The following is a 144,179-nucleotide window of genomic DNA, read 5'->3' as shown; positions in this document are numbered from 1 at the left end:
GTCCTTTGCTTGTCTCCAAGTAATTTAATATTTTTGTTTAAGTCCTGCTGCATTAACATGTGTTAGAGAGTGAAAATCTTGGGCAGTAGTAAGCATAGTGGAAACTAGTAAATCAGCTTGATCATTAGCCTTTACAAGGGTTCCAGGAAGATTAGTGTGTGCTTGAATGTGTGTAATATGGAAAAGAAAACAGTGATCCTGCACTGCCTTTTGTAAAGAAATAAACAGCTAATAGAGTTGTTCATCCACAAGATATTTAATTAGTGCAGTTTCTATGTATTGAATGGCTTGAACAACATAAGCTGAATCAGAGTCAATATTTACAGGTTGCTTAAAGTCTTCTAACATAGCTATAATTTCCTGTAATTCAGCCCTCTGTGCTGATTCAAAGTCAGTTTGAATAATTCTGTTTTGAGGTGCCACATAACTGCTTTTTCATGGCTAGTGCTGTTTGTAAACACAATCTCTGTTCCTTCCAGTGGAGTGCTATGGGTAATTTTTTGAAGGAACCATGTTGTTAGCTTTAAAACCTGAAAAATTTTGTTTTTTGGATAATTATTGTCAAGAACTGTAATGAAGCCAGCTAAATATTTTTGCCAATTGACTGAATTAACAAAGGATTCCCGAATCTGATTTTTGTTCATTGGAAATATAATCTTATCTGGATCTGAGCCACAAAGTTTAACAACTGTAAAGTGAGCTTGTCCAGTCAAGATTGCCATCTGATCCAAGTATACTGTGAGTGTTCTGACAGTATTGTGAAACAGAAAATACCATTCAACTAAGTCCTCACTCTGAACTATAACTCCTGTAGGAGAATGGACAGTAGGGAACACAATGAACAGTAATGGTAAACTTGAATCTATTCTATTTACCTGGGCCTGTTGCATTTTTTCTTCAATCATTTGTAATTCTTTGGCAGCCTCAGGGGTCAATTCTTGTTTACTATTGATAGCAGGATCTCCTTTTAAAATAGAGAACAGATTAGACATAGCATAAGTAGGGATTCCCAAAGTAGGCTGAATCCAATTGACAGCCCCTAATAATTTTTTAAATCTTTCGAAGTTTGCAGTGAGTCTTTTTGAATTTGAACCTTTCCTAAACTTGCATTCCCAAATATTGGAAAGGAGTGGCCGTTTGAATTTTATGAGCAAGCCAGCATTGGCTACCACTGACTGTAAATATGAATAACACTGGATAAGTTGGTCTTGATTTTCAGCCACATACAGTATGTCATCCATATAATGCATGATATACAAATCTGGAAGCTGATCTCTCACAGGCTGAATAGCCTTTTCCACAAAAGTTTGACAAATGGTAGTACAAACTTGATACTGGGACAAATGGTAGTGGGAATAGCCTTTCCCACAAATGGTAGTGGGAATAGTGTTTCCCATAAAAGTATGACAAATGTTCTTTTTATTATCAAGTAGGAAAAATCAAATGTTAGAAGTCTTAGAATATGGAAGCATGTAACCTAGAAATACATATGTTTGGGTGGCTGTTTAATGTTCACTTATTGTTCAGAACACTGTATATACATTATTTTTGCCAAATATATATATATCATACAAACACTATATGTAAATATCATATATAGGTTTATATATGTGCTTTATATAACAAATATATATTTAGCAAATATATATGTTTGTATGGTTGTATGTTTACCTTGTTATAAATATATTTATATATATTTGTGAAATATATTTGCTATTTACTGATATAATATATTCCAAATATATCTATATATTTGTTATCTACTGGTCATATATATAGGCTATATCTACTGATGTAATATATCTATATATTTGCTATCCACTGATCATATATTATGATATATCTGTATATATAGATATATAAAATCAGACTTAAGATAAAGTCCAAAAGCTAAGGCGTATACAGAGCAAGCAATATTTTAATGCATTGTGTAGCTGCTTCAAATTTTATTGCATATTTAGAAAAGCTCAAAGCAAACATTCACTAAAAGATTGCATATGAGCTGGGCATGGTGAGTCACACCTGTAATCCCAGCACTTTGAGAGGCCAAGTTGGGTAGAACACAGGTCAAAAGACTGAGATCATCCTGGCCAACATGATGAAACCCTGTCTCTACTAAAAATACAATAATTAGCTGGGCGTGGTGGTGCGTGCTTGGAGTCCCAGCTACTCGAGAGGCTGAGGCAGGAGAATCAGTTGAACTTGGGAGGTAGAGGTTACAGTAAGCCAAGACTGCACCACTGCACTCCAGCCTGGCAACAGGGTGAGACTCCATCTCAAAAAAAAAAAAAAAAACCAAGATTGAATATGATGACATCAATTTTCCCAGTTATGTTAAAATTAATAAGGTGTGCTTTTTCACACATGCACAATAATGATAAACAAAGAGAAAACAAATAAATATAATAAAGAAATGAATCAACTGTATCATTTAAACTTCTGCTGTCAAGTAAGTTTAAGATAAAGGAATGGGTTCAACACTCTTTGACCAGTAAATAGCATAGTAACTTATCATCACATAACATATGTTTTTAGATAAAAAGAAATAATATATATATTTGCTAAATATAGCACATATAAAATCATATATAACACATATATAGAGAGAAATATATATTTTCACAATATTTATTTTGCAAAATATGTATTTCTATATGTGCTATATATTTTTGCAATATATATATTTCTCTAGATATGTGCTATATATGTATTTGCAAAATATACATATTTGCTATATATAGCACTTTTATAAGTAACAGGACAACCACAATCACTCTTGTACCAATCTATTTTCTCAGATTGGCTGACAATTTCATTTCCAAAACACAGCTGAGTGAAGGCAGCAGAACACCTGACCTTCACCTGGCAATTCTGAAACCCAGGAAAGTTAAACCCATCAATGTTAAGTTCATATGCTTAGTTTTTAAAATGTTGCTCAAGAGATAAGGATGCAAATGTTTATTGTTCATAGATTATTCTTATTTGCATTCTTACAGAAATAAATCTCCTATTTTAAGAAGCATCTCAGTTTCTACTCTGTACCAGATTTCCTAATATTGTTTACCCTTACTTGGCCATTTGGGTTTGGAGTGTTTGTTACTGATGTTTTTGTAATCCTCAATACATTATAACATTCTCTAATGATCTTATTTACTTGCAAATGTTTTCAAATTACATTAAGTTACAGAATTTATAGTTTTAGACTACACAAATTATGGTTTCATTTATTGATGTGTTTTTCTACTTAAAGTCATTTAGTTATTACTATTTCACAATACTGTTTTTTTTTTTTTTTAAATCCTAGGCTTCTTCTTTAAATTAGAAATTTACCCTTTGTAGGAAGTAAATTTAAAAATGCAAAGTTAAACTTAAAACCTAAATACTTGCCCATGGTTTCTGCATAAATATGAATTTATCTTTGACAGGCAGTTGGGTATACATACATGACAATAAAATTAAGATCATGAGGCTAGGCACAGTGGTTGATGTCTGTAATCCCAGCACTTTGGGAGAGCAAGGTGGGCAGATCATGAGGTCAAGAGATCTTGACTATCTTGGCCAACATGGTGAAAGCCCATCTCTACTAAAAATTCCAAAATTACCTGAGCATGGTGGCACATGCTTTTAGTCCCAGCTACTTAGGAGGCTGAGGCAGGAGAATCGCTTGAATCCAGTAGGTGGAAGTTGCAGTGAGCCAAGATTGCACCACTGCACTCCAGCCTGGAGACAGAGTGAGACTCCATCTTAAAAAAAAAAAAAAAAAAAAAAATCATGAAACATCACTGGCTTTTAAGACAAAAAGAAATTAAGTGCATTCATTTCCTAGGGTTGCTGTAAGAATACATCACAAATCATGTGTCTTGAAACTGAAATGCATTGTGTCACAGGTTGGGAGGCCAGAGGTCTCTGATTGAAGTGTCTGCAAGCCTGTGCTTTCTCTGAGACTCTGGGTGGAATTTTTCCCTTCCCCTTCCTTGCTTCCTGCTATCTGCTGACAGTCCTTGGAGTGTCTTGGTTTGCAACTGCATCACTCCAAACTCCACCTCTGTCATCACACAAGATTTTGTTGTATGCAGGACTGTGCCCAAATATTTCTTTTTATGAGAACACCAGTCATTGGATTTAGGGTCCATCTTAATCCTCTATAACTTGATTCCATCTGCAGAGACCATATTTCCCAACAAGATCAAATTTAGAATAGGAGGAGTCAGGACTTTCACTGATTTTTTTTTTTTTTTTTTTTTTGAGGCGGAGTCTGGCTCTTTCACCCAGGCCGGACTGCCCTGGCCCAATCTTGGCTCACTGCAGGCTCTGCCTCCCAGGGTTCTCACCTTTCTCCTGCCTCAGCCTCCCATGTAGCTGGGACTATAGGCACCCCCCACCTCGCCCAGCTAATTTTTTATATTTTTAGTAGAGACGGGGTTTCACCATGTTAGCCAGGATGGTCTCTATCTCCTGACCTCATGATCCACCCTCCTCGGCCTCCCAAAATGCTGGGATTACAGTCATGAGCCACTGCACCAGGCCTTCACTGATTTTTTTAAGAGAACATAATTCAACTTATTACATCAAGAAACTGACTTTGTTCTTGATCTGCCAGATGAAGAATGAATCAGAAATTAACATCCTTCAATTATAAAACCTAAGACCATAATAAGGAGCTCTTTTGGTAAAATCTGTCACTAAAATCATCACTCTGCAATTAACCTGTACTCTTTTGCTAATACCTGTAAGTTCAGAAGTGTATAAATATCTTCCCTCCTCTCTCCTTTTTTCTTTTTTCTTTTTTAGTTTTAAGGAGCAGAGAGTTTAAAAGGCAAGAAAGAAGAGAGAAGAAAGAAGAAGAACTCCTGTACAGAGACATAGAGGGGGACTACAAAGCCAAGAGATGAGATCCCATGTGCAGCAGAAAAGTGGCAGCTTATATGAGGAGGCTGGAGGACTTGGGGTCTGATTTGCATAGAACTTAGGCGACGGGTTTGACCAGACATGTCACTCACATATCCTGTGGAAAACCTGGCCCTCGCACACTAGCCTTTTGATATGCAAATGCAGGGCTATGTTCTACACATGTGGGGGTATGTGAGGGGCACCCATGTTGCCAGGCACATGTAGGGGCAAGGGCAAGAAAAACAGGATGGGAATGGCCGTGTTTGGGTGGACCCAGCTCCTAATGTCCTTCATTTGTATATCAAAAGTTGCCAGCCTAGCTCCAAGACCTAGGGCTTTCCTGCTAGACAAAAAACATTTCTGGAGCCACTTTAAAGGAAGCAATTTTCCAAGGACCCTTTTTTTCTCTCTATCTGCCTAAAATAATTTCTTAATAGCTCCCATAACATTTCCCCCTGTGAAGATGTCACCCTAACTGCTGTTAGGGGATTTTAGGTGACAACACTTTCTGGCTACTTGCTGGTGAAAAGGGGCATGGAATGTGGAACAGCAGCTAAGGTTCTTCCTGGGGTTGATTTAAGGATCCTCAGAAGAATGGCATGTCTGTGCATGGTTCAGCTTGCAGCACCATTTGGAGTTTGATTGTTTCTAAGTGAGAGGAAACAATTTGACTTATATTATCGAGTATACAAAGTTCAAATATTAAAACAAGACACATAAGAAAGAGAGTGCCTAATAAGGGGTTAACCAATTCTATAAAGAAGACTGGAATTCATTAAAGGGGGATTGTAGCCACCCAGGGCTGAAGATTGCTTTTTCCCAAGCCTGTCAATGGTTCTGATTTGATCTTTATGCACTTGTAGATTTTCCTCTAGTTTAGCAGAGGTGTTAATTCAGAAGCAGCATGTTTCATTTAAAAGTGCATCACTATACCTAATAAAATGTCCTAGAACACTCCGTGATAGTCAAACTTTCATGCTTTCTTTTTGTCAGTAACTATTATTCCTGCTATAAGGATAATAATTAAGCAAAATACTACAGCTATGGAAACTGTCCAATATTTGTGTTAGAAGGTGCTACCATGTATAACTCTATTGCAAATAGTAGAGTGAGTATAGCAATTCCCACAAGTGTGATGCAGTAGATAATGCCCATCTAAAATTTTGCTTGCCAAGATATAGAATTTTCCTTTGGGGGTTTATGAATTTCCTTGGTTTTATTTTCCCACACAAAGAAACGTCTTGGTTATGGACAGCCTACTCACTCATTACCTGACAGAATTTGCAAGATAATTGCCAAGAACTAGCATATTGATTGAGATTTTTACATTACCCTTTGCTTTTTTTTTCTTCCAACCTGCAGGAGTTCACCATTTGATTCACAGGAATAAGCAGGGTTAGTTTAAAATGTAGACAAAAAGTTTAAAAACAATTAATGAAACTAGGATTTAATCACAAATCTACAATAAGTCTGAAGCACAGTTTTTCTCACCAGTCTTAATTTTTGGTAAAAATAAATTATTATAGGACCATGTGTATAGCTTTTTTTTTTTTTTTTTTGAGATAGGTCTTGCTGTGTCACCCAGGCTGGAGGGCAGTGGTGGGGTCTTGTCTCACTGCAAGCTCCACCTCCTGGCTTCATGCCATTCTCCTGCCTCAGCCTCCTGAGTAGCTTGGACTACAGGACACCTGGCTAGTTTTTTTTGTATTTTTAGTAGAGACGGGGTTTCACTGTGTTAGCCAGGATGGTCTTGATCTGACCTAGTGATCCATCTGCCTTGACCTGTGTATTGTTTTTAGAATAAACTTTGGCCTTATACTTGGCCTGATTATTTGCATAAAGTGTAGCAAAAGTGGTTATTTCTACATGGCCCTTTTGGATAGGCTTTAATGAAACTCTGTTCCACAAGAGTTTCAGATAAGACCTTTAAAACTGAGCCCAGCCATGGGTTTGTATCGTCAAATAACTGTGAGTTTGGCGATCGTTTTCTCTTGATGTACCAAGATAAACTTGGAGCCCCCAGATCTGTTGGAACATGACATTCTTTACTAATCACAGATTAGGAACCCTGTTCAGGAACTGTGTAGACAAGGTATGAGGCCAGTTCCTGCCCACTAGGGGATTTTATTGGCTCTGCATATTAAGCTTTATTCCTTAAAGGGAAACACATCATTTCAGTCAATGCCTTGATGAAATAACCACTTTCTCCAATTGTGTCATGTTGACAAATAAAAATTGATTCTTTGCACTGATGTAAACAACTGTATATCCATAAGTTAAGAGTACTCACAGATAGTCTCCAAATTCTATAAGAACTAGGCAGAGAGAAACAAACCTGCTCCAAATTTTGTCCACAGGAGTATATCTTACTCAATTATTAAAGACCATAAATCGTTCAAAATAAGTTTCCTTGACTTTGAAAAACAAAACAAGAATCAGCAATATTTTAAGCAAAAGTTAAAACATAGCTTTAACTTTCTGAGTGCAGTCCATTTATTTAACTATTGTTTTGTTTGATATTTCTGAACATGTCTGTTCTTTATGAGTCCCATAATTTTTTTCTCTATTCCAATATTACAATCTTCAAAACTATTAAAAACCTGCATTTCAGAACACCTGTTGAAGTCCTTAAAGTAGCTTGATTTTAAACTGTCTTTTGAGAAGGAAAAAAAAAAAAAGGACAAAAATTGTTTGCTAAGGACAAAATTTCCAGTATAGTTACAGTTAAAAACATGACTAGCAAAGAAATTTATTTATCTCCATGGTTTACAATAACTTTACCCTTCAACTTTTATTTCTGATGAAAAACTTTGTTAGTAAGCAATTTCAATTGTATACAAGGTGTGGATTCTAGGATGCAGGCAGAACTGCTGATAAAGTCTGACTTTTCAGCATCTAGCTCTTCCCAGGCCTTACTATCTGTAAAGCAGGGTTCCAAGGTTGTATACAACCCTGGAACTTCTAGCAACCTTAGTATCAGAGTTGTATGATTTAGACCACTTAATTGCATTTTGGTGACACTTGCATGTTACCAATAATCCTTAAGACTATTTTTATTTCTGAAAGTCACATGAACTAATAAATCCTTGATTTAAGTGCTTATTTTTCTTTAAGCCAATCAACCAGAGCTCTTATTATAGACATTACACATAGCACACATATATAGCAACATAAACAGTCAGAAGATTTAGTATTTGTTAAGATTTTTTATTTTCCAGTTTCTTCACTGGATTACCAGCTTCAATGTAGAGCCCTTGGAGGAAGAGGTTCAGATAACATGCATTTTTAAGGCCTAATAAGCAGACACAGCTGAAGAAAATTAGCCCATCCACCATGGGAGTATTATTTCTTAGTGAAGAATAGGGATGTTTCCATATTTTTTAGGTGGGGAGCGGGGATATTTCCATATTGTTTAGGAGGCCAAGAGCTTGCTTCTGTGAATTTTAACAACAATTAGCCATCCCTTACAGTGTATTTTCTACCTAGGTATTACACACCAAAGCTCTCTCATGAAATGAAGTAATTTGATACCCTCAAAATGCAAAATGATAGATAACACAATACATAACAGAACAGAGCCATTGATTTTTGGAGGGAACTATCTGCCTTTAATTTTGGGGGTTTCAGGAGGAAAAGATTTCCACCTGCCCCAAACAGGCCTTGTAGCATCTCCACTGTTTTCCCCAGGAAGTCCTATGCTTCCAGAAGTTATCTTAGGGCTTTGAGAAGTAATTCAGTTGACTGGGAAGAAAAGAGCCTTTTTCCAGAAAACAAGATTCAAAATTGAAAAGCATAAAGGCCTTTTAAGTATACCTACAACCTGAATATCCAGTTTTAATTAAGCTGAACACTCTCTAAGAAAATTCTTTAGCCATGCCAAACAGTGAAGATTTTCAGCTTTTGAACTTTACAAAAAGTAACCTCACAGGCAAAACTAATAATCGTTAATAAGATTATGACTTAGCCGTGAGTGTACAAGGTATTTTCATAGTTAGACAAGGCCCCTTTAAGGGAAGGGGTGTGCTAGATTGAACTCTATGTCATGCTATTATGGCCTATAGCAAAGCATTTCCCCATAGAAAATGACTCTGGTTAACTTCTGGACTTAAAATCCCCTTACTAATTAAGTACTGTCTTAATCAAAAATAGAATAGATGCCTTAAAGGAACATAAGAACTAAATGGCCATATTTCTGCCAGTGGGAAAATATCAAAACTAACACCCAATTGTGGAAGACATTTTACTCCTAACTGCTAAAAACAGAGCTTTTCCATCCACAGAAGTACCAGTAAAAAACTGCAAAATATAAAAGTTGCAAAGCTTCAATGTACTGCAGAGAACCAGCAATGTGTCTCATAGAGAGGATTTTTATTTCCATTAAGTGGCATAGAAATACCATGTCCTCGGCAGAGAAACTATAGAGAGAGGTGTTCATTGAGTTACTGCCTGCCACAATTTGCAATCTTTTCTAACAGACCTGTTTCCCTGAACTGTAAGGATTCCTGCACATTAGACACACACAGATAAAGTAAGAGACTGTGGATAGAGAAAGAAAGTTTGGCCACAAATAGCTGAGGATTGTCTGCCAACACCCAGAATGGGCTGTTGGAGGATGTGTCCAGTCCAGAGGCCTCTGAATCATACCAGGATGTGATCTGTCCAGAAATTCTCAGTTGCCCCAGAACTTTTCCCAGCCTCACATGATGGTGAAATCTCCCCTGAAAAGAAGCTATTTCAAACATGGCCAACATTCCCAATATCCATGGGTAATGATGGATTCTCCATGTTCTCCCCAGCAAACCTCACATCCAAGGCTTTAGTATGGTAGCCAATGCTAAGTGTATGTATGAGACTGATGGATGCCCAGTGATTCATTTTGTTTATTTTAATATAGAGGCTAAGGGTGCCTTGAAACAATGGAACAGATTTTGAGCTTTCTCCCCTACTTACCACTGCAAATAGGTCTTACCTTGTATTCCCAGCCAATGCACCAAAATAATATGGCTCCTATGAGTGGAGGAACACCAGGACTCTTGCTTCACATGAGATGGATAAAATGACATGGACACAGGTCGACTGGTTTTAAGGATTGGAGAGTTTAATAAGCAAGAAAGAATGGAGAAGAAAGAAAGAAGCTGCCCTGTACAGAGACAGAAGGAGGAGGGCTTCAAACCCAAGACAGGAGACCCCCATTTTCTACTGTTCTGCCTTCCATGAGCAAGCTTAAGGATGGTTTCATGGAAATAGTTGAAATTCTCATTTTGCCTGTCCTTTGTACAAACTCTTGAGGTTACAAAAAATCACAACTATTTCCCTTGGTTTCCACTACTTGTTTGCCAGGTTTCTTGCACAAATACTTGAATGCTAATGTTTCATTAGTTCTGATTCAAAGACTGAGTTTCAGAACACCTTCCAGCATCTTCAAAACTTGACTTCTATCCCTCCCTGCTTTCTTTCAACAGCCTCAAAAACAATTGAAAGTTGCAAATTCTAGAGATTTTCAGTAGTGGCTTTTAATATTCCTTTGTACTCTAGGAGGTTTAGCAGCATTCCTTGCTTTTACCCAGTAGATCCCAGTAATATCCCATGCCTCCATTCTGACAACCAAAGATATCTCTGGAATTGCCAAATGACCTATGAATGGGAACAAATTACCCCCCCAAATCTGAGCTACGATGATGGATGCTACATTAGTTATCTTCTAAAATGATTAGACAACAAGAGTCTGAGACAGTTAGTAATAGTAATGTATCAGTCCATTTTCTCAATGCTATAAAGAACTACCTGAGACTGGGTAATTTATGAGGAAAATAAGTTTAATTGACTCACAGTTTTGCAGGCACACAGGAAGCATGACTGGGAAGCCTCAAGAAACTTACAGTTATGGTGGAAGGCAAAAGGGAAGAAGGAATGTGGTGAAGCAGGAGAGAGAGAGTGAATGAAGAGGGATATGCCACCTCCTCACATCAGGTCTTATTAGAACTTATTCATTATCATGAGAATAGCATGAGGAAAATCTGCTCCCATGATCCAATCATATCCCACCATGTCCCTACCCCAACATTAGGAATTACAATTCAACTTGACAGTTGTGTGAGGACAAAGAGCAAAACCACATCAGTAAGTATTTGAAAATACTTAGTGAATAATTGCTACTATTTATTAAACTTCTACCATGTCTTCAGGATAGCAATAGAAGAAACCTTCATTTCCATTTGGGAGATGAGAATGGAAATGAGATGAGATTTCCAAGCTTGGGAAAGAAGCTGGCTGCTGAGGCCAGGTCTCTATTTTGATTTTCCAGTAGAGCAAGTTGAGGAGCTTCTTTCTGTGCATGACTTTAAAATTCCCATGTCATGGTCCCTGAAGCAGACCTGAAACCATTAAATTAGCTTGCACACTGCACATCCGTTGGCCCAAGGCCTTTAATAAATAGTAAATGATGATGGTGTTTCTTTTGTTTCTGTGCAAGATACAAGGGAACCAATTCTTTCAATATATGCTTCCATCCCAGTAACAGAGGTGATTTGAGAGATATATTAAGTTTTCAGGCCATTAAATTATTTTGTGGAAAATGACTTCGAGTGACAGTGCTCCAAATCATCATCTGGTGGTCTCATCCAGTTAATGCAGCTTCCAAAATTACCTCCTCCACAGGATTCCATCAAAAGCACTCAAGGCAAACAACTGTTAACATCAGAGTGAAGCCAGGGTACACTCTGCATCTGTTTCTTTTTCCAGGCTCAATCAGGTCCCCCACAGACATAGAGGTGCAGTTGATCCTTAATGCATAGGTGACTCTACTCCTCATAGAATCAGGACCCCTGATGATCTCAGTTATCTCTCTTGAACCACAGTGTCACTGCCCTGCCCTATCCAACAGCTCTGATATCTGCACCTCCTATGATGTTTGGAAGGAGTGATGTGTCAGAATAAAAGTATGTGCTGCAAATTGTGGTGCATCATCATTAAGTATTCGTGAATGACAAGATGCTGTTCCATGGGAATTTGAAGACGTGGTGTTTCAGAATTGCTGAAGGATGTCTTTCAGAAAGAAGAAAACATCGAATAACATTTACACATGTTGTGCAGACTTCATTGCACAACTGTACTCACAGAAACAAAGATGGCACTTTTCTTCTATATAATCATTTTTTTTCCAGCTTTGAAATTATGTCCCTTATGTTAAGCCATCATTTTTATCATCAGGAAATTTCTCTTCTTAGGATAGGTCAAGAGTTAAAAGTTAGGGTTGATATCATTACTCTTCACTACCCTGAAGCAAGGGACATGGTTCTGTCATATGAATTACCCTTATAGAAACATCACTGCATTTCTTTTCAAATTTCATTTAAAATGGGTTTCAGGCAATCTTGTAAATAATTCTACATGCAGAATTCTTCTTTTGTCATTGTTATTGTTTGCCTGTTTCTTTTGAGACAAGGTCTCACTTTGTTACCCAGGAGGGAGTACTGTGGCACAATCATGGCTCACTATGGCTTCAACCTCCTGGGCTCAAGTGATCTTCCCACCTCAGTCCCTCAAGTAGCTGGGACTATAAGGCACATGACACCATGTTCATCTATTTTTTTTTTTTTCCCAAAGATGTGGTTTCACCCAGGTTGTTCTCAAATTTCTGAGCTCAAGCAATCCTCCTGCCTCAGGCTCTCAAATTGTGGGGTTTACAGGTTTGAGTCACTGTGTCTGGTCTATTATTATTATATTTTTGTTAGGTAGCCTCACGCCTTAGTGTAGAAGCTATAGTTTCAACACTGGAGTATAGTTCTAAGACAAGAGTATAATTTTAACACTAGCATATCATTTTGCCTGTTTCTATATCTTTTAAAATTGAAACCATGTGGAATATAATTTTTTTGTAAGTGGATTATTTCATTATGTGTGTGAGATTCATTCATTTTATATGCAGATGGTTGTAATATAAAATCATCTAATATATGAGTTTACAACTGTTTTCCATTCTGATATTGGTGGGAATTTCTGTTATTTCCAGTGTCTGGCTTCTTTCTGACACAAGGCTATTTTGAACAAGTGCTGCTAAGCAGATTCTCATGCATGTGTTATGCATTTATACTGAGTGTATACTTAAGCATGGGATTTTTGGATTACAGTGCATAACAAAAGTCTTACACAGTGTCTGTGCCTTATGACACTTCCTCTAACTGTGTAAAAAGTTGGTCTATGAGGTCATCAACACTCAGTATTTCCTGGCATTCTATTCTGAGTCTTTGGTAAGAGTACAGTGATACTATATTTTGTTTTGATTCCATTTTCTTAATAAAGAGTAATATTAAGAACCTGATTACAGTTTTGTTGTTCATTTAAATGTAATCATTAAAATGTCTGTTTCTTGGAAGGGGAACATCACACTCTGGGGACTGTTGTAGGGTGGGGGTAGGGGGGAGGGGGGAGGGATAGCTTTAGGAGATATACCTAATGCTAAATGATGAGTTAATTGGTGCAGCACACCAGCATGGGCATGTATACATATGTAACTAACCTGCACATTGTGCACATGTACCCTAAAACTTAAAGTATAATAATAATAAAATTTAAAAAAAAGTCTGTTTCTTCATGAAGTGTTTAATGGAGGTGATGGATCAATAGTTAGACGGATGGATGAATAACAGAAAGGCTAGATCAGTTAGACACATAAATGACAGATAGATATAGTTGATAGGTTATATAGATAGATGATAGATAGATAAACATAAATAGATAGATGATAGATAAATATAACTGATATGAATCCTTTGCTGGATATATTTACTATACTTATATTTTTTATTCTATTCTTAATTTTTCATGGTATCTTTTCATAGATGTAAGAGTTTAATTTTGTTTTATTTCAATTGATCAGTGTTTCCTTCTATGGATAGAAAGATATTATCCTATTTAAGTATTTTTGCTTAATTAATGTCATGAAGATATTTTCTGTTTTTTCCCTTAAAATCATTATTATTCCATATTTTCCATTTCAGTGTACAATACACCTAGAAACAATTTGTGTAAATGATGTTAACTGTCAGTAAATATGTGTATTCCCTCTTACAGATGTTCAATTGAACTAACACCATTTTTTGTAAAGACTATATTCCTCATTACAGAGTAATACAGGATACTGAACATCTTCAAGTATTTTTCCTCAGTTTCAAGATATCTTAGCTATGCATTTTCCTTTATGTTTCCATAAAAGGTTTGAAATTAATATTTTGGTATATATTGGACTGTATATATTCATAATAAACTGCTGGGATTTTTATAGTCATCATGCTAAATCTATAAATTTGATAAGAAGTGACATCCTTATTCAGGAACATGGTACATTCTTCTGATTTAGACTTTTATTTCTTCAAAATATTTTGCAGTGTAGAGTATAAATGACTAGTATATCACATTAAAATTTTCAAATATATGTTATGTCTGATATTGTAACAAATTTTTTCACTATTGAATTTAAACTGACTTGCTTTCTGCCGTATAAAAATTGATGTTTTCATATTTATTTGTGTCTAGAGACCTTTCTAAATTATTGTAAATTGTTTCTCTAAAGATTCTTTTGAATTTTCTATATAGGCAATGATGGCTTCTATAAATAATACATTTCATTTTGAAACATATATATGTATACTGATTCTGGTTAAGATATTCATTTTATTTATTAATTCAGAAATATATATTATATTTTTATTCTAAAGCAATATATATACATATATATGATATATGTGTCTGTGTGTATGTGCATGTGTCTACAGATCAGACTGTAATACAGGTGTAATACAGCTGTAATACAGCTAGTATTGATCAGCTGTAATACAGCTAGTCAAATGGATCCTGGGTCATGCATGCACATTACTAGTCATTGAAATTGCATGTCAATACAGTTTCATGGTGTGGCTTCTTTCCAATTTTTTTTTTTTGCAAAAACACACAGTAGGCTAGAGCTGACCTGAGGTCTATAGTGTGCCAAATTTTGGGTAAAACCCACTGATATAGAACTAAAAATTAGCCACTAAAATATCAGTCCATTGTTGAAATCCAAGTTTAGTCTGAAAAAAATTGATATAATTACAGTTATTGATCAAGATAAATATATAAAACATCAATTAGCAACATCAGAAGTGAGACATAGGTTATCCTTACAGATCCTACATGCATCAAATATACTAAATAATCAAACAAATATGAAGACATAAATGAAGCACACACCTTTTAAATAGTTGTCAGAAAATTACAGCACATGGACCAAATCAAGCCCATGGTCCATTTTTGTTTGTAGCTGAGCTAATGATGGTTTTTGACTTTTGGATAAATTATATACTAGAGATAGAGAGAAAAGAAGAAAGAAACATACTACCCAGACCATATTCAGCCTGAAAAACTCACCTCTGCTTTAAAACCACCTGATTATCAAAGAAAGAATCTGTAAGAAAGAAAACTCAAAGAAAGAATCTGTAAGAAACAAAAACTCACACTATTTGGGGAATAAACATTAATACAGCCACTATGGATTACAATATGGTGGTTCCATAAGACTCTAAGAATACATTACCATTTGATTCAGCAATCCTATTACTGGCCATTTATCAAAAGAATAAGAAATGATCATGTCAAAGGAATACTTGCACTCTCACATTTATTACAGCACTATCCACAACAGCAAAGATACGGAATCAACCTAAGTGTCCATCAATGAGTACGAATAAATAAAGAAAATGTGGTGTATGTAAACCATGGAATATTATTCGGCCACAAAAAAGAATGAATTCTTGTCCCTGGCAGCAATAAGTATGAACATGCAGGGTATTATGTTAAGTGAAATAAAGCACAGAAGTGCAAATACTGCATGACCTCACTCTCATGTGGAAAGTAAAAAAGCTGAGTTCACTGAAGCAGAGAATAGAACAGTAGTTACCAGTGACTATGCAAGGGAGATGGGAGGGAGAGAGATTGATCTTGGGTGCAAAGTTACAATTAGACAGGGAAAATAAGTTCTTGTGTTCTCCTGCATAGTAGGGTGACTATAGTCCACAATAATGTGTACTGTCCTTGAAAACATCTAGAAAAGCATAGATGGGTGCCTCATGTCAGTAATCAGGCTGAGGCTGGTGGATCAGTTGAGGTCAGGAGTTAGAGACTAGCCTGGCCAACAGGGTGAAACTCCGACTCTACTAAAAAGTACAAAAATTAGTCACATTTGATGGCACAAGCCTGTAAACTCAGTTGCTCGGAAGTCTAAGGCAGGAGAATTGCTTGAACCCAAGAAGTGGAGGTTGCAGTGAGCTGACTCTGCATCACTAAATACCAGCGTGGGCAACAGAGGGAGACACCTTCTCAAAAAAAAAAAAAAAACTTGAAAAGGAAATTTGGCATAGTCTAACTACAAAGAAATATCAAGTATTTGAGGTGATGGATATGCTAATTACCCTGATTTGATCATTACACAATGCCTGTATGTGTGAAAACAGACACGGTACCCCACAAATATGTCAAACTATTATTTGTTAATTTAAAACAAAATAAAATTTCTAAAATTCCCAAAAAGAATCTTCATCACAGGATAAATAGAACGAATAAAATTTATTGCCAGTATCCTTTTGTCATTTCAGATATTCATGAGACATCTTTCACAAATAAATTATTATTATTTTTTATTATTATTATTATACTTTAGGTTTTAGGGTATATGTGCACAATGTGCAGGTTAGTTACATATGTATTTATGTGCCATGCTGGTGCACTGCACCCACTAACTCGTCATCTAGCATTAGGTATATCTCCCAATGCTATCCCTCCCACCTCTCCCCACCCCACAACAGTCCCGAGTGTGATGTTCCCCTTCCTGTGTCCATGTGTTCTCATTGTTCAATTCCCACCTATGAGTGAGAATATGCGGTGTTTGGTTTTTTGTTCTTGTGATAGTTTACTGAGAATGATGATTTCCAATTTCATCCATGTACCTACAAAGGACATGAACTCATCATGTTTTATGGCTGCATAGTATTCCATCATTTTTTATGGCTGCATATGTGACACATTTTCTTAATCCAGTCTACCATTGTTGGACATTTGGGTTGGTTCCAAGTCTTTGTTATTGCGAATAGTGTGGCAATAAACATACATGTGCATGTGTCTTTATAGCAGCATGATTAATAGTCCTTTGGGTATATACCCAGTAATGGGATGGCTGGGTCAAATGGTATTTCTAGTTCTAGATCCCTGAGGAATCACCAATCTGACTTCCACAACGGTTGAACAAGTTTACCATCCCACCAACAGTGTAAAAGTGTCCCTATTTCTCCACATCCTCTCCAGCACCTGGTGATTCCTGACTTTTTAATGATTTCCATTCTAACTGGTGTGAGATGGTATCTTATTGTGGGTTTGATTTGCATTTTTCTGATGGCCAGTGATGGTGAGCATTTTTTCACATGTTTTTTGGCTGCATAAATGTCTTCTTTTGAGAAGTGTCTGTTCATGTCCTTCACCCACTTTTTGATGGGGTTGTTTGTTTTCTTCTTGTCAATTTGTTTGAGTTCATTGTAGATTCTGGATATTAGCCCTTTGTCACATGAGCAGGTTGCGAAAATTTTATCTCATTTTATAGGTTGCCTGTTCACTCTGCCGGTACTTTCTTTTGCTGTGCAGAAGCTCTTTAGTTTAACTAGATCCCATTTGTCAATTTTGGCCTTTGTTGCCATTGCTTTTGGTGTTTTAGACATGAAGTCCTTGCCCATGCCTATGTCCTGAATGGTAATGCCTAGGTTTTCTTCTAGGTTTTTTATGGTTTTAGGTCTAATGTTTAAGTCTTTAACCCACCTTGAATTAGTTTTTGTATAAGGTGTAAGGAAGGGATCCAGTTTCAGCTTTCTACATATGGCTAGCCAGTTTTCCCAGCACCATTTATTAAATAGGGAATCCTTTCCCCATTGCTTGTTTTTGTCAGGTTTGTCAAATATCAGATAGTTGTAGATATGCAGCATTATTTCTGAGGGTTCTGTTCTGTTTCATTCATCTATGACTCTGTTTTAGTACCAGTACCATGCTGTTTTGGTTGCTGTAGCCTTGTAGTATAGTTTGCAGTCAGGTAGTGTGATGCCTCCAGCTTTGTTCTTTTGGCTTAGGATTGACTTGGTGATGCAGGCTCTTTTTTGGTTCCATATGAACTTTAAAGTAGTTTTTTTCCAATTCTGTGAAGGAAGTCATTGGCAGCTCGATGGGGATGGCATTGAATCTGCAAATTACCTTGGGCAGTATGGCCATTTTCATGATATTGATTCTTCCTACCCAAGAGCATGGAATGTTCTTCCATTTGTTTTTATCCTCTTTTATTTCCTTGAGCAGTGGTTTGTAGTTCTCCTTGAAGAGGTCCTTCATGTCCATTGTAAGTTGGATTCCTAGGTATTTTATTCTCTTTGTAGCAATTGTGAATGGGAGTTCACTCATAATTTGGCTCTCTGTTTGTCTGTTGTTGGTGTATAAGAATGCTTGTGGTTTTTGTACATTGATTTTGTATCCTGAGACTTTGCTGAAGTTGCTTATCAGCTTGAGGAGATTTTGGGCTGAGACAATGGGGTTTTCTAGATATAGAATCATGTCGTCTGCAAACAGGGACAATTTGACGTCCTCTTTTCCTTATTGAATACTCATTATTTCCTTCTCCTGCCTAATTGCCCTGGACAGAAATTCCAACACTATGTTGAATAGGAGTGGTGAGAGAGGGCATCCCAGTCTTGTGCCAGTTTTCAAAGGGAATGCTTCCAGTTTTTGCCCATTCAGTGTGATATTTGCTGTGGGTTTTTCACAGATAACTCTTATTATTTTCAGATACCTCCCATCAATACCTAATTTTATCGAGAGTTTTTAGCATGAAGGGTTGTTGAATTTTGTCAAAGGCCTTTTCTGCATCTATTGAGATAATCATGTGGTTTTTGTCTTTGGTTCTGTTTATATGCTGGATTACATTTATTGATTTGCGTATATTGAACCAGCCTTGCATCCCAGGGATGAAACCCTTTTGATCATGGTGGATAAGCTTTTTGATGTGCTGCTGGATTCGGTTTGCCAGTATTTTATTAAGGATTTTTGCATCAATGTTCATCAGGGTTATTAGTCTAAAATTCTCTTTTTTTGTAGTCTTTGGTATCAGGGTGATGCTGGCCTCATAAAATGAGTTGGGGGGATTCCCTCTTTTTCTATTGATTGGAATAGTTTCAGAAGGAACGGTACCAGTTCCTCCTTGTACCTCTGGTAGAATTCAGCTGTAAATCCATCTGGTCCTGGACTCTTTTTGGGTGGTAAGCTATTGATTATTGCCAAAATTTCTGCTCCTGTTATTGGTCTATTCAGAGATTCAACTTCTTCCTGGTTTAGTCTTGGGAGAGTGTATGTGTTGATAAATTTATCCATTTCTTCTAAATTTTGTAGTTTATTTGTGTAGAGCTGTTTGTAGTATTCTCACATGGTAGTTTGTATTTCTGTGGGATCAGTGGTGATATCCCCTTTATAATTTGTTATTACATCTATTTGATTCTTCTCTCTTTTTTTCTTTATTAGTCTTGCTAGCAGTCTATCAATTTTGTTGATCCTTTCAAAAACCAGCTCCTGGATTCATTAATTTTTTAAGGGTTTTTTGTGTCTCTATTTCCTTCAGTTCTGCTCTGATTTTAGTTATTTCTTGCCTTCTGCTAGCTTTTGAATGTGTTTGCTCTTGCTTTTCTAGTTCTTTTAATTGTGATGTTAGGGTGTCAATTTTGGATCTTTCCTGCTTTCTCTTGTGGACATTTAGTGCTATAAATTTCCCTCTACACACTGCTTTGAATGCATCCCAGAGATTCTGGTCTGTTGTGTCTTGGTTCTCATTGGTTTCAAAGAACATCTTTATTTCTGCCTTCATTTCATTATGTACCCAGTAGTCATTCAGGAGCAGGTTGTTCAGTTTCCATGTATTTGAGTAGTTTTGAGTCAGATTATTAATCCTGATTTCTAGCTTGATTGCACTGTGATCTGAGAGACAATTTGTTATGGTTTCTGTTCTTTTGCATTTGCTGAGGGAAGCTTTACTTCCAAGTATGTGGTCAATTTTCGAATAGGTGTAGTGTGCTGCTGAAAAAAATGTATATTCTGTTGATTTGGGCTGGAGAGTTCTGTAAATATCTATTAGGTCTGCTTGGTGTAGAGCTGAGTTCAATTCCTGGGTATCCTTTTTGACTTTCTGTCTCATTGATCTGTCTAATGTTGACAGTGGGGTGTTAAAGTCTCCCATTGTTAATGTGTGGGAGTCTAAGTCTGTTTGTAGGTCAATCAAGACCTGCTTTATGAATCTGGGTGCTCCTGTATTGGGTGCGTATATATTTAGGATAGTTAGCTCTTCTTGTTGAATTGACCCCTTTACCATTATGTAATTGTCTTCTTTGTCTCTTATGATCTTTGTTGGTTTAAAGTCTGTTTTATCAGAGACTAGGATTGCAAGTCCTGCCTTTTTCTGCTTTCCATTTTCTTGGTAGATTTTCCTCCATCCTTTTATTTTGAGCCTATGTGTGTCTCTGCACATGAGATGGGTTTCCTGAATACAGCACACTGATGGGTCCTGACTCTTCATCCAATTTGCCAATCTGTGTCTTTTAGTTGGAGTATTTAGTCCATTTACATTTAAAGTTAATATTATTATGTGTGAATTTGATCCTGTCATTATGATGTTAGCTGGTTATTTTGCTCGTTAGTTGATGCAGTCTCTTCCTAGTCTTGATGGTCTTTACATTTTGGCATGATTTTGCAATGGCTGGTACTGGTTGTGCCTTTGCATGTTTAGTGCTTCCTTCAGGAGCTCTTTTAGGGCAGGCCTCATGATGACAAAATCTCTCAGCATTTGCTTGTCTGTAAAGTATTTTATTTCTTCTTCAGTTATGAAGCTTAGTTTGTCTGGATATGAAATTCTGGGTTGAAAATTCTTTTCTTTAAGAATGTTGAATATTGGCCCCCACTCTCTTCTGACTTGTAGAGTTTCTGCTGAGAGATCTGCTGTTAGTCTGATGGGCTTCCCTTTGAGGATAACCCAACCTTTCTCTCTGGCTGCCCTTAAATTTTTTTCCTTCATTTCAACTTTGGTGAATCTGACAATTATGTGTCTTGCAGTTGCTCTTCTCGAGGAGTATCTTTGTGGCATTCTCTGTATTTCCTGAATCTGAATGTTGGCCTGCCTTGCTAGATTGGGGAAGTTCTCCTGGATAATTTCTTGCAGAGTGTTTTCCAAGTTGGTTCCATTCTCGCTGTCACTTTCAGGTACACCAGTCAGACATAGATTTGGTCTTTTCACATAGTCCCATATTTCTTGGAGGCTTTGCTCATTTCTGTTTAGTCTTTTTTCTCTAAGCTTACCTTTTCACTTCATTTCATTCATTTCACCTTCCATTGCTGATACTCTTTCTTCCAGTTGATCGCATCAGCTCCTGAGGCTTCTGCATTCTTCATGTAGTTCTTGAGCCTTGGTTTTCAGCTCCATCATTTCCTTTAAGCACTTCTCTGTATTGGTTATTCTAGTTATACATTCTTCTCATTTTTTTTCAAAGTTTTCAACTTCTTTGCCTTTGGTTTGAATATCCTCTGGTAGCTCAGTGTAATTTGATTGTCTGAAGACTTCTTCTCTCAGCTCATCAAAGTCATTCTCCATCCAGCATTGTTCCATTACTGGTGAGGAACTGCATTCCTTTGGAGGAGGAGAGGTGCTCTGCTTTTTAGAGTTTCCAGTTGTTCTGCTCTGTTTTTTCCCCATCCTTGTGGTTTTATCTACTTTTGGTCTTTGATGATGATGATGTACAGATTGGTTTTTGGTGTGGATGTCCTTTCTGTTTGTTAGTTTTCCTTCTAACAGAAAGGACCCTCAGCTGCAGGTCTGCTGGAGTACCCAGCCATGTGAGATGTCAGTCTGCCCCTGCTTGGGGGTGCCTCCCAGTTAGTCTGCTTGGGGGTCAGGGGTCAGGGACCCACTTGAGGAGGCAGTCTGCCCATTCTCAGATCTCCAGCTGCATGCTGGGAGAACCACTGCTCTCTTCAAAGCTGTCAGACAGGGACATTTAAGTATGGAGAAGTTACTATTGTCTTTTTGTTTGTCTGTACCCAGCCCCCAGAGGTGGAGCCTACAGAGACAGGCTGGCCTCTTTGAGCTGTGGTGGGCTCCACCTTGTTGGAGCTTCTCAGCTGCTTTGTTTACCTAAGCAAGCCTGGACAATGGCGGGCACCCCTCCCCCAGCCTTGCTGCTGCTTTGCAGTTTGATCTCAGACTGCTGTGCTAACAATCAGGGAGACTCCGTAGGCATAGGACTCTCTGAGCCAGGTGCAGGATATAATCTCCTGGTGTGCCATTTTTTAAGCCCATGGGAAAAGCACAGTATTCAGGTGGTAGTGACCCAATTTTCCAGGTGCCGTCTGTCACCCCTTTCTTTGACTAGGAAAGGAAACTCCCTGACCCCTTGCATTTCCTGAGTGAGGCAATGCCTCACCCTTCTTTGGCTCGCACACAGTGCATGCACCCACTTACCTGTTCCCACTGTCACACTCCCTAGTGAGATGAACCCTGTACCTCAGATGGAAATGCAGAAATCACCCAACTTCTGCATTGCTCATGCTGGGACCTGTAGACCAGATCTGTTCCTATTCAGCCATCTTGGCTCATCCCTCTGAGTCTCCCACAAATAAATTATTAAGAAAAGTTTTAGGCTAACAGGTGTTGGAAACATAGTTTTTCTGCTAAAAGTGGTGTTCTCATATTCATAGCATTTGAACACCCTTATTAGAAATCCATAATGGATCTTACCAAGTGCTTTATCTGAACTGATAAGATAATCACATAGTTTCTTTTTCTTTATTCTGTTGTGTGGATAAATATATTGAGAATTTTCAAATATGAAATCAATCTTGTATTTCTGCAATAAACCTCATGTAAACAAGGTACATTATTTCTCTTTCTTACCTTACCTTTTGTTTGCTAATATTTTATCTATATTTGCCTTTCTGGTTATGGTAGACATTGTATTTCATTCAGTTTCCAGATTTGTCATTAGGTAATGCTGTTCTCATAAAATGATTAAGAAGATTTTCTTTCTCTTTCTATTCTCTTCAAAATTTATGTTGTTTATTCATAAATTTTTTGGATAAATTCACTATTGTGTCCATTGTGCTTGGAGATTCTTTTGTGAAAATTTTAAAAACAGTGAAAAATTTAAAAAAGTTAATGGGAGTTATTGAGTTTCTATTCTTTGATTGTTATTTTTGTTATATTATATAAGGATCTCTCCTTGTCATCTAGATTTCTACTGAATAACTGCATATTTATACATAGAGTATTTTAAAGTAGTTTAATGTAAAATGATGTTACCTTTGGTTTCTTGGTTTATTAATGGGATCATCTCTATTTTTTTTCTGGTGATAGACTTACAGGAAGTTTATATTATGTTACTCTATGCAAAGACAAAACTTATTGCACTGTTGATTCACACCATTATTTGGACTGTTTATTATTTGTTTAATATCTCCTGTGAACTAAAATGTATGTTCTCCCTTTTGCTTTCTTTGTATACTATTTTCTGGAATTGCTTCCACATGCATGATATAGATAATTCATACTTATGTTTCAACTTTTCCTTTTCTCTGACATATGCATTAGCATCCATAAATTTTCATTAAATTCAAAATTGGAGCTTCATAACACCTGCATGGACACACTTTAGTTTTTATTCTTGTACATTTCCATATTTTTTTTCTAATTTGCATTGTAATTCTTTATTTGACAAATAACTTATCTGGAAATGTATTGTTTAATGTTCAAATAATTTGATATTTAGTTTTGTCTGATTTATTTCTAAGTTAATTTTTCTGAGACCAGAGATAGTTCACTGAAAATTCATCATTTTGGTAATTGCCTAAACTTGAATTGTGTTCCAGCATATAATCAAATCAGGAAGATGTTCCAAGTATTGTTAAAGTGAATGCCTACTGACCAATTTTGTTAATCATGTTGTTAAAATAGTCTTTACCCTTACTGGTTTTTGTCTTGTTTTTGCTAAATTTATATCAGTTTCTGTATTAGTATAACTCACTCTGATTTTGGATATATCTAACTTTTCCTCTGTTTCTGTCAATCATATTTTTTGGAGCTTCATCATTTGCATGCATATGAATAAAAATTATTATGTCTGTACAGAATTTCTTTATGAAACCTTATTTTTTTTGGCAATTCTGCTTTCTAGCCTAATAGAACAACATTAGGATAATTATTCCAATCTGGCTTTGTTAATGTTTACATGACATTAATTTTATACTCTTCTACTTAAAATATTATATTACCTTGTGTTTAATATGTTTCTCTAGTAAACAGCATATAATTGTATTTTACTTTTTAATCTACCCTGAAAATATTTAAAATAAATTTTGAAATATTAGATAACTAACATCTAGCATAATTACTGACATATTTCAACTAAACATATTACATATGCATTGTATTATTAATTTATTGTATTGTTTTATTATATTATTATTTGATTATTATGTGTTGTTTTCTTGCCTGTGCTTTGTTTCTTTTTCTGCTGTGCCATAGCTTCTATCAATAATTTTTATTTTTTTCTCATAGTTCATATTCATTTTTTAGCCATTTACTAGTTTGTTTTGCAAAGTTTTTACAATTACTCAAATAAATCTTCTTGAAATTAAAATGTGCCTTCTTATGATGTTGAAGTCAATCAAAATTCATAATTTTTCCTACTTTCCTGAACTTGCATGGATTTAGAATACTTCAACTTAATAAACCTTACTCTATTTTTCTATCATCATGCATTTTCAATATGAAATTTAACTCACAAACCATAAAGGCCACTATTTCAAATTGCTCAGTTTAGCAGTTTTTATTGTGTTCACAATATTGTGCAATCAACCCCACTCTCTAGTTACAGAACACTTTTCATCATCCCAAAGAGAAACTCAAAAAGCATTAGCAGTCAATTCACATTTACCTTTCCACAGTTCCTGGTAATAACTAATCTACTTATTGTCTGTGGATTAGCCTTTCCTGGACATTTTGTGTAAACAAAATCATGTAATATATGGCATTTTGTGGCTGTTCTTTTGCTTCATATAGTGTTTTCAAGGTTCATCCATGTTGTAATTCATATTAGTGATCCATGCCTAAGTATACCTGAAAAATATTCCCTTCAGTGGATACACCACCTTTTGCGTTGGCATTCATCCAACAATCACACTGGGCTTTTTCTGCTTTTGGGCTCTCACAAATATGCTGCTTTGAACATAGGTGTACATCTTTTAGGTGGATACTTTCATTTTTCATTCATTGCTGTTGCTTGGTCATGGGGTAACTGTAAATGTAACACTAGTTTTGAAATTTTGCAGCCAGAAAGTCAGCAGTGGAGGAGGTGAAAGTATTGGGAAGAACTATGGGGCAAGAAACCATCAGTGTCTAACATAAAAACAAGTATTTAACCTGAAGAATAGAAATGCTGCCCATACAAGAAGGGGCATTCCAAGATGGCTGCATAGGAACAGCTCTGGTCTGCATCTGCCAGTGTAATTGACACAGAAGATGGGTGATTTCTGCATTTCCAACTAACATAACTGGTTCATCTCACTGGGACTGGTTGGACAGTGGGTGCAGCCCATGGAGGGAGAGCTGAAGCAGGGTGAGGCATCCCCTTACTGGGGAAATGCAAGAGGTCAGGGGATTTCCCTTTCCTAGCCAAGGGTTGCTATGACAGACTACCTGAACAAATGGGACACTCCTGCCCAAATACCGCAATTTTCCCAAGTTCATAGCAACCGGTGGAGAAGGAGATTCTCTCCTGTGCCTGGCTCAGCAGGTCCCACACCCAAGGAGCCTTGCTCACTTCCAGTCCAGCAATATGAGATCAATCTGTGAGGCAGCAGTCTGGCTGGGGTATGGGCATCTGCCATTGCTGAGGCTTGAGTAGATGAACAAAGCAGCCAGGAAGCTTGAACTGGGCAGAGCCCACTGTAGCTCAACAAGGCCTACTGCCTCTAGACTATGCCTCTGTGGTGAAGAGTTAAAAGGCATCAATTTCTGCAGAGTTAAACATCCCTGTCTCACAGCTCTGAAGAGAGCAGTGGTTCTCCCAGCAGGGCATTTGAGCTCTGAAAACAGACAGACTGCCTCCTCAAGTGGGTCCCAGACACCCACGTAGCCTAACTGGGAAACCCCTCTGAGTCAGGAAAAGATGGAAAGAAACCAGACCAGAGCAAAAAAGCTGAAAATTCTAAAAATCAGAGCATCATTTCTCCTCCAAAGGATCCTGGCTCCTCACCAGCAACAGAACAAAGCTGGACTGGGAATGACTTTGATGAGTTGACAGAAATAGGCTTCAGAAGGTTGGTAATAACAAATATCTCCTAGCTAAAGGAAGATGTTTGAACCCATCACAAGGAAGCGAAAAACATTAAAAAAAGATTAGACAAATGGCTAACTAGAATAAACAGTGTAGAGAAAACTTTAAATGACCTGATGGAGCTGAAAACCTTGGCATGAGAACTTCATGACACAAGCTCAAGCTTTAATAGCCAATTCAATCAACTGGAAGAAAGGGTATCAGTGATTGAAGCTCAAATTAATAAAATAAAGTGAGAAAACAAGGTTACAGAAAAAAAGAGTAAAAAGAAATGAACAAATCCTCCAAGAAATGTGGGACTATATGAAAAGGCAAAATCTACGTTTGATCGATGTACCTGAAATTGATGGGGAAAATGGAATCAAGTTGGAAAACACTCTTCAGAATATTATCCAGGAGAACTTCCCCAACATAGCAAGGTAGGTCAACATTCAAATTCAGGAAATACAGATAACAGCACAAAGATACTCCTTGAGAAAAACAACCCCAAGAAACGTAATTTTTAGATTCACCAAGGTTGAAATGAAGGAAAAATGGTCAAGGGCAGCCAGAGAGGAAGGTAGGGTTACCCACAAAGGGAAGCCCATCAGGCTAACAGCAGATCTCTTGGCAGAAACCCTACAAGCCAGAACAGAGTGGGGGCCAATATTCAACATTCTTAGAGAAAAGAAATTTCAGCCCAGAATATCCAGCCAAACTAAGCTTCATAAGAGAAGGATAAATAAAATCCTTTACAGACAAGAAAATGCTGAAGGATTTTTGTCACCACCAGACCTGACTTACAAGAGCTCCTGAAGGAAGCATAAACATGAAAAGAAACAACTTGTGCTAGTCATTGGAAAAACATGCTAAATTGTAAAGACCATCAATGCTATGAAGAAACTGCATCAATTAATAAGCAAAATAACCAGTGAACATCATAATGAAAGGGTCAAATTCACACATAATAATATTAACCTTAAATGTAAATGGGCTAAATGTCCCAATTAAAAGACACAGATGGGCAAATTGGATACAGTCAAGACCCATCAGTGTGCTATATTCAGGAGACGCATCTCACATGCAAAGATACACATAGGCTCAAAATAAAGGAATGGAGGAAGATGTACGAAGCAAGTGGAAAGCAAAAAACAAACAAACAAACAAAAATGCAGAGGTTGCAATCCTAGCCTCTGATAAAACATACTTTTAACCAAAAAGGATCAAAAGAGACAAAGAAAACCATTACATAATGGTAAAGGGATCAATTCAACAAGAAGAGCTAACTATCCTAAATATATATGCACCCAATACATGAGCACCCAGATTCATAAAGCAAGTCCTCAGAGACCTACAAAGAGACTGAGACTCCCACACAATAATACTAGGAGATTTTACTACCCCACTGTCAATATTAGAGAGATTGATGAGACATAAGCTTAATAAGGATATCCAGGACTTGAACTCAGCTCTGCATCAAGCAGACCTAATAGATATCTACAGAACTCTCCACCGCAAATCAACAGAGTATACATTCTTCTCAGCACCACATCGCACTGATTCTAAAATTGGCCACATTATTGGAAGTAAAGCACTCCTCTCCAATATAAAAGAAAATAAATCACAACAAACTGTCTCTCAGACCACAGTGCAATCCAATTAGAACTCATGATTAAGAAACTCACTCAAAACCACACAAGTACATGGAAACTGAACAACTTGCTCCTGAATGACTACTGAGTAAATAACAAAATGTAAGCAGTAATAAATATGTTCTTTGAAACCAATGAAAAAAGACACAACATACCAGAATCTCTGGGACATATTTAAAACAGTGTGTAGAGAGGAATTTACAGCAATAAATGCCCACAAGAGAAAGCAGGAAAGATCTAAAATCTGTACCCTAACATCACAATTAAAGGACTAGAGAAGCAAAAGCAAACAAATTCAAAAGCTAGCGGAAAGCAAGAATTAACTAACATCAGAGCAGAACTGAAAGAGATAGAGACACAAAAAACCCTTCAAAAAATCAATGAATCCAGGAGCTGGTTTTTTGAAGGATCAACACCATTGATAGACCACTAGTAAGACTAATCAAGAATAAAAGAGATAAGGATCAAATAGATGCAATAAAAAATGATAAAGGGGATATCACCACCAATCCCACAGAAATATAAACTACCATCAGAGAATACTATAAACACCTCTATGCAAAGAAACTAGAAAATCTAGAAGAAGTGTATAAATTCCTGGACACATACACCCTCCCTAGGCTAAACTAGGAAGAAGTTGAATCCTTGAATAGACCAATAACAGGCTCTGAAATTGAGGCAATAATTAATACTTACCAACCAAACAATGTACAGGACCAGATGGATTCACAGCTGAATTCTACCAGAGGTACAAAGGCAAGCTGGAACCATTTCTTCTGAAACTATACCAATCGATAGAAAAAGAGAGAATCCTCCCTAACTCATTTTATGATGCCAGCAGCATCCTGATATCAAAGCCTGGCAGAGACACAACAACAAAAAAAGAGAATTTTAGACCAATATCCCTGAAGAACATTGATGTAAAAATCCTCAATAAAATACTGACAAACAAAATCCAGCAGCACATCAAAAAGTTTATCTACCATGATCAAATTGGCTTCATCCCTGTTATGCAAGGCTGGTTCAACATATGCAAATCAATAAACGTAATCCATCACATAAACAGAACCAACAACAAAAAACACATAATTATCTCAATAGATGCAGAAAAGGCCTTCGACAATATTCAACAGCACTTCATGCTAAAAACTCTCAATAAACTAGTTGTTGATGGAACATATCTCATAGTAATAGGAGCTATTTATGACAAACCCAAAGCCAATATCATCCTGAATGGGCAAAAACTGGAAGCACTCCCTTTGAACACCAGCACAAGACAAGGGTGCCTTCTCTCACCACTCCCATTCAACGTAGTGTTGGATGTTCTGGACAGGGGCAATCAGTCAAAGGAAAGAAATAAAGCATATTCAGTTAGGAAATTAGGAAGTCAAATTGTCCCTGTTTGCAGATGACCTGATTGTATATTTAGAAAACCCCATCATCTTAGCCCAAAATCTCCTTAAGCTGATAAGCAACTTCAGTGAAGCCTCAGCATACAAAATCAATGTGCAAAAATCACAAGCATTCCTCTAAACCATTAACAGACAAACTGAGAGCCAAATCATGAGTGAACTACCATTCACAATTCCTAAAAAGAGAATAAAATACCTAGGAATTGAATTTAAAAAGGATGTGAAGAATCTCTTCATGGAAAACTACAAACCACTGATCAATGAAATAAAAGAAGACACAAACAAATGGAAGAATGTTCCATGATCATGGATAGGTAGAATCAATATCATGAAAATGGCCATACAGTCCAAAGTACTTTATAGATTCAATGCCATCCCATCAAGCTACCAATGACATTCTTCACAGAATTGGAAAGAAACTACTTTAAAGTTCATATGGAACTGAAAAAGAGCTCACATTGCCAAGACAATCTTAAGCAAAAAGAACAAAGCTGGAGGCATCATGCTACCTGATTTCAAACTATACTACAAGGCTACAGTATCCAAAACGGATATATAGGCCAATGGAAAAAAACAGAGGTCTCAGAAATATCACCACACATCCTACAACCATCTGCTCTTTGACAAACCAGACAAAAACAAGAAATGGGGAAAGGATTCCCTATTTAATAAATGGTGCTGGGAAAACTGGCTAGTGATATGTAGAAAGCTGAAACTGGATCCCTTCCTTACTCCTTATACAAAAATTAATTCAATATGGATTAAACACTCAAATGTTAGACCTAAAGCCATAAAAACCCTAGAAGAAAACTTAGTCAATACAGTTCAGGACATAGGCATGGGCAAGGATCTTATGACTAAAACACCAAAACAATGGCAACAAAAGCAAAAACAGATAAATGGGATCTAATTAAACTAAAGAGCCTCTGCAAGTCAAAAGAAACTACAATCAGAGTGAACAGGCAACATACAGAATGGGGGAAAACTTTTGCAATCTACCCATCTGAAAAAAGGGCTAATATCCAAAATCTACAAAGAACTCCAGCAAATTTACAAGAACAAAACAAACAACCCCATTAAAAAGTAGGGAAAGGATATGAATAGAAACTTCACAAAAGAAGACATTTATGCAGCCAACAGACACATGAAAAAATGCTCATCATCACTGGTTATCATAAAAATGCAAATCAAAACCACAATGAGATACCATCTTATGCCGATTAGAATGCCAATCATTAAAAAGTCAGGAAACAGCAGATGCTGTAGAGGATGTGGAAAAATAGGAATGCTTTTACACCGTTGGTGAGATTGTACATTATTTCAACCATTATGAAAGATAGTGTGGCAATGATTCCTCAAGGATCTAGAACTAGAATTAAAATTGAACCAGCAATCCTATGACAGGGTATATACCCAAAGGATTATAAATCATGTGACTATAAAGACACTTACACACATATGTTTATTATGGCACTATTCACAATAGCAAAGACTTGGAAACAACCTAAATGTCCATTAATGATAGACTGGATTAAGAAAATGTGTGGCAGGGAGGCTGAGGCAGGCAGATCACAAGGTCAGGAGATCGAGACCATTCTGGTGAACACCGTGAAACCCCGTCTCTACTAAAAATACAAAAAAATTAGCCAGTAGTGGTGGCAGATGCCTGTAGTCTCAGCTACTTGGTAGGCTGAGGCAGGAGAATGGCATGAAACTGGGAGGCAGAGCTTGCAGTGAGCCAAGATCACACCACTGCACTCCAACCTGGGTGACAGAGCAAGACTCTGTCTAAAAAATAAATAAATAAATAAATAAATAAATTAATTAATTAATTAATTAATTAATAGAAAATCTGTGGCACATATACATGATGGAATACTATGCAGCCATAAGAAAAAATGGGTTCATGTCTTTTGCAGGGACATGAGTGAAACTGGAAACTATCATTCTCAGCAAACTATCACAAGGACAGAAAACCAAACACCACATGTTCTCACTCATAGATAGGAAGTGAACAACAAGAACACTTGGACACAAGGTGAGGAACATCAAACTCCAGGGCCTGTCAGGTGGTGGGGGCGTGAGGGAGGGATAGCATTAGGAGAAATACCTAATTTAAATGATGAGTTGATGGGTGCAGCAAACCAACAGGACATATGTATACCTATGTATCAAACCTGCACATTGTGCACATGTACCTTAGAACTTAAAGTATAACAAAAAAAAATTATAAAGCAAAAAAAAAAAAAAAGAAATGCTACCCATCCAAGTCAACTTTTTCAATCTATTTCTACTAACAAGTAGTTTTGCATTTTTCTTTTTCTCCAATGTTACATATATACAGTCCCTGACAACTATGTTTCTATATACATAATAATACTTTCAAGAAAGAGAGCAGTGTTTTTTGTTTTTCATTACAGGTTTAAACAATTATAATCATGACTATACATTGATATTGATATGTATTTATCTTATCAGTTATACAATTATAATATTTATGTAATTGATTATATCAGTTATAATCATAACTTGATATTCCTATATATTTGTTTTTCCAAACCATTGACTAAAATTAAAAAATGAATTGTTCCTCAGATGACCATTTTACATTTTCTAGGAATACTCCTTTTTTGATATTAAAACATTTGGCATCTATATCTTGGAGACAGATATTAATCAGTTATTGATCTTGTGTAGGTTTTATTTGCATCCATATTCAGCCAAATTGTTTGAATTAATTCAATAAATCATTAGACTCATTGGTATCAAATACATGGAAAATAAATTCCCAGAAATACAGATAGAACCTCAAACACACAGATACACACACACATGCCCACAGAGTCCATTATACATATGTTATGCTATTTGTATGAATTCTTTTTTTTGCTTATTTTGATTATGTAATGTTTTTTTCATACAAAGCAATGATAGATCAGTAATTAAACTCATAATTCTATGAGATGCATGAGTGACGGCTTTAAACACAAATAGTTACAGACATAATTAAATATCATTAATTGGGTGTTACAATTAAGAACACCCACAATAGATTCAGAGAGAAATTGGCTCTATCTTAAATTCCTGGATATTAAGTATTCATTTCTACCTATGAATTCATTTCCAAATCTCTACATGTTAAAAACAAAAACACAATAACAAGTTCTCATTTTACCTTTTCTTTGTATTGCATAACTTGTCCCTCAATTTCTGGTATCAAGTCACTTCTTATCCTATCATTCAAGCATCATGACATCAAGATTCTTTAATAAATAAAATTTTATTCCAAATTAATTCTGGAAGTTAATTTTATTAGAAATTACATTTTTATTAGAAATTTCTCATTCTGTATCTGAATTGACATTTTTTATATTTGAGTATATTTTATTTAAAAATGACTACTATAGTTAGTTGCTATCAATATTTTAGATTAGCCATTATCATTCTTTCTTTATATCTCACTAATGAGATATTCCTTTCAGGTTATTAAAAGTGGTCTGCCCTTTCTAAGTAATAACATATACTCTGACTATAAATCAAGCCTCACCAATGAGCTACATTTAAGCTGAATAAATAAATAAGGTCCTGGGAGATCAATTCCAATATAAGGCAGGTTTTCTGGCCCAATCACTGATAATAATTTGTAAGATAGTGATTAGAAGTCAAAAGTAAACATGTTGTAATTATTAAATTTTAAATGTTTTTAATAATTTTAACTTCCATTTTGATTGTGTTTTAAATAGAATTGTCCATTTGGGTATGAGTGAATCATCCTGCTTGCTTTTATAAACATTTATCCTGAAAAGAAATTTAAACCAGACATCCCATAAATGGAGTCTGGGACAAAAACCTAGACACTGGGGTAGGTTTTAGAGGAATGATTAAGAGCAAAGTATCAGCTTAACTTAAATGACAGGTGACAAATTAGTACAATTTAAAATTGTTCTTGTCATGTTCATATATATCTCATTACTTTCTAACCTTTATTTTTCCCCTGCCAGATCTTGGAGAAAAGGCTTAATTTTAAAATGGCATGAATAATTGTGTATTCATTCCTATTACCATTTATTTCTGTAAAATCATTGATTTATTCTTTGTGCTGCATTTTTAAAATTATTTAAATATCATTTTATAGGCTTTTTAAAAGTTATCACAACTCAGGGCTATCACTAAGATATATAGCACCCTTAGATAGAGATGAAAATTCTCTTGTTTTTATTAGATTGAAGGAGTAACTCCACACTGAGACAGACGCTGCAATTCAACATAGTCCCTTGAGCTATGAAAACTTGTATGCAGAACATTAAAAACCCAAAGTATTTTTGAAGCTTAGAGTATTTTTCTTTTTCTCTTCTTTTTTTCTTTTTCCAGGCTTGGTGGCATGCATGTGTAGTCACAGCTACATGGTAGGGAGGCTGAAGCTGAAGATTACTTTAGCCCAGGAATTCAAGGCTAGCCTACACAACATAGTGAGACCCTGACTTTAAAATAAATTTAAAAAATTAAAAGCAACAAGACTTTCTGCTTGTATATGATGATGTTAGTATGCTGACTTACAATGTTAGATCATTCTGATATGGGTGATAGAGGCTTTCAAAGCTGGCACTGTTTTTGCTTCAAATATTATTTTTATTCATTGGTTCTCATGGGATTTCATCACTGAGTTGTAAATCAATAATCATAATGTTGAGGGGAGGGGATTACAAAATAGCTTTCCAAAGTCATCTTTGCATTTCTCATTAAACATTATTCCCTTTTGGACTACAGTGAAAAACATTGAGATTTGTTTACTTTGAAAATGAGTCTTAGTCTATGAATGTCTGGGTAGGGTCAAGAATGAAAAATGAGAGGAAGAGAGAAGCATCAGGAAGATAAAATGATCAATCTCACAAAACTTGCTATTTTTAGAAAACATCATTCTAATTTTGAAACCAAAAAAATTGGGAAAAATAGAGTAACAGAATAATATAATGTCTCATGTACAAAACAGCAACATCAGAGTTGATCTAAAACAATTTATTAGTTATAGGAAGAAATATACCTGAAAAGGGCAAAAATAAATTGGATTTGGCCTCTTGTCACTGAAATTATCTACTAAATCTAACAGCATCTATGTTCCTTTAGCCATTGTGTATATCGTACACAAATGTGAAACCATAACTCATATTTTACCTATAACAATTTTCTGTAAATAGCTGGTTATGAAGGACTGCATGTCATTTTTGCAGACCTTATAAGTCTAACTCAAAGGAATTTTCCAAGAAAAATATTGGGAGGTAGGGTTATACATTGACATATATAATTATACACCTATGCCATATATATGTATGTATGTGAATAATGAACACACATAGGTAATTTGAAATTGATTCCTCTAAAAAACAGTGCTCACCAAGTGTGGTGGCTCATGACTGTATTATTAGCACTTTGGGAGGCTGAGCCAGGCAGATCGCTTGGGGTCAGCAGTTTGAAACTAGCCTGGCCAACATGGTGAAACACCATATAGAGGGTGTGGTGGCATGCAACTGTAATCCCAACTTCCTGGGAGGCTGAGGCAGGAGAATTGCTTGAACACAAGAGGTGGAGGTTGCAGAGAGCCGAGATCACATAACTGCACTCTAGCCTGAGCAACACAGCAAGACTCAGTCTCTGAAATAATAATCATAATAATAATCATAATCATACTCAGAGCTTACTAATTTTATAGGTTTCTTAAAAAGTAGTTCTGTTTTAGAAATCCATGTTTTATATGGATACCGAGTTATTTTATCCCTATTTATTAGACATCCTTTCCCATTTAATTCCATTAGCATTCTTGCCAAAAAGCAACATCCTATATAAATTAGGGTCAGTGTATGTCTTCTTTACCCATTGCTAATTTGCCTCTATGTATGATAATAACAGGACCTTTGAATTCCTGATGTTTACAGTAAATTCTGGAATTACACAGCCTCCTATATGTGCAGTTCTTTTTCAATATCATATGTCTCTTCTTGGTCCTTCACATTTCCAGATAATACTTAGATAACACTATAACACTTTTCCATTTCTGTTTAAAAATCCTATCAGTATAATGAGAAAATTTGCATTAAATATTTCAACCAATTTGAGAATGTTTCATGTTTAACAACAAAAAGTCTTTTAAACCATACACGTGGTATATATTCCAATGTATCTCAGCCTTCTTATTTTCATTTTTTTATAATTATACTTTAAGTTAAAGTGTACATGTGCACAATGTGCAGGTTTGTTACATAGGTATAAATGTGCCATGTTGGTTTTCTGCACTCATCAACTCATCATTTACATTAGGTATTTCTCCTAATGCTATCCCTCCCCTAGCTTCCCACCTCCCAATAAGCCATGGTGTGTGATGTTCCTCACCCCATGACAATGTGTTCTCATTGTTCAGCTCCCACCTATGAGTGAGAACACGTGGTGTTTGGTTTTCTGTCCTTGTGATAGTTTGCTTAGAATGATGATATCCAGCTTCATCCATGTCACTCTAAAGGACATGAACTCATCCTTTTTAATTCAGCATTCTTCTTTTCTTAGAGTCATGCTATGTGGACTTCAGTGGTGAGATCTTGGATAATTTTTTTCTTTTAAATATTCTGGTGAGTTGCGGTGGCTCATGCCCAGCACTTTGGGAGCTGAAGAGTGTGGATCACCTGAGGTCAGGAGTTTAAGGCCAGCCTGGGCAACATGGTGAAACCCCATATCTACTAAAGATACAAAAATTATCTGAGCATGGTTGTGCATGCCTGTAATCCTAACTACTCAGGAGGCTGAGGCAGGAGAAGTGCTTGAGCCCAGGAGGTGAAGATTGTGGTGAGCTGAGGTTGCATCATTGCACTCCAGCCTAAGCAACAGAGTGTGACTCTGTCTCAAAAAAAAAAAAAGGGGGGGGGTGGAGCCAAGATGGCCGAATAGGAACAGCTCTGGTCTACAGCTCCCAGCATGAGCAATGCAGAAGACAGGTGATTTCTGCATTTCCATCTGAGGTACTGGGCTCATCTCACTAAGGTGTGCCAGACAGTGGGTGCAGGACAGTGGGTGCAGCGCACCATGTGTGAGCTGAAGCAGAGCCAGGCATTGCCTCACTCAGGAAGCTCAAGGGGTCAGGGAGGTCCCTTTCCTAGTCAAAGAAAATGGTGACAGGTGGCACCTGGAAAATCAGGTCACTCCTACCCTAATACTGCACTTTACTCATGGGCTTAAAAAAGGCACACCAGGAGATAATATCCCGCATCTGGCTTGGAGGGTCCTACACCCACAGAGTCTCTCTGATTGCTAGCACAGCAGTCTGAGATCAAACGGAAAGGTGACAGCAACACTGTGGGAGAGGTGCCTGCCATTGCCCAGGCTTGATTAGGTAAACAAAGCAGCCGGGAAGCTCGAACTGGCTGGAGCCCACCACAGCTCAAGGAGGCCTGTCTGCCTCTGTGAGCTCCACCCCTGCGGGCAGAGCACAGACAAACAAAAAGACAGCAGTAACCTCTGCAGACTTAAATGTCCCTGTCTGACAGCTTTGAAGAGAGTAGTGGTTCTCCCAGCATGCAGCTGGAGATCTGAGAATGGGAAGACAACTGCCTCAAGTGGGTCCCTGACTCCTGAGCAGCCTAACTGGGAGGCACCACCCAATAGGGTCAGACTGACACCCCACACGGCCGGGTACTCCTCTGACACAAAACTTCCAGAGGAAGGATCAGGCAGCAGCATTTGCAGTTCACCAAGATCCGCTGTTCTACAGCCACCGCTGTTCTGCAGCCACCACTGCTGATACCCAGGCAAACAGAGTCTGGAGTGGACCACTAGCAAGCTCCAACAGACCTGCAGCTGAGGGTCCTGCTGTTAGAAGGAAAACTAACAAACAGAAAGGACAACCACACCAAAAACCCTTCTGTACGTCACCATCATCAAAGACCAAAAGTAAATAAAACCACAAAGATGGGGAAAAAACAGAGCAGAAAAACTGGAAACTCTAAAAAGCAGAGCACCTCTCCTCCTCCAAAGGACCACAGCTCCTCACCAGCAATGGAACAAAGCTGGATAGGGAATGATTTGAAGAGTTGAGAGAAGAAGGTTTCAGATGATTAAACTGCTCTGAGCTACAGGAGGAAATTCAAACCAATGGCAAATAAATTAAAAACCATGAAAACAAATTAGATGAATGGATAACTAGAATAACCAATGCAGATAAGTCCTTAAAGGAGCTGTTGGAGCTGAAAGCCAAGGCTCAAGAACTACGTGAAGAATGCAGAAGTCTCAGGAGATGATGCAATCAACTGGAAGAAAGCGTATCAGCAATGGAAGATGAAATGAATGAAATGAAGAGAGAAGAGAAGTTTAGAGAAAAATGAATAAAAAGAAATGAACAAAACCTCCAAGAAATATGGGACTATGTGAAAAGACCAAATCTACATCTGATTGGTGTACCTGAAAGTGTCGGAGAGCATGGAACCAAGTTGGAAAACACTCTGCATGATATTATCCAGGAGAACATCCCCAATCTAGCAAGGCAGGCCAAGATTCAAATTCAGGAAATACAGAGAATGTCACAAAGATAATCCTTGAGAAGAGCAACTCCAAGACACATAATTGTCAGATTCACAAAGTTCAAATGAAGGAAAAAGTGTTAAGGGCAGTCAGAGAGAAAGTTTGAGTTACCCACAAAGGGAAGCCCATCAGACTAACAGCTGATCTCTTGACAGAAACTCTACAAGCCAGAAGAGAGTGGGGGCCAATAGTCAACATTTTTTAAAAAAATAATTTTCAACCCAGAATTTCATATCCAGCCAAACCAAGCTTCATAACTGAAGGAGAAATAAAATACTTTACAGACAAGCCAATGCTGAGAGATTTTGTCACCACCAGGCCTGCCTTAAAAGACCTCCTAAAGGAAGCACTAAATATGGAAAGGAAAAACCGGTACCAGCCACTGCAAAAACATGCCAAATTGCAAAGACCATCAAGGCTAGGAAGAAACTGCATCAACTAATGAGCAAAATAAAAAGCTAACATCATAATGATGGGACAAAATTCACACATAACAATATTAACTTCAAATGTAAATGGGCTAAATGCTCCAATTAAAAGACACAGACTGGCAAATTGGATAAAGAGTCAAGACTCATCAGTGTGCTGTATTTGGGAAACCCATCACACATAGAGAGACACACATAGGCTCAAAATAAAAGGATGGAGGAAGATCTACCAAGTAAATGGAAAACAAAAAAAAGGCACAGGTTGCAATCCTAGTCTCTGATAAAACAGACTTTAAAACAACAAAGATCAAAAGAGACAAAGAAGGCCATTACATAATGATAAAGGGATCAATTCAACAAGAAGAGCTAACTATCCTAGATGTATATGCACCCAATACAGGAGCAGCCAGATTCATAAAGCAAGTCCTTAGTGACCTACAAAGAGAATTAGACTCCCACACAATAATAATGGGAGACTTTAACACCCCACTGGCAACATTAGACACATCAATGAGACAGAAAGTAAACAAGGATATCCAGGAATTGAACTCAGCTCTGCACCAAGAGGACCTAATAGACATCTACAGAAATCTCCACCCCAAATCAACAGAATATACATTTTTTTCAGCACCACACCATACCTATTTGAAAATTGACCACATAGTTAGAAAGAAAGCACTCCTCAGCAAATGTAAAAGAACGGAAATTATAACAAACTGTCTCTCAGACCACAGTGCAATCAAACTAGAACTCAGAATTAAGAAACTCACTCAAAACTGCTCAACTACATGGAAACTGAACAACCTGCTCCTGAATGACTACTGGATACATAATGAAATGAAGGCAGAGATAAAGATGTTCTTTGAAACCAATGAGAACAAAGACACAACATACCAGAATCTCTGGGTCACATTCAAAGCCGAGTGTAGAGGGAAATTTATAGCCCTAAATGCCCACAAGATAAAGCAGGAAAGATCCAAAATTGACACGCTAACATCACAATTAAAAGAACTAGAAAAGCAAGAGCAAACACATTCAAAAGCTAGCAGAAGGTAAGAAATGACTAAAATCAGCACAGAACTTAAGGAAATAGAGACACAAAAATCCATTCAAAAAATTAATTAATCCAGGAACTGTTTTTTTGAAAAGATCAACAAAATCGATAGGCCACTAGCAAGGCAAGAATAAAAAAGAAGAAAAGAGAGAAGAATCAAATAGATGCAATCAAAAATGATAAAGGGGATATCACCACTGATCCCACAGAAATAAAAACTTACATCAGAGGATACTGCAAACACCTCTACACAAATAAACTAGAAAATCTAGAAGAAATGGATAAATTACTTGACACATACACCCTCCCAAGACTAAACCAGGAAGAAGTTGAATCTCTGAATAGACCAATAACAGGAGCTGAAATTGTGGCAATAATCAATAGCTTATCAACCAAAAAAAGTCCAGGACCACAAGGATTCACAGCCGAATTCTACCAGAAGTATAAGGAGGAGCTGGTACCATTCCTTCTGAAACTATTCCAATCAATAGAAAAAGAGGGAATCCTCCGTAACTCATTTTATGAGGCCAGCATCATTCTGACACCAAAGCCTGGCAGAGACACAACCAAAAAAGATAATTTTGATGAACACTGATGTAAAAATTCTCAATAAAATACTGGCAAACTGAATCCAGCAGCACATCAAAAAACTTATCCACTGTGATCTAGGGGGCTTCATCCCTGGGATGCAAGGCTGGTTCAACATACACAAATCAATAAATGTAATCCAGCATATAAACAGAACCAAAGGCAAAAACCACATGATTATCTTAATAGATGCAGAAAAGGACTTTGACAATATTCAACAACTTTCATGCTAAAAACTCTCAATAAATTAGGTATTGATGGAACGTATCTCAAAATAATAAGAGCTATCTATGACAAGCCCACAGCCAATATCATACTGAATGGGCAAAAACTTGAAGCATTCTTTTGAAAACTGGCACAAGACAGGGATGCCTTCTCACCACTCCTATTCAACATAGTGTTGGAAGTTCTGGCCAGGGCAATTAGGCAGCAGAAAGAAATAAAGGGTATTCAATTAGGAAAAGAGGAAGTCAAATTGTCCCTGTTTGCAGATGAGATGACTGTATATCTAGAAAACCCCATCATCTCAGCCCAAAATCTCCTTAAGCTGATAAACAACTTCAGGAAAGTCTCAGGATACAAAATCAACATACAAAAATCAAAAGCATTCTTATGCATCAATAACAGACAAAAAGAGAGCCAAATCATGAGTGAACTCCCATTCACAATTGCTTCAAAGAGAATAAAATACCTAGTAATCCAACTTAAAAGGGATGTGAAGGACGTCTTCAAGAAGAACTACAAACCACTGCTCAATGAAATAAAAGAGGATACAAACAAATGGAAGAACATGCCATGCTCGTGGGTAGGAAGAATCAATATCGTGAAAATGGCCACACTGCGCAAGGTAATTTATAGATTCAATGACATCCCCACCAAGCTACCAATGACTTTCTTGACAGATTGGAAAAACTACTTTAAAGTTCATATGGAACCAAAAAATAGCCCGCATCACCAAGTCAATCCTAGGCCAAAAGAACAAAGCTGGAGGCATCACACTACCTGACTTCAAACTATACTACAAGGCTACAGTAACCAAAACAGCATGGTACTGCTACCAAAACAGAGATATAGATCAATGGAACAGAACAGAGCCCTCAGAAATAATGCCACATAACTACAAACATCTGATCTTTGACAAACCTGACAAAAACAAGAAATGGGGAAAAGATTCCCTATTTAATAAATGGTGCTGGAAAAACTGGCTAGCCATATGTAGAAAGCTAAAACTGGATCCTTTCCTTACACCTTATACAAAAATTAATTCAAGATGGATTAAAGACTTAAATATTAGACCTGAAACCATAAAAACCCTAGAAGGAAACCTAGGCAATACCATTCAGGACATAGGCATGGGCAAGGACTTCATGTCTAAAACACCAAAAGCAATGGCAACAAAAGCCAAAATTGACAAATGGGATCTAATTAAACTCAGGAGCTTCTGCACAGCAAAAGAAACTACCATCAGAGTGAACAGGCAACTACAGAATAGGAGAAAATTTTTGTAACCTATTCATCTGACAAAGGGCTAATATCCAGAATCTGCAATGAACTCAAACAAATTTACAAGAAAAAACAAACAACCCCATCAAAAAGTAGGTGAAGGATACGAACAGACACTTCTCAAAAGAAGATATGCATGTAGTCAAAAAACTCATGAAAAAATGCTCATCAACACTGGCCATCAGAGAAATGCAAATCAAAACCACAATGAGATACCATCTCACACCAGTTAGAATGGTGATCATTAAAAAGTCAGGAAACAACAGGTACTGGAGAGGATGTGGAGAAATAGGAACACTTTTACACTGTTGGTGGGACTGTAAACTAGTTCAACCATTGTAGAAGTCAGTGTGGCGATTCCTCAGGGATCTAGAACTAGAAATACCATTTGACCCAGACATTCCATTACTGAGTATATATCCAAAGGATTATAAATCATGCTGCTATAAAGACACATGCACATGTATAAAGACACATGCACATGTATAAAGACACATGCACATGTATTTAAAAACACATGTATGTTTATTGAGGCACTATTCACAATAGCAAAGACTTGGAACAAATCCAAATGTCCAACAATGATAGACTGGATTAGGAATATGTGGCACATATACACCATGGAATACTATTCAGCCATAATAATTGAAGAGTTCACGTCCTTTGTAGGGACATGGATGAAACTGGAAACCATCATTCTCAGCAAAGTATCTCAAGGACAAAAAACCAAACACTGCATGTTCTCACTTATAGGTGGGAATTGAACAATGAGAACACATAGACACAGGAAGGGGAACATCACACACTGGGGCCTGTTGTGGGGTTGGGGAGGGGGGAGGGATAGCATTAGGAGATAAAACTAATGTAAATGACAAGTTAATGGGTGCAGCACACCAACATGACACATGTATACATATGTAACAAACCTGCACATTGTGCACTTGTACCCTAAAACTTAAAGTATAATAATAATAAAATGAAAAAAAAGAAAAAAATTCTAAACATTTATTGTTTGTTTTTGTACTAAAAGGAATAAATTTTTAAAGTTTTACTTATAATAGCTAGCTGCTAGTAGGTAGAAAAAATGATTTATTTATATCAACTCTGTAAATTGCAACCTTGCAAAGTTCATTTAATGGTTCTACTATTCATTTTGAATGTTCTTTAGGAATTTCTGCATTTGAAAAGCATATTGTCTTTGGATAGAGACAATTTCACTCATTGTTTTAAAATCTATATGAAATGTATTTGTCTTTCTTGGAACACTGCAGTGGCTGGGACTTCCAGTGCAATCTTGAAGAAATGAGGGGAGCATGAGTATCAATGCTTAGCTCCCAATCTCAAAAAAACAGTGTTCCATATTTCATTTTAAAGCAGAATGTTAAGCTGTAAGTTTTTAAATTAGGTGCCACTGACCAAATTAAAGAAATTCCAGGCCAGATTATGGACTCACACCTGTAATTCCAATACTTTGGGAGGTTGAGGCAGCAGAATAACTTGAGCCTAGGAGTTTAAGACCAGCCTGGGCAATATGGTGAGACCCTGACTCTACAAAAATTTAAAAAATTTGCTGGGTGTGGTGGCATACTGTAGTCGCAGCCACTCAGGAGGGTGAGGCTGGAGGACTGCTTGAACCCAGGAGTTGAAAGCTACAGTGAGCTATGATCACATCATTGCACTCCAGCTTAGGCAACAGAGTGAGATTCTGTCCATAAAAAATAAATAAATATGTAAATACATAAATATATAAATAAATAATTTTTTTATTCTTAGTGTATGGAGATTTTATCTTCAGTATTTTTTGTATCCACTTTGGTAAGAAATTATCATGCTATAATTTGCTCTTCTTTGTAGCATTTTGATCAGGAGTTCCTATTAAAATTAAATTGACATAAAGTAAGTCCCTGAGTGTTCCTTCTCTATTTTCTGAAATAACTTTTGAAGACATGTAATTTCATTAAAATTGCCAGTGTGAGGAAAAACATTCTGAATTTCTAAATCACTTAAGACATGAGTGAGCATATAGAAAATTATACCTGGTTATGAGACCTTCCCAACACAAATGAAATATAGCAACAGAGATATGTATATTATTATTATTTTTTTTTTTTTTCAGACAGAGTCTCATTCTGTCACCCAGGCTGGAGTGCAGTGGTGCAATCTTGGCTCACTGCAATCTCTGCCTCCAAGGTTCAAGCAATTCTTTGCCTCAGCCTCCCGAGTAACTGGGATTACAGGCACCTACCACCACACCTGGTTAATTTTTGTATTTTTAGTAGAGACGGGCTTTCACCATGTTGGCCAGGCTGGTCTTGAGCTCTTGAACTTGTGATCCATCCACCTCGGCCTGCCAATGTGCTGGATTACAGGCATGAGCCACCATATCTGGCCTAGATATGTATATTCCAATCTAGTATTATTGCGGCTGTCTTCTGACCATGGCTCACTTCTGCTTCTACAGAATCTGTCTTTATCCCTCAGTTTCCTAATGCAGTTTGTTTAGCAATTAATTAGACATTATGGTTGTCCAGGGATGTGACATAGTTGAGTGGTTAAACACATGGAGTTCAGAGTTAGAAAGGGAAAGTTTCTAGACCTGGAGTGTCCCTTTGCTAGTTAAGTTCTCCTGGAAAATTTATTTAAACTCTCTAAGTTTAAGTGCCACTGTCTTTAACATTGACATAATAGTATCTTCTCAGTAGATTATAATATAAATGGAATTTATTAATGCTTAGTAAACAGAGTTGACAGCCCTGCTCATGGTGAAAGATGGTACTTCTTGCAATTTGGTTCATATTCATATTGTGTTGAAACAGCCATTTATCTTAGACTTTTCACACTATCCTTACTTTCAGCAGATTTCTTGAAACAAAGAGGTAATTTATTATTTATTTATTTACTTTTGAGACAGAGTCTCCTCTATCACCTAGGCTGGAGTGCAATGGTGGCATCTTGGGTCACTGCAACATCTGCCTCTTAGGTTCAAGTGATTCTCATGCCTCGGCTTCCCAAGTAGCTGGGATTACAGGCACGCACCACCAGGCCCAGCAAATTTTTGTATTTATAGTAGAAATGGGGTTTCACTATGTTGGCCAGGCTGTTCACAAACTCCTCACCTCAGGTGATCCACCTGCCTCTGCCTCCCAAAGTGCTGGGATTAAAGGAATGAGCCATTGGGTCCAGCAAACACAGAGATAAATTAAAAGCATATTTAAACATTTCTTGTTTCATCAGTGTTTTGTCTCCTCAGTACCAAATGAAACAATATGATAACATCCAGCAATAGCTTCACATGATGAAATAAACTTATGTTTGAATACAAAGATAGGGCAACATGGCTAATGCCCTCATGAAATGCATTTGGAATTTGGATTCTCAAAATTGTATTGTGAAATTGTAATTGCCACTTAACAAATGTAGTAGCAGTTGCTATTGCTGCCTATTTCAAAAACATATGGATCCAATGCAGAAACAAGACACTAAAAGCTACATTTAATATAATTTCAATTACTAAAATTGGCCTTGTCAAGAACTTGAGTAATCTAAATTGGGCACATGAACTTATTGGTCTATAAACCTACTCCTCGATTAAAGAAGAAAGTCAAAGAGTTGTTATTGTTACTCTTCCCATGTTGGCAAGTGAAGCCAAGCACAATATTATTGCTGTTGTTTTGCTTTTTTATTTTCTGCAAATATATTTTTCAATATATTCTTAACCAAGTGGTGAGCAAGTATATTCTCCAATATATTGTGAAGCAAGTGGTGAAGGAGGCTGACTTTTGTAGAGTCAGCCTCCTTTGCAGCTATTTTGTAGAGTCTCAGAACTTAAATTTAAGGTGTTGCAAAATGACTTTTTATAAGGAAACAGAAGTTAACTCTTCTGCAACAGTTTCTGCTAGTTATGAAACATCTTTGATTGCACACTTAACACCAACCAAGTCATCTTTATTTAAAGAATGCATTCAAGTCTGGGTGTGGCTGCTCATGCCTATAATCAAAACACTTTCAGAGGCTGAGGCAAGAGTATTGCTTGAACCCAGGAGTTCAAGGCCAGCCTGAACACCAAAGCACGACCCTATCTTTACAAAAAAATTAAAAATATTAGGCGTGGTGGTATGTGGTTGTAATTCCAACTACTTTGGAGGCTGACTTCGCTGAGACCAGCTGAGTCAGGGAGACCCTAACCCAGTGGCACTAGAGGAATTAAAGTCACACACACAGAAATATACAGGTATGAAATGGGAAATCAGGGGTCTCACAGCCTTCAGAGCTGAAAGCCCTGAACAGAGATTTACCCACATATTTATTAACAGCAAACCAGTCATTAGCATTGTTTCTATACATATTAAATTAACTAAAATATCCCTTATGGGAAACAAAGGGATGGGCCAAATTAAAGGAATAGTTTGGGCTAGTTAACTGCAACAAGAGCATATCCTGAAGGCACAGATCGCTCATGCTATTGTTTGTGACTTAACAATGCCTTTAAGCAGTTTTCTGCCCTGGCTGGGCCAGGTGTTCCTTGCCTTCATTCTGGTAAACCCATAACCTTCTAGTGTGGGCATTAGGGCCATTATGAACATGTTACAGTGCTGCAGAGGTTTTGTTCATGGCCAGTTTTGGGGGCAGTTTATGGCCAGATTTTGGAGGGCTTGCTCCCAACAGACACGGTAGGATTGTTTGATTCCAAGAAGTCATGGCTGCATTCAACTATGATCACACCATTGCACTCCAGGCTAGGCAACAGAGCAAGACCCTGTCTCAAAAAAAATTTCATTTAAATCTGAACAAAATTTAAAGAAATAAAAAACAACACTTGACAACATTCATTCTTCTGTCTGTCTTGTTTTTGATGAGACATGTTGGCGAATTTAGAAATGCTGCTTTGACTGATATTGAAGAGGTTTCCCTGACAACTCTAAAAACACTGAAAATGCACTGATGAACAGAGCTTCTGTCATGTTATTTCCAGTCCTGTAGGACTCTAAAGAGTTCATTTATTATTTCCCCCTACTTGAGGCAATAAGCTCTGAGAATTCACCCTAATGGATTTGAAAGCATCCTATTGCCATGAGTTTGTAATCTCTCCTGGTTTCCTCTTAGCACTTGAGACAGACTTCAGTCTTCTTTGAAGTTTACTTCCATTGGTCTTCCCATCAATTATATTCTCTAGGGTATCCTTTGTGTCTCAGTCCTGCATTAACACTATTTTTTTCTCTGGTCAACATTATCAGCCCTCCGTACTTCAACTTCATCTGTCTGTAGCTATTCTGGATTGAAGAGTGCACTCCTAAACTTCATGTACTCTGGAAACTTCAGAATGTGACCTTATTTGGAAATAGGGTCTTTGCAGATGTAATTAATTAAGATCTTGATATAAACTCATGGGCCCTAAATCCAATGACTAGTTTCATGATAAAAGAGAGAGAGAGACAGAAGGAGGACACAGAGACAAGAGAAAGAAGAACATGGGAAAATGGAGACATATTGGACTGATGCAGCCAAATGCCATGGAACACCAGGAGCCACTAGAAAATGAAAGATGCAAAAAGGCATCTTTCTCTAGAGCCTTCCACTGGAGCATGGCCCTAAAGGCACCTTGGTTTAGAGCTTCTCAGTTTACTGCAATTTATTATAGCAGCCCTGAGAAACTAACCCTCTAGTTAGCTCAGCATTCACTGTCTCTGATTGCATCTGCCTTTTCTCTTTTGAGTTCCAGACCAATATTTGAACTCTACTCAAATGATTAAAACTATCTCAAATTAACATTTCTTTTTTTTTTTTGTACTTTTATTTTAGGTTCAGTGGTCCATCTGCAGGTTTTTTACAGATACATTGTGGGATCTAGGGTACAGATAATTTTGTCAACCATGTAATAAGCATAGTACCAGATAGGCAGATTTTCCATTCTCTCGCTCCTCCCTTCCTCCACCCTCAAATAGGCCCCAGTGTCTTTCATTTCTTTCTTGAATTCATATGTACTCAATTCTTAGCTCAATGTTATACTCAATGTATAAGTGACAATACGTAGTGTTTGGTTTTCTGTTCCTGTGTTACTTCACTTAGGATAATGGCCTCCAGCTCCAACATGTTGCTGTGATGGACATGATCTCACTTTTGTTTTAGCTGTATATATATATGTATATATATATGTATATATATGTATATGTACCAGATTTTCTTTATCCAGTTCACTGTTGATGGGTGTCTAGGACAATTACATGTTTTTTGCTATTGTGAATCATGCTGCAATGAACGTATGCATGCATTATCTTTATGTCAGAAGGATTTATATTCCTTTGGATATATACCTGATAATGGGATTGGGTCTGATTAAAATTTCTAAAGCAAGAGGCATCTCCCTCCTCTTCCCAAAAGCTGTCTGTTCCATCAGAGATTTATATTTGTAATAATTTTCTTAACTCATTTTGGATTCCAAACTAAAACCTCAGCAGAGACTGTGTCCTCATTCTATACTCATGTTTATTTGGACTCCAAATTCCATGGATTCTTGTTTTATAGTTTTCCTAATTTAGTTTCCCTCTTTTTCTTTACTATTGCAATTGATCAAGATCACATCAATACTTAAAGAGTGTCACATCCTAAAAAAATCATGTCTGCATTTTAATCATCCTGTCTGCTGCAAGCATACCCTTCCCCAGGCCAGCCCATTACTGCCTAGAGGAGAAAGTTGAAACACTATCCCATATTATACGTATAAAACCAACAGGTTCTGCTACCTGACCAACATTGGGGTCTTAAGTTTTCTTGCTTTTCTTGATGTTCATGCTGGGATGTTGCATCACTCCAGTTTCCCTCCAGGCTCCTAAGGAAACCAATCCTTTTCTGTAGCTTTTAAAATTATTATTATTACCAGAAAATTTCCTTTTGTGCCAGTCCAACTTCAAGATTATTGAAGTCCCACTTCAAATGTTATCTCTTTCTTCAAAGTCTTCCCAACTCGGCCTATGTGACAAAATATCTGATCCCTTTCTACCCCTTTGGACCCAGTATTCATTTTTCTTTTAGCCCTATCCTTGTTTTTTTTTTTTTTTTTTTTTTTATTTAGAGGCCTTACATGGTTTTCACTCAGTAGTAATCTAAAAACTTTTTCAGTAAAATAACTCAGACTCATTTATATGTGTTCCCTTGTTGCTTGGCTTAGTGCCCGACAGTGTACAGATATTAAATGCTTCTGAATAAAAGAGACTCATGTGAGTCATACCACATCTCTGAAATCCTGTTTTCAGTCCAACAAAGTACGATTTAATTGTTTGGACCTGGCAGGAAGAAATATTTCCCTCAAACCTCAAACACAGAAGACATCAAAATTAAAGCTCTTCAAATGTGTAATATGTCTCAGCAATATAAAAAACTCAGGATGATGAGAGTTTTTTTTTTTTTTTTTTTGAGATGGAGTCTCACTCTGGGATGATAAGAGTTTTATGAAGAGTCAGACGCATCATCAGAAACAGAGGGAGTAGATTCTAACATGTAGGGAAGGCTGTGTTACGTAATATATGGAACACTGGAGGGCTTCCAGATCCTTGGCTGTTCATCTTTGTCTGTACTGGGTCTCCACATTCTCCTTGCAATTGTAATGTGTATTTGAACAGAAAGTCATTAGAATAGCAACCTGTAGGCTTTCTATGCCAACAAATGGTTTTCCTGCCAATTTTACTGCTAAACACTTAAGCTCCTAATGGGAAAAAAAAAAATACCTCAACTGTGGTGCAAAGTAAGCTATCATAAAAAACAGGTCATTAGTGGTGGCAGTTTGTAGGAGCTGTGGTTATTATCCAATAATAGAAGATGCTGAGAAAGCCATGATGATCTTTGAAATAACTTATTCAATCACCTGCCACACAACAAGAATGCCACGTCCAGAATGGTATGCAAAACATCCACCCTTTCCGTTTCTATAAAGACAACAAAACACATGAAAATAGAGCTAGGATTCTCCCTGCCAAACCACAAAACCTCTTCACATCTGTTTAAAAAAGTATCAGATATAGACACATTACATTCCGGCAAGAACCTCTAAGGCTGAATAGTCAGTTCATCATTTTTATTATTCTATCATAATAAAAAGAAAAAAAGGAAACAGTGCCTGCTCTTAATGCACTATTTACAGACAGACACTGGGAGCCAGAAATAACTGTGATGTGAAATAGTGCCCATGAATTATTTATGTTGTCTGGTTTATATTATTTCTGGCACTCACAAGAAAAGAAGGAGCATGAATCCTTTGGAGAATAATTCGAGACTCATCAAACTCAAAGGACACCTTAGAAAACAATATCAAACCCTGAAACACGAGCAGAGTTCTAATGGAGTTGGGCAGTTGTCAAAAACAAAACAAAACAAAACAAAAGCAGGGAATGTACTCATTATGCTAAGTTGTTAGATGAAGCAGGAAGAGGCACAAGTTCCTTGCTCATCTTAAAAATATCCAAAGGGGTGGCAGGGCACGGTGGCTCATGCCTGTAATCCCAGTACTTTTGGAGACCGAGGCAGGAGGATCATGAAGTCAGGAAATCGAGACCATCCTGGCTAACACGGTGAAATCCTGCCTCTACTAAAAATACAAAAAAATTAGCCAGGCATGGTGATGGGCACCTGTAGTCCCAGCTACTAGGGAGGCTCAGGAAGGAGAACGGCATGAACCTGGGAGGTCGAGCTTGCAGTGAGCAGAGATCGTGCCACTGCACTCCAGCCTTGGTGACAGGGTGAGACTCTGTCTAAAAAAAAAAAAAAAAAAAAAAAAAGTATATATATCCGAAGGAGCAGGGAGGTATACCATAATAATGTCAAAGAAAGCCCTGATATACATTACCTTGATGGTCATCTAGAATATGCACCAAAGCACTAGATGTCAGCCAAGAGTGCAGCATTGTGAAAATGGAAAAGGCTCAGGCTTGGTTTCAAAGACAGCATGGGTGAGCCACAACTTGCATGACCTTGAAAAATCCCATACCTGCTTCATCATGTGGAAAACGGGAAAATGTTGTACCTAGCAGGGCTGATAGATGATTTAATCGGGCACCTAACAGTACTGGGCAAATTGCAGGTAATAAATGGCCATTCTTCTTCTCTCTCTCTGTCAAGGAATGTGCAGACGTCTGGGAAAGCCTCCTTAGAATGCATGAGGGAGGAGAATCTAAAATTTTTATTATAAGAGGAAGTACCTATCATCAGATGTGTTTGACCTTGTATGAGGGCATGATGGACTCTAAGAGCTACAGCAATTTCTAAAGCTCCTCTTTGCTAGAAATTTTATAGTCTTGTAGAGGTCTGTACTGGCAGTCAATTTAAGTTTCAACTGACATCAAAATGTGAATGATGAGTGAGGAAAATCTAAATTCCCTTCTTGACTCTGGTTCTTATCAGAATGATGACTTTAAACGGACCTCTCCTGGTCTACTTATCAGAGGTAGATCTCCCCAACACTGAAGCATGCATTTGGAAGTGCTGGCCACCTGTTCTCATGAAAGTGCCTTCTATCTTGGTTTTGTAGCTTGGATTCTGTTAGGCAGCATTTAGCCTGCTTCATCTCAGGGTTCTTTGATTTCTCTCTCTCTATGTCTAGATATTTCCTCCTAATTTCCCAGCAGACAGCTCAAATATATGATGAACAATTAACTCATTAGTTCTCCAAAAGTTATTTTCCTGGAGTATTCATCAATTGATTAAAGTAAGCATTACTTATTTCTCCACATCTTCTCCAGCACCTGTTGTTTCCTGACTTTTTAATGATCGCCATTCTAACTGGTGTGAGATGGTATCTCATTGTGGTTTTGATTTGCATTTCTCTGATGGCCAGTGATGGTGAGCATTTTTTCATGTGTTTTTTGACTGCAGAAATGTCTTCTTTTGAGAAGTGTCTGTTCATGTCCTTCTCCCACTTTTTGATGGGGTTGTTTGTTTTTTTCTTGTAAATTTGTTGGAGTTCATTGTAGATTCTGGATATTAGCCCTTTGTCAGATGAGTAGGTTGTGAAAATTTTCTCCCATTTTGTAGGTTGCCTGTTCACTCTGATGGTAGTTTCCTTTGCTGTGCAGAATCTCTTTAGTTTACTTAGATCCCATTTGTCAATTTTGGCTTTTGTTGTCATTGCTTTTGGTGTTTTAGACATGAAGTCCTCGCCCATGCCTATGTCCTGAATGGTAATGCCTAGGTTTTCTTCTAGGGTTTTTATGGTTTTAGGTCTAACATTTAAGTCTTTAGTCCATCTTAAATTGATTTTTGTATAAGGTGTAAGGAAGGGATCCAGTTTCAGCTTTCTACATATGGCTAGCCAGTTTTCCCAGCACCATTTATTAAATAGGGAATCCTTTCCCCATTTCTTGTTTTTGTCAGGTTTGTCAAAGATCAGATAGTTGTAGATATGTGGCATTATTTCTGAGGGCTCTGTTCTGTTCCATTGATCTATATCTCTGTTTTGGTACCAGTACCATGCTGTTTTGGTTACTGTAGCCTTGTAGTATAGTTTGCAGTCAGGTAGTGTGATGCCTCCAGCTTTGTTCTTTTGGCTTAGGATTGACTTGGCGATGCGGGCTCTTTTTTGGTTCCATATGAACTTTAAAGTAGTTTTTTCCAATTCTGTGAAGAAAGTCATTGGTAGCTTGATGGGGATGGCTTTGAATCTGTAAATTACCTTGGGAAGGATGGCCATTTTCACGATATTGATTCTTCCTACCCATGAGCACGGAATGTTCTTCCATTTGTTTGTATCCTCTTTTATTTCCTTGAGCAGTGGTTTGTAGTTCTCCTTGAAGAGGTCCTTCATTTCCCTTGTAAGTTAGATTCCTAGGTATTTTATTCTCTTTGAAGCAATTGTGAATGGGAGTTCACTCATGATTTGGCTCTCTGTTTTTCTGTTATTGATGTATAAGAATGCTTGTGATTTTTCTACATTGATTTTGTATCCTGAGACTTTGCTGAAGTTGCTTATCAGCTTAAGGAGATTTTGGGCTGAGACAATGGGGTTTTCTAGATATACAATCATGTCATCTGCAAACAGGGACAATTTGACTTCCTCTTTTCCTAATTGAATACCCTTGATTTCCTTCTCCTGCCTAATTGTCCTGGCCAGAACTTCCAACACTATGTTGAATAGAAGTGGTGAGAGAGGGTATCCCTGTCTTGTGCCAGTTTTCAAAGGGAATGCTTCCAGTTTTTGCCCATTCAGTATGATATTGGCTGTGGGTTTGTCATAGATAGCTCTTACTATTTTGAGATACGTCCCATCAATACCTAATTTATTGAGAGTTTTTAGCATGAAGGGTTGTTGAATTTTATCAAAGGCCTTTTCTGCATCTATTGAGATAATCATGTGGTTTTTGTCTTTGGTTCTGTTTATATGCTGGATTACATTTATTGATTTGCATATATTGAACCAGCCTTGCATCCCAGGGATGAAGCCCACTTGATCATGGTGGATAAGCTTTTTGATGTGCTGCTGGATTCTGTTTTTACACTGTTAGTGGGACTGTAAACTAGTTCAACCCTTGTGGAAGTCAGTGTGGCAATTCCTCAGGGATCTAGAACTAGAAATTCCATTCGACCCAGCCATCCCATTACTGGGTATATACCCAAAGGACTATAAATCATGCTGCTATAAAGACACATGCACACGTATGTTTATTGTGGCATTATTCATAATAGCAAAGACTTGGAACCAACCCAAATGTACAACAATGATAGCCTGGATTAAGAAAATGTGGCACATATACACCATGGAATACTATGCAGCCATAAAAAATGATGAGTTCATGTCCTTTGTAGGGACATGGATGAAATTGGAAATCATCATTCTCAGTAAACTATCGCAAGAACAAAAAACCAAACACCGCATATTCTCACTCATAGGTGGGAATTGAACAATGAGAACACATGGACACAGGAAGGGGAACATTACACTTTGGGGACTGTTGTGGGGTGGGGAGAGGGGGGAGGGATAGCATTGGGAGATATACCTAATGCTAGATGATGAGTTAGTGGGTGCAGAGCACCAGCATGGCACATGTATACATATGTAACTTACCTGCACATTGCGCACATGTACCATAAAACCTAAAGTGTACTACTACTACTACTACTAATACTACTACTACTACTAATAATAATAATAATAAAAGTAAGCATTACTTGCCCAGTCCTTGTAGGGAGAGACTTCAGCATCACCCTTGCCCATTTTTGTTTTCTCTGAATCAGATTCTAACATTTTTTTTTTCTTCGAGACAGAGTCTTACTCTGCCCACCCAAACTAGAGTGCAATGGTAGGGAGAGACTTCAGCATCAGCCTTGCCCTTTTTTGTTTTCTCTGAATCAGATTCTAATATTTTTTTTTTTCTTTGAGTCAGTCTCACTCTGCCCACCCAAGCTAGAGTGCAGTGTCACAATCATGGCTCACCATAGTCTCAACCTTCCAGAGTTGAGCAATCTTCCCAACTCAGCCTCCTGAGTAGCTGGGACTAGAGGTGTATGCCACCACACTTGGCTAATTTTTTGTTTCTTTATAGAGATGGGGTCTCATTCTGTGCCCAGACTGGTCCTAAACTGCTGCCCTGATCAGATCAAGTGATCTGAGGCCTCCTGGGATACAGGCGTGAGCCACCGTGCCCAGCCAGATCCTAATAACTGATTACTTATTAAAACCATCCCTTGTTCTCTGTTCCCATCTGATGATGTTCCTTCTGTCCATTCCATTTGTTTAGCATTTAATAATATTACAATCCGTATTAGTTTTAGAGCTACAGAAACAGTGTTCTACAAACTTGTTGCTTCAGGCAAGATAAATTTATCTTCTCACAGTTCAAGAGACCACAAGTCAAGGATTCAGCAGGTCTGCACTGTCTCTGAAAGCTCTATCAGAGAATACTTTCTTGACTCTTCCAATTCTGCTGGTTTCTGGTAATCCTTGGGTTGTGGACACATAACTGCAACCTTTGCCTGGATCATGACTGTGTGTTGTTGTCTTCTCCTCCCTATGTGTGTTGGTCTCTGTGTCTTCTGTTTTCTTCCTTTTCCTTCCTTCCTTCCTTCCCTCCCTCCCTCTCTTCTCTTTCCTTCTTTGTCTCTCTCCTTCCTTCCTTCTCTCCTTCTCCCTTTTTCTCTTTCTTTCTTTTTCTTTCTTTTCTTCCTTCCTTCTTTCCTTCCTTCCTTCCCTCCCTCTCTCCCTCCCTCTTTTCCTTCCTTCCTTTCTTTTTTCTTTCTTTCTTTCTTTCTTTCTTTCTTTCTTTCTTTCTTTCTTTCTTTCTTTCTCTCTTTCTTTCTTTCTTCTTTTTCTCTCTTTCTCTCTTTCTTGCTTTCCTTCCTTCCTTTCTTCCTTCCTTTTTTCTTTCTTTTTTGAGGCAGGGTCTCTCTCTGTCACCTAGGCTGGAGTGTGGGGTGCCATGTTGGCTCACTGCAATCTCTGCCTCCTGGGATCAAGTAATCCTCCCACCTCAGCCTACTGAATAGCTGGGACTACAGGTGCACGTCACCACAGCTGGCTAATTTTGCATTTTTTGTAGAGGCAGGGTCTCCTATGTTGCTCAGGCTGTTCTCAAACTTGTGAGCTCAAGCTATTCTCCTGCTCTAGCCTCCCAAAGTACAGGATGAGCCACCTTGCCAAGCCATCTCTTCTTATAAAGACACCAGTTATACAGGATTAAGGTCACACACTACTGCACTATGACCTCATCTTAACTTACATCTTAATGATATCTGCAAAGACTCTATTTCAAAATGAGGTCACATTCACAAATACTAGAGGTGAGTAATTCAACATATTTTTTGAGGGAGACAAATCAGTTCCTTACAAAGGAACAAATTGGTATAATTGACTTTCTTTTCTCCAAATTCAATGTCATCACTCAACATTCAACATGTGTTCAGAAGTTATCTTTATCTGAAAACTCCAAAGCAAAGCCCATGCTTTAAGTTTTCCTTAACCAGCTCCCATGGCATAGCACTGTTTGCTCTTCACTTAGAAAGTTCTTGAAAATGAAGTTGCAGAATGCCTTGTTAGCCTACATATTTCTTTCTTTTTTCTTTTTTTTCCAACAGAGTTTTGCTCTTGTCATGCAGGCTGGAGTGTAGTGACATGATCTCGGCTCACTGTAACCTCCACCACCCAGGTTCAAGTGATTCTCCTGCCTCAGCTTCCTGAGTACTTGGATTACAGGTGCATGCTACCATACCAACGTAATTTTTCTATTTTTAGTAGAGATAGGGTTTCACCATGCTGGCCAGGCTGACCTCAAGTAATCCACACACCTTGGCTTCCTAAAGTGCCAGGATTACAGGTGTGATCCACCATGTGAACACATCTGTCTTAATCATGGTTTCTCCATCTACCCCAAGTCTTTAAGATTTGCTGAATTAGCATTAACTGTTCCTCTGCCCCAAAACCAGGCCATTTTTTGTCTATGATTCTTTTCCTAGGATTTTCTAAGATTCAAATAATCTCTCATCAGTTCTTCTGACTCCTCCCCACAAAATATTATGTACATTATCTTGCTTCTTCCTTCTTCTACACCTTTTATTTTAGTATTTGTGTTTTAGGGAAAAGGAAAATTTGCTTGTAGTCTCCACATCATGCATCAGACATGAGTATAGGTGCTCTTCAATCAAATTCTTGCTTAATCCTTGTGAAGACATCTCAGCTCAGTGCAGAAGTATTCCTCTCACTTCAAAGGCAAGAAAAGTAAGTGTCAGGGAGATAAAGGTACTCAAGTTTGCATGGCTAAAATTTGATTGGAACCTTACTCTGATGCTGTTACTCATTCTACTCAGCTAATTTACCCCTACTTTGTGGTTATGACAGGCTCTTTAGCACCCAAACAACATCCTGTGGATCTTTTTGTGTCTAGAGCTCATTAGTGCTGTAAGCTTTCCCAGATGGAAAATGAAGATACAATAGATGCATAATCTCTGCGTGTTGAATTCTCTATGGGTGAAGGACCTTACTAATGTTTCACATTTAAATAATGGTTTAGATAATTCATATAGAGTGAAGGCATTTTGTCACAAATATTGCTACCAAAACGATCTTTGACCCCTTCAATTTCACCATTGAGGACTAATTCCCATGCATACAAGTCTGAAACACTCTGTGGACATTTCTACTGTATCTACCATGGTAAAAACCTATCAGGTTTTACTTCTAGTTCCTGCTTTGATTTGAAGATAAAGTCAGATACACCCCCCAAAAAATGTAAATCAGAAAATATTATAAAAACAGAAGATGAGATAGCGTGGAAGTGATGCAGCATCAACATTTAAATCAATACTCTGATTAATAAGTACAACTTGATTTAAGGCATTTCAGCTTGGGAGAGTTTCAATGTTTATTATACAAAAATTAAAATGCTTTTCCTCTCAGATAAATTCTAATGGCTTTGTCTGGATAAAGTTGATGTGTGAGAAAATTTTGTTGATCTTGTTTTTAGTTTAAACTTTGAGACATACTGAATTTTATTTAATTGGTGTTTGAAGCAAGTTTTGAAGTGAAACAAACATAAATTGTCTCAGTGAGTGAATTATTTAGGTTTGTATATTTTGAGTGCATTTTACCAAGTGTCTTCTCATATACTAACTCCCTGAGTCTTTCATAATACCTTATAAATGTAAAATTAAGTATAATGAACTATGTATGTTCATTTATGTATGTATGTATTTAAAATGTACCCTGTGAACCCAAAATATCTGAGACAGGTCTCAATTAATTTAGGCAAAATTAACTAATTTTGCCCAGGTTAAGGACACCCTGTGACACAGACTCAGGAAGTCCTAATGATATGTGTCCAAGGTAGTTGGGGTACAGTTTGCTTTTATACATTTTAGAGAGACATAACATCAGTCAATTCATGTATAAGATTTACACTGGTGTGATTGGGAAGGGCAGGACATTTGGAAGTAGGAAGGTGGGGGACTTGCAGGTCTTAGGTAGATTTAAAATTTTTCTGATTGGCAATTTGTTGAAAGAGTTATTATTAGGTTGGCCCAAAAGTAATTGCATTTTATTTTCCATAGCAAAAAACAGCAATTACTTCTGCACCAACCTACTGTCAGTAGAAAGGAATATCTGCCTTAAGATAAAGGGTTGTGGAGACCCAGTTTTTGTCATGCAGATGAAGCCTTCAGGTGGCAGCCTTCAGGGAGAACAGATTGTAAAAATTTTCTATCAGACTTAAGGTCTGTGTTAAGGTTAATTCTGGAGAGGTAGAATGAGGCAAGTCTGACGCCCTCGTCCATCATGGACTGAACTAGATCTTCAGATTAACTATAGAATATCCTTATCCAAGAGGAGGGGTACACTCAGATGCCTGGAGCAGGCCTTAGGAAGTTCATTTTTGGCTTACAATACATATATATATATGATATGTGTGTGTGTGTATATATATGGTATATACATATATATGTATACATACATATGGGTATATATGTACATATATAGTATTTATATGGTATATACATATATGGTTTATTTATATGGTATATACATATATGATTTACATAAGTGTACATACATATATATGGTGTGCATGTATATATGTATGGTAAGCCAAAAGTAAGCTTCTAAGTTTATTTTTGTGTATATATAATGTGTATATATACTTTGTTTATATAATGTATATACATGACTTACCTAAAACATATGGTATATATGTGTATATATTGTATACATATAGAATATTTTAGCACATATGTTATAGGTATATATTCATATAAGTAGTATATAGATATCATATATATGTATTAATATATTCAATATGTATTAGTATTACTAATATGTCCTATGTAATATTCTTTTTTTTTATTATACTAGTTCTGGGGTACATATGCAGAATGTGTAGGTTTGTTACACTGGTATACACTGGCCATGGTGTCTTGCTGCACCCATCAACCCGTCATCTACATTAGGTATTTCTCCTAATGCTATCCCTCCCCTGGCACCCCACCCCCCCGACAGGCCCCAGCGTGTGATGTTCCCCTCCCTGTGTCCATGTTTTCTCATTCTTCAACTCCCACTTATGAATAAGAATATGCAGTGTTTGGTTTTCTGTTCTTATGTTAGTTAGCTAAGAATTACTGTTTTCAGCTTCATCCATGTCCCTGCAAAAGACATGAACTCATCCAACTCATCCATTTTTTTTCTTTTTTTTTTTTTGAGATGGAGTTTCACTCTTGTTGTCCAGGCTGAAGTGCAATGGCACGATCTTGGCTCACCACAACTTCTGCCTCCCAGGTTCAAGTGATTCTCCTGCCTCAGCCTCCCGAGTAGCTAGGACTACAGGCATGCATCACGACGCCTGGCTAATTTTTTTTTTTTTCTTTTTTTTTTTTAGTGGTGTCGGGGTTTCTCCATGTTGGTCAAGCTGATCTCAAACTCCTGACTTATAGGTTCCACCGTGTATATGTGCCACATTTTCTTTATCCAGTCTATCATTGATGGCCATTTGGGTTGGTTCCAAGTCTTTGCTATTGTGAACAGTGCCACAATAAACATACGGGTGCACGTGTCTTTATAGTAGAATTCTCTATAATCCTTTGGTTATATACCCAGATTGCTGGGTCAAATGGTATTTCTAGTTTTATATCTTTGAGGAATCACCACACTGTCTTCCACAACGGTTGAATAAATTTACACTCCTGCCAACAGAGTAAAGGCATTCCTATTCCTCCACATCCTCTCCAGCATCTGTTGTTTTCTGACTTTTTAATGGTTGCCAGTATAACTGGCATGAGATGGTTTCTCATTGTAGGTTTGATCTCATTTCTCTAATGACCAGTGATGATAAGCTTTTTCAAATATGTTTGTTGGCTGCATATATGTCTCCTTTTGAGAAGCGTCTGCTCATGTCCTATGCCCACTTTTTGATAGGAATTTTCTTTATTGTAAATTTGTTTGTTGTAGATTCTGGATATTAACTGTTTGTCATGTGGATAGATTGCAAAAATTTTCTCCCATTCTGTAGGTTACCTGTTCACTCTGATTATAGTTTCTTTTGCTGTGCCAAAGCTCTTTAGTTTAATTAGATCTCATTTGTCAACTTTGGCTTTTGTTGCCATTGCTCTTGGAATCATGAAATCTTTGCCCATGCCTATGTCCTGAATGGTATTGACTAGGTTTTCTTCTAGGGTTTTTATGGTTTAGGTCTTACATTTAAATCTTTAATCCATCTTCAGTTAATTTTTGTATAAGATGTAAATAAGGGGTCCAGTTTCAGTTTTCTGGACTGTTAGCTAGCCAGTTTTCCCTACACCATTTATTAAATAGCGAATCATTTCCCATTGCTTGTTTGTGTCAGGTTTGTCAAAGATCAGATGGTTGTAGATGTGTGGTGTTATTTCTGAGGTCCCTGTTCTGTTCTGTTGGTCTATACATCTATTTTGGTACCAGTATCATGCTGTTTTGGTTACTGTAGACTTGTAGTATTGTTTGAAGTCAGGTAGTGTGATGCCTCCACCTTTGTTCTTTTCAGTTAGGATTGTCTTGGCTATGTGGGTTCTTTTTTGCTTCCACATGAAATTTAAAGTGTTTTTTTTTCTAATTCTGTGAAGAAAGTCAATGGCAGCTTGATGAGGATAACAATGTAATATTCTTAATAGTATATTTTTAAAAGATGATAAATACATGGTAGAAATTTCAATGAATTTCAATACATAAAATGTAATATGCTTCTTCCACTCCTATTCATGAGAGTAAAATATTATTACCATGATTTTTTTTGTACTTCCAAAATATACATACACACACACACAAACACATACACAAATACAAACATTTATTTGTACATGTTCACTATCTTTCTGTTTAATCTTTTTGTCCTTTTAAACAACACACCAGAAAACACCACATATGTACACAAATGCATATACACACACACACTTATTTGTACAACATCTACTATCTTGCTGTTTAATCTTTTTACATATCTACATAAGAAATCACTATGGAGATTCTCTCTGAAACTTTTCCGGTTTTGAAGGCTTCCCAATAAAATTGAAAATAAAAATAAATCATTGTGTAATAGCAATTTTGCTTAGCAAGGTGATGTGTCCAGATAAAAATCTTTACCTGGTCAGAATCCCCAGAGGGTATCACGCCCATCTAGACCTCTTCCTAACCAATGAGACATGAGTGGAAGTTGGTGGGTGGAGCTTCTAGGAACTGCCCTGGGAAAAGCAAGATTCCCAATATGTTACACATTCCTGATTAAAAATATTCCTAAAACTGAAACTCCTGAATCAAACTATATGTGTATTTTTCATCATGATAGGTATGGCAAAATTCCTCAATGATGTTACAATGGTCAATATTTTCATCACTTATTTATGAGAGAGTTTCTCCATCCACTCATTAATTTGCTGTGTGTTACAAAACATCCTCTTTTCCAATCCACAAAGTGAATGTATAAATCTTAATTGACATTTCTCCTAATGTGATGTGTAATAGCTTTTTTTGTAAATTAAATACTATTTTTGTGAATAATGGATTAATGTATATTATCTTTTTTCTATATTATTTATATATTTGTATATTAAAATATATAATATTCATTTTATATATTAAATACATTACTATTTAATGTCTTCATGTATACTTTGTTGTTATTGATATTACTTGCAATCTATTAAAATGTAGCCCAACATACCAACCTTTTAACAATAGGTGATTTCAGTGCTAAAATCATATTTACCACTCTGAGATCATTTAAGCAAAGTAATTTCAAGCTTTTTTCTGCTGCTTCTTTTAAGCTTGAAATATTTAATCCAGAGGAAATGAATTCCTCAAGGTGGAAACTTCCAATTACAAATTTTCAAATTTGATGGATGCCTACATCATATACTAACTTGTTCTATATTTGGGGATCTGTTCCTGGATGCACTAATTTATTCCAAGCATTTATTCAACTCTTCATATACTAATCCCAACTCATTACTCTATTTCCAATTATGCCAACAATAATGGCACCATGGCTAACAATTAGGTACCCCCTACACATTGGTGGCTATATACATACTACATACAGGACAATATTTTAACTACCTCCTCTTGCATATGAATCCGCTTCTATTTATACAAAGACTGACAATATTAGTGATTTATTGTCACAATTGAAAAGATGAGAAAACATAAAATGATGCTAAAAATTTGCTGTATGTCTTGAGTCTAGTAAGAGGTAGTGCAAGAGTTGTACAAAGGCATTTGGAGTCCCCAGTTTCTGTTCAGAGCTGCATATTTGTCTAAGGTATAAATAAAGCACTAGGATAAATTATATGGTAGAAAAAAATCCATGCATTATCCATTTGCTTTAGAATATTCTATTCTCCCCAGTTTAGTTTTCTGTAAAATAGCTACCACATCTGATTTTTTTTTCCTTCTAAAAAGTGATATCTTAAAAGTAGAATTGAATTCACTTATAGTTTAACTTGAAGATAATTGATATCTAATATTGATAACTTGGGCAAGAAGGTAGTGCTTGTTTCTCTTAATCCACATAGACTGTATCCTCCTTTGTAGCACTGGAATTATAATCACCCTCAGAATATGAAAGAGGTAGACTCCAGGACTCCTGCTTATACCAATATCATGCATACTCAAGTCCCAAAGCGTGCCCTGCAGAACCTATGTAAATTGGACCTCAGTACACTCAGGTTTCCTATCTCATGAATAATGTATTTTTAATTTGCATTCGGCTGAAAAAAAAAATCTGTGCCTAAGTGAACTCTCAACTGTATTCTTTATAAAGGTTATGTGTGTTCTCCAGTAATTTCACTCCTGAGATCCTGGACAATCATAATTCCATCCTTAGTTTATATTTGCTGGTGTAGGTTATTTCTTTTTTTTTTCCTAAATTGTGTGTGTGCTTGTGTGTATAATTTGCTTTTAATTTTTATGTATTCATTTATTTATCCTACAGAAGTCCTGCATAACACCATTGTTTAAGGAAGAAGTTCAATTCAATATTTTCCTCAGTTTTGCCTTCTTATTAACTACAAATATTGCTAATGTGTTATTTCTTCCTGACTTTGTATGATTTTTAAAAATTGCTTTCATCTCAGGTAGGTTGTCAAAAGCAATCAAGTTAAAGTGGCTTTAGTAGTAAACAGTGTCTCTCTTGAGATAGAATTCTTGCCTGAGGAGAACCAACAACGTTTATTCTGAATGTTTTTCAAAGATGTTTGAAATATAACAAAATAGTTGGAAGAATCTCCCAACACAGTTGGAAGGCTGTCTACTGGGGAGAACTATTCAGTATCATAAAGATAACATCTCACCCAGAGGCAAATGGTAGGCAGTTTTGCTTGCAGTCTCTCACAAAAGAGGGGAATATCTTAATCTTCAAGTTCCTCAGCTGTAATGCAAACTTACTGTGTGAGCAGTGTTTACCTACATACTCCAAGTCATGTCTACAGAAATTACAGAGAGAATGACAGCAAGAATGCGGGGAGAACTCACACACATGGGAAGCTCATGTTGCCTGCTCTGCATGAGTAATAATGTCTTTTGTCTCTGATTCCAGAACCTCATGTCTTCCATCAGCATTTATGGAAACATGCTAGAGTAAATTGTCTGTTTGCAATGAGGGTGATATCTCAGATCTTTCACTATTTTTGACAGTCTTGCATTCCTGTATTAAATAATTTATTTAATACAATTGATGACTATAGTTAGCTTGGTATATTTATGATTATTTGTCCACTTCCATTTATCACCTGATTTTGTTCAGTAAAATTTGTTTTTATTTCTCCTTTATATTTCTTGAGAGAGAGAGAGAAAAAGAGCACGAGTAGGTGTGTGTGTGTATACAAGATAAAACAAGATTTTTGAGTGCTTGCTTGGAAAAATAATGAATCAATCAGCATATATTGTGACTCATCTAATTCCTTTTTGTTTCATCTTTGCAGCCTTAAGATTTTAGTATTTTCTTCCACATTAATCATTTAGAATTAGTTTACTTTAGTATTTTTATTTTTGTTTTTTGACTTCTATTTTAAGTTCAGGGGTAGAAGTGCAGGTTTGTTACAAAGGTAAACTTGCGTTGTGGGGGTTTGCTGTACAGATTATTTCAACACCCAGTATTAAGCCTAGTATTCAGTAGTTATTTTTTCTGATCCTCTCCCTTTTCCCACACTCTATTCTTCAAAAGTCCCTACTGAGTGTTGTTCACCTCTATGTATCCATGTTTTCTCATCATTTAGCTCCCACTTATAAGTGAGAACATAGGGTATTTGGTTTTCTGGCCCTGCATTAGTTTGCTAAGGGTGATGGCCTCCAGCCCCACCAACATCCCTGAAATGACATGATCTCATTACTTTTATAGCACCATAGAATTACATGGCATATATGTACCACATTTTCTTTATCCAGTCTATCATTTAGGTTGATTCCATGTCTTTGGTACTGTGAATAGTGCTGCAATGACCATACATAGGCATGTGTCTTTATATTAGAATGATTTATATTCATTTGGGTATATTCACAGCAATGAGATTGCTGGGTTGAATGGTATTTCTGTCTTTAGATCTTTGAGGAATCACAACACTGTCTTCCACAATGGCTGAACTAATCTACTGTCTCACCAACAGTGTATAAGTGTTTCTTTTTCTCTAAAACCTTGCCAGTATCTATTATTTTTTGACTTTTTAATAATAGCCATTCTGACTGATGTGAGATGGTATCACATGGCTTTGATTTGCATTTCTTTAATGATCAGGGACACTGAGTTTTATTCATATGGTTGTTGGACACATATATGTCTTCTTTTAAAAAGTGTCTGTTCATGTTCTTTGGCCACTTTTTTATGGAGTTGTTTTCTTCTTGTAAATTTGCTTAATTTCATTATAGAGGCTGGATATTAGATCTTTGTCAGATGCATCATTTGCACAATTTTTTTCCCATTCTGTAAGTTGTCTGTTTATGCTAATCATAGTTTATTTTGGAGGGCAAAAGCTCTTTAGTTTGATTAGATCCCATTTGTCAATGTTGGCTTTTGTCTCCATTCCTTTTTCTGTCAACATCATGAAATCTTTGCCTTGTCTATGTCTTGAGTAGTATTGCCTAACTTGTCTTCCAGAGCTTTTATAGTTTTGGATTTTACTTGTAAGTCTTTAAGCCATCTTAATTTAATTTTTGTATGTGATGTAAACAAGGGGTCCCATTTCAATTTTCTGCATATGGCTAGCCAGTTATCTCACCACTATTTATTGAATAGAGAATCTTTCACACTCCAATTCAACTTAGTATTGGTATTCCTGGCTAAGGCAATCAGGTAAGAGAAAGAGGGCATCAAAATAGCAAGAGAGGAAGTCAAACTATCTGTGTTTGCAGACAACATAATCTTACATCTAGAAAACCCCATAATCTCAGACAAAAAGCTTCTTAAGCTGATAAACAACTTCAGTGAAGTCTCAAGACACAAAATCAGTGTGTAAAAATCACTAGCATTCCTATACACCAACAACAGTCAAGACAAAAGCCCAATCAGGAACAAACTTCAATTTACAATTACCACAAAAGCAATCAAATACCTATGAACACAGCTAACTCAGGTGGTGAAAGATCTCTCTAGGAGAGCTACAAACCACTGCTCAACCCAGTCAGAGATGACACAAACAAACAGAAAAACATTCCATGTTCATGAATAGGTAGGAAGATTCAATATCATTAAAATGGTCATACTGCCCAAAGCAATTTATACATTCAATGCTATCATTATGAAACTACCATGAACATTTTACTCAGAACTAGAGAAGAATATTTTAAAATTTGTATGGAATCAAAAAAGAACCAAATAGGCACAACAATCTTAAGCAAAAAGAACTAAGCTGTAGGCATAATGCTACTTGAATTCACGCTATACTACAAGGGTACCATAACAAAAGCAATATGGTACTGGTACAAAAACAGACATACACATCAATGAAACAGAATAGAGAACCCAGAAAGAAGAACTGCACACTCTTAATAGTACCTTTAAGTTGGTTCAGTCTTTCCCATGACCTCTTTTGCCAGAACTACTCTCCAACATTAATTTAGGTAAGAACACTCTCTTGTACTTTTTAAAAATGTGTGTGTGTAGACCCAGGCATATCAAATTTTGAATTTATTGCATTTAGATAGATAGATTAACAGTGACTGACAATTAGTCAGGGTACAAGATTATTGGGCTGTATGTTCTTTTCCTAGAGATTCTATAACTATCTTCTCATTACTTACCATCTTCGATGCTGCTATAGAAAAAAAAAATCTGAGTTTTCCCCCCTCCAGATTCCATGTGTATCACCCAAATATCACAAATTTTTGTGTTAGCTTTATTTTATTGCATCTTAGTGATTATAGGTGTGGATACACATTTCCTGGGAGATCCTTTTGCTTTTATGTCTATCCATTACTATCTCTTTGAAATATATTTTCTGTTCCACTTGATATTCTCTTTTGAAAAGACAAAAAGTCATTCTTGATCTATGAGAACTCCTTTAAATATCTTTTCAATTATCTTATCAATAGGCTCCTTTTAAACTCATTTAGTTTTCTTGAATTTACCTTTGATTATACTCTTGACTCTTTTCTTCAATCTCTGTTGCTATTGTGAGCAAGGTGCATTGTAATTTTGTTTCATCTGTTTTAATTTTTATTTTTTTGTGGATACAATGTAGGTGGATATATTTATGGAGTATATGTGATATTTTGATACAGGCATGCAATGTGTACTAATAGTATCAGGGTATATTAGGTATCCATCCTGTCCAGCACTTATCCTTTGAATTACCAACAATCCAATTACACTCTTTTAGTTATTTTTAAAGGTACAATTAAATTATTATTGACTGTACTAGCCCTGTTGTGCTATGAAATTCACCTAATGTTATTTTTATTTTCTTTGGCATTTTTGATGATTAATTATGTCACATGCTTCTTATATATCACGCACATTTGATCTCCCTATTTATTACTTATTTCTACACTTTGCCCATTTTTTGTGGGGGTTTTCAGTATTCTTTTCCTAAAATCTTAGAGAAGAAGTTTGCATACAAAGAAAACAAAATTTATGTGTTTTGACATGACATTGAAGACAACTTTTTCTACTGCCTCATTTTTTTTAATGACAACTATTCATGATGCACTACTTTATTTTTTCCTGAGGACAACACAATAAGTGGAAACTACCTTATCTTTGCCAAGGTAGACATGCTGTGGGAGTGTGAAACTGCTTCTTCCAGTATTAGAAACTTAGATAACCTCCAAGTTAAATGAGAGGAGGTCAAGTATCTATGGAGAAGTGTCCAAGGCCAATCATGAGGAATTCCTTGGAGGGAGTTTGTATTTTCTGTTAGGACCCAAGCGTCTAGCATGAGGAATTGAGAGATGAAGAGAATATTTTCTTCACTACAAATGAAGTGAATAGTACCTTACTTATCTACCATTATCTTTCTATTCAGCATCTCCTCTTGCTGAAACCAGCCCAGTTTTACCATAGAACTGATGTTTATTATTTTTATAATGTTTATTTATATATTTTAATTTTATTAATTTTTATTTGTTTTTATTTTATTGTTTTTGTTTGTTTTAGTTTTTATTTTTGTTTATTTTTTATTTTTGCTTTCTATTTTTTACATTTTTACATATTTAAATTTAATTTTTTTAAATATTTTTAATTTTTAATTTTAATTATTTATTTATTTATTTTGAGACAGAGTGTTGCTCTGTCACCCAGGCTGGAGTAGAGTGGCACAATCTTGGCTCACTGCAACCTCTAACTCCCAGGTTCAAGTGATTATCCTGTTTTAGCCTCCTGAGGAGCTGGGATTACACACTCACATCACCAGACCTGGCTAATTTTTTAATTTCCCTCATGTGTATGTTCACCACTGCACTATTTACAATAGCAAAAATATGGAAACCACACAAATGCCCATCAATGATAGACTGAATAATGAAAATATGGTACATTTCTATGTTTAATCAACATAGAAATAGTTTCTTCCTTTCTCAAAGCTTGAAACTCATTGATTTAATCTGAGTTCCTCTCTCAGGAAGCTGACTCTCAGGCCTCCCATGTAGTATCAAGGAACTGAAACTTTTCTTTACAGCCCTCCCCCAATTCCTGTAGATTCCTTCCCCACCATATAAACCACCAGTTTGACTTGGTTGCAGTGATGGATTTGACATTTATCTCCTGTCTCCTTGGCTGAAGCGCCCATAAAAGCCTTCCTTGGTAACACTTGTCTCAGTGATTGGCTTTCTTTCTGGTGCAACAAGACCTAAACCAAACCCCTGGTGTTTTGGTAACATTTCCCTTGTTATGAGATCAAATCAGGGAGATCTATGAGGTTTTCTTTTTCCAGGCACTGTTCCTTTGGAGAGTGCATAGTATTCCCTGGTGTATATGTAACACATATACAAAGTAGAATATTGTACTTTTCATCGTGAATCCCTTGACATTCCATCATATGAAAACTCCCAGCTGCCAAGAATATTTCTGCTGGGTCTCCTAGGAAAACATCACAAAGCCCATTGAAACACTCCATTGGTGGTTCATCTAAGAAAATTTTATCGTATTCTTCACATTTAAAGATCTGCTTTTGAGCCTTGCAAATATTAGTTCTGCTTAGTGAATTCTGTCTGATTTATTAGAGATATTTGTGCTAAAGGGAAGTTACTCCAACTAGAACAAGGCCTTTTGACATCATACACCCCACTTTCCTTGCAAATATTAGTTCTTAAAAGTTCATCACAAGTAGCACTGTGAGGTGACAGTTATTACCATGATTTAACAGATTTAATGTCAGAGGCTTGAATCCTGGAATCTATACCCAGCCTGTTCATTCCAGAATGTCTCTTCACCATACCACTTTGCCTCTCTTTGTTTGCTACTGGCCCTGTATAGCCATGATGAAGGTTGTGTGGGTTTATATCTGTCTGGCCTCCAAGGACACCATCCATGACTGAGAACTTCCTTTTTTTTCTTCTGAGTGCAGTCTTTTAATTTCAACCTATAACTCATTTGGAAATGATGACTATCACTCTACTTATCACAAGAAGTTAATTTCACAATATGGCATTACTTTAGCAATCTATTTAAAGTAAATTCATCTGTAATTTACTGTAATACAGTAGGGGTAGCTTCAAAATTATCTCTTCCTTTCTGTGCTCTGAATGTGAATCCTAAGTCCACTATAATATATGAATTATTTGGTAGACACTTTTCCCTCTAAAAATACGTATTACCTATTTTGAAATGTAATATATATTACATTTGATAATGTATTTGATAATACATTACATTTATTATATTACATGCATATTACATGTGAATGTGAATCCAAGGCCCACTCTAATATATAAATTATCCAGTAGATTTTTTCCAATTAAAAATGCATATTGCCTATTTTGAAAGGTAATACATAGGATATTTGGTAATGTATTCTCAAACACATCACACTTATATTACAGGCATATTACATTTATAATACCTATTAAATATTATATATTACATATTTTCATTTTTCATAATAGACTGTGCCAAGTCACAAAGTAAATGTAATTGGAAATGTGTTTGATCTTCATTAAAGCTCTATATCAACATGGTAGAAAATTTCCTTTTTCTCCCCTTTTCCCTGTTCTGTCTTTTTCTATAGTATCCAGTCATAAACAGCACATATAATTTTCCTCTTTATTTATGCTAGTTAGATTTGATATTTTTCCTTATAAAGTTGTTAAAGTTTCTTTGAGTTGATTCATTTTCTCCATCTTATCTTTTAACTAATCATTGCTAATGCTTAGAAATGCCTTTAGATTTATTAATTGTCATGTGTTAATTTGATTGTCCTGAATTGTCTATGTATTTAACTATATCATCTTTAAAAACATAAAGATCCTTTCCAAAAATTATATCTCTCTTTCCTTTTAAAGTCTCGTCTTAGTACAGGCTGCCAACTAAATAGATTGGGTGGCTTAAACAACAGACATTTATTGCTCACAGTTCTGGAGGCTGGAAGCCGGCAGCAAGTCTCCATGGCAGATTGACCTCTCTAGTGAGGGATCACTTTCAGCCAAAAGTGTTGTTGTTTCTATTGTTGCTAACATTTACATTTATAACAAATTTGGAATTCATCTTTTTTTCTATTATATAAATATTTTGAAGACTTTAATAATCACTCAGAAGTCACTGTGGGGTTCAAAGGGATGGTCTTTCCCTCCCTCCCTCCCTCCCTCCCTCCCTCCCTTCCTTCCTTTCTTCCTTCCTTCCCTCTCTCTCTTTCTTCCTTTTCCTTCACCTTTTTTATTCTTTGCCTTCCTTCTCCCTCTTTTCTCTCTTTAATTCTCCTCCCTCCCTCCATTCATCACAAGTAGCACAGTGAGGTGACAATTATTACCATGATTTAACAGATTTAATGTCAGAGGCTTAAATCCTGGATCTTTGAATCTTTGAATCCTTGAATCTTCTCTTCCTTCCTCTTTCTATTTCTTCTCCCCTCCCTCCCTGCCTTCTTCTCTTTCTCTTTCCTTGCTTCCCTTTCTCTTTCTTTTTTGTACCTTCCTCCATCCCCTTTTACCTTTCTTCCTTTCTTTCCTTCTTGGCATTCAAGGAGAGAACATTTTCTTTTTGGAATGCTATGTGATAAATGTTTTCACTCATTCATGTCCTCTGCAACTCAGTTTAGCTGTAAAAATAAAGTTGTAGCAAGCTGCAGGTGAAGGGGCAATAAGGAGACCTCAATTTTAGTCCTGACACTTGCTTTCCTGCTGTGTGGCTTTGTACCCTTAATCTTTTGGTACTTAGTTTTCCATCTGTTAGGCATATTTACTCCACTGCAATAATAGGGATAATTTATGACTTCTCTGCTCTTTAGTGAATGCCCGTGTATATTTTAACATGAGTTTGGCAATCTTTAGTCACAATGTGAATGCAAAATTTACTAGACACCTTGTTGGAAATGGTATTATTGCCATATTACCTTTGTCTTAATGTTCTTAAATCTGCAGGCAGCATTTCTCAAGAGCACTATTTGTCCACCACCAGGAGCTGCAATCTGTTCCTTTAGGTGTAGCAAGAGGAAAAGATAAGTCCATTCCTCTTTAATGTACTACATTTAAAAGCTCTCTTTTTGCATTCGTCTGAGACAAAGGATTAAAATAAAATTTAAATGCATTCAACAGACTTACAAATGCCTTTTGACCTTCAGGCATATGTGCTGAAACTTATTTCACAACTGCAAACATAAATCTCAGAATACAGTCTTTTCATGATTGCAGACATAAATGTTGGAATACTTTCTTATTACACATTACTGAAACTTCAGGAACAAGATTCTCTGCCTCCCCATACCTTGTGTTTATTACCATCATCAAATTTGTCTTTTTTATATTGACTGAATAAGTACTTAGTGAGTGCTAACATACTCCTCTGCTTGGCCAGATTTATCAAGGAATGGAACAAATATTACATTCTTCTGATACTTGACCTTGTTCCTTTTCTCGTCTTCTCTTTTATTGTTTTCCTATTTCTCTTTTTTTTCTTTTTCCCCCTCCCTGGAGTTTAATCAAATAAATAAATAAACAAAATCCTGGAATCTTAGAGAAGGGAAAATGAGAAACAATCTTCCAATGACATTTCCCAGATGTTGGCAATTAGTGCTGTGTTGCTAAGTCCACTGTTCAATGCTTATTATCTTAGCTGGTCGATTAGAACTCGACGTATATTTATTCCCTACAGCAACACCCTTGCGTTCATCAAGATTTTCTAATCTTGACTTCTCTTCTTCTTCCTGATTGCTTTCTTTTATCCCTTTGTCTTGGCCTTTCCTGCTTACTGGACTCATCCATGCTGGAGTTCTCTAAGTCAGTACTGCTCCTCTTCTTTACTATCTTCCTGTCCTTAGGGATCTCACCAACTATCATGACTTTAAATAACATTGGCATACTTTATTTTCCACATTTACAATTCCAGCTTAGAATTCTCTTCTGATCCCAGACTCTGCACCCAACTGCCTCCTCAAAATCTCCATTTCCTGGTCTCTTGCACATCCTACTCTCAATAGGTCAAAAATCATACTGTAACTCACCTACAGTCCTGCTCAATTTACTTCCTTCCTCATTCCGTTGTTCCAGTTGTTCAAACAAAATCTTTGGGGTCTGTGTTCATTCCTTTATTGTTGTTGTTGTTCTTTTGTTTTTGAGACAGAGTCTCACTCTATCACGGCTCACTCTATCAGGCTGGAGTACAACGGCGCGATCTTGGCCCACTGCAACCTCCGCATTCTGGATTCAAGCAATTGTCCTGCCCCAGCATCCCAAGTAGTTGTGAACTACAGGCACACACTACCATGCCTAACTAATTTTGTAGTTTTAGCAGAGACTAAAAATCATAGACATTAGGTTTAGAAGAGACTATGTTTCACCGCATTGGCCAGGATGTTCTCTTACTCCTGACCTCAAGTGATCCACCCTCCTCAGCTTCCCAAAGTGCTGGGATTACAGGTGTGAGCCACCGTGCCAGCCTTTCCTCTCTTTGTTAGTTTCTATCTTTTGCTCATGGCATTGTGTGCTCCACACTCTAAAGGCAACTCTGTTGCTCTACCTTGGTAGACCCATCCATCATTTCCTAGTTTTTGTTTTGTTTTGTTTTGTTTTTTTTAACTCAACAACCTCTTAACAGACCTACCTGCTTCTCATGTGGCTCGTACTTGTCTCAACACAACAGGCAGGCTTATCTTTCAGAAAACATGAGGTTGTATGCAGCATTCCCTTCTCAGAATGCCATGATAACTCATATAGCCTTTAGAATAAAAACCTATGTGCTCAGCAACACCATAGGTCTGATGCTCCTGCCCCCTTTCATCTATGAACTTCTCTCCTCTTAGCCACATTACTGCAGCCACACTGGCCCCCAGGTTTCTGTTCAAATATCCTTGTAAGGTTTTTCTATCTGGGCTTTGCTTTAGCTATTAATTCCTTTTCCTGAATTATTACCATCCCTTTCAAATAGAACTTTACTGAACTTTCTTACCTCTTCCTAAATCTTTGCACAAACATTTCACTTTCAATGAGAACTTCCCTAATCACTCTTCTGAAAATTTGACACCTCCCCACCTTTTATGTTGTAATCACCCCCATGCTGCTGTGTCTTTGTTATTTTTGCATAGTTCTCCACACCTTCTAAAATACTAGATAACTTTATTGTATTGTCAGTGTGTGTAATATTACTTATCTAATATTCTAAAATATTAGATAACTGGCTTACTGTAATTTGTGTCTAGTTGCAAAGATAATTTTCATAAATGTGGGTGTCTTTCTCGATCTATTTTATCAACTGTATTTCTAACAGGCAGAAAATTGCCTGGATGTATTTATGGTTTTTTAAATTGTATTGAATTAATAGAATAATACATTCAAAAGCATTGAAATTCGGCCAAGTATTAGGATGGCTATCACAAAGTTTTTCCTAGCTATGGCACAGTATCTTAGTTCTAGGACTATGGAGACCAGCTAGTTATACTAGAGGGACTTTTATTCATAATATGTAAGTTCAACATTATTATAAAAATTAATATGAAAAATATACATATATGTTTATATGCATACATATGTATACATATAAGTATGCATATGTATATATATACCCATATACACATATATGATACAAACACATACACACATACACACACACACACACACACACACATATATATGCACGTGTTCCCTCCACAGGCTCTAGGAGAGAATCCTTCCTGCCAGCTCCTGGTGGCTCCAGGAGTCCAGGGCTTCTGGCTGCTTAACTCCAGCCTCTGCCTTCACCTTCATGTGCTCTTCTCCTCAGTGTCTGTGTCTCCTCTTCCTCTGTCTCTTATAAGGAGACTTGTCATTGTGATTAGGGCCCATGCAAATAATTTAGAGTAATCTAATTTTGCCATCCTTAAATGGGTTACATCTGCAAAGACCTTCTTTTCAACTAAGGTCACATGCACAGTTTCCAAGCATTCAGACATGAGCATATGTTTTAGGAGACTGCCATTCAACCCATGCCCATGAACATTAAAATGCAGAATCATAAATGAACACCATGGAGCCCACCACCATCTCAAGCACTAGTGCAGCTCCTGCCTCTGAGGTTATAGAATATCGCCTGGATGTAATTCTTGATTTTGAAATTTTTTTATTTAATAAAACACTAATATTCAAAGGCATTCAATTTGGATCAAAAATCAGGTTAGATATTGTAAAGGTCTTCCTAATGTGATGTATTGGTGCCAGAAGTCTGGAGACCAATAAGTTGTATAACAATGAGTATTTATTCAGGAACAGGTAAGTCATGTATTCTTGCAAAATTTAATTTTTAAAGTATACACATATTAATACGTATATGTTTATTACACAGATTTTTGTAGATTTTGTGTAAACATAAGATCTAACCAAAAGCAATAATTGTGATATTAGAGAGGGTCCCACCATAAAAAATATATTTTATGAGGATCTTCTTACTCTCTTTGCACACTTTGGACACAACTTTTATCAGATATGTGGGCTTTCAATTTCTACTGCCACAATAAAAACAGCATGTCTTTTCACTGAATATAACTTTTTACTAAAGAAATGTTTTCAATTTTAATGTATGCTTATTTTTATTAATAGTTAGTATTTTCTAATTGGAATTTAAAAATTATATTCAGATGTATGTCATTTGTAAAAGGCAAGTTTTAGCAAACATGTAGAACATTTGAGTATGAATAAAATGCATGTATGTAAATATGTATGCACATATATATGATGTATTTGTATATAAAATATATACATATGTATATGTTATAAATGAGTATAATACATATATGTATTAATTTTTAAAAACATGTATAGTATATACAGATTAACACATATTTATATATGTGTTGATTACATATTTACATGTAAATACATGAATATGTAATGTATATTATGTTTGTTATATACTTATACAACACATGTACATGTGTAATCTATCTGTAATACATACATATTTATAATAAACATACTATATGTATTACACATGTACATATTTATGCACTATAAATACATATATTACATATATAATACATACATTATAGATACATACAGATAATACAAAGAATATATACTTTGTGTTATATAAACATGTATATATGCTACATAACTATATAATATATGTATTACATAAATACATGATGCAAATTTAATATTACATAAATATACACATATTTATATAGAATGCATGTTTTATATTATATATACATATTTATATAGAATACATATTTCATATTACATAAATATATAGATATTTATATCATATGTATATATATAACATAAATATATACATATTTATGTAGAATACATATTATATCACATAAATACTAATATATATTTATATATTTTGATATAAAATAATCACATTTATTCAATTATATATTTGAGTATATGTTATATATTATATTAAAATTTAATGCATAATTTAAATTACATATAATATATTAAATATTAATATATAATATGCAATGTATTATTTAATATATATTTACATATTATATTTATATGTTTTCACATACAAATTTTTATATATAAATTTTAATATTGTATATTATATATACTATACTATATAATACATTATATAATATAGAAACTATACAATATATGATACATTAAATATTATATATGTAAACTGTAATACATAATATATAATACATTACATATACATAGGCTATATAACATGTTATACATAATAATATAATATATAGTGTTAGGTTGTAATATGTAATCTATAATAAAGGTGTTTAATATCAAATATGTTTTATATATTATATTGATATATATTATATACATATGTATTATATAAATATGTATAATGTATACATATTGTATAATATAATCACGTGTTATACGATTACATAAATATGTTTTAGAGTATACACACACACACACGATCTCCCAGATAAATCTGTCAAAAAAAAAATGGATTTAGCATTTAAAATAAGATAAACAGAATTTAAAACGAATTTTTTCTTAGAGGAAGAGGAATTTTTTTTTTTTTTTTTTGAGACGGAGTTTCACTCTTCTTGCCCAGGCTGGAGTGCAATGACAGGATCTCAGCTCACTGCAACCTCTGCTTCCCCAGTTCAAGCAATTCTTCTGCCTCAGTCTCTCAAGTAGCTGGGATTACAGGCATGCAGCACCACGCCCAGCTAATTTTTTATATTTTTAGCAGAGATGAGGTTTCTCTTTGTTAGTCAGTCCTGTGTCAAACTCCTGACCTCAAGCATTCCTCCCACCTTGGCCTCCCAAAGTGATGGGATTACATGCACGAGCCACCACTTAAGGCCACGAGAGGAAAATTTTATGCTGATTCATGGAAAACTTGAGCATAAATTAAAAGTTTTGGTTTAGAAGCCCAAATAATTACAAGTAGAAATGAAATATTCACAGTAATACTTAAATACCATTGCATCTAAAAATGTAAGTAACTGATGAGCTTAAAAATGCCATAAAAAGAGGGTTTTAAAAGTCTATGTAAACATATATGTTCTCATCTAACCACACTCTAGTTTATAATGCACCTCAGCGTATTTACAGTATACATTTCAGATTCAAGAAATCTTACATTATATAATAACAAATTTAAAACTCCATGTATCTGAAATGCATGTTAATGTGGAGAAGTCAGCTCAACATTGACACTCTTAACCACTCCCATGCAATAAACAAATTCTGTTAAAAATTGAGATTTTAAGGGAGCCAGTTCTGCCTCAGCAGTAGAATAAGAAGTCAGGATTTTTGGTAGAGCTTATTTAGTTTTCAGACCATATTTTAGTTCTTGGTTGCCTGTGTTTGGATTTAGTAACTTTTATGAAATTTATCTTCTTCAAGAAATATACAACCTCTTGAAACTACTGTGTTAGCAATGAAAGTTCCAATTAATTCTTTACAACAGTCAGAGAATATGCATTTTCCCATAGTTATTTTATTTTTGTTATACTATAAGTTCTTTTTCACAAAACATATCAATATTTATTCAGATATCAGGAGAGCCTTTATAATGGTACAAGTTTCATATATCCAGTGTTTAACTCTATCACGGTTCCTTTAACAATATATGCATTTGACCAAAAATAGAATAAATTATCAGAGAAGTATGTACTCTCATCCCTAGATAATCTCAGTGCTAGAAAACCTTTCATCCTTGAAGTCTTTCCTCTTGCCCTCTTGATCTGAGATTTACAACCTCCTGTAAGCTCCCAGACAAAGAGTTTCTTTGTGTAGGACATTGAGGGGCAACTCCTTTACATAACTGTCCACAAAACTGTGTTTGCAGCAAGGTTCTCTCCTTTTACTTCACATCACTACACAGTTGCTAAGTCTCAAGCCCTTTTGTTTACTTTGCTATTGTAAAACTTAACTGTATTGTACTTAAGAGTTTTCTCTTAGCATGGCCTTCTCAGATCACATGCAAGCATGCTTGGATCTGAGACCGGATTTTGGAACCTAGGGAAATGGCACCTTGTGATTTCAGGTATATGAACTTAACATCCCTGTGGCCTTCTGCTCCTTCCATAGCAAACCTGAGAACTGGGAGTTTTGTGGAGTCCTCAGTGCTTCCTATTGATGACACAGGCAATTCTTCCTCATAGATCCCTGGGACAAAAACAAAACAAAACAATACAAAGCAGAGTTTTCCACCAGCTGGACAAAACAGAAATAAAAGAGAAGAAAATGAAAGGAAAGAAAAAAAAGTCAGTGCTTTAAAATGAGCTTTTCAGCTCAAAATTTGTTCAAAATGCTAATATCTGAAGCTTTAACTACAAATGAATTTATACATCTTTAAAATAAAGATAATTTTCTGTTTTGAATATTCTGCTACCCACCCCCTCACTCCCGGAGATGTCAGACCCAGTCTTCTGACTTGATTTTCCAGAAGTTCAGCAGAATTTGAGGATTTTGGTGGTATCTATAGTGACTGCACATGATTTGCATGTTTGAGCCAGGATGTCAATGAGCAAATGCACATAGGGACAGTTCACCACTGGTATGGCCCCAGCAACTCTCTGCATCAGTTGTCTCCTTACCAAGAAGCCAAGCATTTCTTGCTCTAACTCGTAGATGTGATCTTTGGTCCTGAACTCTGACCTTTGAACCCAAGATGCACCCCTCCCTCATCTGCTAAACTCTGACCTGTGACTCCAGTTTGGTCTTCTTTCTTCTGAATTCTGACCTGTGAACCTCAGATTGGTCTTCCATCTCAGATCCCTACTTTAACCCTTACTTGTTACTCTATCCATGATTACCACTCTGTGACCCTTAAATGTGGACTCTGAGGGTAATTTCTGACCTATAACCTCCAGGCTCCATTCTGTGAACTCAGATGTGACACTGCTCCTCGTATCTGATGTGTGAATCACTCTCCTTAAGCTTGAACTATGCTCCTCAAGTTTGACCTGTGATCTCCATCCATGACCTGTGTCACCAATACCTGACTTATGACCTGGAACTGTGACCTTTCTCCATGAAGGTGGAGCTGGGACTTCAACTCTCAGTTTCTGCCCATGAATTCTCCTTGTGAATCCCAGATGGCATGTTGCTCTCCAATTCCCTCTCTGTGACTTCCATTTCTGGTCTCTGCTCTGTTAAGACCAGGTCTCACCTCAGCCCTCAGCCCCCTTCATGTGACTTCCAGAAGCCCCATGGTCACTGAGGCTGACATGGTGACCTCTTGAAAACTAAGATAGTAAGTAGAACTTGGTTTTAGCTATGACAGGTAGAGAGCTTAGAAGCTGACACTCTGTTTTGTCAGAATAAAAATGCTGAGCAAAGTAAAATCAGTAAGTCTGCTGAGAACTAATGGCACAGAAAGCTGCCACTCAGAAAACTGGAGAGACAGGTGAATACAGAGATGCACAGCCAAGGTCAGCTCACCTGGAGCTGAAGACACATAGTCCTTAACTGGTAGGGAAACATGTCCATGGGAAGTTTGCACAATTACTAGAGGCTGACTGTGGAATAGCATGAGGGTGAGGACCTTCTGGAGTCAACTCTCTTAAGGGGGAACCGTAACTCTAATGGACCTTACCTCCATAAACTCCACCAGGTTTTCATTATGAAGATTCCAAACAGATTCCTTGTGGCTTTCAAGGGGCTGAGAAATGAAAGCACTGTAAAAAATGATCAAGTTTCCTCCTGCTTTAGGGAAAATGGCTTTACTCAGCTTTAATCTAACTAGAAGAAAATCATACTTCACATCTTAGACAACCTTTAATCTTCCTGCCTCACAAAAAAGGAGAATATAAATGCTTATCACTGGAGAAACATTTTTAAAGTTCTCAGCTCAGAACTATAGTCCTCCCAACAAAAAAACAACTGAAATTTAATATTAAGATTATGGATTTCTTCTTTCCTCTAACCTGATTTCCACACTAAAAGGCCTCCACTTTAATAATAGTGAACTTCAGCAGAAAAAGCCCAAATTGCCAAACTCTCTCCAAAAAGAATTATCTAGGAAAGTCAAGACAGTAGCAAGCACAAGAATGCCAGAGGAATTTGACACCTCTGACATAGATAGATAGATAGATAGATAGATAGATAGATAGATAGATAGATACTAGACAAATACCTAATAAATGATGGACAGAGGATAGATTATATGGATAGACAGATGTATCTAATAGGTAGATGATACATAGATAGATAATAGATAGACAGGTAGATAGAAAACAAATGATAGATAGATATATAGATAGGAGAGAAAGAGAAACACAGTGACATGGCATCACTATTGGACAGATTTACCTGAATACTCACACTAAAAGACTATTTACTCCAATTCTTATTACCTGATACAACTTATTCAGCTTTCAGAAAAAAAATTTAAAGAGTGCTAAAAGGCAAATAATAATAATAATAATAACAACAACAACAACAACAACAACACAGGATGAAGGACAAAACCAGACTCACATATACCACCGAAGAAATTACCAGAGAGGAAATTTAAAATGTCATGGCTACTGTGTCAATGCTTCTGAGGGCAAAAGTAGGAAACATGCAGGAACAGATGGGTAATGTAAGAGCAGAGATGTAACTCCTTAAAGAAACAAAAGAAAACACTAAATATCAAGAACATATAACCAGAATGAAGAATGGCTTTGATGGGCTCATCAGGAAACTACATAGTCAATGAACTGGAAGACAACTCAATAGAAACTTCTCAAGTTGAAATGCAAAAAAAGGAGAAAATCATAAAAATAAAAAATAGGAGATAGAACACCCAAGACACAAGGTAAAATCTCAGAAAGTACAGTGAATGCATAACTGTTTTATCAGAAAGAGAAAAGAGAACAGAATCAGTAAAAATTTTTGAAGCAATAATGGCTGAGATTGTTTTAAAATGAATGACAGATATCCAACTACAGATACAAGAAGCTCAGAAAATATCAAACAGGATCAAATATTCAAAATGAAGCAAAACATGCAAATAAACAAAAACTTAGACAAATTATTATCAAAGTGCAAACTGTGCAGACACAGAACATTAAAATAAGCCAGAATTCTCTCTCTCTCTCTCTCCCCTTCTCTCTCTGTCTCCCAAATAGGAATAAGAAATAAATTGCAGCAGAATTCTCATTAGAAACTATGCAAACAAAAAGAGAGTAAAGTGAAATATTTAAAATATGGAAAGGAAAAAGTTCACACCTACTTAAAATTCTAGATCAAGTTAAGTAATCTTTCATAAGTGAAGAAAAATAAAATATATTTCAGACAGACAAAGCTGCAGAATTTCAAGCCAGTAGACTTGTCCTGCAAGTGATGTTAAAAGAGGCCCTATAGGGAGAAAAATATAGTGCAGAATATATAATGCAGTACCTGGGATCTACATCAATAAAGGAAGAGTGTTAGAGATGGAATAAAGATGGTTAAAAAATTAAATTCTATTCTTCTTTTTTAAGCTTTTATTTTAGGTTTAGGGGTACATGTATAGGTTTGCTATATAGATAAATTTGTGTCATGAGATTTGTTGTATTGATGATTTCATCATCCAGGTACTAAGTCTAGTAACCTATAGTTATTTATTTTGCTCCTCTTCCTCTTCCCACCCTCCAATTTGAAGTAGACCTCAGGGCCTGTTGTTCTTTTCTTGTGCCCATGTGTTCTCATCATTTAGCTCCCACTTATAAGTGAGAAAATGTGTTATGTGGTTTTCTTTTCCTGCATTAGTTTTCTAAGGACAATAACCTCCAGCTTCACCCATATTCCCACAAAAGACATAATCTCATTGTTTCTTGTGACTGCATAGTATTCCATGGTGTATATATACCACATTTTATTTATCCAATCTGTTATTGGTGGGCATTTAGGTTGATTCCATGTCTTTGCTATTGTCTACAGTGCTTCAATGAATATTTGTGTGCATATATCTTTATGGTAGAATGATTTATATTCCTCTGGGTATATACCCTGTAATGGGATTGCCAAATGGAATGGTAGTTCTGTTTTTAGCTCTTTGAGGAGCACCATACTGCTTTCCACCATCATTGAACTAATTTACTACCAACACTGTATAAATGTTCCTTTGCAACATCATCAGCATGTTATTTTTTGACTTTTTAATAATAGCCATTCTGACTGATGTGAGATAGTATCTCATTGTCATTTTGTTTTGCATTTTTCTAATGATCAGTGATATTGAGCTTTTTTTCATATGCTTGTTGGCTGCATGTATGTCTTCTTTTGAAAATTGTGGGTTCATGTCCCTGCCTACTTTTTAATGGGGTTGTTTGTTTTTTCTTGTAAATTTGTCTAAGTTCTTTATAGCTGCTGGATATTAGACCTTTGTCAGATGCATATTTTGCAAAAATTTCTTCCCATTCTGTAAGTTGTCTGTTTGCTTTGTTGATAGATTATTTTGCTGTAGAGAAGCTCTTTAGTTTAATTAGATTTCAGTTGTCAACTTTTGCTTTTGTTGAGATTTATTTTGGCATCTTTGTCATAAAATCTTTGCCAATTATTATGTCTAGGATGGTATTGCCTACATTGTCTTCCAGAGTTTGTATAGTTTTGGGTCTTATATTTAAGTCTTTAATCCATCTTGAGTTGATTTTTGTGTATGGGGTAAGGAAGGAGTACAGTTTCAATCTTCTGCCTATGACTAAACAGATAGAAATTTAAAGTAATCATAATAGCAATGTATTGAGACTATAGCATATATGCAAATAAAAATAAACACATGGCAGTAATTATATAAGTAATGGGAAGCTGGAATTAAGAATATTCTTGAGAGACAGTTCTATTGTCCAGGAAGCAGTGTCATAGTATTCAACAGGTGACCTGTATGAGCTAAAAAGATATATTAGTAATGTTCAGGAAAATACCACATTGTTTTGAAGTCTAATATGTATGCCAAGAGAAGGGACAAATAAGATTGTTTAAACTGCTCAAAACATCCCACATATCCCAGAAATATATACATCTATGTACATACAAAAAATAAAAATAATTTTTAAAAATACTCAAGCAGGGAAAGCTGAAAATGGGGAAAAAACAAATAACAACTATATCAAATTGAATGATTACCAACATGTTAAAAATTCATTCAACTATATTACTTTAAACCCTCATGTTTATGTACATCATTTAAAAGACTAAGATTATAATGTGATTATAATTTAAAGGAAAAAAATCTCACTATATGTGTTTAAAGAAAACTCATTTTGAATTTAAAAACACAGACATGTTAAAATAAAGAGATGGAGAGGTGTGCCATGTAAACACTAATGAAAACAAATCTGGAGTACTTAATGAATTTCATACAAATCAGACTTCAGAATGAGGAAAGTTATCAAGGATAAACATGCACATTCTGTAATGCCAAAGGGAACAATTTTCAAAGAAAACATATCAACTCTAAAGATGTTTCACCAAAAACAGGAGTATAAAATTGCATGAGGTGAGAACTGATAGAACTAAATGGAGAAACAGACTAATCCACTGTTTTAGTTATAGATTTAAAATCCTCTCTGTCAGTAACTGATAGAGGAAACAGCAAAAAAAAAAAAAAAATCAGAAAAATTGTAGTTGAACTAAACAGCACTATCATTTAACTTAACTTGCATTTATAGCATGTGTCATTCAACAGAACCAAAATATACATTATTCTCAGGCTTATGTAGAATACTCACCAATACAGAAAACATTCTGGGCAATACAACTTAGCACATTCATAGAAATAGAAATCATACTAAAGAAGAGAAAGTAAAAAACTGGTCACACAGGCAGTTAGGGTAGGTTCTTGGTAAAATTTCTTCAAAGAACAGCCTGAAAATCAAACTGCAGGCCCCAGATAAGAAAGAGCCCATGTCCTTGAATGGAAATGTTTACTCTGTTAACCCAGATGAGATTCCTTTTTGGCAAATTTCTCTGTCCTGGGCATGCCTTAGTCTCTTACTTTTCACCTATTTTACATATGCTTACCTTCCTGTAACTGGCTGTAGGCTAAGTCTACATTTACATAGGGTGAATCATCACTTCAGCTGCTGATTGTTCCCATGACAAGATTCTGGGCCTCTGTCTCTAATTGCTCCTTTACACTCTCATACCTCTTTCTAAGGGCTGCTTTCTCGAATAGAGTCTGCAGCCCAGTCAGCACATTTCTCCCCTTCCCAGTCCATCAAAATCCCAGACTCAGCTTCATACTTGGCCAACCTCTTTCAGGCCTGCTTTCCACTGTGGAGAGCTTTCTTCTTTTGCTTATTAAACTTTCACTCCAGCCTCACCATTTGTGTCCACATGCCTTAATTTTCTTGGCCATAAGGGAAATAATTTTTGATGATACCTGAAACAATGAGACTACTACACTGTGGTGCATTGGTGAGACTGTAACAAAACAAAGTATATTCTCAAACCACAATAGAACTAAACCAGACATCAATAACAGAAAGGTAGATGGAGATTCCCAAAATATCAGAAAATGAAATAATGGTCTCTTGAAAAATACATGGGCCAAAGAAAAAGTCTGAAGTAAATCTTTTAAATATTTTGAATTCAATGAAAATAAAAATACAACTTACCAAAACATACAGAGTGCAAATGAAATTTTAAACCAATAAGTGCATATATAAGAGAAGAAAAATCTAAAATCAATAATCTAACTTTCTATCTTAGTAAAGTACAGAAAAAGAGATACATTTAAATTCAAAGCAAGTAGGAGAAAAGAAAAAAATCGGAGCAGAGAAAAATAAATTCTAAAACAGCCCACAGAAAAAATCAGCAACCAAAAAAGAAGTTATTTTAAAATATCAATATAAATAAAAAACTTCTATGTATACTACTCAAGCAAAAAGAGAAAAGGCACATTTTAGTAATATCACAAATGAAAGAGGGTTTATCATGAATGATCCCATGGACATGAAAATGTAATAAAAAATTATAAATAACTCTATGCCCACAAATTTGATAATTTCAATGAATAGAACAAAATTCCTGAAAGACACCACTGTCAGAACTCATACAAAGACAAATAGATAATTTGAATAGGCTTATAGGTATAAAGAAAATTAATTGCTAATTAATGTCTTTTTCAAAAATATACCAGAGTCACCTAATTTAACTATAGAATTCAACCGAACTTCTAAAGAATAAACATGCAGTAGTCTGCTTGGGCTGCCATATGAAATGCCACAAGATGCATGGCTTAAATAACACACTTTTATTTTTTCACAATTCTGAACACTAGAATTTATATTTTATATCTATATAATAGACTAGAAGTCTAAGATTAAGGTGCCTACAGGTTTGGTTTCTTCTGAGAACTCTCTCTGGTCTTGTAAATGACTGTCTTCTCCCTGTGTCCTCACATCATCTTTTCTCTATGTGCAAACCACCTGGTGTCTGTTTATTAGGATACCAGTCATGCAGGATAAGGGCCCCATCCTAATGGCCTCTTTTTAACTTATGGCCTCTTTAAGGGCTTTATCTTCAAGTAAGGTCTGGGGTACTGTGTGTCAGGACTTCAATGTATGAAAACTGCAGGGTAGCAATCCAACTCATAAGAAACAATCCCAATTTTCTAAATATTTTCCATGAAATAAGAGTAAAGGGAATCTTTTTGTCTCCTGCTATGTAGCAAGTATGATCCTAATACCAAAATCAGATAAAGACATCGCACAAAAGAAAAACTACAGGCCAATGTCTCTCATAAACATAAATACAAAAATTCTTAACATAAGTAATAGAAAATAGAATTCTATATGATAAACAGATAAAGACACTGCACAAAAGAAAAACTACAGGCCAATGTCTCTTATAAACATAGATGCAAAAATTATTAACATAAATATTATCAAATAGATTTCTACCATGTATGAAAATATATATATACACAATGACAAAGTGAGGTGTATCCTGTCTATGCAAGCCTGGTTCACATTTACAAATCGATTAATGTAAGCAGCAAGCTAAAGGAGAAAAGTCATCAGATTATATAAACTGAGCCAGAAAAAGCATTTGATAAAATTTAACACCAATTCATGGAAAACAAAAACTATGAGCAAGTTAGAAGTAAAGTCCTCAGTTCCTTGATTTTGTGAAGAATAGCTCCACATATCTTAATGCTAATATTCTGCTTAATCAGGAGAAATTGAATATTTTCTCCCTCAGACCAAGAAAAAGACACAGATGTCTCCTCTTACTATTCATAGTTCAATGTGTGATGGAGTTTCTAGGTTATGTAATAAGACAATAAAAGGAAATAATAATTATATAGACTAGTAAAGAAGATATAAAATTGTCTTTTTCCGTATAGATAATGTGATCATTTATATGGAAAATACCAAAGAATTAACTACTACAACAAAAACTCCTGGAAGTAATAAGTGATTATAGGAAAATGACAGAATAGAAAGTTAATGTAGCCAATTGCTTTTCTATTTACAAGTAAAGAGTAATTGAAATTTTTTAAAAAATTAAAGGGTTAATTAACAACACAAAAAGACAATTGACTATTGCAAATAACCAGAGAAAAATCTACCCTTATATTAGGGCTTTGTGTATAAAAACAAAATATTATAGACAACCTGAAGTCCATTAGTAGGGAGATGGCTAAACAAGCCATTGTATAGGTGTGATGATTTATAAAGAAAGACATACAGAATTATAATACTGATCTCTATGTACTGTGATGCACACGTAACCTACATTATATACTATATAAGTACCATATAATATTATTGATTAAATGCATCCAATTGTCCACATGTTGTCTACAGGTATTTATACATATACCAAATGATGATAGCCAGCTCTCAAGATGTGGCAGGAAAATGAGACATTCACATGTTTGTTTGTTTTTTATATACAGAGTCTCACTCTGTCACACAGGCTGGAGTGCCATGGCACAGTCTCAGCTCACTGCAACTTCCACATCCAGGGTTCAGCAATTCTCCTGCCTTAGCATCCCAGTTAGCTGGAAATACAGGTGTGTGTCACCACGCCCAGATAATTTTTTTTGTTTTTTGTAGAGACAGGTTTTCACCATTTTGGACAGATTGGTCTCCAACCCCTAACCTTAGGTGATCTGCCTGTACTGGCCTTTCAAAGTGCTGGGATTACAGGCCTCAGCCACCATGCCTTGCCCTTTCACATGATTTCTGAGATGCCAGCATGATCCCCTTCTTTACAGATGGAGCAACTGAATCTCAGAGAATTACTGTTAACAGTGTTACCATCTACAGAATCAGAATTAAACTTGGTCTGTGAAGTTTAAAAGTTCATGCTCTTGCACAAGAGCCCCATATTTTATATTCATAGAGCCAATAAAATATATCCCAGTGAGACATATTACCTAGAAGTAAAATATGACACTCAGCATCAATGGAATGGATTGTTAAAAGATCCACTTCCAGATTATAGGGCCATTTCTGACCTCAGTAAATAACCCATAATAACAGTGATTTGTAGATATTGTTATAAAACCTCCTAAAAAAATTTCTATATAAGTATCCAACTCATTTCAACAAAAATTCATTAGTTTGTTTTACCAATCTAAGCAAGTTTAAAATTAAAGTTTCATAACAAAGTGTTTTGGAGATCACAAGTGGTGAGCTTGTGTCTGGAACTGGTGGGTTCTTGGTCTCACTGACTTCAAGAATGAAGCCAGAGACCCTTGCAGTGAGTGTTACAGTTCTTAAAGGTGATGTCTCTGGAGTTTGTTCCTTCTGATATTTGGATGTGTTCAGAGTTTCTTCCTTCTGGTGGATTCCTGATCTCGCTGGCTCAGGAATGAAGCTGCAGACCTTCAGTGTGAGGCTTACATCTCTTAAGGCCGCACATCTTGAGTTGTTCATTCCTCTTGGGGGTTCATGGTCTTGCTGGCTTCAGGAGTGAAGCTGCAGACCTTCACGGTGAGTGTTATAGCTCATAAAGGCAGTGTGGACCCAAAGAGTGAGCAGCAGCAGGATTTATTGCAAAGAGCGAAAGAACAAAGCTTCCACAGTATGGAAGGACACCTGAGCAGGTTGCCACTGCTGGCTCGGACAGCCTGATTTTATTCTCTTCTCTGGTCCCACCCACATCCTGCTGATTGGTCCATTTTACAGAGAGCCGATCGGTCTGTTTTACAGAGAGCTGATTGGTCCGTTTTGACAGGGTGCTGATTGGTGCCTTTACAATCCCTGAGATAGACACAAAAGTTCTCCATAGTCCCCACTAGATTAGCTAGATACAGAGTGTTAATTGGTGTATTTACAAACCCTGGAGCTAGACACAGAGTGCTGATTGGTTTGCATTTACAAACCTTGAGCTAAATACAGAGTGTCAATTGGTTCATTCACAAACCCTGAGCTAGACACAGGGTGCTGATTGGTGTGTTTACAAACCTTGAGCTAGATACAGAGTGCTGATTGGTGTATTTATAATCCCTTAGGTAGATATAAAGATTCTCCAAGTCCCCTCTAGACTCAGGCACCCAGCTGGCTTCACCCATTGGATCCTGCACCCATCAGCAGGTGGAGCTGCCTGCCAGTCCCTTGCTGTTCCCACGTACTCCTCAGCCCTTGGGCAGTCTATGGGATCCAGAGCGCTGGAGCAGGGTGCAGGCTTATCAGGTAGGCTCGGGCCATGCAGGAGCCCACATCAGGGTGGACAGAGGCTCAGGCATGGCAGGCTGCAGGTCCGGAGTTCTGCCCTGCCAGGAGGCAGCTAAGGCCCCTGGAGAAATCGAGCACAGCAGCTGCTGGCCCAGGTGCTAAGCCCCTCACTGCCTGGGGCTTGCCAACTGGCTGGACACCCCCAGTGTGGGGCCAGCGGAGCCCAAGCCCACCCGGAACTGGCGCTGGTCCGCAAGCGCCACATGGCAGCCCCGGTTCCTGCCCATGCCTCTCCCTCCACACCTCCCAGCAAGCTGAGGGAGCCAGCTCCCGCCTTGGCCAGCCCAGAAAGGGACTCCCACAGGACAGCAGGGGGCTGATGGACTCAAAAGGGCTGAAGGACTCTAGCATGGCCAGAGTGGGTGCCAAGCCTGGGGAGGTGCAGAGAGTGAGCGAGGGCTGCGAGTGCTGCCAGCACACTGTCACCTCTCAAGCTGAGATGAGAGATACAAATTTAGAAATCAGAAAGGAAGACTTCAAAATGTACAGACTGGGCCCTAAAAAAATGATGATGAACACTTGTAGCAAGGTGAGAAATAAAAGCAAAAATCAAGGATGTGCTATTTTCACTTTGGATCTTCTTATTTCTGTATCTTCTTATTTTTCAGGATATCCCCCCAAATATACTGAAAAAGTGAAAATATACAGCCATCCTCAATAGAAGCCAGTCATGATCACATACCTAAACTTTAAATGAGTGGGGTTGAATGCACACAGAAATCTATTAATTTCAGACTCTTCCTCTATTTGGGGGCATTTCTACCAGCTAGGATGCTGCCATAGCATTTGAATTTGAATTTTCAATATCAAACCTAAGATTACTTCACTCCTGCTGGATATTACTTTGTCTATTTAAACAATTTTTTGTCTTTGTTTCCTTTCTTCCTCACTCCCACCCTCCTTCTTTCCCTTCTTTTCCCTACCCTCCCTCCTTCTCTTCTTCTCTCTCTCTCGGTGACGTGAATTTTGTTCTGGCATACATTGAATGACTCATCTGCCACAAAGTTGAATTCTAACACACAATGGTGTTTGGTTTCACATAGTGTAATCAAAATTTTGTGCCTTTTAAAATTACCTTAGACAACCCTGAGATTTGCAAGAGCAAAGGAAATCATTAACAAGTGAACTATCATTGGTTGCCAAAATTCTTTCCATATTGGCTGCCTATACTTGGGGCCTCTGCAGCCAGAGCTTGCTCTGTTTCCTCCTTTGGAAGCTAGAAAAAATAAAAATCGCTGTGCTATGTTTAAAAATTATAGAAATTCCATCCTCCAAAGAGAATAGACTGGAGCAGAACAGGTATATATTCTGTGAACTTTGTTTTCCAAAAAGTCTGGGTGAGTATTTAAGGTCCAACTACCTGCCAAGCAATATGCCAAGGTCTGCAAAGTGTAGAATGCCAAATGATGGCAAAACCGCCCTTCCATGTGTTTCATCAATTCATGCATTTTTTTCTCTTAAATAATAAGTCAATTTTATCCTTTTGATTCAACCAGCACAGCTTAGGGGATGACACATGCATACAGTAGACTGTCAGAGTGGTACACTTTGTAAAACAGAAGTAAATGAAAATATAACAGAAAGAAAAAAAGCAGATGATTTGCTAGGAACTCTGTCTGACCTGTAGTCTGTCAGCACATAACATTGTCCCTGGGGAAGAAAAATTTATCTTGGGCTGCAAACAGACAATAAATGGCAAGAAGGCTCAAGTTCTGAGACTTGGATAACCACTGTAAGCATCCCTTATGTTAGGGCAGTGCAGAGCTCAGCTTTCTAAGATGGAGATTTCTAATGAAGAGACACATTTCCCTATGTAGTGAGAAAGTTGGGCTTACAGGATTTTTTATTTTGCTTATTTATTGTGTGCATGAAAATTTTTGCTCTCAAGTTTATTTTTCTCAGATCTTGAAAAAATTCAGACGGCATAAAGTTTAAAAAGGTATCTACAGTAATTTTTTAAAAAGCATAGTTGAAAATCTCTTATCTTCTCCCTACTCCATTTAATTCATCAACCTAGAAGATGTGGTTAAAGCCCTCTCCTTAACAGTTTAGAAGTGGGGTGTTACCATGGACTTTTGTTTGAGTGATATAAAATAACTCATGGATAGTCTGACACTTTGCAAGAAAGCATGTAACTCTGTGTTGTTCAAATGCAACACCAGGAGGCCTTGGGATTATCTACCTATCAGTGCTGAAATGCAGAAATAGTTAAAAGCAACACTTCTTGCTCCAAGCACGTGCAGGATGTTTTTTGGTTTCAGCATTTTGTTACATACTACGTCCTTCACCTTCTCTTAAATTATGTATCAATTCATGCTGGTTTTTTCACTTCCTGATGTCTATATGAAGAGGCTGTCTGCCAGCATCTTTCATTACTCTGCCTGCAACTATGAAAATGTTAGCTCTAAAAAATGCAACCTTGCTAAATTGAGTACCAATAAGATTGGTTCAATTATGTTCTATGTCTGTTCCATATTGATATTGTGTGCATCTTTGCCATGCAGGCTTTTTAGGAATTATCATATCTCTAACTTCCCATGAGTGTTTATGAACATATTTAGATTTAAAGAACTTTTTTGCTTTAGACAGAATAAAGCATGCAGTTCTAACAGAAAGATCCATGAATTCCAGAAATATAATGGAAAATTATTGACATTTAAGATTATTTCCTATTTGTTACTATGGTTCACAATTTAAGAATAACTCTGGCTAGGTGCAGTAGCTCACACCCTGTAATCCCAGCACTTTGGGAGGCTGAGATAGGCAGATCACTTGAGCTCAAGAGTTCAAGACCAGCCTGGGAAACATGGCAAAATCCTACCACTACAAAAAAAATACAAAAATTAGTTGGTCATGGTGGTGTTCACCTATAGTCCCAGTGACTTGGGAGGCTGGGATGGGAGGATCTCTTGAGCCCAGAAGATGAAGGCTTGCAGTGAGCCATGATCATGCCACTGTACTGCAGACTGGGTGAAAGAGCAAGATCTTGTCTCAAAAGAAAAAAAAAGTAAAAGAAAAAGAAAAGAAAATAACTCCCACTGCTAAAGACATATATGCTTATCAGGTTGAGATAAAGTGAATTTTGTCCTTCCCAATGACATTTCAGCATATTTGTTCATAGGACACAACATGTTGGGAATTGGTACTGGCTAGAAATTTCTGTTGAGTATTTATTACCCCATGGCAATAATGGTAAACCACAGTTTAGAAATATTTTTTTTTGAAAGCCACAGCATTTTCCAAAGAGATAATTGGAAGATGAAAGTGGAGGGTCAAATAATGAAATACAGCCAACATTTCAGAAAGTTTCTAAAAGTTGTACAACATGCCCTACAGCTACTCTTTAAATGTCCAAATCAAATGAGGTGAGTTCTTCTGAAGTGCATTTTACAGATGAAGAAATCAAGGCTCATAAGGGTTAAGTGATATTCTAAAGTCACAGATGAAACTGGAGCTAAGTAGAGGACACTGCCCTATTCAGGTAAAAATTGTAAATTTCAATGTTTATTCAAAATTAGTTGAAACTTAGACACATGAAAAGCCCCAAGAAACTCTGGTCCAATTACAATTATTTTTTCTAGTAGAAGATCTGGAGAGGCCTCAGAAAAGAACCCATCTTCACAGAGAAAATGCATTTAACATAGTAGACAGAGAGGAGAATCAAGTTAGAATGAAGAAATTTATGGAGGGTTCTCCAAGAAACATCCTGGGTTTCTTGAGTGTACCACTTGGAAAACCAGTGAGAAATTATCATGTAGTTATAACTTCAGGCTTACTGTTTCTTCTTTTTTAATTCTATGTGGAGATAAAAGAACATAAGCTATGTGTATATGACTGTAATAAGAAAAATATAACAAACTTGGAGCTTGAAACAACAGAAATAAATTTTCTCCCAGTCCTGGAGACCAGAAGTCTGAGATCAAGGTGAATCAGGGACACCCATCCTCTGAAGACTCTAGAGGAATATCCTTCACCCCTCTCCCTGCTCCTGGTAGCTCCAGGAGTCCCTGAGCTTGTGGACCCATCACTCCATTCTCTGTCTCCATCTCATATGGCCTTATCCTCTATGTGAGTCTCCTCTGCTGTCTCTTATAAGGACATCAGTCACTGGAGTTAGGGTCCACATTAATTCAGGATAACTTTATTACAAGATTATTTACATAATTATATCTGCAAACACCCTTATTCTAAGTCAAATCTCATTTACAGGTTGCCAATATTAGGACACAGGCATACTTTTTGGGAGCTAGCATTCAATCTGCTGCAATACACAGCAGAATGCAGAATGATAAATGAATAGCTGTGTACTCACGACTAACTTAAAGTCTAGCCTGTCACTTGCCTCTGAGGTCTTTTATATCAAATCTCATATCTCATTTATAAAAGCTAAGATCCTGTGTCCAGCATCTGTACAGAACCCGCCTTGTTAGGTCTTTGAATGATACCACTGGGCATCATGAGTTGTGGATAAGTCCATTGAAATTTCATTATTTTCAGGATTTCCCTTGTATTAGTCTATTCTCATGCTGCTATAAGGACATACTAAGTAATTTATAAAGAAAAAGAGGTGGCTGGGTGTGGTGGCTCACGCCTGTAATCCCAGCACTTTGGCAGGTCGAGGTGGGTGGATCACAAGGTCAGGAGATCGAGACCATCCTGGCTAACATGGTGAAACCCCATCTCTACGAAAAATACAAAAAATTAGCCAAGCGCGGTGGCAGGCACCTGTAGTCCTGGCTACTTGGGAGGCTGATGCAGGAGAATGGCATGAACTGGGGAGGTGGAACTTGTAGTGAGCCGAGATCATGCAACTGCCCTCCAGCCTGGGTGACAGAGCTAGACTCTGTGTCAAAAAACAAAAAACAAAGAAAGAAAAATAAGTTTAATATACTCACAGTTTCACATGGCTAGGGATACCTTACAATCATGGCAGGAGGCAAAGAAGGAGCAAGGGCATGTTTTACATGGTGGCAGGCAAGAGAGGAAAAGAGCCAAAAGAAAGGGGAACCCTTTTTCAAACCATCAGATATCTTGTGACTTATTTGCTACCACAAGAATGGGAAACCTTCCCCATGATTCAATTATGTCCTACTGGGTCCCTCCCACAACAGGTAGGGATTATGGGTTCTACAATTCCAAATGAGTTTTGGCTGGAGACATAGTCAAATCATATCACCCCTTCATTTTGAAACACATGTTTCACATCTCAATGTATCCTCCCACAAGAACAAAGTATGAAAAAGGAACATTTACTTTAAAAAACTGAGCTGCATGGTTGTGGTTTTGGGGAAGTTACAGTTCTGCAAGGAAGCTGCAAGACAGTAAGACTTTCATAGTACATTTTAAGAAAATGTGAATGTGTCAGTTCAGGTAAACCAGCAAGGGCAATGGGAGATAGAAATGAAGACATAGGAATTGGTTTATGTGATCATGGAGCTGATGAGGCATTCCTGAAATCTATAAGGCAAGAAACACTAGCTGGAACTCTCAGAAGTGAGTGGAAACTCCTGTCCATGAGCAGAATCTTCTCTGGCCCAGGAAGCTGCACCTCTATTCTTTTTTTTTTATGATATAAAAATAGAGGCACTTTATTTATTTATTTTGTTAGCACTTCACCTAACATTCTCCCCCCCACAGCTTTAATTTTAGATTCAGAGGGTACATGTGCAGGTTTGTTACCTGGGTATATTGCATGATAATTAGGTTTTGGATACAAATGATCCCATCACACAGGTATGAGCATATTGCCTAGTAGTTTTTTTAACCCTTGCCCTTCTTCCTTCCTCTCCCCATTATAGTCCCATTTCCATTATTGCCCTTTTTACGTCCGTTAGTTCCTGATGTTTAGCTCCCACTTAAAAGTGAGATCATGTGGTATTTGGTTTTCTGTTCCTGAGTTAATTTGTTTAGGATAATGGCCTTCAGTTGCATCCATATTGCTGCAAAGGACATGATTTTATTCTTTTTTATGGCTGCATAGTATCCCATGGTGTATGTATACCATATTTTCTTTATCTAATCTGCCATTGAGGGGCACCTAGGTTGATTCATGTCTTTGTTATTGTGAATGGTGCTGCAATACAAGTGCATGGCTGCACCTCTATTCTTAATGCCTTTTGCCTAACAGAGTCAGACCCACCAAGATTATATAGAATAATCTCCATTACTTTACATCGACAAACAAGGGGGTTCATCACATCTAGCAAATAACTTCATGTCAACCTCTAAATTAATAGTTAATTAGAAAGCTAGGCCCAGTAGCCTAGCCTCATGGGCACATAAATCTGACCATCACAGTGATGATGAGGAAGATATTTATTCTTTAGCTGAAAATCGTATTTGAATGAAATAGGAGTCAATATCACCAGCACCTCCAGGAAATACAAAGAAGTTATGTTTGGAGGAAGTTTGAAGTCAAACAGAGGAACAGGAGACAGATTATTTGCACCTATGCCAGGCTTATCATTAACAAATTCCTCTGGAGCATATATGGAAATGCCCCACACATACCCTTCTCCTATGACTTGCAGGAGGCAATGGAATAGGTTCAATTTAGCAAGGAAGGGTGTCTGCCTCATTTGTGACTCAGAATGCTGAGGGTGCTTTAACCAAATGCCATAGACTGGGCTTCTTCAAAAAGAGGATTAGCTGGGCTTACGCTAATTATAGTGGCTTACGCTTATAAATCTCAGTACTTTGGGAGGCTAAGGCAGGAATGCTTGAGGCTAGGCATAGAAGACAAGCCTGGGTAACATAGAAAGACCCCATTTCTATAAAATTTTTAAAAATTAGCTGGCCATAGTCACACATACCTGTAGTTCTAGCTAGTTGGGGGGATAAAGTGAGAGGATGGCTTGGGCCCAGAGTTGGAATTTGCAGTGAGCCAAGGTCATGCATGCCACTGCACTCCAGCCTGGACAGCAGAGACCTTATCTTTAAAAAGAACTTATCTCTAAAAAGAAAGAGAGAGAGAGAGGGGTAGAGAGAGAGAGGGGTAGAGAGAGAGAGACAGAGAGAGAGAGAGAGAGAGATATTTGTTAGGTGGATACTATCAAGTCTAAGATCAAGGTGCTGATAGATTTAGTCCCTTGTAGGGGCTGTCTTCCCAGCTTTCAGATAGTCATCTTGTTTTGTCATCACACAGTGGAGAGAGAAAGGGAGAGAGAGAGCTCTGGTCTCTTCTGCTGTTTATAAGGACCCTGGTCACATCAAGGGAACTCTACCTTTATAGTCTCATCTAAATTTAATAACTGACCAAAAGCCCCATCTGTAATACCATCACCTTGGCAGTTAGCTCTTCACCATGAATTTTTAGGAGACACAAACATTTAGTCAATAGCATTCTGCAATTTTGCATTTCCTTCTTCTCTGAGAAACACAGCCCTATTTTCAAGTGCAGTTCTCAAGTCTCCATGCCTGATGTCTGACCATCTCTAGCCTTACCCAGCCGACTAAGAGTGAAGCAACGTGGGCCCATCAAATGACTTTTTCCAGTGGTGGACGGAGGCAGAACTCATTGCTCCATGAGCTGTTGAGGTGCACATTCTGTCACATTTTCTAGAAAAATGATGAAAATAGTAAAGTATCAGGAAGTCATAGGCATGAGGGTGAGAATCATTCTTTGATCTCCTGCCATGTCTTGATTCTAGCACTTTCTGAAATCCAGTGGTTATCTAGATTTTATTTGTTTGTTTATTTATTTATTTCTGAGATGGAGTTTCACTCTTGTTGCCCAGACTGCAGTGCAATGGCACAATCTCAACTCACCACAACCTTCTCCTCCTGGTTCAAGTGCTTATCTTGCCTCAGCCTCCTGAGTAGCTGGGATTACAGGCATGCACCACCACACTCAGCTAATTTTTTTGTGGTTGTTGTATTTTTAGTAGAGATGGGGTTTGTCTATGATGGTCAGGCTGGTCTCAAACTCCCGACCTCAGGTGATCTGCCCACCTGAGCCTCCCAAAGTGCTGGGATTACAGGCATAATCCTGAGCCACCTCATCTGGCCTTTCTACACATTTAAACCAGTATCTATGTTTGTTTTGATGAGTTTAAAACACTTGTCTGCTTATGACCAATTATAGGCAGAATTCTTGCTCCTTAGCCAAATTCATATGTGGAAATCTAACTCCAAATGTGTCCTCTGAAATGTATATGTTGAAATCCTAAACCTCAATGCAATTGTAGTTCCAGGTGGGGCCTCTGGGTGGTGGTGAGGTCATGAGAGTGGAGCCTCATGAATGGGATGAGCACTCTTACAAAAAGGATTCCAGAGAGCTACCTTGCCCCTTCCACAGTGTGAGGACACAGCAAGAAGGCTCTGTCTATGAATGAGGAAGTGGGACCCCACCAGACATTGAATCTGCCGCATCTTGATATTGGACTTCCAGTCTCCAGAACTGTGGGCAATAAATGTCTGTTGTTTATTACCTGTCCAGTATCTTTGGTATTTTGCAACCCAAATGGACTAAGAAAACACCAGAGGCCATACCTAATAAAAATATTGACATCACAATTTATTGTATCAGGGGACTGTTTTTCCACTAAAATTGTTATTTTAATTCACGAATAGGTAAGTCAGGTAAATGAATTTTACAGAGAAGTATACTTTTCTTATTACTCTTTATAAGTTTCAGAAATTGGTCTCTCCAATTAGTTAAGCCAATGCAAACAAAAAAATCATAGTTACAGAGCAAATGTGTGTGGGGGGTCTTCTGCTTATTACTGGTAGAGTTTGTCATTGGATGCACCCAGAATTCAGAATAGGCCCTGACTTAATGGTTGGAATATCACTCTTTGTTGTTTAGATGTGTGAAGCATGGGCATAACTGCCAGAGTGAGAATAGAGAATACAAGAGCTAATATGCCTCTTAATTTGTTAGGGATGGGTCATAAGATTGTGTAGACAAATAAGAAGGTACATGGATACATGGAGGTTCTTCATAAACACTTCAACATCAGAGCAAATATTTTTATTTTAGCTAGAGTAGTGACTCTACCAAAAAAAAACTGACAAAAATAAATTCTGGTTCATTTTATATTAATTCCTTAGGACTACCTAGCAATTTATCATTTAGGAGAGTTAGATCTTTATTCTGTGGAATATATCTATGAGATCCCTCTTAAAGAAAACAGACTGGTTCTGCTTATGTATTTTATGATTTCTTTATATAAATTAGCCCAATGGGACACATCATACATGTTTTATTGGGTGTATAGCGGCATAGACTTATAGTTAAAATCTGAATATATGAGATTTTATATATATATATAGTGTGTGTTTACACACACTCAAACACACATGCACACACACATACATTAAAAAAAATATATATATATAAAAGACTAAAAGCTGGGTGTTTCCAGAGCTGGGTGTAGTATGAAAAGCATCAAACAAAGAGATGTAAAACAGCATCATTGCAGATATTTTATGATAAGAATGGATCTTAGGTTGAAGTGCCCCAACAAACAGCACAACCTTTAAGACACAACAATTATAGAAATGTCAAATAAGCACCCATTTCATATCAATGTCAAATAAGCACCCAACTCCTCCTCTTCATGCCTTAATATAAAAATCATATTTTGATATGTATGTGATTTTTAATTTCTTAAAGAACTGAAGCACCACCTAAATTTTTTCACAGAGACAGCTGACAGCTGACTTCATACAAAGGGGCTGCTGGTGGCATAGAATGACCTAATGTGTTGGTGGTTCTGAGATACTCTGGCATCTAGTTTGCTGGCCATATTGTCCATGAATTAGTGGGTTTGATTTCTAGTTGCTCTGTCTGTTTTTGGGTGGGAATTTGGCAATAGATAAAAACTATGCAGTTACTACCACTATCATCTTTCCAGAAACCCATCCATCTTTTACTTAAGCAATTAAATCATCTCAGTTTTAATATTTGATAAATAGCCTTAATTGAAATTTTACTCTTTGAAAAATACCTGGGTACAATCCATGTTTATTGCAGCACTATTCATAATAGACAAGATATTGAATCCACTTAAGTGTCCATAAATGGACGAATTAATAAAGAAATTATGTTATGCATCTGCAATGGCATACTACTCAGCCCCAAAAAGAATGAAATCTGATTTTTGCAGCAACATGGATGGACCCAGAAGATGTTATGTTAAGTCAAATAAGCCAGGCACACAAAGACAAATACTACATAATCTCATTTATACCTAGAAATAAAAGCAGTCAAACTTACAGAAGCATAAAGAGGTGGTTAACAGGGGCTGGAAGTGCTTGGTGGTCTGGGGAGACATTGGTCAAAATATAAACTTTTAGTTAAACAGCAAGAATAACTCCAAGAAATCTATTGTACAGCATAGCGGCATCACACTATGTTAAGGGTCTAACACTACCTGATACAATATTACATCTAATAACAACATATTATACTCTTGAAAATGGCTACAATAATGGATTTAAGTGTTCTCACGTTAAAAAAATTGAAAAGTATGTAATGTAATGCATATGTTAATTAGCTTGAAATGAATACATATTTCAAAGAGGTCTTAAAAAGCACCATCCCAGACATTTAATTATAAGAATAAGCCTCAGTTTGAAGTGCCCCAGCAAACAGCACCCCCTTTATTTTATTTTACTTTACTATTTTATTTTATTTTATTTTATTTCATTTTTTGAGATGGAGTCTTGCTCTGTCACCAGGCTGGCATGCAGTGGCATGACCTCAGCTCACTGCAACCTCCACCTCCTTGGTTAAAGCGATTCCCCTGCCTCAGTCTCCTGAGTAGCTGGGACTACAGGTGTGGGCCGCCATGCCTGGCTAATTTTTTGTATTTTAGTAGAGATGGGGTTTCACCATGTTGACCAAGATGGTCTCCACATCTTGACCTCATGATGTGCCCACCTCGGCCTTCCAAAGTCCTGGGATTACAGGCATGAGCCACCATGCCCACCAGCACCACCTTTAAAACACAACATTATGGAAGAATCCCTAAACACACATTTCATATGCCAACTCCTCTTCATCCCTTAGTATAAAAATCATATTTTGAGATGTACATGATTTTCAGTTTCTTAAAGAATTAAAGCACCAGCTAGATCTTTAAAATTCTTTAGATCACATAGTACACCCTAAATATTTATATAATTTTTATTTGTCAAATTAAAAAATGAATAATATGAGGAAAGTTTTAAGAAATTACAATTTTTATTGTGCTCAAGGAAACTATTAATCCTACAGAGATTGGTTCCAGCCAGGACACATCTGGAAAAATAACTATCATGAAGACACAAGAGTGTATTTTTATTTCCCTTCTATGAGAAACTGTACTCCTTACCTTGGACCATCTCTGTAAAGGTGTGTGTGTGTGTGTGTGTGTGTGTGTGTCTGTGTGTGTGGACACGCAAGAGTCAATATTTGAATCGTTTCATCTTAAGTTTTTTCCCTTGAATATAGCCTAAACTCTCCAATACAAATGTCACTCCCTTATTATTTTTTAGGACACATAACAATTGCCATGGCAATTGCAATAAATTGGAACATGCATATTAACATTAATATTATAATGCTATTATTTGCAGTAGAATAATGCTATTATTTGCAGTTCATAGCCTTGACTGCCCTGGGCTTTAGGAAAAAAGATGTGAATGTGCAAATACAGCCAATATTGCTGAAGCAAATAGAAGATATAGATATCACATCTCTGCCTACCATGCCCAACATGGTTGTGCATTTCTATCTGCTTGTCCATCCCCATGGATCAACATGCTCCCATTTCCTCCACTTGCTCACTGCTGTCCATATTGCACCACTGAGCCCAAATATCACTCCCTTGAAACATCACAATTGCTAAGTTGTAGCAAGCACTTTCTATGTGTTAGGTAATGTCTCCAGGGCATTATCTACTTTAATATGGGAAGGAGCTCACGTGGGGCACACGGTTGCCATCTGTGTAACAATGCAAGAAAACTGAGACTCAGAGAGCTAAAGGAACTTTTGCAAAAAAGTAACCTGTCCAGAGGTCCAACACTGGCCTCACTTCCTCGAGTAACAACACCCTGAGTAACTGAGTTCAACTGTCTTTCGAAAGTAAACATTTATATTTTCTTCCCCAGGTATTTGGTAGGCAGATGTTTCTCTGTCTTAATGCACTCTCTATGTACTGTGGTAGAAATGATTGCACTATGTCAAAAACACATACGTAATTATTAATGTATCTGATTATACTAAACATTCCCCAAGAGCATTCCTTGAGAGCAGTGACCTAGATTGTCTTGGCTTTATAAACTTTTTTTTTTTTTTTAAATACAGTGGCTGCTAAAGAAAAGCCAGATAGCATAGGTAGGTACAAATTAAGGTTCATGAAGTCTAAACAAGAAGAAAACACAAATCAGAGCCTCAATTAAGCTAGTGTTGTATCACATCCTGTCTGACTGACGCAGGAATCCCTGTGCAGCTGCAAAAACTAAGGAATACTGAGGGGGAGCAGGGAACGTTAAAGCCATCACTGACCTCAAAAGCAAGGAAGAGTAATTCCAAGGGTCAGCATAGAAGATAAAATAACACTCTAAATTATAACACAGAGCTGAAGCTTTGATGTGGAAAGGCAAATTATATATAAAGAAATAAAAATATACATAATTCCACTCAAGGCAAGACTACAGAATATATAGGTATCTTTAAAAAGTTGCATGGAGATAAATATTAACAAAGAATTCTAAACCTTTAAATATCATTTAGATATTTAAATATCTAAACATTTAAATATCATTCAAGATTCAGGACCCAAGAAAATATTTTTAGACATCCAGGAATACAGATTATGTGCTGCCAATATGACCCTAATAAAAACAATTTCCAGAAAATATGCTTCAAAACCATGACAATTGGATGCATAAATAAAGTTGTGATGTAAGAAACAATACTAAGCCAGAAACTAGTAACTATGGTAGTAAATGTACTTTAAAAAATTTATTTTTTAATTTTTTTGGGTACATAGTAGGAACATATATTTTATGGTGCACAAGAGATATTTTGGTACAGGCATGCAATGTGTAATAATCACAGCATGCAAAATTGTCTATCCAACCCTCAGATATTTATCTTTTGTGTTACAATCAGTTCAATTATTTGTTCATTTATTTATTTTAGTATTCATTTACTTATTTTATTTGGAGATAGAATCTCACTCTGTCACCCAAGCTGGAGTACAGTTGTGCAATCTTGGCTCACTGCAACCTCTGTCTCCCTGGGTCAAGCATTTCTCCTGTCTCAGCCTCCAAAGTAAGTGAGATTATAGGTACCTGCCACCATGCCTGGCTAATTTGTGTATTTTTACTAGAGATGGGTTTTTGCCATGTTGGCCAGGCTAGTCTTGAACTCTTGACCTCAGCTGATTTGCCAACCTCAGCCTCCCAAAATAGTGGGGTTACAGGCATGAACCACAATGCCTGCAATGCCTGGCCTGTTTCAGTTATTTTAAAATGTACAATTAATTATTATTGACTGCAGTCCCCTTGTTATGGTATCAAATACTAGGTCTTTCTTTCTTTCTTTCTTTTTTGTAGCCATACTAGTAAATAAAATGTTTAATTTTGTGGAGTATGTAAAAAGGCAGATTTATTATACTGAAAAATACTGCATGAAAGATAGAAGATGAAGGTGATGTTTGTGGTGTTTTATGACTCTTGTTATCTAGAAGAAAATTAGAGATATTGATAAATCATATACATATATGTTAACATTTTAGAATTAACCATTATTAAAGATGAAGTGATTAAAAATGAAAGTGACATTCCAAACCAATGTAAGGGGAAAAAAGGCTGATGAACCTTATCAATCTAAGAGATGGCACCAATAAAAAAACAAAATAGGAGGAACAGAAAACAGAAAAAATAATACGTTATATATAAAAAAGAAATGGACAAATTTATAGTCATACATGTAATAAAAAATGGATAAAAAATTATCTCAGCAGTTGAAGTGAATGAACGAGAGCTATTATATATGACTTAATGTGTGAAAATGTTCTAAGAAGAATAATGATTCATTTGAATGTTAAAAAAAAGAGAAATCCTATGATTAATCGTTCCGTGTATTAGTATTTTGAAAGTGTTCTCATTTGCACTGGAATGATACAAGACTGATTCATGAAAATGATTTTCTGGTGATGGAGGGAGACAGATTTAGCATAAGTCTAAAGGGATAATCCTGTAATCATTTTTTAAATATAAATATCTAAATGGAAAGGTAATATTTGCATTTTTTAATTCTAGATGGTGGCTACTGGGATTTCATTATTTTTCCTTCATTTTTCTGTACTTACAAATACTTAAAAATATACAAACATATATCCATAGCAGGTCAGCATTAGAAAAATGGGACCATGAGTTAAGAATGAAATCCACCAGCATGTGACAGTTTGAAACCTCAAGCTCTTCTTTTCTTTTCTTTTAATTTTTCATTTTCATAAGTTTTTGGGGAACAAGTGGTATCGGTATTCATAAGTAAGTTCTTTAGTGGTGATTCGTGAGACATTTGTGCACCCATTGCCTAAGCAGTATATGTTGTACCCAACTTGTAGCCTTTTATCCCTCACCCCCTTCCCACCCTTTCTCCCTTGAGTCCATTAAGTCTTTCTTATTCTTTTGTGTCATCATAGATTAGCCCCCACTTATGAGTGAGAACTTACAATGTTTGGTTTTCCATTCCTGAGTTACATCACTTGTAATTGATAGTCTCCAGTCCCATCCAGATTGCTGTGAATGCCATTAATTCATTCCTTTTTATAACTGAGTAGTATTTCATTGTATGTATACTAGTTTATTTATCTACTTGTTGACTGATGGGCACCTGGGTTAGAGAAACTGAAGGAATTTCAATGACAAAGTGTGGTTGCAGCAAATATCCAAAATTAGAAAACAACAACAAAATATTTTGGAGAAATACAATTTGGGCCAAGTCATCTCTCACTTCCAAGTAAACCTAAGCATGTGTGGTGATGAACAGAGGACCCAGCTAATAATTATTCTGTTAATTCTGGAAGTCCAATATGTACAAAATGGGGACAATATCTCAGACCTCATCAAGTTCTGGGAAAAAAAATGTATTAGACTTGGTAGGCAACTGATGCTTGTTTAAAGGTTTTCATAAATGCTGGTTGAATGAAGTAGGATTTTTCATCCTTCATCTAACCTATGCTGGAAACCATGAGAAGTCATTATAATAAGACACAACTCAACTGTTCATCAATGATAGACTGGATAAAGAAATTGTGGTGCATACCCACCATGGAATAATAAGCAGCCTTAATAAACAAAAATATTATGTCTTTTGAAAGGATATGGATGGAGATGGAGGCCATTATCCTTAACCAACTAATGCAGGAACAGAAAACCAAATGCCATATGTTCTCCCTTAAGTGGTAGCTAAACAATGAGAACACATGGACACTTAGCAGGGAACAACATACACTGGTCTATTAGAGAGTGGAGGTTGAGAAGGGGAGAAGATCAGGAAAAATAACTAATGGATGCCAGGCTTAATAGTTGGATGATAAAATAATCTGTACCACAAACCCTCATGGCAAATGTTTACCCTCTGTAACAAACCTGCAGGTCCTGTACATGTACTCCTGAACTTAAAAAAAAAAAAAAAAAAAAAAAGAACACAAATCATAATGCTGTAGGGTATACTATATTTGAGACTTGGTCATTCAATCACATGCCTGGTATTTATTATGTCAACTCTTTTTATTAAATCACAACATATTATGTGTTAGCATTACTGCTTGAGTTTTACCCTGAACTGACCAAAATTCTTCTTTTTATATGCTGGAGAAGATATAATACATGGTCTTACAGCATTTACTCTGAGGAGGCACAGCAAAGTTGCAAAAGTTTTTTTCTAACAAATCATTATTGGTAGTTTTTTATCAAACTTGAGACTCCAAAAAGACTCTGAAAAGAAGAAAGATAATCATGGTGTTAAAACAAAACAAAACAAACAACAAAATCTGGAAAAAAGATAAAAGCAAACAAACAAACAAAAAACTCAATTTATTGTATGAAAAGGCTCCAGCAGAAAAATCTTATCAATATTAAAAACTGTAATATTACAGATTCCATAGAAGAATAATTTAAACAACCACAGGTAAGTGACCAAAGTGATATTAGAAGTCACAAATTGGTCACTTCCAAGATGGCTGAATAGGCATAGTTCTGCAGCTCCCAGTAAGATCAACACAGAAGATGGGTGATTTCTGCATTTCCAACTGAGTTATCTGGTTCATCTCATTGGGACTGGTTGGACAGTGAGTACAGCCCACCAAGGGAGAGCCAAAGCAGGGCAGGGCATCACTTCATCCAGGAAACACAAAGAGATGGGGATTTCCTTTTCCTAGCCAAGGGAAGCTGTGACAGAATGTATCTGGAGAAATGGTACACTCCTGACCAAATACTGTGCTTTTCCCACAGTCTTAGCAACCAGCAGACCAGGAGATACCCTTCTGTGCCTCGCTTAATGTGTCCCACACCCACAGAGCCTTGCTGAGGGCTAGCACAGCAGTCTGAGATTGACCTGCAATGCTGCAGCTTGATAGGGTGAGGGCATCACCACAGCTGAGGCTTGAGTAGCTCACAGTGTAAACAAAGAGGCCAGGAATCATGAACTGGGTGGAGCCCACTGCAGCTCAGCAAGCCTACTGCCTCTATAGATTCCACCTCTGGGGACAGGGCATAGTAGGAACAAAAGGCAGCAGACAACTTCTGTAGACTTTAACATCCAGGTCTAACAGCTCTGAAGAGAGCAGTGGTACTCTCAACATGGCATTGGAGTTCCAAGAACAGACAGGCTGCCTCCTGAAGTCGGTACCTGACCCTTGTGTGGCTTGACTGGGAAACACCTCCCAGTAGGAGCCAACAGACACTGCAAACATGTAGGTGCTCCTCTGGGACAAAGTTCCAGAGGAAGGATCAGGTAGCAACATTTGCTGTTCTGCAGACTCCACTGGTGATACCCAGGCAAACCACATCTGGAATGGACCTCCAGCAAACACCAACAGACCTGCAGCTGAAGTGTCTGACTGTTACAAGGAAAATTAACAAACAGAAAGGGATAACATCAATATCAACACAAAGGACATCCACACAAAAACCCCATCTGCAGGTGACCAGCATCAAAGACCAAAGGTAAATAAAACCACAAAGATGGGAAGAAAACAGAGCAGAGAAGCTGAAAATCTCCAAAAATAGAATGCCTCTTCTACTCCAAAGTATCACAGCTCCTCACCAGCAAGGAAAAAAAAAACTAAATGGAGGATGAGTTTGATGAGTTGACAGAGTAGGCTTCAGAAGGTGGGTAATAACAAACTTCTCCAAGCTATAGGAGCATGTTCTAACCCATCATAAGGAAGCTAAAATCCTTGAAAAAAGGTTAGATGAATGGCTAACTAGAATAAACAGTGTAGATAAAACATTAAATGACATGATGGAGCTGAAAACCATGGCATGACAATTTCATGATGCATGCATAAGCTTCGATAGCCAACTCAATCAAGTGGAAGAATGGATATCAGAGATTGAAGATAAAATTAATGAAATAAAGTGAGAAGACAAGATTAGAGAAAAAAGAGTGAAAAGAAATGAACAAAGCTTCCAAGAAATATGAGAGTATGTGAAAAGACAAAATAAACATTTGATTGGTGTACTAGAAAGTAATGAGGACAATGAAACCAAGTTAAAAAACAATCTTCAAGATATTATCCTAGATAACTTTCCCAACCTAGCAAGGCAGGCAACCATTCAAATTCAGGAAATACAGAGAACAGCACAAAGATACTCCTCAAGAAGAGCAACCCCAAGACACGTAATTGTCAGATTCACCAAGGTTGAAATGAAGCAAAAAATGTTAAGGGCAACCAGAGAGAAAGGTTGGGTTACCCACAAAGGAAAGCCCATCAGACTTACAGCAGATCTCTCAGCAGAAACCCTGCAAGCCAGAACAGAGTGGGTGCCATTATTCAACATTCTTAAAGAAAAGAATTTTCAGACAAGCAAATGGTGGTAGATTTTGTCACCACCAGGCTTCCCTTACAAGAGCTCCTGAAAGAAGCACTAAACATGGAAAGGAAGAATTGGTACCAGCCACTGCAAAAACATGCCAAATGGTAAAGACCATCAACTGTATGGAGAAACTGCATCGATTAACAGGCAAAATAGCCAGCTAAAATCATAATGACAGGATCAAATTCAAACAACAATATTAACCTTAAAGGTAAGTGGGCTAAATGCCCCAATTAAAAGACACAGACTGGCAAATTGGATAAAGAATCAAGACCCATCAGTATGCTATGTTCAGGAGACTCATCTTATATGCAAAGATTCACATAGGCTCAAAATAAAGCGATGAAGGAAGATCTACCAAACAAATGGAAAGAAAAAACAAGCAGAGGTTGCAATCCTAGTATCTGATAAAACAGACTTTAAACCAACAAATATCAAAAGAGGCAAAGTAGGCCACTACATAGTGGTAAAGAGATCAATTCAACAAGAAGAGATAACTATCCTAAATATACATGCAGGAGCTCCAATACAGGAGCACCCAGATTCATAAAGCAAGTCCTTGGGGACCTATGAAGAAACTTAGGCTACCACACAACAATAATGGGAGAGTTTAGCACCCCACTGTCAGTATAAGACAGATCAACAAGACAGAAGATTAACAAGGATATCCAGGGCTTGAACTCAACTCTGCAACAATGGGGCTTAATAGACATCTACAGAACTGTCCACCACAAATCAACTGAATACACATTCTTCTCAGCACCACATCACACTTATTGTATAATTGACGAAATGGTAAAACACTCGTCAGTAAATATAAAAGAATGGAAATCACATGAAAATGTCTCTCAGACCACAGTGTCATCAAATTAGAACTCAGGATTAGTAAACTCACTCAAAACTGCACAACTACATGGAAACTGAAGAACCTCCTCCTGAATGACAACTGCGTAAATAATGAAATGAAGGCAGAAATAAAGATGTCCTTTGAAACCAGTGAGAACAAATACACAACATACAAGAATCTCTGTGACACATTTAAAGCAGTGTGTAGAGGGAAATAAATAATGTAAAACAAAAAGCAGAGGTTGCAGTCCTAGTATCTGATAAAACAGGCTTTAAACCAACAAATATCAAAAGAGACAAAGAAGGCCACTACATACCAATATGTCTAATACACCAATAAATGTCCACAAGAGAAAGCAGGAAAGATCTAAAATCAACACCCCAACATCACAATTAAAAGAGCTAGAGAAGCAAGAGCAAACAAATTCAAAACTAGCAGAAGGCAAGCAATAACTAAGATCAGAGCAGAACTGAAGAAGATACAGACACAAAAACCCTTCAAAAAAATCAATGAATCCAAGAGCTGGAGTTTTGAAAGATCAACCAAATACAATGACCACTAGCAAGACTAACAAAGAGGAAAAGAGAGAAGAATCAAATAGATACAACAGAAATGATAAAGGGGATATCATCACCAATCCCACAGAAATACAAACTACCATCAGAGAATATTACAAACACCTCTACACAAATAAATTAGAAAATCTAGAAGAAATGGATAAATTCCTCGACACATACACCCTCCCAAGACTAAACCAGGAAGAAGTTGAATCTCTGAATAGATCAATAACAGGTTCTGAAATTGAGGCAATAATTAATAGCTTACCAACAAAAAAAGTCAGGACCAGATGAATTCACAGCCTAATTCTACCAGAGGTGCAAAGAAGAGCTGTTACCATTCTTTCTAAAACTATTCCAACCACTAGAAAAGGAAGTAATCCTCCATAACTCACTTGATGAGGTTAGCATCATACTGATACAAAAACCTAGTAGAGACACAACAAAAAAGAGAATTTTAGGCCAATATCCCTGATGAACTTCGATGTGAAAATCCTCAATAAAATACTGGTAAACTGAATCCAGCAGCACATCAAAAAGCTTATTCACCACAATCAAGTCGGCTTCATCCCTTGGATGCAAGGTTGTTCAACATAAGCAAATCAATAAACATAATCCATGACATAAACAGAACCAAAGACAAAAACCATATGATTATCTCAATAGATGAGGAAAAGGCTTTTGACAAAATTCAACACCGCTTCATGCTAAAAACTCTCAATAAACTAGGTATTAATGGAACATATCTCAAAATAATATGAGCTATTTATGACAAACCCACAGACAATATCATACTGAATGGGCAAAAAATTGGAAGCATTCCCTTTGAAAACTGGCACAAGACAAAGATGCCCTCTCTCACTACTCCTATTCAAGATAGTGTTGGAAGTTCTGGCTAGGGCAATCACAAAAGAGAAAGAAAAAAAGGGTATTCAATTAGGAAAAGAGGAAGTCAAATTGTCTCTGTTTGCAGATTACATGATTATCTATTTAGAAAACTCCATCATCTCAGCCCAAAATCTCCTTAAGCTGATAAGCACCTTCATCGGAGTCTCAAGGTACAAAATCAATGTACAAAAATCAGAAGCATTCCTATACACGAATACTAGGCAAACAGAGAGCCAAATCATGAGTGAACTCACATTCAAAATTACTAGAAAGAGAATAAAATACCTAGGAATCCAACTTACAAGGGAAGGACCTCTTCAAGGAGAACTACAAACCACTGCTCAATGATATAAAAGAGGACAAAAACAAATGGAAGAACATTCCATGCTCATAGGTAGGAAGAATATCATGAAAATGGCCATACTGCCCAAGGTAATTTACAGACTCTATGCCATCCCCATCAAGCTACCAACGACTTTCTTCACAGAACTGGAAAAAACTACCTCAAAGTTCATATGGAACCAAAAAAAAAGCCCACATAGCCAAGATAATACTAAGCAAAAAGGACAAAGCTGGAGGCACCATTCTACCTGACTTCAAAATATCCTACAAGGCTACAGTAACCAAAACAGCATGGCACTGGTACCAAAACATATATAGACCAATGGAACAGAACAGAGTCCTCAGAAATAACACCACACATCTACGACCATCTGATCTCTGACAAACCTGACACAAACAAGCCATGGAGAAAGGATTCCCTATTTAAAAATGGTGCTGGGAAAAGTGGCTAGCCATATGTAGGAAGCGGAAACTGGATCCCTTCCTTACATCGTTTACAAAAGTTAACTCACGATGGATTAAAGACTTAGATGTAGGCCCTAATACCATAAAAAACCCTAGAAGAAAATCTAGGCAATACTATTCAGGACATAGTCATGGGGAAAGACTTCATGACTAAAACAATAAAAGCAATGGCAACAAAAACCAAAATTGGCAAATGGGATTTAAGTAAACTAAAGAACTTTTGCACATCAAAAGAAATTATCATCAGAGTGAACAAATAACCTACAGAATGGGAGAAAATCTTTGCAATCTACCCATCTGACAAAGGGCTAATGTCCAGAATCTAAAAATAACTTAAATAAATTTACAAGAAAAAAAACAAACAACACCATCAAAAAGTGGCCAAAACATGAACAGACATTTCTCAAAAGAAGACATTTATGCAGGCTTCAGACATATGAAAAAATGCTCATCATCACTGGTCATCAGAGAAATGCAAATCAAAACCACAATGAGATACCATCTTGTGGCAATTAGAATGCCAATCACTAAAAGTCAGGAAACAACAGATGCTGGAGATGATGTGGAGAAATAGGAATGCTTTTGCACTGTTATTGGGAGTGTAAATTCATTCAACCATTGAGGAAGACAGTGTGGCATTTCCTCAAGGATATAGAACTAGAAATACCATTTGACCCAGTGATCCCATTACTGGGTATATACCCAAAGGATTATAAATCATGCTACTATAAAGACATATGCACAGGTATGTTTGTTGTGGCACTATTAACAATAGCAAAGACTTGGAACCAACCCAAATGTCCATCAATGATAGACTGGATTAAGAAAATGTGTGGCACATACACACCATGGAATACTATGAAGCCATAAAAAAAGATGAGTTCCTGTCCTTTGCGGGGACATGAATGAAGGTGGAAACCATAATTCTAAGTAAACTATCACAAAGACAGGAAACCAAACATGGCATGTTCTCACTCACAGGTGGGAGCTGAGTGAGAACACATGGACACAGGGTGGGGAACATCACACACCAGGGCCTTATAGGGGGTGGGGTGTCTGGGGGAGGGAAAGCATTAGAAGAAATACCTAGTGTAAATGACAAGCTGATGAGTGCAGCAAACCAACGTGGCACATGTATACCTATGTAACAAACCTGCATGTTGTGCACATGTACCCGAGAATTTAAAGTTTTTTTTTTTTTTAAAGAAGTCACAAATTTAGTGGCACTTTTAAAATGATTGTCATACCACAAAATGCCAGGGGAGATGAAAGAAAAAGTTTGATTATAAAGAAACAGCATAGTTTGTCATGTTATTTTATTTTTATTGCTTTTTTCTTTAAAGTATAGCACATAAACAACAAAATGCACAAATGTTAACTAATGGCATGATGCATCAGGTTTACTAAGTATACATAAGGAGAGTTAATTTTTGCTACTACTTTAGAACATTAGAGAGACTTTTTGTTCATTGTTTCAGGTTTCAGTGAATCTGATTCAACAGTTTATCCATGTAGGAGTGTGTTTGGCTGTTTGACTTAATCCTGTACTTGAATTCTACTGGGGCCTTATCCCCTTTTTTTTCCAGTTGGCTTTTTAGAAAATATATTTTCAGCCACCTTTACATAAGCACTAGCCTCTTTGTAAGAAACAAAATCTCATAATGCTGATTACTGAGAGAACTGCATTTGCTTCTGTGTCCTGTTGAATGATAAATTTAAAGTATGTTTAATATTAGAATCTGATGTAAATGAAAAACCAAGGAGAAAATAGCTATGGAAAGAGATTCTAAATGAAGTTTGTCCTGTTGTAATTTTAACTTCAGTGTTGAAAGAATATTATAAGCATACTCTAAATCTATTCCATCGTTTTGGGAGCTGTAGTATGGATACCAGAAAACTAGCTGGATTTTTTTTTCCATCAGCTAAAAAGCCAGGATTGATGATTTTTTTTAAAGTAAGACTACATATAAAGGCTGGGGTCCCTAGAGTGGACCGTTCCCACTGATCTCAGGAATGACAGTTTACAAAATGCTCAACCTCTCATTGTTTATCTAAATTCACCTAATTGCTACTCCTGGAATACCAAGATACCAAGGCTTTTGTATCTTTCTGTCTTTTGAATCACGAGTTCTTTCAGCCTCAATGCACAGCTATTCCATAGTCATCCCAGCAGGTAGAAAAATATTAATCAAACGCAAAGGGATTCTGCCACTAAACCTAAAAAACTATGGAAAACCTTTACCACAAAACTGCCTTTTTCAGTACACTACAAATAACACACCTAAGCAGATGCCTAAAATTAATATCCTTGGAAAGTAGATAAATTAGATACAGTCCCAACACTGGAGAATTTGAAAGTCAGGTTTACACAACCCTTTAAGAGGCACATTCCCTTCTAAAACATTAAGTTTAGGATCAGTTCACTGAAAGGTCATATAAGTGGTATGTTTAGCATCTGTTTGCTGAAAGGCCATATAAAGTTCATTAAATACTAGAGGTTTTATTATTTCTAACTATATTTTGTACCCATTAACCAAAACCCCAACTACCCTTTTCAGGCTCTGATAAACATCTTTCTACCCTCTATCTCCATAGTTCAATTGTTTTGATTTTCAGCTCCCATAAATAAATGAGAATATACAAAGTTTGTCTTTCTGTGTCTGGCTTAGTTCACATATCATAATGACCTCCACTTCCATCCATGTTGTTGCAAATCACTGGACACAAATGATAAATAATTGAGGGTGTCATATCCAATTTGCCCTGATGTTCATTATTATACATTGTATGCCTGTATCAAAATATCTCACGTAACCCATAAATAGATACACCTACTATGTACTTACAAAAATTAACAATAAAAAACCATACATTTCATCTGAGGCATTTTTATTCTCATCAAGTCTGTGAATAAATTTTTTGTTATCATGAGTGCTGACAGTCTTACAGTCTCATGTAACAGGAAAAAAATGACTCATTAATTAGTCTTTTTAATAACAAATGTATTGTGAGTTGCTCCATTTCAGTACCCTTTGAGCTCTCTGCCTTTGTTTTCCCCCAAAGCTTTATGATTGTGCCAGAAATTAAGAACTGCAGAGAGGCACTCAGAAAGGTGTTGACTTTCGAGCTAATCCCACCTGCATTTGAGCATTTCTCAGTTGTGTGACTGAGGACGTGTGGTCAAACTGTTCTGAGCTTTGGTTTTCTCTTCTATGCTGAAAATGAATCGTGGTTTCTAACTCACAAAGGGAATTGTAGAAAATCTAATATTCTAAATATTCTAAATCTAATATACTGCAAGCCTGGCACCTGTTTTATGTTTCATATGTTTCTTATGTGTGTTCTCACAATGATGATTTTAAAAATAATTGTGGTTATCTTATATCTAAAGTAAAACTCATTCTTTTTATTGTAGGGTTTTGCAAGTTTTGATAAAAATAGTTAGCATACGGACAACATAATCTGTGCATAAAGTAGCGCCTCAACCTACACGTCATTCTTTGATCTTTTGTCATTAACCTTTCTGTTACTTCAGCCTGCAATTACTACCAATCTAACAACTAGTTCGTTTGTATAGTGCATTTTCCAGAATATTTTATAACTGGGTAACACAATACACACCCTATTTACAATGGTTTGCTTCATGTAGGTTAATACAGTTGAGATTTCCCCCATTGTTGTACATATCAGCAATTAATTTCTTTCTTATTGCTGGATGGTGTTTCATTCTGTACATATACTACAGTTTCATTTTCTTTTACTTAATCATCTCATCTTTGAAGGGACACCTGTGTTGTTTCTATTTTTTGATGATTACAACTAAAGACACACTAAATACTAAGTACCAGGTTTTTTTTAAAATGAACATTAATTTTCATTTCTCTTTGCTAACGCTTAGGAAGAGATTTCTGAGTCCTATTGAGTCAGGTAATGATATGGACAGGAGACAGGGAAATACTGGGTTGAAGAGGGAGATTACCCAACAAAAGCCCCACCCTCAAGCCTGGAAACCCATGGCCCTAAACAGGAACAGGCATTCCTGTTTTCAAATGCAAATGTTGCCTTTTGGCCCACCACATCCCCCTGTTCTGTACCCATATAAACTCCAGGCTCTACAAGCAGAGGAGCAGAGGAGCAGAAGAGTGGCATAGCAGAGGAGAGAAGAGAAGGAGTACCCGAACATTTAGAGTTCAACTAGGGGCAGTCAGAAAGGAGCTTATCCACTAGATGGCTAAACTCAAGGGGAAGATCATCTTTCCTCTCAATCCCCTTTCCATCTCCCCATTCATCTTACTGATAGCCACCTCCATCTGGCAATAAAATACCCCATATTTACCATTCTCCAAATTGTCTGTGTGTCCTGATTTTTCCTGGATGCCAGACAAGAACCTGGGTACTTGGGCACTAAAATGGCTAAAACTTAAGCCATTTGTGGATGGCAAAGCTAAAAGAGCACTGTAACACACCCACTGGGGCTTCAGAAGTGGCAGGCACCCACCTCTGGATACTACCATGGGGTCAGGGCCCAAAGTCCCTCAACCCAGCTCCTGTGCTTGCCTGTCTGCATGGTCCTCTTCCCATAAGGGGTTTGAGCAGCAGCAGCCGAAGAGACATGTCACACCCCTGTTACACACCCCACAAGGAAGGTCAGGGAACTCACCTGTTTCAATAGTGCTTCCATGTTTAGTTTCATAAGAAGCCACTGCTTTGTTTTCCTGTGCCTGTGCCATTCTGCATTCCCACCAATAACATAGAAAGGTTCTCTGCTACTCCGCCTCCTCACTGACACTCATATTGTTATAGGTATGGTTTAGTATTTTTGTTCTTGTACGTTGATTTAAATTTTAGACCTTCTCACTCATGTGTAGTAATATTGCCCTGTGGTTGTAATTTGCATTTCTTTAACTAAACATGTTGAGCATCTTTTCATGAGACTATACTCTGTAACTTCTTTGGTAAAGTTTCTGTTCAAACTACTTGTCCTTTTTTTTTTTTTTGATACAGAGTCTTGTTCTGTTGCCCAGGCTAGAGTACAGTGATGCGATCTCAGCTCACTGCAAACTCCGCCTCCCGGGTTCATGCCATTCTCCTGCCTCAGCCTCCCAAGTAGCTGGGACTACAGGGGCCCACCACCACACCTTGCATGCATATATATATATATATATATATATATATATATACGCACACACACACACACACACACACACACACACACACATAGTATTTTTAGTAGAGACAGGATTTCAGTATGTTAGCTAGGATTATCTCAATCTCCTGACCTCGTGATATGCCCGTCTCAGCCTCCCAAAGTGCTTGGATTACAGGCATGAGCCACCGCACCTGGCCCTACTAGTCCATTTTTTAATTGGATTGTTGATTTGGTATTCCAGACTGTGCATTTTTTAAGATGGAATTTTTAAAATAGCCTTGATTGAATGATTGCCATAGAGTGCAGGAAGTCCTTGTACAACTGTCATCCAGTTCCTCTCATTATTAACATCTAACATGGTTATGGTGTACTTTCCAAAGCTAAGAATCCGATGTCACTGATAAAGTACTCTTAAGTACACCTCAGGCTTTAGGCAGATTCCACCAGAATTTTGTGAATGATATATTTTCTATCACAGGATCCCAGTGAAAGAGCACACTGCATTTACTTGTCACCTCTCCCCCGTCTCCTCTTGTTTGTGGCATTTCTCAGCCTTCTCTTGCTTTATCGTGACCTCCACAGTCTTGAGTACTGTTCAAGTAGTCTGTGGAATACTTCCAATGCCAGATTTGTCTGTTGTTTGTCTTATTATAAGAGTGGGGTTAGGGGATGCTGGAAAAAATATTACAGAAATGAAGTGCCCTTCTCATCATCTCACTAGCATGGAGAGACAGATATAGATAGATAGATAGATAAGAGATAAAGAGATAGATAGATAGATACAGAGATACAGAGATAGATAGATAGATAGATAGATAATAGAGAAATAGATCATAGATAGATATAGGAAAGACAGATAACAGACAGATAATAGATAGATAGATAGATCAATAGGTGATAGACGATAGATACATAGGTGATACATAGAATATACAGAAATGATAGATTTGATACATTGATAATACACAGAAAGATAGATGACAGATACAGATATATATTACATAGTATATTATATTAAAAATTAATAATAAAATAATTATATGTTATAAAATATATATTATAAATTACATACTTAAATATATTATATATGATATAGAATATAATGTATAATATACATCATATATGTATAACTATATATAATATCCATAATGCATAATATGCAATTATATAATATATATTTCATATGATTATATTATATATATAATTGTATACAGTTGACCCTTGAACAAGGTGAGGGTTAGGGACACCAATCTCTTGTACAGTTAAAAGTTCATATGTAGGCTGGGCATGGTATCTCATGCCTAGAATCCTAGCACTTTGGTATGCCAAAGTGGACAATTGCTTCAGGTCAGAAGTTCAAGACCAGCCTGGCCAACATGGTGAAACCCACTGAAACCCTCTACTAACAATACAAAAAGTATCCAGGCATGGTGGTGCATGCCTGTAACCAGCTACTCAAGAGGCTGAGACAGGAAACATTACTGATCCCAGGAAGGGATTGTTGCCGTTGGCCCAAACTGCACCACTGCACTCCACCCTAGGTGACAGAGTGAGACGCAATCTCAAAAAAAGTTCACGTATATTAAATCCCCCAAAACGTAACTAACAGCATACTGAAATCCATTGATAAGTAGATCTTCATAGTTTAAACTCATGTTGTGCAAGGATCAACTGTGTATATTGTATATAATACTCCTTATATATAGTATAATATGTAATAAAATTATTATTATTATTTTCTTAAGGCTCTATAGTATCTTCAGCTACACAGGATTTCCTGAAGCTAAAGGCTTTTGTTTCACTTGCAAACTACAAGCCAGGAGAGGCTTCCTGCCTTTCTCACAATGGCCATGCTTCAAGAACTATGGGGAGTCTGGGACTATATCCTGTTTGTAAGTTAACAAAATAGCTTGCGGCAATTCTATGGATGCTGGCAGAAGACACAGAACTTTTAGGTCTAAGAATAGAGAGGCTTGCTTCCACCAAAGTCATTGCCAGAACATCAGCTTCTTTTTATCAGTATTACAAGGGGGTGCTGTGGATGAACTTGGATAGGAACCTGCACCTGCCATGGGCTGTATTACAAGATGGAGACACGGAGCCTGGGAAAACTCTACCACTTTGTAACCCCCAATAAGCAGAGCCTGCTCTTGTCCTGGAGGAATATGTCACCGCCTCCTTCAAGGTTGAACAAGGAGTAGAATCACAACCATGAGAAATACTCCAGGTAAAGGGTGCTCAGAGTCTGGCATTCTTTCTTATCACACCCATAAGTTATGGAGGACAAGAGACACATGGAGAAGAGTCTCCTCCACTGCTGTTCAATTCTCCCCAGACATCATCTTGTGGGTGCTTCTTCAGTTCCCTCAACCTGTCCCCACTCTTCCTTGTAGGTACCAGGAAAATTTTGTGAAGACTCAGTGAAAGCTGCAAATTTCTCTTGTGGCCACATCTCCCAGATATCCAGTAACTTTACCCTAGTCCACTGTCAGCCTCAGCAAGCCCTTTGATACTTTCTCTGCATGTGTCTTATCCATTTGTGTGTTTTCCATGTCTGTTCATGGCAAGATGTGCACAAATCCTATCTCACCTTAGAAACACCTGCCTTTCCTTGTATTTCAGGCTGATTCTTTGCACTATGTATTAGGGTTCTCCAGAGGGACAGAACAAATAGAATCTATGTCTATATGAGAGGGAGTTTATTAGGGAGAATTGGCTTACACCATCACAAGGCAATGTCCCACTGTAGGCCATTTGCAAGCTGGGGAAGACAAAAGCTGATAGTGGTTGAGTCAGGGTCCAACAACCTCAAAAGCAGGGAGGCTGACAGCACAGCTTTCAGTCTGTGGTGAAAGGCCCAAGAGCCCTCAACAAATCATTGGTGTAAGTCCAAGAGCCCAAAAACTAGCTGGGCATGGTGGCTCATGCCTGTTATCCCAGCACTCTAGGAGGGCAAGGCAGGTGGATTGCTTGCAGTCAGGAATTCAAGAGTAGCTTGGCCAACATGGTGAAATGCTGTCCCTACTAAAAATACAAAAATTCACTAGGCATGGTGGTGAGTGCTTGTAATCCTAGTTATTTAAGAGGCTGAGGCAGAAGAATCACTTGAACCCAAGAGACAAATATTGTAGTGAGCCAAGATCATGCCACTGGACTCCAGCCTGGATGATAAAGTGAGACTTTGTCTCAAATAATAAAAATACCACTAATAATAATGAATAATAATAATAAAATAAATAAAAGCCCCAGAGCCAAAGAACCTGGAGTCTCAGGTTCAAGATCAGAAGTAACAGAATGAAGCATCCAGCATGGGAGAGAGATGAAAGCCTGAAGACCCAGCAAGCCAGATTCTCCCACCTTCTTCCACTTGCATTGTTCTAGCTGTACTAGCAGCCAATTAGATGATGCCCATCCACATTGAGGGTAGGTCTTCCTCTCCCAGCCCCCTGACTCAGTGTCAATCTCCTCTGGTGAAAACCTCACAGACACACCCAGAAACAATAATTTACCAGCTATCAAGACATCCCTCAGTCCAATCAAGTTGACACCTAATATTAACCATTACACCCTGCAACTGTGGTTTTCTAACAGATTCAAGAAAATTTGAATTCATTTCTGATATGTCCTTCATTTTGCCTTTATTTCAGGAGCAATGATCTTCTTGCCAGCTTTCTACATCCTAAATGTAAGCTAGAAGGCTAAACTTTTTATTTTGTAAAGAAGAAGGGCTTCAAGCTAATCTGCTTAAAACCCTGAGTTTAAATTGCTGGCATTCAGTAGAATGTTCAAATGCATTTTTTAAAAAGAGGCATGTCCTTAAAAGTATTACTCTGAGTGAAGTTGTAGTTTCTGTCCATAATTTTTTAAATGTCAGAAATATTTATTAACATGGAAAAGGGAATAGAAATCAAAGGGTAGGTGATTTAGATCTAGCACCAAAGGTGGGAGAACAACTTCTAGAAAAAACTGAAAGTAATCTACTTTAGTCTCTGAAGGGCTACACAGTGTGCAGTCTTTACCACACAGTGGGCACTTGATCTAGCTTCAACGAATGGACAAAGTGACCAATTAATAGTCTAATGCCTATACTGACATGTGTGGAAGAAAAATACAGCCAATACAAATTACAATGCTGTCTATAACCATTTCACTGAAATGGAAACTAAGTGAATTATCCAGAAATATTCCTGATTATGTCTTTTTCCTAGTTCTAACCTGGTCATATTAGCATTTCAAATTCATCTCTGATGGGTGAAAATCTAATTCTTTTCACCCATCTGTTTGGGGTGGAATTCAATTTTCTTAAGTGTGCAGAAATGAAAAATAATGTTTAATTCACTGAAGGGTCCATTAATGTAACTAGGAGAAATACAGTTCTTTTCAGCTTGGTTCAACTTCCTTTGTCACACCCAGGTAAATATTTCTTTGCAAAAGGTTGACTTGCTCTCCTCATCAGCATCTTTTTTGGAGAATGCTCCTTTTCTGCAATCAATGCCCATCACCAAATACCTGTCTGGAAAGACTTCATTTAGGTATTTATATTTTCATGTCACCAGAATATTGAAAAAATACAGATGATTGAAGCATTTGCATGATCTGAGCAAATACCATGACAAAGTTTTGCTTTCAGCACCTCAGTTATGAGTGCTCGCTATGGATAACTGACCGTCTTCAGGTATTGGCAGCTGCAGCTGTAGTTAAAACAAAGCAAAGCCTATGAGGGGGTCACATGGAGATGCCAGATTTTTATGGAAAATTTCCTGATTTAGCAAGTCAAATAAACATCACCACCTTCTGGCCATTGTCTCATATGGCATTCCCAATGGAGAAGGCAGGGAGAGTTTTTGTCAGTGCACATTGAAGGTAAAATCACAGCAGAACTGAAGGAAATAGAGACACAAAAAACCCTTCAAAAAAATCAGTGAACCCAGGAGCTGGTTTTTTGAAAAGGTCAACAAAATTGATAGACTGCTAGCAAGACTAATAAAGAAGAAAAGAGAGAAGAATCAAAGAGATGCAAAAAAAAAAAAAAAAGCGGCAAAGGGGATATCACCAATGATCCCACAGAAATAAAACTACCATCAGAGAATATTATAAACACCTCTACACAAATAAACTAGAAAATCTAGAAGAAATGGATAAATTCCTCGACACATACACCCTCCCAAGACTAAACCAGGAAGAAGGTGAATCTCTGAGTAGACCAATAACAGGCTCTGAAATTGAGGCAATAATTAATAGCTTTCCAACCAAAGACAGTCCAGGACCAGATGGATTCATAGCCGAATCTACAAGAGGTACAAGGAGGATCTGGTACCATTCCTTCTGAAACTATTGCAATCAACAGAAAAAGAGGGAATCCTCCCTAATTCATTTTATGAGGCCAGCATCATCCTGATGCCAAAATCTGGCAGAGACACAACAAAAAAAAAGAGAAGTTTACACCAATATCCCTGATAAACATTGATGCAAAAATCTTTAATAAAATACTGGCAAACTGAATCCAGCAACACATCAAAAAGCTTATCCATCATGACCAAGTGGGCTCCATCCCTGGGATGCAAGGTTGGTTCAACATAGAAAAATCAATAAATGTAATTCAGCATATAAACAGAACCAGAGACAAAAACCACATGATTATCTCAATAGATGCAGAAAAGGCCTTTGACAAAATTCAACAACCCTTCATGCTAAAAACTCTCAATAAATTAGGCATTGATGCGACGTAGCTCAAAATAATAAGAGCTATCTATGACAAACCCACAGCCAATATCATACTGAATGGACAAAAATTGGAAGCATTCCCTTTGAAAACTGGCACAAGATAGGGATGCCGTCTCTCACCACTCCTATTCAACATAGTGTTGAAAGTTCTGGCCAGGGCAATCAGGCAGGAGAAGGAAATAAACGGCATTAAATTAGGAAAATTGTATGCCCTAATGACATGATTGTATATCTAGAAAACCCCATTGTCTCAGCCCAAAATCTCCTTAAGCTAATAAGCAACTTCAGAAAAGTCTCAGGCTACAAAATCAATGTGCAAAAATCACCAGCATTCTTATACACCAATGAGACAGAGAGTCAAATCATGAGTGAACTCCCATTTGCAATTGTTTCAAAGAGAATAAAATACCTAGGAATCTAACTTACAAGGGATGTGAAGGACCTCTTCAAGGAGAACTACAAACCACTGCTCAATGAAATAAAAGAGGATACAAAGAAATGGAAGAACATTCCATGCTCATGGATAGGAAGAATCAATATCATGAAAATGGCCATACTGCCCAAGGTAATTGATAGATTCAACACCATCTCTATCAAGCTACCAATGACTTTCTTCACAGAATTGGAAAAACACTAATTTAAAGTTCACATGGAACCAAAAAAGAGCCCACATTGCCAAGTCAATCCTAAGCCAAAAGAACAAAGCTGGAGGCATCACACTACCTGACTTCAAACTATTCTACAAGGCTACAGTAACCAAAACAGCATGATACTGGTACCAAAACAGAGATATAGACCGATGAAACAGAACAGAGCCCTCAAAAATAATGTCACATATCTACAACTATCTGATCTTTGACAAACCTGACAAAAATAAGCAATGGGGAAATGATTCCCTATTTAATAAATTGAGCTAGGAAAACTGGCTAGCCATATGTAGAAAGCTGAAACTGGATCCCTTCCTTACAACTTATACAAAAATTAATTCAAGATGGATTAAAGACTTGCATGTTAGACCAAAAACTATAAAAACCCTAGAAGAAAACCTAGGCAATACCATTCAGGACATAGGCATGGGCAAGGACTTCATGTCTAAAACACCAAAAGCAATGGCAACAAAAGCCAAAATTGACAAATGGAATCTAACTAAACTAAAGAGCTTCTGCACAGCAAAAGAAACTACCATCAGAGTGAATAGGCAACCTACAGAATGGGAGAAAATTTTTGCAACCTACTTATCTGACAAAGGGCTAATATCCAGAATCTACAATGAACTCAAACAAATTTACAAGAGCAAAACAAACAACCCCATTGAAAAGTGGGCAAAGGATATGAACAGACACTTCTCAAAAGATGACATTTATGCAGCCAAAAAACACATGTAAAAATGCTCATCATCACTGGCCATCAGAGAAATGCAAATCAAAACCACAATGAGATACCACCTCACACCTCACACACATTCAATGGTTAGAATGGTGACCATTAAAAAGTCAGGAGACAACAGGTGCTGGAGAGGATATGGAGAAATAGGAACACTTTTACAATGTTGGTGGGATTGTAAACCAGTTCAATCATTGTGGAAGTCAGTATGGCAATTCCTCAGGGATTTAGAACTAGAAATACCAGTTGATCCAGCCATCCCATTACTAGGATATACCCAAAGGGTTATAAATCATGCTGCTATAAAGACACATGCACACATATGTTTATTGCGGCACTATTCACAATAGCAAAGACTTGGAACAAACCAAAATGTCCAACAATGATAGACTGGATTAAGAAAATGTGGCATATATACACCACGGAATACTATGCAGCCATAAGAAATGATGAGTTCATGTCCTTTGTAGGGACATGGATGAACATGGAAACCATCATTCTCAGCAAACTATCGCAAGGACAAAAACCAAACACCGCATGTTCTCACTCATATGTGGGACTTGAACAATGAGAACACATGGACACAGGAAGTTGAACATCACACACCGTGGTCTGTTGTGGGGTGGCGGAATGGGGGAGGGATAGCATTAGGAGGTATACCTAATGCAAAAAGATGAGTTAATGGGTGCAGCAAATCCAAATGACACATGTATACATATGTAACTAAACTGCACGTTGTGCACATGTACCCTAAAACTTAAAGTATAATAATAACAAAATAAAAAACAAACTATGCAACTTCTTTTACAATGCATATTAACATGCGCTGTACTTAGATAAAGTATCGTGCTTGACACACACATAAAAATAGTGAAAGCCCATGCAAAAAGCATCATGGGAGACCATGGATCCCTCATTTCTAGGTTTACATAGAGTATTGGTTCTTGAACTTACCTGCACATTAGCCCCACTTTGGAACCTTTCAAATTTTACATTTTCATGATTGCATTTCTAAACACCTAAGTAAGTCTCTGATAGATAGACTATTTTTGGAGGCATTTCTTTTTCCAGAGCTTCCAAGTGATTCCAAGGTGCAGCCAAGCTGAGAAGCATAATTGAGCCTTTCTCTACTGCATGGCTTAGCTGAGATGATGTCGATATTTGAGCTACAGATTAAGGGGCCAGATTTTGAGGTAGGTCTGTTGTATTAAAGAGAGCTTTGGAAATCTCACTAGGTTAGAAGCCAGGCAACATTTTTGGTATTGCTTCTGTGAATTTTACCTGCTTGATGTAGGGCCAATACATACGTTCATCAGATTCTATTTCCCTTTCTTCAAGGGTGCATTGAACTGTGAGCTATCTAAGGGATTTAACAGCTCAGAGTTCTGCTTATCTCTCTTTGTTCAAATATAATTATGGCACAAATCAGAGCAGAGATGAAACATTGCAGGACTTAGTTTAAGCTAAGAAGTGTATTTCAGAGCATCTATGTCACTGGCAATAGTGTAACATGAGAACATATGTAACAGGTCATTAATAATTTCAGTATTGTAAAGAGTTCCCCCAATAAATCATAGTCATTGAACCAACTTCATTTTTGAAAAGCATAGAAAGAGTCCATTGATCATGAAAACCTCCCTTGACTTTATTGGTGACTAAAAAATTTTCAGATAGAACAAAGTTTTACTGCTAAAATAAACATAAAATCACCTGACCTATTTGCTGAAACTATAACTGCTCAAGGTGTTCACCTTTCCTGTTGCCTAGACAGAGCTGATTCATTAAGACACGAGAATTGCAATACAGAAAAACTCATGCAGAGCTGGCTGTGTGAAAGACTGGAGTTTTATTATTACTCAAACCAATCTCTCTGAGTATACAGGGATAAGAGTTTTTAAGGATGACTTGGTGGGGTTGGAGAAAGCCAGCAAACCAGGAGTCCTGATTGATCAGAGGTGAAATCACAGGGAGTCAGACCTGTCTTCCTGCATTGTTAGTTCCTAGGTGGGCGCCACAAGATCAGATGAGCCAGTTTATTGATCTGGATGGGGCCAGCTGATTCATCAACTGCAAGATCTGCAAAATATCTCAATCACAGATCTTCGGAGCAGTTTAGGGAGGGTCAGAGTTGTGTAGCCTCCAGCTGCATGATTCTGAAGCCATAATTTCTAATTTTCTGGCTAAGTTAGTCCTACAAAGGTAATTTAGTCTACAGGTAAGAAGAAATTCTGCTTTGGGAAGGGGCTGTTACCATGTTTGTTTAAACCATAAACTAAGTTTCTCCCAAAGTTAATTTAGCCTATGCCCAGGAATGAAAAAGTACAACTTGGAGGTTAGAAGCAGGATGAGGTCAGTTAAGTCAGATCTCTTTCACTATCTCAGTCATAATTTTGCAAAGGCAGTCTCTTTTTTCTATTTTCTTTCTTTTTTTTTTTTTTTTGAGATGGTCTCTTGTTCTGTCACCAGGCTGAAGTACAGTGTCACAATCTCAGCTCATTGTCACCTCCACCTCCTGGGTTCAAGCAATTCCCTTGCCTCAGACTTCCAAGTAGCTGAGACTACAGGTGTGCACCACCACACATGGCTAATTTTTTTTGTATTTTAGTAAAGACAGGGTTACACCGTGTTCACCAGGATGGTCTCCATCTCCTGACCTTGTGATTTGCCCACCTCAGCCTCCCAAAATCCTGGGATTACAGGTGTGAGCCACCATGTGCAGCTTGCAAACATGGTTTCAATCCCTCCCTCTGAGTTTTGTAACACTTTAATTTTAAGGTGTAGGCTATGAAGATGGGAAAAAGTCATCAATAGCTTTGGTTCTTCCTGCTGACAGGTGACTTAGTGGGAAGAGTAGTGAACCCCAAGTTGAGAAGGGTAGAACCACTTTGCTACTGTCTGAGTGTACTCATGCAGGTCTGACAGGGCTTCGAAGACTTGCATGGCAGAATCACTAGTACTTTTATCTACAGTTTTACTACAGGGTTTAAGTGAACAGTCTACTATATTATAAATAATGAGTCCTAGGATGAGGGCTACAATTCCCAATTTCAAAAGCAAAGAGTTGAAAGCATTAGTTTAGTGACTTCCAAACAATATATAATTTAGAATTTAGTCTAAACTGCAGGAAAAAAACCTCAAGAACAGCTAACAACTGCATACTATAGTTTTTCTTTTAAAGCATAATTTTTATTTTTCCAGTCCCATTTTTTTATTAAAAACAAATCATGATAGAACTGTTTTGTTTATAAAATAAACTTCAATTTTACTGTACTTGGCTAATTATTTGCATAAAGTTCATCAAGAATAATTATTTTTTATTCAGGCCTTTTAAATTAGCTTTAATAGAATTTTATTTCATGAAGAATCTCAGATAAGACCTTTTAAAAGCTGAGCCTAGCAATGGGTTTGTACCCTCAAGTACCTATGAGTTAGGTAAATTTCTTTCCTCTTGAGGTCCCAAGATAACTTGGGGTTCCCGGGCCTATTAGTAAGTAACAATTTTTACTTACCACAGGTCAGAAATGCTGTACAGGGACTCTGTGTGGACATGGTATGCAGCCAGATTCCACAGTGACATTTATTGGCTTTATAAGTCAACTTTGATTATTTTAAAAAAGCATATCATTTCATTGAAAGCCTTGGTAAAATAATCAGTTTTTCCAATTGTGTCCTGTTACAAAAGAAAACATTCTAATTGCACTTACACAACTAACTATATTGCTATAAATTGAGACTATTTACTAATAGTTTCCAAATTATGGAGAAATCAGATAGGAACAAATATGCTTCAAATTTTGTTTACAAGAGTATATTTTACTCACTTGTTAAAAGTTGCAAAGAGCTGTAAAGAAATAAGTTCTTTTGACTGGAAACAAAATGTTTAGCAACTTTTAACACATTAGATTTTCATGAGAATCCTAGAAGTTTGGTTTTCTTTTCTCTATTCCAATAGAACAATTTTTAAAGTTATTTTGAGAGGAGGTTCCAGCTGGGCTTCCTGGGTAGAGTAGGGGCTGAGAAAGCTGTGAAACTCACTTATTTCCTGCATCAGGACTTACTTTGGTCTTGGATGAATAATATTGAAGATATATGCTTAAAATATTCCTAACATCAGAATTTGTGCGTGTGTTTTCTTCCCCAAGAAAGCTATAAACAGTGAAACTTTTGCTGCAAGCTTCAGTGTGTACCCAGAACGTTAAAAGCCTGTTTTTCTGTGACCAGAAGACCTTATCTGTGCTCCCAATTTCAATTCCTTGTAAACAGAATTTGCAAAATCCTGTGAGATCCTGTTTCCTTTGTCATGCCGCTGCAAGGTCATAAAGCATATAAAACTTAAGTTACACTTTTGGTTTCCCTCAAGATCTAAGACATGTTAATTGTCTTTGTTTCCTGCTCTGGTAACATCTTCCCACTGCATGTATTTCCCACCTTAAAGAGTTTAAAAGGTGATGAAAAAATCTAACACTGGTTACCCACTTGGGACCCCTTCCATGCTGTGGAAGCTTTGTACTGTCACTCTGCTCAATGAAGCCTACGCTTTTTTCTCTCAGTCTGATCTGTGTCCCTCTGTCAACGTGGGCTGCCACCACACCAAATCTTTGGCATGGCTAAGGCAAGAAACTTTGGCATTACATTTTCACAAGCCAGCCAGGAGGATCTCCAGGAAAGGCATCCAGATCATCATGTAGTGAGTATGGTTAGACCTCTTTCACTTGCTATTCTGTCCTGTCCTTCCTTAGAATCTGGAGGCTCAACTGGGCAACTGTCAGTCACTAAAAGCTATTAGCACAGCCACCGGACTGAAGACACAGGTGTTAGGCTGTCTGGAAAAGTGTTCTGTAACAACTCCTGACCCTCCGAGACTGGGAACATTAGTTAGTCTGGACCTAGTTCATACTCCTTAACTTTCCGTGGTGGTCCCAAAGTACACCCAGGAGTTATCAGCAGATGTTCTAGTCTCCCAGATCTCCTGGTTAAGACCATGGCCCTGGCAGAGGCTCCCTCTGCAAGGGTTACTGAGCATGAAACCACAACATTTTCTGACCCCAGCCTCCTAGATGCTAATGTCCACTGGCTAGACTTCTTTCCTCATCTCACAGGCAAGGTTATTCTTGCTATGCAGGATCAAGATTCCCTATTTAGAAGCCTTAAATTCTGGGATGGTGTCCAGAAGATCCCTGTTCATGGTGCCCTCCAGGGTTAAGACAGGTGTCACCATTCAATGGCTATTTTGAAGGGCCAGTTCCCCACCATAGTGTATGGTCCCCCACATCAGGACAATTTAAAAACAGGTCTATAATTTTCATGTGGATAATAAAAGCCTTAGGGCATTTCCTCCACTGCTCCCCAGGTAGACTTTCCCCTTCCTTGGGGCCTCTGAAGTACAATCTGTGGTGCATGGGTACAGCTCTTAGAGCCATTGAATTGCTATTTGAACCATTCAATAGTTGGTATTGGAAGAAAGAAAATAAAGTCAGTTAGGACACAAGATACTTGTACCACCTTAAAAGAGGGGCTTACTCCTTTGATGGCAAGTGTGGACAGAAGGCTAGAGTACAGCAGATGTTTTCTCAGCCCTTGCCTAGAGGACATGCACCACCCCCTTAAAGCTTACTAAGCCTCTTGTCACTAATTCAGAGATTCTTCCTTGAAGGACAGTTTTATGGCCAGGCCCATGTAAATTGGGCCTTTGTATGCAAGCATCAGTGGTTCTCCTTACCCAGGCCTTGCCACCCTGGAACAGGTAGGATGTGTTGGAAGAAGGACCACAATAAATTCAACAGTCCTTATGTCCCATTTAATGTCCAATGGGTGCACGGCAGGGGCAAAGGAAATTTCCATCCTGCTGGTAAGCATGGTTAAATCCGGTAGATGGAGGGCTCAGGAAAAGCAGCCATGAGCTTTGAGCACAACTGGACCTGACCCTTGGGGGACATCCTAAGAGAAGATGAGTCCCAGGACTAAACAGGGGTATGGGCATCTCTGTGTTTAAAATTCCAGATGGGCACCACACCTTCAAAACCAGACTCTCCCTTAAGATATGTCCTGAATAACTGGGACAAATTTGGCCCTGAAACCTTAAAAAAGAAGCAGCTGATTTTCTTCTGTACAGCTGCCTGGCCATGGAATTTCTTACAAAATGGAAAAACATGGCCCCCTGAGGGAAGTATTAATTATAACACCCTTCTACAGCTAGAACTTTTCTGTAAACAGGAAGATAAATAAAGTCCCTTATGTACAGGCTTTCTTTGCCCTTCATGACAATACTGCCCTGTGCCAAGCCTGCAAGCTTTGCCAAAATGACAGAGGCCCACAATTACCTCCATACTCAGGGCCTCTTCCTTCAGCCCCATTCTCCTCCCCTATTGATTCTCCTCCATCCATCCCCATTGAAGTGTTAAAGGCACACTGGAAAGAGAATGTAAACTCCATGAGCCAGATATCCAACCTATGTCCCTTACAAACAGTAGGAGGAGAATTTGGGTCCATTCACATGCATACCCCCTTCTCACTCTCAGATTTAAAACAAATAAAGTCAGATTTAGGGAAATTCTTAGATGATCCTGATAACTGTATAGATGTCCTGCAAGGATGCTGGCAGTCCTTTGATCTAACATAGAGAGAGATATCTTGTTGCTTCTTGATCAGACCTTAAGTCCTACTGAAAAAGAATCAGCTTTAGCAGCACCTCATCAATTTGGGGATCTGTGGTACCTTAGCCAGATAAATGATCAAATGACCCTGGAGGAGACGGAAAAATTCTCCACAGGGCAACAGGCAGTCCCCACTGTAGACCCTGTCTGGGATACTGACTCTGATCATGGATATTGGAGCCACAAGCATTTGCTAACTTGCATTCTAGAAGGGTTGAGGAAGACTAGGAAAAAGCCGATGAACTATTCAATGCTATCCACAATTACATAGGGAAAAGAAAGAAAAAAAACCTCTGCTTTTCTAGAAAGGCCAAGGGAGGCCCTCAGAAAGCATGTCTCCTTAACTCCAAATTCTGTAGGAGGCCAACTTATTTTAAAGGATAAATTTGTCACCCAATCAGTGGCTGACATTAGGTGAAAATTCCAAAAGTCTGCTTTAGGACCAGAACAAAATTTGGAGACATTATTAAACCTGGCAACCTCAGTGTTCTATAACAGGGACCAAGAGGAACAGACAGAAAGGGAAAAGTGAGATAAGAGAAAGGCTGCAGCCTTAGTCATGGCCCTCAGACAAACAGACCTTGGTGACTCAGAGGGAACCGAGAGAGGAGCAGGCCAATTGCCTAGTAGGGCTTGTTATCAGTGTGGTTTGCAAGGACACTTTAAGAAAGATTGTCCAGGCCAGGCGAGGTGGTTCATGCCTATAATCCCAGGACTTTGGGAGGCTGAGGTAGATGGATCACAAAGTCAGGAGATCAAGACCATCCTGTCTAACACAGTGAAACCTCATCTCTTACTAAAAATACAAAAAATCAGCCTGGTATGGTGGCAGGTGCCTGTAGTCCCAGCTACTTGGGAGGCTGAGGTAGGAGAATGGCATGAACCCAGGAGGTGGAGCTTGCAGTGAGCAGAGATCACACCACTGCACTACACCAGCCTGAGTGACAAAGCAAGACTCCATCTCAAAATCTCAAAAAAAAAAAAAGTGTCAAAAAAACAAAACAAAACAAAACAAAAAAACTGCCCCCTCACCCATGTCTAATATGCCAACGTAATCACTGGAAGGCACACTGCCCCAGAGGATAAAGGCCCTCTGGGCCAGAAGCAGCCAAGCAGATGTTTCAGCAACAGGATGAGGGTGCCCAGGGCAAGTGCCAGCTCATGCCGTCACCCTCACGGAGCCCTGGGTAAGTTTGACCATTGAGGGCCAGGAAGTGGACTTCCTCCTGGACACTGGCACAGCCTTCTCAGTTTTAATCTCCTGCCCTGGATGACTGTCCTCACAGTCAGTTACTATCCAAGGAATCTTAGGACAGCCTGTAACCAGGTATTTATCTCACTTCCTCAGCTGCAACTGGGAGATTTTGGTCTTTTCATGTGCCTTTCTTGTTATGCCCAAAAGTCAAACGCTGTTATTAGGGAGGGACATATTAGCCAAAGCTAGGACCATTATCTACATGAATATAGGGAACAAATTACCTATTTGTTGTCTCCTACTTGAAGAAGGAATCAACTTTGAGGTCTGGGCCTTAGAAGGACAATTTTGAAGGGCAAACAATGCCCCTCCAGTCCAAATCAGGCTAAAAGATCCCACCACTTTTCCTTATCAAAGGCAATATCCCTTAAGGCCTGAAGCTCTCAAAGGATTACAGGATATTGTTAGACAATTAAAATCTCAAGGTTTAGTTTTCTTACTAAAGAAATCCTTTGAGAGTTTCAGGCCTTTAGGGATATTGCCTTTGATAAGAAAAAGTGGTGGGATCTTTCAAGAAAATGTAGCAGTCCTTGCAACACCCCAATACTAGGAATACAAAAACCAAATGGTCAGTGGAGACTAGTACAAGACCTCAGTTTACACCTGTCTAACTTCAGGCATTTTTTTCATCTATAATAACACAGCTATTAATGCCTAAATGGCACTCCAAAAGAACTATGCTTTCTCTCCTTTCTAGCATCTCCCATGTCCGTATATACCAAACAGGAGTTACAAAGTCTCCTTATACCCCAATCTTACCACAAGCAAGCCCTTATTGTCCCTTTTATTGTAGGAACTGGAATACTGGGTGGGCTTGGGACTGGAATTGGAGGCATAACCTCCTTCATCCAATTCCATTATAAATTATCATGAGAATTAAATGATGATATGGAACTAGTTGCTTACTCCCTAGTGACCCTACAAAGCCAGCTTAATTCTCTAGCTGTGGTAGTTCTTCAAAACTGGAGAGCCCTAGACTTATTAACTAACAACTGAAAGGGTAGGAACCTGCCTCTTCTTAGTAGGAGAATGTTGCTATTTTGTTAACCAGTCAGGAATCATTACTGAAAAGGTCAAAGAAATAAGAGAACAAATAGAAAGTAGAAAAAAGGAGCTTCGACACTCAGGGCCCTGGAATATGTTTAGCCAATGGACATCTTGGCTGTAAGCTGTAAGGTTCCCTGAGTCCTTGCTCGCTCTCTCCCATCCCCATCCCCTGAACCTAAAAGGAATGTTAAAAGCCTGTTTTTCTGTGACCAGCAGACCTTATCTATGCTCCCAATTCCAATTCCTTGTAAACACAATTTGTAAAATCCTGTGAGATCCCATCTCCTTTGCCATGCTGCTGCAAGGTCATAAGGTAGATAAAACTTAAGTTACAACTGTGGTTTCCCTCAAGATCTAAGATACGTTATTTGTCTTTGTTTCTTGCTCTGGTGACATCTTCCTTCTGCACATATTTCCATCCTTAAAGAGTTTAAAAGGTGATCAAAAAATCTAACACTGGCTACCTTCTGGGGACCCATTCCACATGGTGGAAGCTTTATACTGTCACTTTGCTGAATAAAGCCTACAGCTTTTTTTCTCTCCGTCCAATCCATGTCTCTCTTTGGCAGGGCTAAGGCAAGAACCTTTGGCGTTACAATATGAGACCTGCACTTATGGTCTTACATCTGATTTTAAACTGCCTTTTGAAAAGGACAACCCAAGGCAAAATGTCTGTGGATGACAAAAGCTTATAGCCACTGTTTAAGCTACAATTGATTAGGAATTTTGGTTACTTCTGTGGCAGGCATACACTAATCTTACATAACAATTTTAGTTATTAATAATGTGCCCAGATATGGTGGCTCACACCTATAATACCAGCATTTTGGGAGGCTGAGACAGGTAGATCACCTGAGGTTAGGAGTTTGATACCAGCCTGGCCAACATGGTAAAACCCCATCTCTACTAAAAATACAAAAAATTATCTGGCTGTGGTGGCATGCACCTGTAGTCCCAGCTACTTGGGAGGCTGAGGCATTAGAATCCCTTGAACCTAGGAGATGGAGGTTGCAGTGAGATGAGATTGCACCACTGCACTCCAGTCTGGGTGACAGAGAGATTTCGTCTCAAAAAAAAAAAGTGTATTAAATTATATCAACATTATAGAAGCTTCCCATAATTTTGGATGTATACCGCTAACATATTTATGCAAACACAATCCAAAGTAAATAAAGTACATTTACTTTTTTATTTGAAACTGTTTTCTTTATTTTATCCTCACAATCTCCAGAGTTATTAATTAGTATCCAGAATTTAAGACCACCTGTGAAATTTTATAAAGTATAAAAGCTGATTATAAAATCATCTTTGAAAGAGGATCAAAATGACAATCATCTGTGGGTGAAAAAATCATTTTAGGGCAGCCACAGTTAAAGACATGATTGACAAGGAAATTTGTTACCTCTGTGGCACACAGTCAGTTAATGTAGTAATTATAATTATTACTGATAACATATGCTAAATTGTATTAGAGTTATAGGAGTTTTACATAGTTTTTGAACACATACCAATAAAACATTTATACAAATTTAGACTAAAGAAACCCATACACGATTTTATATTTGGCACTGCTCCTTATATCATATTCATACCAAACAAGTCAAATGTTATTTTTGGACTTTAGAGGACCTAATATCTAAAATATTAGATAAAAAGAGATATATTTTATAATTTGATTTTGGAAAGTTTGTTAAATATTAAAGGTTTAAAATGCTGGATATCACAAAATAAAATCTCAGGTCACCATAAGTTTTTCATTTGGCCAAAATGATAAACTCAAAAAAAAAGTTTTTAAATGAAAAATCTTTTCTCTGATAGTGGAGATCTAGCTTTCCTAACAAGACCCAATGAAGGTAGCATGAGGCCAGCTGAATCTGTCTTTTCTCTCTCCTCCTATTTTTTTCTTTTTTTTGCCATTTACCAAAGGAGAAAAAAAAAAAAAACCCTTTTATTATTTTTTAACATTATTTAAAATCATCTTTAAAAAAGAAAAACGGCCAGGCACAGTGGCTTACACCTGTAATTCCAGCACTTTGGGAGGCTGAGGCAGGCAGATCACAAGTTTAGGAGATCGAGACCATCCTGGCTAACTGGGTGAAGCTCCATCTCTACTAAAAATACAAAAAATTAGCCAGGTGTGGTGGTGGGAGCCTGTAGTCCCAGCTACACAGGAGGCTGAGGCAGGAGAATGGCATGAACCCGGAAGGCAGAGCTTGCAGTGAGCCCAGATCACACCACTGCACTCCAGCCTGGGTGACAGAGTGAGACTCAAATCTCAAAAAAAAAAAGAAAAAAAAATTTTATGTTTGCATTAGTTCATCTTTAATGTTAAAGCTAATTTATTAAATAAAATTTTATGTCTCTATCCAGTTTTATTCAGTTTGACTATAAAGATTTTCATAAACTTATTAGAACCCTTTACTAATTTCCATTAAACAGCAGATAAAAATAAATAAATTAATTAATTAAATAAATAAAACCCTTTTATTCAGATACATGGCCCCAGATTCTAGCAGCAAATTAGTATGATTTTAATGTTTTTACTTAAGGAAAAAAGCTAAATGATTTATTTTAAATCTCAGCAGCCAACTTCTTTATACTCACAGAAATATTACAAGATTAAACCTTTATAAACCCTTTTCACTTTGCTTAAACCTTTAGTTGTGTTCCGTTACTCTTTTAGGTTAAGACAATTTTTAAAACCCTTTGAACTAGACAAAATTACATTACCTTTAACAAAAGCCATATTCCCCTGCCTTCATATATATATATATACACACACACATATATATACACATATATATATATACACATATATATACACACACACACACATATATATAATCAAAAACACATTTCCTACACACCATGTGTGTAAAATGTTTTTCTAATGGTCTCAAATACATGTTATAATGTTAACTTTCAGCACTTTTTTTTTTTTTTCTGAGATGGAGTTTCACTCTTGTTTCCCAGGCTGGAGTGCAATGGCGAGATTTTGGCTTACCACAGTCTCTGCCTCCTGGGTTCAAGTGATTCTCCTGTCTCAGCCTCTGATGTAGCTGATATTACAGGCACACAACACCATGTCCAGCTAATTTTTGTATTTTTAATACAGAAAGGGTTTCTATATGTTGGTCACCCTGGTCTTGAACTCCCACTCTTAGGTGATCTGCCTGCCTTGGCCTCCCACAGTGCTGGGATTACAGGTGTGAGTCAATGCTGTGGGCCAGCAACTTTTATTGTTAGTGAAAAACCTGATAAGTAAGTGATTTTAATTACGTACTAGGGGTGGACCCTAGGAAATTAGCCAGAAATGAAGATAAGGTCTGACTCCTTTTAGCACATCTAGTGGGTGGGTATGGCTCTTCCTATGTCCCCTCACCTTATTTATAATCTAATGCTACAAAGTAGGTAAATCAAACAATTTTCAAAAGCCAAAGAAACAATTTCACCTTAAAGCATTTAGCAAACCTGATATCTGACCTTAATTTAGATGAAAGGTCTACATTTTCAAGACATTTTGTTTACCAATAATCTTTAAAATTGTGTTTATTTCCAAAAGATTACTAAAGTCACATGAACAAAAAGGCATTAAAGTTTCTATTTTTTGACAAAATATCTGATTTAAGTACTTATTTTTCAAAGCTAATTAATCATCAGAGCTCCTTTATATATAAACATACAACACAAATATACAGACAGAAGATTCAGCACTTGTAAAATTTTTTGTCAGTTTCTTAACTGGATTACTGGCTTCAGGGTGGAGCCCTAGGAAGAACAGGGTCAGAAAAGCATGCATTTCTAGAACTAAATATGCAGCAAATAAGCAGTTGAAGGCAGACAGATCCCCAGAATTAAGGGTGCCATTTTGTACTGGATCCCTAGAAAGAGGGAAATACTACAGAAGAAGAAAGTGCAGTGCTTCTATCCTTTATTTCATTGCAAGACAACCCAAAGCCAATCAGCCCATTTTTTTAATCAGCTCATCTCTCATAGGAGTCTTATCTCCCAGAGGGGAGGTGGGGGTGTTTCCTTTCCTTTCAGGTGGCCAAGAGCATGATTCTCTGATCCAAGTGTGCACACAGTCAAGTATCCCTCCATAGCTACTATTAGCTATCTCTTAAAATACATTTTCTACCTAGTTATTATAATGTGAAGTAATTTCTGATACCCACAAAACTTTAAACTGTAAGATAACACAATGAAAAACAGAACAGAGCCTTTGATTTTGAGAGGGATTTATCTGCTTTTAATTCCTGGGGTTTCATGAGGAAAACAGAGGTTTTTATCTCCCAAAACTTGGTCTATGGCACCTCATCTGTTTCCCCAAGGAGTTCCAGGCTACCAGAAGTTCTCTTAGGGCCTCTCAGGTGAGCATTAAGAGTGGCAAGACAGAACAATGGAGAAAACTAATTCAGACAACTAAGATGAAAAAAACGTTTTTCCAGAAAAACAACTTCCAAGAAGAGAAAAACATAAAGGTCTTTTAAATGTATCTATAGCTTGTTTATCCACTTTAATTAAGATGACTTTTAACCATAGCACTCTTTAAAAATAAATTATTTTAAATTTCTTAATACCTGATTTAGCTATGCCAAGTGGCCAATATTTCTAGCTTCTAAATTTCATGAAAGGTAACCTCCTAGGTGCTGCAAATACATGGTAAGGATTTCTATCCTTTTTTTTTAAGGCAAGATTTAGAATCTCCATAAGGTAGTTCAGAGAAAGGAAAATTCAAGAGAGGAAATCAGAAACTCGGGAAAAAACCTCAATAAATGGCAAATCTGCACAAATAACAACCAGAAAGGAATTATTCCAGAAGCCAACAATTGAACCCAGGCCACCACTGCCAAAAGATAAAGCCTTAACTACTGAGCTACATAGCATTCAGCAGTTTCTATTGCTTTTCCCAGAAGGAGCCTAGAGAAGACAATTTTAAGCTTGCAAGGCTTTTAACTGCTTAAGAAAATTTTTTAGGACTAACTATGGCATGAACCCCTAAATTTTTGTCCTCTGTTTGGTGGAAACCAAAAGAAAGTGTCTCCACATTGTCACAAGTTTAAGCTGTAAGCACACAAAACAAGACAGAGAAATTCATACAGTATTAGTGTCAGAGACTTGTGGCAAAGTTTTTTACTGACCAGCCTGCCAAGCTGGCTTGAAAAGCAGGCTTATAGGGGTACTAAACTCACATTCTATCCTATGATACCTGTCTCTCCGTTACAGAGCACAGAAAGACAGATTCTTAGCACAAAGAACACCATATTTGGTACAGCCTAAGGCTAGTCTGACAAATCCCTTTTTCTATTGATTAAACCCTAGTAGAGGAGACCAATAGTTTACTGTTTTACCCAGACAGAGAAAGAGAGAGAGACTAGAAACTTGGCTGGTAAGATTTTCTTACCCCTTTCACTGCCATACCAGGTTCCTGGGTTCCCTTTCCCTGCAGCTTCCAGAAGAATAGAGTGGCTTCTGGTTGAAGCCACTTTACAAGAGAAAATCATCCTTTACTGTTTTATGGAACTATACACAAGATTTTTAATTTTCAAGAGGCTCCCCAACAGGCTGCATGGGGAACCATGTTAACATTTTCCATCTCAGCAAAATACATACAACAAAACAGACATTAGTCACTTCATTCAGCACTCAATATAAACCTGGCAAAGCTCAAACTTTTACTTATTCATCCTTGTTGTCTTTGATCTACTCCAGGTGGGGATGGACCTCTGAGTGGTAATTCAAAATGGGGTCTCTTGGCAAGAGGAAGAGCAGATAGTCACCCCAGGAGAGTGGCCTGTTGAGACTTCTTTAGGGTTTATCAAATGTGAGAAGACAAATAAGGAGGATTCCCTGAGTTAGGCCAGCTGGGCTTTCATCCACAGTGCCTCGAGATCTCTTCCACATATACAAACACACACAGAGATGAGGTGGACAAAAACTTTCCAAATCAGATTCCTATCTAAGAACTCGAGGAGTATCCCTCCCAAACTGTTCTATTCTCCATCTGAGAAACCTCAAAATCTTCCTGACTGAGAGAAATCTCCCAGACAAGGACTCTTCCTACCAGCTAGAAACAGCCAACAGAGATAACCTAGGAGCCAAGCAGACATCCCACAATGAGGCTATAGCCACAGATACTCCATGGTGGAGCTACAAATGGACACCCAAAAATGTGGCTACATACACCCCACCATAGGTCTACAGAAACAATCAGGAGAAGGAAGGTAGCATTGGCAGTGCCTAGGAAGCTCATCAATCCAGACACCCTGCACTGGGGCTACAGAGAGACACCGTGTAATAGGGCTACAGTTAAGGGATGTCTCCTCAGGATTATTTCTTTATTGCAATTAAATTGATGCAAATTGGGTCAGCAGCACCCTGCCAGTACAGAGAGTACCATGGTCAGCCCCCAATCCAAGAGAACTAGGTGGCACTTGGGCTGGCTTCTGGATCCACTGCTGGAGGGGGGCTATGGAACCACAGGCAGGTCACCGCAAGGGCAAACCCAGATGAGCCACCAAATTTGTAACAACCAAGGAGTTCATCTTGCCTGCTGCTTGGACAGATGATTCATCAAGACAAGGGAATTGCAATAAAGAAGAGTAATTCACTCAGAGCTAGCTGTGCAAGAGACCAGAGTTTTATTATTACTCAGATCAGTCTCCCTGGGCATTCAGGAAGCAGAGTTTTTAAGAACAACTTGGTGTGTGGTGTGAAGCCAGTGAGCCAGAAAGGCTGATTGGTCAGAGATTAAAACCACAGGGAGTCAAGCTATCTTCCTGCATTCAGTCAGTTCCTGCATGGGGTCCACAAGATCTGATGAGCCAATTTATTGATCTGGGTTGGGCCAGCTGATCCATCAAGAGCAAAATATCACAAGCACTGATCTTAGGAGCAGTTTAGGGAGGGTCAGAATTTTGTAGCCTCCGGCTGCATGACTCCTAAACCATAATTTCTAATCTCATGGCTAATGTTAGTCCTACAAAGACAATCTAGTCTATAGGCAATTAGGAGGTCTGCTTTTGAAGGGTATGTTACTGTCTTTGTTTAAACTATAAACTAAGTTTCTCCCAAGTTGGTTCAGCAAGGAGTGAACAAGGACAGCTTAGGGGTTAGAAGCAAGATGGAGTTTGTTGTTAAATCTCTTTCATTGTCTCAGTCATAATTTTGCAAAGGCAGTTTCAATCTTAAAGATAAGAAAACAAGTGGAGGAAAACAAATTAAATAACATATCCAACAGCTACTTACCAGTACAAGTTTACAAAAATCAACTCTTAGGCTGTCTTATGGGGTCGTAAAATAGACAATGGTGAAAGCATGAATAAACCTGCAGCATTTACGTGCAGTTAAATCAGCTAGGCACAGAAAGACAGATACTGCATGATCTCAGTTCCACATGGAATCTATGGAAGAAAAACTCATAGAAGTGTAGCTGCCTGAGGGGTTCCTCCTGCCCACTGCATCAAGAAAGACCAAGGCACTGTAGTAGAGAAAAAGTTTAGCAGACAGAAGATGGCCATGCCACGTGTGAGATGGAATTCATATTCAAATCATCTTGTTCAAAGCTTGTAGGTTTTTCAAGGATAGCTTGGAGGAAGAGGTAGAGGTGGCCAGGTAATTGGTGCTTGCTGCTGATTGGTTGTGGCAGAGATGAATTCATAGGGGGTTGAAGCTGTCCTCCTGTGGGCTGGATTGCTTCTGGGTGTAGCCACAGAGGCTGGGTTTTATGCCCAGGGTTGTAGGCCACAGGCGCTGGGTTGTAGTAATGGGTATTAGACATGCAAAAAGACTGGCAAGATATCTCAAAAGGCTAATCTTCAAGAGTGGTGCAGGAGTAATTGGAGAAATTGCACATCTTATAATCTCTGGAATAACAGCTGGCAATCCTTCATGTCTGTGCATTAGCAGAAATCAGGCTCCTCTCCTCCCTGCAGTCTGAAGGCTTCCCATTAGCTTTTCAAATGTGGCTGCATTTAGGGGTAAGCCCTATTATTATTTAAAATGTAGCCTAAATGTGTTCCAAAGTTAGCTTGCCCCAGTAGCCCAAAAATAATTAAGGGAAAGGCAAGATAGGTTAGCATAGCTTACTGTTAGAATTTTCTCACTGATATAACTTACAAAGATGGTTTCAGAAACAGAGAGTAGCATGATGGGTGCCAGGGAAAGAGGAGTGGAGAAAGAGAATGGGGAGATATTGATTGAAGAGGAAAGTTCCAGTTAGATAGGAAGAATAATTTATCAAAATCTATTGCACAGCATGGTGACTGTGGTTATTAATGTAATGTATATTTCAAAATTACTGGGGAAGCCCATTTTAAATATTTGACCAACACAGACAGAAATACAAATAAAAAAGTGAAGTGATAAGCTAATTCGTTTGATTTAATCATTTCATCATGTGTGAATCTGTCGAAACATCACATTGTACTCCAGAAATAGATACATTTATTATGTCATTTTAACATACATAAGATAAAATAATAATTTCATTTAAAAATAAATAATAACAATAATTTTACAGAAGGTGTAAGATTTGAAGTTTTTCAACCTCATTGTGTTACCAGAAAAAGGTCCTGATTCAGACTCCAAGAGAGAGTTCTTGGACCTTGAAATGAATTGAAAATGAAATGAAAGAATTCAAGACGAGTCCATAGAGCAAAATGAAGGCAAGTTTATTAGGAAAGTCAAAGAATAAAACAATGGCTACTCCACATGCAGAGCAGCCCCAAGGGCTGCTGGTTGCCCATTTTTATGGTTATTTCTTGATGCTATGTTAAAAAAGGAGTGGAGTATTCATGCCTTCTCTTTCTAGACCGTACAGGGTAACTTCCTGACATTGACATGTCATTTGTAAACTGTCGTGGTGCTAGTGGGAGTGTAGCAGTGAGGATAACCAGAGATCACTCATTGCCATCTTGGTTTTGCTGGGATTTGGCCAGCTTCTTTACTGCAACCTGTTTTATCAGCAAGGCCATTATGACCCTGTATCTTGTGCCAACCTCCAGTCTCATCCTGTGACTTAGAATGCCTTAACTGTCTAGGAATGCAGCCCAGTAGTTCTCAGCCTTATTTTAGTCAGCCCCTATTCAAGATGGAGTTACTCTGGTTCAAGTACTTCTGAGAATTCTACCTCCTATGGATTTTGAGATTGTGGAGAATTTGCTCATCCTGCTTGATGCTGTATGTTTTTTATATATAAAGTGATATCATTTTAAATAAATTTGCTGGCAGATTAAATAAAATAAGATATATGCAATCCCAGCACTTTGGGAGACTGAGGTAGGTGGATCATGAGGTCAGGAGATCGTGACCATCCTGGCTAACACAGTGAATGCCTGTCTCTACTAAAAATACAAAAAAACTGTCCAAGAGTGATGGCAGGCACCCATAGTCTCAGCTACTTGGGAGGCCGAGGCAGGAAAATGGCATGAACCCAGGAGGCAAAGCTTGCAGTAAGCCGAGATTTTGCCACTGCACTCCAGCCTGGGCAACAGAGCAAGACTCCATCTCAATAAAATAAAATAAAATAAAATAAAATAAGGTATAAGCAAAAGTTTGTTTTTATAAAAAATCTGTACATTGACATGTAAAGTGCTATGCCTACTGAAGTATTTTATCAAGTAAACCAGAGAATCTGAAGATGTATGTATACACAACCCAAAGTAAGTACTTACTCAGAATATATGTTTGCAACATACTATAATGGCCATATATAAACACACAGTGGTTAAGGCCCCTAAAAAGTATATTACCTAGATTAAATCTATAAATGTATTATAAGAATAACAGGCATAAAACCAGTTTATCCAGTCCTGTTGATTTCTACTGGCACAAACAGAAAAACATTCTTTTCAGATTAACATTAGACTTAAAAAAACAGTTTAAAAATTTAAAGAGTTAAATAAGAAAGTTAAAATTTGAATCCCTCTGTAAGATTTTTTATACTTGCAATGAGGTTTTAATTTTGGTTTTTTCCTATGTGATTAGTCTTCATGGCAAAATCCTAAAATTATCTTATAGGTCTCCAAATATGTTCAACCTCCTTCAAATAACCTATTGTTTCAGCTTTTTACCAATGATCGGATTTTCTCAAATCTCTCACAATATTTTTGCAAGCTATAATATTGTTGTGTAAATCACAGCAAAGTAGACTTCTATTTGATAGATCCCATAGACAGCGGGGGCCCCAGAAGATTATAATAACAGTAATTTTAATGTACTGTGTTTTTATTTAAATACGTTTAAGTATGGAAATACCTACTGTTGTGTTAAGTTACCTACAGTGTTCCATACAGTTACTTGCTGTACTGGTGTATAGCCCAAGTGTGCAGTAACCTAGACCATCTAGGAGTGTGTAAGTACCATTTGATATTCACACAATGATGAAATTGCCTCGTGATAAATATCTCAGAATTTAACAATGCAGTTAAGTGATTCATAACTGTATTTTAGATGTTTCTACTTATAAGCCAATATTGGAGGAGAAAATATTGAAGGATATTCTGATTTTTGAGGATGCTTACAGGTGAAAGGATACTGGTTCTCATTTGCCTCCAAGTTGTGTAAGTCTATGAATAAGACCCATCAGTCTACATTGCTAATCTTGTTGCAAGGTTTTCTTTTTTCTTTCTTTTTTTTTTTTTTTTTTTTTTTGAGACTGAGGCTGGCTCTCTTTCCCAGGCTGGAGTACAGTGGTTCTATCTCAGGTCACTGCAACTTCTGCCTCCCAAGTTCAAGCAATTCTCCTGCATCAGCCTCCTGAAAAGCTTGGATTATAGGCACCTTCCACCACACCCAGCTAATGTTGTATTTTTAGTAGATATAGGGTTTCCCCATGTAGGCCAGGCTGGTCTTGAACTCCTGACCTCAGGTGATCCACCAATCTTGGCCTCTCAAAGTGCTGGGATTACAGGCATGATCCACCATGCCTGGCCTCTTAACAAAGTTATCAAAAACTCACCATCCTAATTTCAAACTAACTGAGGTACAAGCCTTTTCAAAGCTGTGTCTTCTCCAATATTGACTATGATGAAAACTGCCACCCTATTCATTAATTTATTATTACCATGTCTCCTTTTTAGTTTTTTGCCTCTTTTAGGAGTCTGTCTCTTCTTTGTGATCAGCTTTTTGAGGGTAGGAATCTGCCTCACGTATTTTGATTTCCCCATGGCCTTTCACTTAGTAGAATTTCAATAAATTGCTTCATAAATAAATGAGCAGAGGAGGGAAAGAATAAGGGGATAGGAAAATACCTGGAGGAAAAAGTGAAACAAATTTATCAAAAGTTATTTTGCTTTCTGTGCAACTATTTGACAATTATTCATACACTTAATCTCTACTGAATTCATAGATATTCTCATGAATGAAAAATGAAATTTGATCAATGCTTTCCCAGGGAAACTAAAAAGGACTGTTCTTTTCTTATTTAACACTGGCTATAAATAGATTACTACTATTTTGCCATAGGAGTTGGGCTATTTCTACTATTGGGGGAAAAATTCAATGCAATTCCCTTCACATGCAGAGTCATGATAAATTATCCCTTTAAGGCAATCATTTATTTTCTCTTAAACACCCTAAAATGTGTGAGTCTTAAAAACCAGACTTTGGAAAAATCTAAAATGCAAGTTCCACATTTCCAGCTAGTCACAGTTGAATTAATAAACTTGGTCCAGTGAACTACAGTGGAGTAGATTGAAATCATTTACATTAATTTTTATCTGTGGTAGAGAGTAATGCACCTCAATGCACATCACTGAAAAAACAGCCATATCAGATTCACTGTTCACATAAAAAAATAAAAACCAAGACAAAAGTCATAATGGTAGTGTGCATATTCTGAGTAAGCAAATCAGGAATTGATCTCACAATGCTGTGAGCTTCTTAAGTTTTTCTTTTTTTTTGTTTTTTTTTTTTGCATAGTTGTAGGTATACAGGGCAATGAACAGTAAGAGGTTATTTCCTGACTAGTTGACCTCTGAGATTTACTCAGAGGGTAGTCTCTGTTTTTGTTTTCAAACTTATGTTTCAATGTCCTCTAGCCAAAGCCCACCAAGAACACACATGTAGTTGAAAAAGTTGGTTATTAGTTGGTTCAGCAAGAGAGAGCCTTCAACCTGGGTATAATTAGGCTAAATAAAGCCATCTTCAAAGATGTCATCCAATCCGAATCCCCAGAACCTAGGGATATGTGACTGCATGGGGAAAGGCACTTTGCAGATAAGATGTAGAAAGGATCTTGAGATGGGAGATGACTCTGGATTATCCAGCTGTGCCCAAAGTAATCACAAGAATCCTTATGGAGGGGAGATAAAGAGAGGTTTGGACATACATGTACAAGAGAAGGCAATTTCAAAATGGAGGAGAGAGAGTTGAAGATACTGGCCTTGAAGACTGGAGTGATGAAGCCACAAGCCAAGTGGTGCCTGCAGACCACAAAATTTGAAAGAGGCAGTAATGGTCTTCCCCAGAGCCTTCAGAGGGAGCAGTGTCCTGCAAACTCTAATTTTAGACTTCCGTCCTCCAACAGTGTGAAAATACATTTTGGTTAACTCAGCAGCATTGCAGTAGTTTACTGCAGTAGCCACAGAGAGTTCAAACATGCTGTGAAGTTTTTGTGGCCACACTTGTGGTAGACTGGAAATGCTGTTATAATTAATTTACATTTATATTTATGTTAATGTTTATATTTATATATATACACACAAATATGTATAGTACATGTACATTTATAAATATATAAACATTTTATATAAATTTTACGTAATATAAATGTTATTTTAAATATATTCAATATGTTTATATAAATATATATTTATATAAATATTGATTTATTATATAAGTATGTATTTTTATATATCTTTTATTCCAATGAAAGATAAAGTTGATCTTTCATTACAATAAAACACATGTAACATAAAATTTACCATTTTAATCATTTTAAAACATATAGTTCAGTGGCATTAAGGGTATTCACAAAATTGTGCAAACACCACTTCTATCTAGTCCCAGAACACTTTTTCACCCAAAAAGAAGACCTTGTATTCATTAGCAGCCCACCCCTAGTCCTTCTTCCTAGTCTCTGGCAACCTCCAATTTGCTTTCTGTTCAAATAAAAAAGTAAAAACCAAGACACAAATCAAATCCCAACTGTGAGTTCTGAGTAAGCTAATCAGGAATTTATCTCACAGGGCTTGAGCTTCTTAAGTAGTTTCTTTTACATCACTGTAGGCATGGAGGACAATAAAAAATAAGAAAATCAGTCATGTCATAGAGCTGAGCATGGTATCTCATGCCTGTGATCCCTGCAATTTAGGATGCTGAGGTGGATGGAGCTCTTGATGTCAGGAGTTCAAGACCAGCCCGACCAACATGGGAAAACCTCATCTTTACTAGAAAAAAAATACAAAAAATTAGCTGGGCCTGGTGGTGTTCTCCTGTAATCCCAGTTATGTGGTAGGCTGAGGCAGGAGAATCACTTGAAACCCAGGATGAGGAGGTTAGAGTGAGCTGAGATTGTACCACTGAACTCCAGCCTGGGCAACAGAACCAGGCTCCATCTCAAAAAACAAACAAACAAACAAACAATCAAGCTTTAGTGTGATCTGGGACCTTAGCTCTTTTGTAATGCTTTGTTTGGCGTGAGGCCCAGTCATTAGGGCCCTTCATGACTGGGCTGAAGAAACACAAAATGGTTAACTTGCTTTTGTGATTGTTGTAGGGTCCAGCCCCACAGGTTCGGTGGGTTTTCTCCTCATGTGCGGAGACAAGAGAGCGTAGAAATAAAGACACAAGACAAAGAGATGGAAGAAAAGTCATCTGGGCCTGGGGTACAACTACCACCAAGATGTGGAGACTGGTAGTGGCCCTGAATGCCAGGCCGCACTGATATTTATTGGATACAAGACAAAGGGGCAAGATAAGGAGAGTGAGCCATCTCCAATGACAGGTAAGGCCACACGGGTCATGTGTCCACTGGACAGGGGGCCCTTCCCTGCCTGGCAGCTGAGGCAGAGAGAGAGAGGAGAAACAGAGAAACAACTTAGGTTATTATTTCTGTTTATCAGAGACTTTTAGTATTTTCACCAATTTGCTACTGCTAAATAAACGGCAGAGCCAGGTGTACAAGATGGAACATGAAGGTGGACTAGGAGCGTGACCACTGAAGCACAGCATCACAGGGAGATGGTTAGGCCTCCAGGAAGTGGAG

The 144,179-nt window shown here is 37.2% G+C and overlaps 2 long non-coding RNA genes across 2 annotated transcripts in view; both read left to right on the top strand.

Annotated features, from left to right (window-relative positions):
- The window catches only part of LOC129025925 (uncharacterized), an 11,877-nt gene extending 6,030 nt beyond the window's left edge, over positions 1-5,847 (top strand). The window contains exon 4 of the long non-coding RNA XR_008497369.1: positions 4,792-5,847. This is a non-coding gene — a long non-coding RNA (uncharacterized LOC129025925). The remainder of the gene's footprint in view (positions 1-4,791) is intronic.
- Positions 5,848-33,101: 27,254 nt separating this feature from the next.
- On the top strand, positions 33,102-96,132 carry LOC129025981 (uncharacterized). Its single transcript, XR_008497376.1, has 3 exons — positions 33,102-33,220; positions 33,730-33,827; positions 95,805-96,132. It is a non-coding gene; the product is annotated as an uncharacterized LOC129025981 (long non-coding RNA).
- Positions 96,133-144,179: the final 48,047 nt, after the last annotated feature.

The sequence above is a fragment of the Pongo pygmaeus genome, chromosome Y (genome assembly GCF_028885625.2).
Source record: "Pongo pygmaeus isolate AG05252 chromosome Y, NHGRI_mPonPyg2-v2.0_pri, whole genome shotgun sequence".
NCBI classification, from domain to species: domain Eukaryota; kingdom Metazoa; phylum Chordata; class Mammalia; order Primates; family Hominidae; genus Pongo; species Pongo pygmaeus.
Note: the sequence above shows the minus strand (reverse complement) of the source record. Positions and strands in the feature narration are given on the sequence as shown.